Source organism: Neodiprion lecontei, chromosome 3, assembly GCF_021901455.1.
Source record: "Neodiprion lecontei isolate iyNeoLeco1 chromosome 3, iyNeoLeco1.1, whole genome shotgun sequence".
Taxonomy (NCBI): Eukaryota; Metazoa; Arthropoda; class Insecta; order Hymenoptera; family Diprionidae; genus Neodiprion; species Neodiprion lecontei.
The window spans coordinates 9,342,470-9,486,648 of NC_060262.1; the positions used below are offsets into that span (position 1 = coordinate 9,342,470).

Here is a 144,179-nt window from a genome sequence, read left to right on the forward strand (position 1 = left end):
AATATACACGGGGTACTTTTTCGTCACCCGGTATATTCGTCAAATCGTAGCCTGAGTCGTAAATCGCAACTTTTCGATGTTATTCGCCACCCTTTGTATACATTTTTTTCTTTTCCTCGCTCCGTATTCACCCCTGTCCCGCTGTGCTCCAAACGTCAACACGCTTGACCGAAGTGTCGCGCGACCTCTCTCTCCCCTTTTCTCTGACCGCTGTTGTTTTGGTTACGCGAGCGCAACCCGTTACTAAGTCGAAATTTCCGAAGCGCGCAACGCTACTATCTTTCTCGGAAATTTACAGCGGAAATTTCGCGAAGGCCCCACGTTGGGCGCCAATTTGTGACGTGGATTTTTCTGCACCTCGGTTACTCGGAGCAAATAACTGGGAACTTACCGCGTGCACAATAATTTGGCGTCCGGCGAGGTATCCTGGATCTGAAACAATATCGCGAAATTTGTTGGGCGCCTGGCGTGGTCAACACGCCTCGAAATCGGTAATACGATGTATCGCGACCATATGCTCGGTAGCTCAGTACCGCGGAGAGGGGAGGGGTGATTTTCGGGTAGAGAGAATTGCAACACAAGTAAGCCAACGCGTGCTGTGGCCAAATTACTATAAAATTACAATGGTATATTTCTCATTAGCGATATTACAAAAACAAAAAGAAATAAAAATAAAAATAAAAAGAAGGATAATACGACTACGCAAGCCGTCCTTCGCGATTCCAAATACAATGTTAAATTCTATCTAACCTCAATAAGGAAGGAAGAAACAAACCAAATAATAAAAAAAATAAAAAAAATGAATAAATCTAGGAGACCTCTACGGCCTACGTGCGCTAGTCGCCGTCTTAATAATACCCTACTTCGTAAAAACCAACAACAAAATCGTACTCGATGCGCTGCTCGCGAACGTCCTTTACAAAATGGCGCTGATCGCCAACTTAATATTAACTGGTAATGCAAACAAAAGAAAGAAAAAAAAATAACGAAACTAAGGCGAGGCTCGTCGCGACACCCGCGATCCTCCTCTAAAAGCGCGTATTTTTATCAGCGCGCACCCGAGCTTCACTTTCTCGGCGACGGCGGGACGCAGTCGCGGATTCGAATGCTCCCCGTGACTGTTCGCGACCTACACGAGAATGGAGGATGTACCGGACGAAGTGAAATGACCCCGTGTAACGGACTTCGGTCACACTCAAACTCGAGACAATAACGTCTCGGCTCAACCCGTGGCTCGACTCGATTTCATGGATTCCCCGTAATTAACGCTACTCCCTTGCGCGCAACTCAGGCTACGGTCACCAAGCAAAAGAATCGGCAAACGAATTTCGAGTACTTTTCGACAAGCAAACTACAAAACGGCTATCCTTTATCGGATCAGCCTTTACTCAATTACCCTCGAAATTCGATCGCGAGAATGTTAACAACGCTTACCGCTCCACATCCACTGCACAAAACTGCCAACTCCCTCGTGACGGTTCATCGTCTTCCTCGCAACGAAATGCTCTCTCACGGGCACAGAACCACCGCAACTCTAACTCAAAGCCACAAAAATACAACTCAACCGCCTTGTACCCTCGCCAGAACTAGAGTGATCTCGGATGGTCGCAACGCCGATCTCGTCGCGCTAATTTTTCGTGACGTCATCACCCTAAGAATGCGCAACAATCGATCGATCATCGATTTTGGGGATTGCGCAACTTGCCGCGCACCTGTCGTCTCTACGCGGCGCAGAACTTAAAGCTAGATCGCAATGTCGTCTCCTGCGCAGCTCTACGTAGTCCTGGGGTTGGGCGGGGTGGTGCTCCCTCGTCGCTAGCTGGTGCCTCGCGGTTGCCTTGGTTGGGCGTAAGCGGGGTGAGCGGGGAGGCTGCGGCGCGCCGGCCGCCAGCGGGAATCGCGTCCGCCTTGGATTCCCGCGCTGCAGGGATCTGCGTTGCCTCCCCCTCCGCAGCCTCGGTGTCCTTCCCGCGAGATCGTCGTGGTTTCGCCTTGCCTCGAAAGATGTTCGGTGTCGGAGTTGGTCACTGGAGGGTAGCCGGTGCACTCAAAAAAAATAAAAAAAAAACAAAAACCTGAAATATCTTGGTCGCAATGCTCTATTTCGTCCCTGTCGAAGCTCGGGTGCGTGACTCCAGTTCTGGCGCTCTCTAAAATTATTCCGCGACTCGATTTTCTAGACCCTGATTCCGGGATCTCGCCCAGGGTCCAGGGAGCCTTTTGTAACGGGCAGGCCTAACCGAACTGCCACGTTACAGTATATTGTAACGTTCTTTGACGTTACGGAAATAAATATGGATCCGCGAGTTTAATTATCGAGTCAAAAATCAAGAGCGCGAATAAAATAGGAAAATGCTTCAATTGCGTGATATGTGTTTCTCGTTTAAAGTCTGAAACAAGACTGTATTTACAATAATGTTGGTTGACGCAGCAACCTTATTCTTTTGAAAGACATGAGAGGTTTATGAACGTCTTTCATCTATGATGACTACCAGATCATTAAAGAGGGGGCAAAACGGGTGATTTCACCCGTTGTAACACTACTCCCCCCCGAGGAAAAGAGTCGTCCCGACTCGGGAAAGATACAACAATTATAAAAGTGATCCAGCAGTCAGTGCTCAAAGGCGAGTTGGAGCTGTGGCTCTAAAAACTTAAAGACTTCCTTTTTTACTATCTGGCATTTGCCCACAGTCTCAAGGTAAACCACAGAAAACCTTGAGCAGATAGTTGAGCGTTGAATATATTCAAAAATTTATGTGCCTTGTTTTTATAAAGGTAAGTGTTATTGAGTGTTGTGTGGCTTCATGAATTCGAAGTTATCAGCATTGGTCTAGATCGATGTCGAAAAGAAATCCAATCCTCTTCTTAAAGGATTGCCCAAACGAAACAGGTTCGGGTGAAAACATCGAGGCGGGAACCGAAAATTCCAGCACCAAACGGAATAAAACCAGACTCCTTTTCATTGGAAATGGGGAAATAGATGGGTGACTGATCCTAATCTTCTCAAGAAACAGCTCACCCTAAAGTTTTGGAAGGACAAATTGAGTGATGGTATAACAATTCAAATTCACCAAGTGAATTTGGGAGAACACACGAACAAAAATAAATTAAATATGTATTTAAAAGAAAAGAAACGATCTTATCTGAATCATTTCTGCGTCCTTTTTCAGAATAAGACCACCAGTCATCTTCAGGAATCGGGGAAAGATTGGATGGGAGAAGACTGTGTCAAGTATCCTGAAAAAGTACTCACAAAAACTGACACTTGAGGTTAATAAAATGTGAAAATCAAGCAATCGCTCATCGACCTCGAAAAATAATCGTGGCTCTATTCACATTTCAAAAGGAACCAAAGCCTATCCGACACAAAATCCGATTCAAAAGAAGAAGTTTCTAGAAAGAAATAATCGAAGAAAACAAATTTCGAGTTGATTAGCAACCTAGAAATAATAAATCATTTTAAGAAAAGCCATCATCAAAGACAGTCCGACTAACTCCGTTGACCCCAATGAACTCGAAAGAACACACCTTATTAAATGCGGCGGCATTAATGAAAAAATTTCTCACGAACAATCTTGAAAAACTCTCCACAACAGAAATCTCCAATTTTTTAAACTCCAAATGAACAGAAATGTCATGTGGACAATTAAACGGAATTTTAGAAAAAGGTAAGACTGATTACCTTTGCCAAGGCTGCTGCGATTTCCAGTACGTATACCACAGTGAGAAACACAAATAATTTATAAGAGAATAAGAAAACATCATCATTTTTTAGCTAAAACCCGAATTGTTTGAACATAAAGTCTCCTTCCCTATCACTTTCCATGAAGCAAAAGCAAATTGCTACCTCTGCGGACAAAGTCTGTACGTAACAGTAAGAAAGGCGGATGGATGTGACGAGTGTGAAATGGTCAAAGAAGAAATAAGAAAAATTCTGAATGTTACCCGTTATTTTCCTCTTTAATTAAAATAGTATTTAGCAAATAAATTTTCCCGTTGAATAGGAATAGTTTTTTTTTTTCTAATGTGAAAATGCCTGAACCTTGTCTGAGTGACATAGCGAGATAGAAATTGGAATAAACTTGGTCGGCTGTGGATTCTGTATTGATAACCAAAACAGGAGCCGATAAAGAAGAAAAGGTTTGTTTTAGTAGCCAATCTTCATGAACCTCATAAATTGTTCTGAGTAGCTCTAAGGAAATGCTCAATTCCTCCTCATGAGAACGGGAACTAACTCGAGCAAAAGAAGTTTCTGGAAAAACTCGCAAATAAACAATCAAACCTACTCTGAGCTCAGACGAGCGAATGAGAAGATCCAAATTTTTCATCAATAAAGGAGATTCGAAGTCGCAAAAAATACCTAAACTTTGACGAGCTTCTACAAAACGATTGCTACTAAATATCGATCTTTCCATCACCTTTACAGGCAATGAAGTTGTCTGAAGATGTCTTTCTAACATAACCATTTGAGCAAAATGCTGAAAATAATAGCAATAACGATCAAATGCTGATGCATCAAATCTGAAAGGTTAATTCCAGCTACATCTCGATATTCCTCAAGAGGTTCTGAAAGTGTACAGACCTGGCGATCTGCTAAAAACCTCTTGGTGAAAGTTGTTTTTCCGCATCCGATATTTCCTTCAATAATAATCGTAAGCGGTCGAGTTTTACTCAAATGAATTCCAAAAGTTGAATTCTTCTCCCAATCGATGACCGACTGTAAAGAAGGTCAAGTCGATCACAGTCGTCAAGGGTGTTCGTTTGAAGATCTAACCTCGAAGGATGTTCCTGGTCTGGGAGAGACTGTTCCAGGTTGATCTTCTTCAAAAGGAGCAAGACGATCCAAGTGAACCACTTTCTGACGCGAATGAGGAGATCTTCGGATTCTATAAACAACATCATTTATCCGGTTAACCACCAAGTAAGGGCCTTCGCAATTTCTTTGTAGCTTTGGACATTGTCCTCTCTGTCTTCAAGGTTGGAAGAGCCAGACAGAATCTCCAGGATTAAATTTTGAATCTCTGGCTCCAATATCATAACGAGTTTCCAATTTTTCTGAAGCCATAGAAATTCTACTTCTAGCAAAGTGATAAATTTCTTCTAAACGTTGTTGTAATGAAAAAGCATAATCTGTTTGATGCTGTCTTTGCACATGAACTGGTGGTTTCTCTAAATCTGACGGAAGTCGAAGATTTTTTCCAGTAAGAATGAGGGCCGGCGTCTGCTTCGTCGTCTTATGAATCGCAGATCTGTAAGATAAGAGGAAGAAAGGGATCCAGGAGTCCCAGTCTCTCTGATTCTGCTCTACAAAGGACGACAAATGCTCTAGCAAGGTTCGATTCAGACGCTCTATCATGCCGTCAGATTGCGGATGCAAAGGAGTCGTACGAGTTTTTCCAACCCTCAAAATCTGAGTCACCTCTTTCATTAAGGTTGACTCAAAATTTCGGCCTTGATGAGTATGAAGTTCTAGAGAAACTCCGTGTCTACAAATAAACTCTTTAACGAATGCTTGTGTTACAGTAGAGGCTTCTTGATCAGCGAGAGGGACCACTTTAGGCTACTTAGTAAAATAATCAGCAATAACCAAAGCATATTTATTTCCAGAATGAGTTTTCGGGAGAGGTCCGAGAATGTCCATCGCTATCCTTTCAAATGGAGCTCCCACGTTGTAAATTTGAAGAGAGCTTTGTCCTTTCGCTCGAGGTCCTTTCTTTGCTGTGCAGATTCGACATCTTCGACACCAATCTTCAACGTCCATCCGGCAACGGGGCCAAAAGTAGAAGTTGCGAGTTCTGCCCAGAGTTTTATTTGAAGCGAAGTGTCCGCCTGCAGGAGAATCATGATGAAGAGCAAGAATCTCCGGAACTCGTGACCTGGGATCAAAAAGTTGCCACCTGATTTCTTTCAAGTCTGCAGATTCCCATTTTCGGTATAAAATTCCATCAATTGAAAGGATAGAGTTCCATTGAGCCCAATAAATTTTTGAATCTGGCTCGGCTAAAGATATATCCTGCCAGTCCGGTCGAGTTTCCGCTTCTTTCCAAGATTTCACTTCAGGCAAAGTGTCGTCCTCTTGTCGCGATTTTCTCCATTCCTCCTGGTTATTTTTGAGAGAAATCTTCCGTATTATAAGAGAGGGGTCACGGTTTTTCTCTAATCGTGCACACTGTTTACACTCTGGCATTTCCTCGCAGGCTCTTCGAGAGAGAGCATCGGCGTTTCCATGGTGAATTCCTGCTCGATGACGAATGTCAAAATCGTACTGACCGAGCCTTTCTAACCATCTAGCTACCTGACCTTCGGGAGATTTGAACGAAAGTAGCCACCTGAGAGAAGCATGATCTGTACGTATCAAAAATCTCCTACCGTACAGATAATGGTGAAAATGTACTACGGTCGTAACAACAGCTAAAAGTTCTCTACGAGTGACAGAATAATTTCTCTCAGTCTTACTCAAAACTCTGCTGAAATAGCTTATCACTCTCTCCTGTCCTCCCTGAATTTGTGACAGAACCCCGCCTATTCCAGATAGAGAGACATCCGTATCTAAAATAAAAGGAAGTTCGACCTCTGGATAAGCTAAAATGGGCGGAGAAATAAGATATTCTTTCAATTTCTTGAAAGCCTCTTCGCATTCCGGGGTCCAGTCAAAAGGAATCTTGATTTCGGTCAAGTGATGGAGAGGTTCAGCTATACTAGCGAAACCTTTCACAAATCTTCTGTAATACGTACAAAGGCCTAAAAAGCTTTGAATTTTTTCTTTATTCTTAGGTGTCGGCCAAGAAGAAACCTTCTCTATATTGGATGGGTCGGTCTTCACACCTTGTGCTAAAACGATATGTCCGAGGAAGCCTACTTCTTTCTGGATCAGATGGCATTTTTTCGGGCTCATTTTCAGGCCTGCTTGCTTCAGCCTAGCGAAAACTTGTCTGAGATTTTGAACTTCTTCTCCAAAGTTCTTGCCAAAAACGATTATATCGTCCAAATAAACGAGGCATATTTTACCAGTGAGCCCATGGAGAACAGCCTCCATCATTCGTTCAAAGGTGGCCGGGGCATTACTCAAACCAAACGGCATAACCCTGGACTGCCATAATCCTCCTAAACCCGTAACAAAAGCTGTTTTTTTTCTTTATCTAGAGGTGTATCCGCTATGAAGATCTATGGTGCTGAACCAAGTTGCACCAGCTATCAGGTCGAGTGTCTCGTCGATTCTGGGTAGAGGGTAAGAATCTTTCTTCGTTATATCGTTCAGTTCCCTGTAATCGATACAAAATCGTTTGGATCCATCCTTTTTGTTCACAAGGACGATTGGTGAGGCCCAGGGACTAGACGATGGTTCGATCACATCGTTCTTTAGCATGTCTTCCACAAGCTTCTTCACCTCTTCTCGGGCGTTGAGAGCGAGTCTTCGAGGAGCTTGTTTTATTGGTGAACTCTCTCCGACGTCGATCTTGTGCTTGACAGAAGTACATCGGCCCTTATCACCACTATCTTTGGCGAAAGAATCTAAAAATTCTAGCAAAAGAGATTTAAACGATTCTACCTGACCTTTCTACCTACAAAGAGTTATTTCGCGATTGTTTGAAGCTAGTGAATTTCTCTTAGTCGAGATATCACAGTTGTGAGCTGTAAGAAAGTCTATTCCCAAAATACCTTCATCCACTATATCTGCTATAAAAACCTTATGTGGAGAGTCGATACACCCAAAAAGATTAATTTGGACAGTAATCTGTCTCAAAACCGGGGTCATCTCTCCAGTGGCTGTTTGCTGAGATAAAGAGGGAACAATCTGGTCATCGGATTTAAAGAGTTCCGATCGAACTATGGTTACTTCCGCGCCGGTGTCTATTACCCATAGACAATCGACGCCATTTACAGTACCGCGCGCGTAGAGACCAGACTGTCGTGTACTTCTAATTAAAAACTGTTCTCTAAGAGGGCTTTCACTCTTAACAATCTGCAATGATTTTTGCCCCGACAAATCATCCGGAATTAGTTTTTTGGACGAGTTCCTGTTGAAGAACTCGACTGAGGATTTGCTTCCCCTTTGTCTATATCTTTCTTACGCCAGTTATAAGAGTTTGGATTCGAACTCTGTATCGGTTCTCCACTAATTTTTTTAATTAGAAAACAATGATTGGCGTCATGGCCTGTTTTTTTACAAAATATACAAGTCAAGCCGGTTTGACTTGTCATGACCGCGTTTTTAATGATACGCTTGTTTTTCCGGTTTTGAAAAGAACCTCGATTTTTTGGTTTAAAATTATTATTGCTAAAATTATTTCTATAATTTTGAGGCTTTGGCTCCTCCGAGTGTTCAAAACTTCGTCATCCTGAGGTGTTTTTGGACACCTCAATCCGACGAAGCTTGTTCAACCCGAAATATTGTTTTCGCATTGCCTTCACCTCAATGGCTTTGGCCGTTGCCCCTCGTAGAGAAGTGAGACCCGATGTCCCAACGGCCATTTTAATTTCTGCATCACTGATTGCGTAGGAACATGTGTCGCTAAAAAATTACGAGACGGCTCGTGGTCTGGCAAAGCTACACGAGAAAGCCGTTCGATATCTTAACTAAGTGACGCGAGGTCTTCGTCTCGTCCTTGTCTTTTAGTCTGTAATTGAGCTGTGTACAATTTTGTCAGATGGTCATTTCCGTATCTCAATTTAAGCGCGGAGCTAAGTTTTTCATAATCGGAAATTTCTTCCTCAGATAATGCCGTTAAAACATTCAAAGCCGGCGTTCGAAGACAAGAGGCTAGGCTGTGGGCCCTCATGGCGGAGTCCCACTGGTTATGCTTTGCAATTGTATTAAATTGACGTTCATAATCTGCCCATGGAATCTTTCCATCAAAAATTGGCGGTTTCAAAGGATAAAAGGGTTTCTCGTTAATTTGAGAAGCAACCCCAGGAAATCTTGTATTATTTAATTGACTCAAATGGGAATAACGAGGTTGAACCTAAGGCAGAGGCTCGGAAAAGCCAACCTGATTATTAACTGTTGTTCTACAAATTGGGGATTCATCTATTCCCGTAATAGAAGGCACAGACCTTAAGTCTCGAACATCCTGGAACCGTCCTGGATGTTGGACCTGCCGAATAGCGGGAACGGGAACAGGAGAGGGAAGCGGAGTAACGACTCTGGAACCTCGAGGGCTGACAGCCGGTTCTCCTGAGCCGTTCACCTGATGAACAGCCTGAAGAGCAGCCACAGTCGTCCGGAGCAGTTCATGAAGACTGGACTTGGATCGTTCTTGAGTTTCTCTATCAAGCCTCCGCTGCTCCAACTGCCAGGCAATTTCCCTCTCTCGTTGTTCTTGTTCTCTTCTTCGCTGCTTTTGTTGATCAAGACGCAGCTGAAGAAGTTGCTGTTGTTGACGTTCAGCGGCTTCTTATTGTTGAGACTTGATCTTCAGCAGATCAATCTGAGAGACCGTCGAAGGAATTGGAAGAGGGTCCACTGAAGGTGATGGAATCGTTTTAGGGACCCGCGGATTCTCCATAGTGAAAGGTTCTTCTTCGCCACTTTCCCTTCGACGTGAGCGCGTCATACGACTATTGCTCATAATCAAAGTTCGCGCACTGAATTGACTCGATTGAAAAGAAACTCAAGATCCCACTTCTGATACCAATGTAACGTTCTTTGACGTTACGGAAATAAATATGGATCCGCGAGTTTAATTATCAAGTCAAAAATCGAGAGCGTGAATAAAATGTTGTGAAAATGCTTTAATTGCGTAATATGTGTTTCTCGTTTAAAGTCTGAAACAAGACTGTTTTTACAATAATGTTGGTTGATGCAGCAACCTTATTCTTTTGAAAGACATAAGAGGTTTATAAACGTCTTTTATCTATGATGACTACTAGATCATTGAAGAGGGGGCAAAACGGGTGATTTCACCCTTTGTAACAATGTATATACATTATACAGTTGTATAAAACTTGCACCCCGACTTACGTTTTTCTCGACTCACGCCGTCAATGCCGAAACGACCCATAGCGTAACTTCGGGGTATTACTGTATCGGAATCATTCTGAAATTGTACATCGCTTGTTACACACAACTCTACTGACAATAATTAAATAATTTTATGTTCGAAGCTATTTTACTAGTGAAAAGAGTTTCAAAAAATGATTATATATACTGAAAATATGTAAATTTGAACAACTGGTGAATTTGAAAAATTAACGACGGAGCCAGGAATCGAACCTGGTATCTAGCGATGCTTTACCGGAGACTTACTCCACTAGACAACCTAGCCGCCCTGACTCTGTTGTCGTTAATTTCTCTCATAACCAGTGAGTTCAAATTTGTTTTCGTGTGCCCGATTTGCATGTGTAAGAATTCTTTCTCTGCATGCACGATGTAAGGAGACTGTAGTGTGTAGATGTTGTGTTCACCCTTTCAATCCTTTGCTTCCGATGAGAAGCCCGTAAGACGGCAATACCGTCTAATAAATGAGATGCGGATTATATATAATACTAGCAGCCCATCCCGGCTTCGCACGGGCATATAATAATATTATGTAATAATATAAATGTCTTATTTTTCTAGAAACTCACTGTAAACATTGTGTATTTTCTTCTATTATATTATTATATGCCCGTGCGAAGCCGGGATGGGCTGCTAGTTAAATTATAAAGTTTTGATCAATGAAGCACAAATAAGTAAAAAACAGGATTAATTTCACTGTATTATCTTCATTATAATATGAATGCAATTTACACTTTAGTCTAAGTAACACGTGGCCGGCTATGCTAACACCAAAAATTTAAAAAGTGGAAATAATTGAATTGTACGGTATTTCGTTCACTCCAAAATAAATTTAATTAATTTTATAGCGTCAACAACACGTGGTAATTATGCCGTTAAAATGTAGCTTATATGACACGTTCGTAGATTTACCATAGCAGCGCCATCTATTGATTACTTACTCAACCCAGTCGAAAGGTATCGACATCTGTTAGAATCATTTGGAGTTAACAGATAATTGTGACTGTCAAATAATAACAGTCAAATAATTAGCAATAAATTAAAATTGCGACTATAATTTGAGATTTAAACTATCCTATCTCTCAAGTTGGATCGAACTGCACATGGTGTGCGTATTTTATTATAATCGGTTAAGTGGTTTAGGAGTCCATTGAGGACAAACATCGTGACACGAGATTTATATATATTAAGATTGGAACACTTTATTCATGTTACTATGGATATATGAAACAATGTTGACATCGACGTTGAGGATTATTTTTATACCCTCTGAAATATTAAATGCAAGGAAATAGTATCTGAGATTCGAGGTAACTATAAAGCTGCGGGTTCTGCGAAACAGTTCCTTCTCCCGGTTGATGAGAGTTTCTAACATCCTTTGCGAAGTAATGTAATTTGAACACAGTTCACCACTCCATGAAGATAACCTCGCGGCATGTGACATTGCGACCGTCCAACGGTTACGACGGATTATCCTGTAAAATATAAGCGTGTTCATTTGGTCGTTTCGCTTTTTCAATGCAGAATCCATAACATGATTAGTACTTGTTAATAAAAATATACTTTGGCACAGAATTTGTGCCCTCCCCTCCTCATCATATAAAGACACATACAAATACATGGGTCCTCTTCTGTTCTCTTACAACCGTGTGTCGGCGCCATCTCACTATACCCAAAAATGTTGAAAGTGAATGGTCGAATCTGATGAAATGGAATAGTGTAATTAAAAATTTTGATCATCTCGAATAATCCGAAAAGTTGAGATAATTCTTTTGAAATTAAGATATTCATTTTTTACAAATCACTCTAAATTTCACCGTGTTCAATATTTTACTACCGATAGCAGATATCCAATGTATGGTCATTCGGAATGAATATGAATGGGAAATTCCTCGTCAAACCCGACGGATTATTTGTAATCGCAAAGATTTTTTACACAATGTATAAAATGGTAGAAGCCTCGCCAAAAAAAATGGTACTATTAAACAATTCGTTCGTTAACCCTTTCGCTACGGACGCATTCTACGTCGCGCCGTCCCCGCTGACCGAGCAGTCGCGGCAGCCGTCCGTACTTGCGGAACAACTGCAAGCGCCCGTCAGACGCACAATACCAGGCTATCTTACGCAGAGCGAGTGCAGTCGCTCGTAAATAAAATGCTTAAAAAATTATAACATAATGTTCGATTACCATGGTCACCGTTCGTACATAACGAGCGTCAAATGTTGGGTTACCATGGTCACCGCTCGTACAGAGCGAGCGTCAGGCGTTGGGTGATCATAGTCACCGATCGGGCCGAAAGGGTTAATAACAATTACAATGTTCAATGTTTCCGGATGAACCAAAGTTTCCTACGAAAGCTTATCCTCTCTGCTCGCGAATGTGCTGTGAATAATTTTTCTACGTCAAATAGAACCGGAGATGAGATATAGATTCTTCAATTTTACTGCGCGCTCATTTTACAACAAAATTGAATGACTCGGCGGTCCGGACAAAAAAATCGTAGACATAGGTTTTTTCTTTTTATGCTCACATTTCACTTCGAAAAAGCTTTCATTGTTTTGGAAAATACGCGGTCATTTTTTGTCAGGATGATATTTCGGACTCAAGAACCTCAATTTCGTCCCAACTGACTTTTTATGGTTTAGATGATGAAATAATAACAGTCGTAATATTTATTTTCCTCAAGATTTGAAATTTCTCGCATATTTGCATCGTACTTAGGGTATATGTCAACACGTGTAAATTTCTCCAATTACCGGAAAAGAAAATTACCGTACGATTATAATAATTCAGCGAATCATTCAGCAATTCTTATGTTCTACACACTCTTAACGAAAAATCGAAATGATTATATATGCAGAGAACAGAGAGAAGAAAGTTTGAAACACGTATACAATTTGCTTACTCGATATTTTGAAAAATGTATAACAGAACGACGATCGAAACAAATGTCAACAAAACGACGATCTTTCGAACGCCACTCTTTCGAAGCAAACGTAAACAAGACGATTTGTTTTCTACATTTTTTTTCTATACTATGAAAATGCTGGAAGTCCCTCCCCACTCCTCAGCGGTATACATTTTCGTAGAAATACAATGAGCATCATGGGTACAGTGAAAACACTCTGGGGCGAGCGTTTCCATACTTATGAACGGTAGTGTACATTCATTTGAAAAAAAAAATGGCAATTTCTCAAATAATGAATAGATAAATCTGAAAAAATTCACGCAGAGTATCTTTTAGTAGTACTTTGATGTAACAAATTATGGGGCAGATCTGAGATAGTCGAAAAAAAAGTGGCCGAGTTGACGGAGAATCCTTCCTTTTCGGGTTAAATGCCGAAAATATCGATTTTTGGAAAAAAAGGTGAATACCGAAGTTGTTCAGAATTTGATTCTCAACAAGTTTGTTGCTATTCATTTATGCCATTAAGTTGAAAATAAACGAGATAATGGAAATATTTCGAATTCGTCACTTTTTTCAGGTTTAATTCCAAAAATCTTGATCCTAGAAGAATAACTGTAAGGATTAAACTTGTAGAGAATCAAAATTTATACAACTTTTGTTCGTACGGTTTTTCTGTCAAATCAAAACCGGCCGAGTTATTCAAGAAAAACCATTTTAACCTAAAAAAAACCATTTTTCGAATATACGCATAAGCATGATTTGGTCGCCATTTTGAATTTACACTCCCAGTGACCCCCCCGCGACAGCTGTGAAAAAAAAAATTTTGCACAAATTATTTACAAATCAACCGGGGAATTTCGATATCAATTCTGACGATGACCCAAGAAATTAAAAGGTTGATCGAAAAAGAAATCCGAAAAAATTGAATTTTCATTTCTTTGAATGAAAAAAGGCGTTTTCCCGAAAACTTTCTCAGGAACTTTCGACTCCAATTTTGACAAGGATTTGCCCTGTCAAGTATTTGGTGTGAATCACGAATCACCCTGCATAGGAAGTGCAGATTTGGCAGGATTCTTGTAAACGATATCTATAATTGCATAACAGGAATTTGCAGTATAAAACACTCACCATTGCAACGAACGATTCGTTCGTCGGCGCGTCAAATTTAATCTTTTTTCGGTTCAGCCGTGCGACGTAACTTATTCATTGTTGCACTTACAAGATTATTGTTGTTTGTAACAAATATATGTATACACACTGGCCGCGTGAAAATTTGCACGTGATTGGAACTCATGACACGGCAAATTACCAAAACACTTGCGTTTGCTTCGTTCGCCGCGAAAAGTGGATGTAGACGGTACGCGAGGAAACGCAGAAGTGACGGCCGCGCGGATAGTGGGAACAGTGGCGTGTGAGGAATAGTACTTGGAATCCGAAGAAGTTGATTCCTTCGAGAGTTCTAAATTTCTGTGAAATCTTATAGGATTGTGCCGGACTTTGATGTACAGCAGTAACACATACCCTGACTTTTCGTAGGTCGTATACGATGCAGAAACCAACCCAAAACTCGCTAGCGTATCCGTGGCGTATACCATCTACGAGAAGTCACGGCATGTAGTTTTATAACGATTTCCACCTAATGAGTAACTTTCAGGTAGTTCGTCTAATGTAAAAAAAAATTTTGGTAGCATCATTTAGAACTAGGCGTCATTGACAAATAAATCGAAGTAAATAAAGTATGAAATCCTAATTTGTTGAGAATTAAAAACAGAAAAAATTGGCAAGCAAATTCTTCATCAGAATTTTAACAAGGATCGGCCCTGTAAAATATTTGCCACGAATCTTGAACCGTTATATGCAGTAATTGTATGTGTGTACAATAGGGTGATTAAAAAAAAAACAAAAATTTTTTTTCTTCTCGCAAACAGGCTTAAAAGTTTCCTTTTGGCGTAAAAAAGTGCCAGTTCAAATTTGAGCCCTTAATATTAATATTAAAGTTGTCCGCATCGCGCTTTTCTATTTCCCATAAGAATAACATGGGAAAAATTTTTTTTGCACCTTCTGATTTTTGTTGCTAGCCTATCGTGTGTCATAAAAAAAAACCATCACTTAATCTTGTAGAAAATTGAACGCTCCACAAAAAAGGTCTCTTATGATTTGTTGCGGAAACTAATAGTTCAAAAGTTATTCGAGGTCAAAATCCAAGTTATCGCAAATTTTACCGTTTTTAATGCATTACAGCAAATTTCATGGTTTGATTGAAAAAATTTATCAGAAAATTTGTGTTTATCTTGAACTTAGTCTTAAGGAAAAATAAGTTTGTCAATAGTTTTTTGGTGTAGTGAGGCCAGTGATACTCGTTAAGAAAATTTTTAGCGTCAGTGAGCCTTGAAATCATAGTTTGTTTCCTTTTTGTTTAATCTAAGGGCAATAAATTTTCTTTCAGTCATTTAAAATACTTACATGAGGTATAAATTTAGTGACGATTGGTTTTGTTAAGAAAAAAAATTTATTTATTTTACTTGTACTTATAAATTATTGCGAAAAAACTTATTCATAAATCTGATCTAAATTATTATTATTGAAGATTTTTTTTCAAACAGTCTGGATAACGTTGCCGATGCTCTCGAACTACTTGGAATAAATACTGTAGTTGCTCTTCATCTTTAGTGAGGTAATTATTATATTCCTCAATCACCGCGATCCCTCTTTCAGCTACGTCATTTGTTACTTTTAATGTTTTAAAAAATTCAGTACATTCAATGTAACTATCATCATTAGACCAAGTTGAAATGTCTTTTTCTAAAAAATCGCTCGGCAAATCAAATTTTTGGAACAATTCCAATGATTTTTTTGATACAAAATCACTTAAATCTTTTTGCAATAACAATTCTAACTCATTTCCGAGTACTTCATACCGCTGATTTGTCGTTTTAGAAGCTGGTCGAGAATTAATTGCTTCAATCATCTTCCTTTTCACATCGACGGAGACATTGGTATCAAATAAAGAGATTACAGCTAATTCTTCGTTTAAGTACCACAAGTGGTTACTTATCTTGTCACAAGCTTTTTGTGAAACTGCCTGATTAACTCTATCATAGGAAATCAATTTTTTTAACAATTCTAAATCATTATTTGGTGCCAGAATAGCAGATGTCGACGTATACCACGCTTTCATGTGGAATAGGATAACAAAAATACAAACTTGCCGTAAACTGTTTGTTTCACGGGGCGAAAGATAGAATTGATCTCGAAACATGAATATTTTTAAGCTGTAGATAGCTTTCGACATCCATCGTGCATGATGCATGGCACCAGGACGCTTAAAAATAAATTTCTCTGCTGACCAGCTGTCAAGAAAAGCTAGTGATAGTAGTAACAATTCTCGATAATCATCTCGAGGTTGAGAAATCTAAAAAAACGTTAATAAATTATGTTATAATGAATTGTTTTGAGTAGACTAACAAAGTATAGTAATAGTAAACAATTTTTACCTGTAAACAATTGTTAATATATATGATGATTTCAGCACGTTCATTTGTTAAGATGCTTGCAACAGTTTCATCATCCATTCCACTTCTACACATTGACTGATCAATTTCCTCCCAAGAATTTTTGAAACGACCAAATGTCGGTACATTAGGACCAGACGTTGTATTCCAATATACTTCAAAAACTCCCCGTAAAATAATTTCCATTATGTGATGGCGGCATGGGAGCCATACTAATTTCCGGTTTAATTCTTTTTCAATCAAGACACATGTACCTTTGTGAATACCTACAAATGAAAAAAATATTTTAAATTATTAAACAAGATTGAATATGAAAATTTTAGAGTAATTTATTTATTGCATAAACTTTACCGGTATTGACGAGCGGCGTGTCAAAACACATCGCTTTTACGTACGGAGCTACGTTCCATTGGTTTAAAGCTGAAATAACAGCTGAAGCTTGTTGATGTGCTGTCCCATCGTCAGCTTTTGGAACTGCAAGAAGCTGGTCAACCCCAGAAACGGATAGAAGAATCGCAATACGATCGACGGATTTCTTTTCAGAAATATCGCATAGAATCTGTGACGGGTTTTGAGTTCGCACGAATAATGTGGGGGGGGGGGAAGAGACAATTAGAGACGGGGCGGATGTGAAAGGTAAAACTTGGTGTGTATATTCTTGCAAAAGGGGGTCGACTTAAACTAGGAGGTACAGAAGGGTTGTAGACTTGAGCGGGGGCTGATCACGCCTCAGCCCTTAGCGTTACTTAATACTAACTTACAGGTACGCGCGCGGGGGGGAGTGTGGGAGGTGACGGGGAATACCAGGTCGGAAGGGTTGGTGTTGCGAGGGGAGGGTGGTGTAGTGTGGCGGGGAGCGTGAGGTAGAAAGGGTTGGTATTGCGAGGGGAGGGTGGTGTAGTGTGATGGGGAGCGTGAGGTAGAAAGGGTTGGTATTGTGAGGGGAGGAGCAGATCGGCGGTAGAATGCAGGCTAACCTGGCGTCGTCGGCGTGGGTGTAGACTGGTGTGCGTGTGACGGTGTGAGTGTGTGTCGGGGTTTCTTTCTCTCTCTCTCTCTCTCTCTCTCTCTCTCTCTCTCTTTCTCTCCCTCTTCGTTTCTCCTGGACTGTGCTTCGGCGGCGTGATACTGCCTCGCAGGTCGGGGTCGTAATGCTGCTGGCGCTCGGCTCTGCCGAGCGTCGGGGGGCTTCGGTTGTGTTCGGGCCTTTCCCGACGGGACAGGACTCACCCGTTCGGCTCTTCCCCGCGGGTTTGGGGTTTGTTATGACTTGCACTCTAGGTGCAACGTCACAACTCCCCCCTCCCCACGCGGGGCGAGGCCTATAGGGTGAGCCGGTTTCGGTGACGGATTTTGTGGTCCTTTCGTCTGTGTATTCTCCTTTTGTTATTTTTGTTGTTTCTGTGTTGTCTGCTCCGATCTGTCGGGGTTAAGGGATGGAGGTTGGGTTGTATTTGCGGGATGTGTGTTTGGTGTGGGTTGTGGGTCGTCTTATATCTACTTATTCTACTTGGTCTCGTGTGTCTTAATCAAAATCATGTTTTTTTTTTTTTTTTTCTCTTATATAAACTTATTCTATTCTTATATTATTTTGTACTTGAATTTTTGGTTTTGGTTTGGTGGCTCTCGTCGGTGTGGGTCTTGGTGAGTTTTTGTGTTGTTCTTTGTACCTCGTGGCTCGTGGTTGCTTCTCCCTTCTCTTCTCTCTTTTTGGGTGGTGTTCTGTTTCTTTGGCCTCCGTCTGTCGTTGTTCGTCCGTCGCTTTGGTGTTGTTAGTGTATTTGGTGTTTTCTGTTTTGTCCCCCTTTTTTTTTTGTATCGTATTGCGTCCCGTGTTGTGGGTGCGTCGTTGTTCGTCCGTCCGTTTGGTGTTGTCAGTTTGTCTAGTGTTTTCTGTTTTGTTCTTTTTTTTGTTTGCGTATTGATTTTCGTTTTTTGTATCGTTTTGAGTCCCGTGTGGTGTGTGTGGTTGGTTGGGGTGTTTGTGTACGTTCGATTGTGTCCGTGAGTGAGGTGGTGTCGGTGTTACTGTTTGTGTCGTTGTCCGTCGTTTGTGTCTGTAGCGTGCTTGTGTGCGTGGTTTCGATGTGTATTACTGTTTCTGCGGTGGAGGTGCTGGAGTCTGTGTCGCTGTCGGTGTCTGGTGTGTTTGGGGGTTGTGTTTTGTGTGGTGCTGTTTGATGTGTGGTGTGTGGTTGGTGTGTTGAGGTGCCGGCTTCTGTTTCGTCAATGTTTGTGCGTTCGTGTGCCCGTCTGGTCATGTATCTTTCTCTTTGTGCTCGTAATTCGTCGTCTAGGGTGCTTGCTGGTTGTAAATTTGCAATTATGGCTATTATTTCGGGGTGTGGTCCTGTGTGTTGTTTGCATGTTTGTTTCGTCTGTGTCGATTCTGTGTGTCTGTCCATGTTGGCGAATGTCTGTAAGATCCTGTTCTCTGTCGTCTGTGGTCTCGCGAATCTGGTGCGTGCCCATTGAGGGGTTGATGCGGGGGGTGGTGTGTACCGTGGTGTTGGTGTGGGTGTGGGGCGTGTGGTTGTATGGGGTGTTTGTTTCTTGTTGGGTGGGTGTGTAGTCGTGTGTGTGGCCGTGGTTCGTGTGGTGTGGGTAACTGTTGGTGGGTGTGTGATAATTTGTGGTGGGTGTGGTGTGTCTGTGTTAGCTTGTGTGCAGGTTTGTATGTGTTCTGTGTATTTTGTGCCCCGGACCAGCCCGTTGCATTTCGGGCATTGCCTTGGTCCGGAGGGTGTAATTGTGTGTGTGGTCATCGGTGTGTGTGTTTGTGGGTGTCTTTGTGTGGCTGTGGGTGCAGTGGTTGTTATGTGTGTTGTTGTTGTGGTGGTTTGTGTTACCTGTATGTATGTGGTGGGTGTCGGTAGTAGGGTTCGTCGGGTCTCAGGGTGGTGTGTGCCATCGCGTCCGTATCGGTGTGGGTGTGGGGCCTGTCCTGGTGTTTGCAATAGTGGTGTTCTTTCTGTCTGTGTTGTCGTTGTTGTCGGTCTCGTCAGTCGCAGTGTCATCAGGGCCGGTATTTTGGGTTGCTGCTTTTCCATGTTGTGTTTCTGTGGGGTGAATACACATGTCAGTTTATTTTCGGGGTGTGTTGTTGGGCGTGGTTCTTTTATTGCCTATTTGATTATGTGTATAATTTTAGGTCTTCTATGTGACATTTTCCTATGTTTTTACCGCTCTCTGTTGTTAATTCGTATATTGTGGGTGAGACTTTTCTAGTGATTATGTATGGGCCTATGAATTTTTTACTTAACTTAGCTGTCGTTCGTTCTGGTCCGGATGAGAGTGTATGGTTCTTTTTCAGTACTCTGTCTCCTTCCTTGAATTGAATGTCTCGTCTTCGTAGGTTGTAGTAGTGTGCTTGTTTTTCGTTTGCTTCTATTAAGTGCCTCTGTACTTCGTCTCTAAGTATTTGTAGTCGTCTCAAGTGGTCTGTCCATCTGTCTGTGTCTTGTAATTCTACTTCGTCGTCGTTCTCTACTTGATTTCTTAGACATTGAGTGGGATTTAATTCCCTTCCTAGGTTTAAAAAGGCTGGTGTGTGTTTAGTTGATGTGTGTGTACATTAGGGTGATTCAAAAAAAAAAAATTAATTTTTTTTTTCTTCCAAACAGGCTCAAAAGTTTCTTTTTGATGTAAAAAAATTATTGTGAAAATATGAGCCCTTAATATTAATATTAAGATAGTCCTCATCGCATTTTTGTAATTCCCATAAGAATAACATGGGAAAAATCATTTTTGCTTCTTCTGATTTTTATACCGTTCATACAACTGATTGACTCATAAATCGCTGTTATAATCTTTATAGAGAATTGAACGCTCTACAAAAAAGGTTTGATAACATTTTTTCATTAGTCCACGCGTTCAAAAGTTATTGAAGATCGAAGTTCAATTTTTCAAAAATTTGATCGAATTTAGTGAATTACACCGAAACTGTTGGTTTTGGTGACAAGTTAAGGATCAAATATTTCGTCAAACATTAAGGGGGATAGCCACTGTGAAATTTCAAAAAAATAAATTAAAATAAAAATAAAATATAAATAAAATAAAAATAAAAAATAAAATAAAAAAAAAAAGACAAAAATTCTTATTACATTGTAACAACATGATATTTTTAAATAAAAATTTAGGTGAATTATCTCCAATATACACTTAATAAAACAAAAAAAAACCTGATCCCTAAATTCCTTGATTATCCCATTCAAAAAAATTCCCGAAAATCACCTATTTTTTCGATCGTCACAGTGGCTATCCCCCTTAATTGAACTTCTGATAAATGTTGACAAATGATTTTTTTTTTCATTCAATCAAATAAATCTTATGCTTTTACGGAATTTCTTCGCAATAAACCAAAACATAAACAATTTTATTCTATTATTATGTTCATTATCATTTTATTAATAAGTTTTGCTTAAAAAATTGCTCATTTATTTACATTAAATATTTATTATTGGAGAGATTTCTTGTTACAACTGGGAAAACGTTGTCGATGGTCACGAACAACCTGTAATAAAAACTGCAACTGTTCTTCATCTTTAGTTAGGCAGCAGTTATATTCTTCAATTAGTGCAATTCCCCGTTCAGCAACGTCGTTCGTTACTTTTAAAGTTTCGAAAAATTCCAAACAAATTTTGAAGCTGTCATCATTAGGCCATGTAGAAATATCTTCTTCTATGAAATCAGAGGGTAAATCAAATTTTTTAAATAGCTCCAATGAGTTTTTTGAAACAAAGTCGCTCAAATCGTTATCTAATAACGATTTTAAATTTTCGTGGTCTACATGATAACGCTGGTCCATCAATGTAGAGCCCTCTCGAGTGTTAATCGCATAAACCATTTTTTTTTTAATATCGATCGGAACATTGTCATCGAATAATGAGATTGTAGCTAACTCGTCATTCAGATGCCACAAATGTTCCTTCATCTTTCTACAAGCTTCTTGTGACACCGCCGGAATATTTTTATTTGAAATCAAATTTTTCATCAACTGTAAATCTTTGTTAGGCGCCAGAATAGCAGATGTTGCCGTGTACCAAGCCTCAATGTAAAATAAAATTACGAAGATACATACTTGACGCAAATTTTTTATTTCACGAGAGGAAAGACGAAATTGATCCCGAAACATAAACATTTTCAAACTATAGATGGCTTTTGACATCCATCGCGCATGATGCATAGCACCAGGACGCTTGAAAGTGTATGTATCAGTTGGAGAACTACCAAGAAAAACTAAAGATAATAACAAAAGCTCTCGGTAATCGTCTCGAGGCTGAGATATCTAAAAAACCAAATTAATAAACATAAGTTGAAAGTATTAGTTTCGATTGTATTAAGGAAATATAATGAACAATTTTTACCTGTAAGCAATCATTTATGAAATTAATAATTTTCATCTTATCTTCGTTCAAAGCGCTTGCCACAGTTTCATCCTCTATTCCACATTTATACTTAGTTTGATCAATATCATCCCATCCTTTTTGGAAACGAAGAAAAATCGGCACATTAGGACCAGATGTAGTAGTCCAAAAAACTTCAAAAACTCCTCGTAAAATAATTTCCAATATATGATGGCGACAAGGAAGCCACACCAATTTTCTCCACAATGCTTTTTCAATTTGAACACATGTACCTTTATGAACGCCTACAACAAAAATAGATAATAGATAAAAATATATAAAAACACGGGATCTTGATTTTTAGGCGAGAGTAGAGCATACCTACGCTCACGCTGAAGTCATGAAATAGAAATGAAATATAATAATCACATAAGTACTTGTAATTATTTTATAAACTTTACCTGTGTTGACAGCTGTGGTATCGAAACACATTGCTTTTATGTAAGGAGCAATGTTCCATTGATTTATCGTAGTAATAACAGCTGAAGCTTGGTGATGAGCAGTTCCACTATCAGCTTTAGGGACTCCAAGAAGCTGATCAACTCCAGAGACAGAAAGTAGAACTGCTATACGGTCAACAGACTGTAAATCAGCTATATCGGGCAAAATTTTACCGTCCCAGTGGACAACATAACGATCATCAGAACGGAATTCTGCTTTCAAATCTTGCGCAATGCTTGATCTATATTTGATCCGCGCTCGATAAATAGTACTGTAGCTTAAATTAAGAGTAGAAAGATCGATTCCTAGACTCTTAAAAGCAGCAGCTAAAATGAAAGTAGCATTCCTATTCGTCACCTTTGCTCGATCGAGTGCCGCACATAATTCAGGTGTCATGACATCAATTTTATTCGGCTGACACTGTTGACTTAACTGATTTTCAAAGTCAGATACAATATTTGATGTCTGACTAGATGTTGTTGCTGATAAATTAGATAGTAGTACTGCTGATTTTTGGGTAACAAGCATCATATCAACAGCAGCTCCATCTGCATCTAAATAGCAAAAGTTGATGTTTATAAAAAACAGGAAGTTATAGTTGATTGAGAAAGTAATTATGAATTGTAATAAACACTTACCAACAGAATCTACAACCATTAGATCTTGATTTTCATCTTCTTCTTGTGTTAAAGATTTATTTTCAATAAAACCAAATCGATTTTTCGATCTTTGCCCAGCCAAAAACAACTTTTTCTCTTCGTCAATGTATTTATTGACATTCAGTTTGGCGATGTCAAATAAATTTTTTAATTTTTGAGAAAAATTTGACTCTTTCTTCTTTTGTGCTACTGATTTTTTGCGCTTACAATTCCTCTGTAACTTTTTGACCTCTTCTAATAAATTTGAAAGCTTTTTTTGCGCGAATACCTCACCACACGTTGGAATACCAGCTTCGGACCACTTTTCTTGAACTTTAGTGATTGTCAAATTGATACTGTGTTTGTGTTGAAATTTTAGAACTTTTTTCTGGTAGAGAAATACCGACATAACCTCTGTCAAACTGGGAAGCTTGCGTCCACTAAAACTTTCGATTGGATCACCGACAATACGACTCAAGTAATCCATGGCCAAATTGCAATTAAACTCAAATAATTTTTTAACTCAATATTATGTCAGAGATAATAATAACAGCGAATAACTGAGTTTGTTAAAATAAAAATTATAAGGACACAAATTTTACGGTTCAGTATGTTTACCATAATAAAAACATAAGTCTGAAGCTCTGAGCTCCATCTATTGGGAAATAATTCTTTTATCGACGGAGTAAGAAAACAATAGTGTTTATCGACTGAAAATTCAAAAGAAGAAATTCGCCATTTGTATCTGAAATTATAAAAATTTGTTTAAAAATATTGAAGATAAAATACTGAAATTTTTGAGACGGAAACTCACAAAATCAATTTTATAATTAAAAATAAGATTAAAATTGAGAATACCTGTCTTTAATGTCTACTTAAATTGAAATCACCATGATTTTTGAACCTAATATAAATTTTTAGCTCTAATTCTGCAAAAAAATTCTTTAAAAGCATCATATATATTGAATTGAACAAAAAAAAATCAATGGTCAACATTTATTAGAACTCCAATTTATGTTTGACGAAATATTTGATCCTTAACTTGTCACCAAAACCAACAGTTTCGGTGTAATTCACTAAATTCGATGAAATTTTTGAAAAATTGAACTTCGATCTTCAATAACTTTTGAACGCGTGGACTAATGAAAAAATGTTATCAAACCTTTTTTGTAGAGCGTTCAATTCTCTATAAAGATTATAACAGCGATTTATGAGTCAATCAGTTGTATGAACGGTATAAAAATCAGAAGAAGCAAAAATGATTTTTCCCATGTTATTCTTATGGGAATTACAAAAATGCGATGAGGACTATCTTAATATTAATATTAAGGGCTCATATTTTCACAATAATTTTTTTACATCAAAAAGAAACTTTTGAGCCTGTTTGGAAGAAAAAAAAAATTAATTTTTTTTTTTGAATCACCCTAGTGTACATGTATTGATTGCGAATTGTAAGTCTTGTAAGTGTATGTCCCATTCTGTGTGGTCGTTGTTTACGTAGGCTTGGATCATTGTTTTAGCGGTTCTGTTGACTCGCTCTACGGAGTTGGCTTGTGCGTCGTATGGGGGGATTGTTGCGTGTCTTATGTTGAATTTTTGTGTCAGTTCGCGTATGAGTTTGTTTATGTATGGTGTGCCGTTATCTGTTAGTAGTATGCGCGGTGTACCCCATCGTGATATTACGTGTGAGTGGAATGTCTGTTCTACTGTTTTGGCGTTTGCTTTGCGTATCGGTATGATTTCCACCCATTTGGTGTATAGGTCTTCGAACACTATGATATATTGGTTTCCCTTTTTTGATAGTGGGAGTGGGCCCATGATGTCGGAGGCTACTACTGTCCACGGTTCTTCGATAATTCTAATGCCCATTAGTCCTGCCGGTCGCGCTTGTGTTGTTTTTGTTCTTTGGCATGTGTCACATTTTTTTATGTAGTTTACTGTGTCTCTGTACATCCCCGGCCAATAATATTTTTTTGCTACTCTTTGGTATGTCTTTTCGATCCCTAAATGGCCTGCTTGTGTTACGTCGTGGTTTTCGTGTAGTATATGTGTTATTTTGTCTTTGGGTATGACTAGTTTCCATGGGTTTGTGTCTGGTAGGAGGTTTGAGTGTAGGGGGTTAGGGCGGTGGAAGTATAGTTGATTGTTTCTGATTCGCCACGATTCGTTTTTCTCTGGGCGTGTTTGTACTTGTGTTTTCTTGTATGTGTACCATTTGTCTGTCGTGTCTTCTATTGTGTCTATGTGTTCTTCGTCTTCGTGTCGTCTTGAAAGTGCGTCTGGTACGTCGTGCATTGTACCTTTTCGGTGTGTTATGTCAAAGTCGTATTCTAATAGTTCTAATGCCCATCGTGCAAGTCGGCCTGTGGGGTTTTTTAATTCTCTAAGCCACTTCAGTGCGTGGTGATCTGTAATGACTTTGAAGTGGTATCCTTCCACGTAGGGTCTGAATTTTTTAATGGACCAGAGTACCGCCAAACATTCTCTCTCAGTTGTCGAGTATTTACGTTCTGCCTCGCTTAGCGCACGGCTAGCGTAGGCTATGACATGCTCTTCGTCATCGAGAGATTGTGTTAGTACGGCACCTATCCCTGTTCCGCTAGCGTCTGTTTGTAGTGTGAATGTTTGTGTGTAGTCTGGGCATGCGAGCGTGGGTGGTGATGTGAGTGCGTGTTTGATTGTGTTCATTGCGTTTTCTTGTTCTTCCCCCCAGTGCCATTTCTGGTCTTTTTTCAGTAGTCGTGTTAGTGGTTCTGTAATGTGTGCGAAGTTAGGTATGAAGCGTCTGTACCATGATGCCATGCCAATTAGTCTCCGTAATTGTTTTATTGTTTTTGGGCTAGGGTAGTTTTCTATGGGTTGTGTTTTGTCGGGGTCTATGTGTAGTCCGTGTCTGTCTACTATGTATCCGAGATATTTTACTTGTGCGCATCCGAATTCGCACTTCTCTGGGTTTATTGTTAGTCCTGCGTCTGTAATTCTTTTGAGTATTTGCTCTAGTCTTTGTAAGTGTTCGTCGAATGTTTGTGTTACTATTATTATGTCGTCTAAGTATGCGAATGCATATGGTTCGCATTCTGGGCCTATGAGTCTGTCTAGTAGTCTTTGGAATGTCGCTGGTGCGCCTGTCAGTCCGTATGGCATTCTTTTAAATTGAAATAAGCCCATTCCCGGGACTGTAAAGGCTGTTATGTGTTTGCTGTCTTTGTCGAGTGGTATTTGGAAGTATGCTTGGCTTAAGTCGATTTTTGATATGTACTGTGCTGTCCGTAGTTTGTCTAATATTGCTGTCATGTATGGTAGTGGGTATGCGTCTTTTTTTGATACTGAGTTTACTTTTCTAAAGTCTAAACAAAAGCGATATGTGTTATTTGGTTTTTTTATCATGACAATTGGGCTCGACCATTCGCTTTCTGATGGTTCTATCACGTCTTCTCTCAGCATTTTGTGTATTTCTGTGTGGATGGCTTCTCTAATTTTTGGTGATACCATATAGTATCTTTGTTTTATGGGTGCGTGTCCTTGTGTGTCTATTTTGTGTTTAATTAGGTGTGTTAGGCCGAGTTGGCCTGTTAGTGTTGAGATTTTCTGTTGTATTGTCGTCTGTAGTTGTGTGTGTTGTGATTGTGTGAGTTCTTGTATTCCTGCGCATATCTGTGGTTCGGTTTCTTTGCTGGTTTGTGTGCCGTCTGTTGTTTGTGCGTTTGTGGGTGTGATTTTTTTATTTGTGACTTGTGTGTTCTGTGAGTTGTCTTTTGGGGGGGTGTTTTCCGGTGGTGTCTTTGTGCTGGGTAGTGTTGGTGTTAGTGGTTTTTGTTTCATGGTTGTTTTTTTTTTTGTGTTTTCATGTCTTTCTGTTGTTTTCGGGTTTGTTTGTTGTTTCGTTGCTTCTAATTTTTCTGCTGCTTTTGCTTGTTTTGTGTGTGTTTGTGTTGATTGGTGTCGTGTTTCTCGTGTTTGATGTATTTGTATGTATTCTTTGAGTGGTGTTGGTAGTTCTTGTGGTCTAGCTTGCATGTGGTAGTGTGTCTGTGGGTCGTCTATCAGTGACCATGTGTTTTTTCCATAATTTATTAGTATTCCAAATCTTATTAAGTCGATGTTACTGTTACGTCCAACATACCACTTCTTTCTATTTTTCCTACTCGCTAACTCTCCCACAGTTCTGTCCTGTCCTCTTATCTCTACGTAGTCTCACGCTATTCACTATCACGCTTACTCTTCAAATTCCATTCCCTACTCCTAGCTTTGTGACACCTTTTCTGCACCCGTCCGTTTCACGTCTCGAGGGACACTCCTATTCTGACACTCGACAATTCCACATCTCGCCTTCATATATATCTTTTCGCAACACACAACTCATTCCGACCGCTATCTCATGTTCTACGGAATAAACTTATAAACGACATATCAACATACTCCAGTTTATTCAATCCCATCCTGATTTCCGGTTGACCTGTAACGTAAAAGCGAAGCCAACCAGGTTACTCCTTCCGCTCAGGAGTAAACTCTACCCACGGACGTAACATTGGTGGCAGCGGTGGCCTTCGCTTTCCGGAAATTCAGTGATACAATTTTACGTGTGTGCTACGCATGAAGTGCCATCTGATAGACCGGTTCTGAAGTGTGCAAGCTCAGTGATGTTAATAAAAAAGTAATACCACTGTGTGATAGTGTTGAAGACACTCTGAAAGCCATATTCTACGTTAACGCAATCAACGATCTCTGATTCACACGAACGTCACAGACAAATCCGTATCTCCAAATCGATATTGCTGAAAGACTATCTCCTGCTGCTACTACGACGACATCTTCATTCTTCACGACTTCTAGTACGACACAACGCACACCGACGTCATCACCGACTACAGACACGAAATCGCTGGACCAACATCCTCACGGAAGAATGCAACATTTTATTCCGTTCCTCCTCTTCATCTTCACTTTGTAAGTCGACAAATCCTAGATTAAAATTTACAACATGGCTACCGAAGGCACTTTTCCGCACCTGCCTCTTAAAGATGCATTAGCTCTGATTCCCACGTTCAATGGCACTAATATGCCCGTATCCGAATTCATAACTAAAGTAGAATGCGCAAAACAAGCTGTCTTAGCCAGAGAACTGAATTTATTCTCCACACTCATTCGCACGAAAATCGAAGGCGACGCGAGTAAATATATAGAGTCAGATAATCCGGATTCTCTTCGAGATTTGCTATACTGCCTAAAACAGGCCTACGCGTCTAAACAACACCTCCCAGATATCCAGCTAGACCTCGCACAATCGGCACAGAGGCGAAACGAGAGTGTTCTGGATTACGGTGCTAGAATAAAACATCTGTTAAGACAAGCGTGCGAATCAATAGATGCCTCAGAATCTATCAGTGATGCTCAAGTGCTAAAGAAAAATATCAAAGAGACCGCAAGACTAAGATTTATCAAAGGATTACTAGACGAATTAGAAATAAGAGTAGCTCACGAGAATCCACAAACCCTACAAATGGCTATAGACACGGCCACCAAGACTGAAAAACTATTATCAGATAGACTTAAACTAGCCTCATACCGTGATACTAACTACGAAACACAAAGCCATATGAAATGTAGTATATGTAAATTAACCGATCACATCGACAAATATTGTCCTGAACAACCTTCCTTATTAGTAGTGTGTAGATACTGCAAGAAGGCAGGTCATAGTATAGAGGAGTGCAGAACGAGACAGCGCAACAACACAACTTGCACGCAGTGTGGTCGCAAAGGCCACTCAAACGATAAGTGCCGCTCAAATCGGTCCCAATATCCCCAGAATCCAAAATTCCAACAAGATTCAAGAGTTTTCCAAAATAACACCAATCATCAACAACAGAACAATCCCAATACCCAATATCGAGCAAGAGACCCGACAAACCAACCTTTAGACCAGACGCGAAATGACAGGCAACGCTCACAACAGTATAACACACCAAATCCTTCACGATCGAACTTCAGGGTTAATTACGTAACACAAGACTACTCGAACGAGAATTGCGATACAGGCATCCACCCAGAAGTTTCATACGAAGCAAAGCAACATCGCGAATATTCAGGCAACGCGAACCATTTAAACGAGTTCAGGGACGGCCGCGCGGACGCATCGACCTCCCTCAAACCGGAGCAGCGTCCAAACCAAACGTCAGCTCCGTACAATTAGAATCTGGCCCTCCACAGATTCGAACACAATGCCCGCAGTCTTTGAATGGGTACGTGACACTAATAATAGATACTGGCGCTAATATTAATTTGTTAAAAATCGATAAAATCGACCCAAGAGTCCACGTCACAAAGACGGACATTAGGCAGATTTCAGGGATAACGGAAGAATCCATCAGAACAATAGGAAGTCTCTACATCGAGTTAGCTAATACACGCCACGAATTCCATCTTGTCGATAACTCCTTCCCTATCATCGAAGACGGTATACTGAGTGCAGACCTTTTACGTTCGGAAAAGGCGACTATCTGTTTCAAAAACAACTACCTTATCTCTCGCGAAACCGGCGTTATTCCCTTTAACAATCATAGAACCAACACAAAAACACCACCGCGTATCCTCATAACATCTGTCACACAAACACCGAAGGTTCGAATAACCACCGGTGAACTCACACGACAACCCAGCACATTTATAGTTGACACCGGTGCTGATGTAAACATAATTAAACTCGGAGCAATACATCCGCATGTTCCGTGTAAATTACTCGAAGATCAGATCCACGTTACCAGTGCTATACATGAGCCAATAAAAGTAGTAGGAACAACTAGCATTCGAATCGGTGACAACCTTCATATATTCCATATAGTCGACGATCTGTTTCCGATACAAGAAGACGGAATCCTAGGATCGATATTTTTACGGAACGAAAATGCAACGATATCTTTCGATACAGAAAAAATAATACCGAACAATACTAGCAAACCATTCAAACTCCTAAACGAAGACTACATATTGATACCACCACGAACGGCCAAGGTGATTGCACTAAAAATTTCGAATCCCTCTGTAAAAACGGGATTCATAGAACAGTTGGAAGTAGGCGCTAACATATTCCTGGGACAGGCCCTGGTTACCAACCAACAAGGGTTTGCTTACGTTTATGCAATAAATTCCAACGAATCAGCTGTGGAAATAAGAAGACCAGTCGTAACACTAGAAGAAGTCGATGAACTCGCGAGCACCGCCACGCTCAGTGCAAAAACACACCTAACGCATACAAGTACTGCAAGCAGCGGACAGGTCTTACTAGCACAGGTCTTACACGAAAAACAAAAAAGGATCGAGAATCGCGTTCTTCCCACATCCCCAAATTACGATTCGAGACGCCTTGAGATTTTAAAAGAAAACTTACGATTGGATCATTTGAACGACGAAGAAAAACAATTAATAGTTAATCTTGCTATCGAATTCAACCATTTATTTTTCCTCCCGGGTGACACCCTGGGACATACAAACTTAGTCAGCCATACGATCCCTACTACCAATGACGCACCAATTCATACCAAACAATACAGACACCCAAGAGTACACAAAGACGAAATACAAAAACAAGTGACCAAACTCCTTGATCAGAACATTATCACACATTCTTCATCTCCTTACAATTCTCCGGTCTGGATCATCCCCAAGAAATCAGATGCTAGCGGCGAAAAGAAGTGGCGAATGGTCATTGACTTCCGGAAATTAAATGAAAAAACCATTGGCGACGCTTACCCGCTACCAAATATCGTCGATATCCTAGATCAGCTAGGTTCCGCAAAATATTTCTCAACGTTCGACCTGGCTTCTGGGTTCCACCAAATTCCAATGGATCCCGATCACAGCGCAAAGACCGCTTTTTCGACTCCTCACGGCCATTTCGAATATACTAGAATGCCATTTGGCTTAAAAAATGCCCCATCCACCTTTCAACGTCTAATGGATCAGGTTCTATCGGGATTACAGGGTACAGATATGTTTGTCTATTTGGATGATATAGTCATTTACTCCCGATCCTTGGAGGAACACGAAACCAAATTTCGGAAACTCATGAAGAGATTGTCTGATGCAGGACTAACCCTGCAGCCAGATAAATGTGAATTTCTGCGTAAAGAAGTAGCATACCTAGGTCACGTCATCACTCAAAATGGATTGAAACCTAATCCGGAGAAGATATCAGCAATAAAAAACTACCCAGTTCCCAAGAATCCTAAACAGATCAAACAATTTTTAGGCTTGATAGGCTACTACCGAAGATTCATTCCTAACCTTTCAAAAATTGCTAGACCTATTAATAATTTGCTAAAGAAGAATAGTCCTTTCCTATGGACAGCAGAACATCAATTTGCGTTCGAAACACTACGCGATAGTCTGTGTCGAGAACCGATACTGCAGTATCCAGACTTCGAAAAACCCTTCATCCTAACAACCGACGCTTCAAAGTATGCAATAGGAGCAATACTTAGTCAAGACAAAGATGGCGAGGATTTACCAATCGCGTATGCATCTAGGGTGTTACAAAAGGCCGAAATCAATTACTCGGTGTCCGAAAAAGAATTCTTAGCAGTCGTTTACGCCGTCAAACATTTTCGTCCTTATCTTTACGGTAGAACCTTTACTCTGGTAACAGACCACGAACCACTAAAGTGGATCAAAAACGTACGGGACCCGACTTCTCGTTTAATGCACTGGAGACTGAAGTTGGAAGAATATTCGTACGTCACAAAACATAAAAAAGGAATAGCGAACTCTAACGCAGACGCGCTTTCCAGAAATCCACCTGTCGACTCTTTCCGAATTCTACCTATTACCTCAAAACGGCCACGACCCGATACAGAATGCTCATCTACTGACGCCCACAAGCGCGCCAAAGTAGCTCACCAACACCCAACGCGTGCTCGCGAACCAGATACGCTGTCTTCGTCTACCAGCGTTCACAAACGCACCAAAATAGCTCACCAACACCCAACACGTGCTCGCGAACCGGATACGCTATCTTCATCTACCGGCGCTCACAAGCGAATGAAACATGTAGACCAGCACCCAATACGAGCGCATGAATCTGCACATGAATCCACCAACCCTTCCCCACGAAGACGAAACAAAGCATTACAAGACACTTCGACTTCTACTGGTACCTCTGACTCAAATGCCAGTATGACTGACAATAGCAGCGCAACGGAGGCACCGATCGTAGTCGATAAAACGATCAAGCAAACTACGGAACGAATTCAACCACTCACCTCATCTGAATCAAACCAAAACTCCGGTAAGCCCCAAGGTCGTAGTGTTAAAATACGTGAAGAACAGTCCGACACACTGAATAAGCCGACACCCGAAGCCACTACCAGTAAAGGACGAAATTACGCCCCTCGATTCACGGAATTCGTAACAGATCTTAACCACCTACCATTAACGCATAGTAAATTTATTCAAGAGATACGCGCCAATCTCCTCGACAGACAAGATAACCTAGCCCACTGCATCTCGGCAGACTGCAAGACATCACGAGGAGTCGCGGGACAACTAATCAATAGGAAAATAATCACCCGAGATCAACTACAACAACTAGACCCTGAAGTAACGAACGTATTGACACTGCCACATGGTAACCGCCTCATTTACAATCTAGTAACCAAAAAATACCACTACCAGAAACCAACTGAAGAAACACTGTTCAACGCCCTAGTAAATCTAAAGAATTGCTTAGAACAAGACAAAGTCAAATCGCTCTCGATTCCAAGACTAGGCTGCGGCTTAGATAAGTTAGACTGGAACCTTGTTAATCGGATGATCCATTACATATTTAAAGACTCCGACATAAAGATCACCATTTGTAATTATCAAAACCCGACTTATGACTCGACATCTTCTGAATCTGAAGCAGACGCATCAACACCCAGAATCCCTGCTCCCCCTGTAACTCGTCGGCCAATGCGTCGGACCGGCACTAGGTCAGCTCCAAGACATGCTCCGGTTTCTACTCCCTCGCGCTACCCAACTGATATCTCGGAGAGTGACTCCGTGACACATGATCCGGAGTCAGCTGTTGAAGACACGGATAGCGATGCCTCCGTTGTACCTACGGCAACGCAACCACCTTTAGGCTCACAACGTCGCGAGAATCCCGAAGAGCGAAAACCGGACCGCCCCCATATTGACAATGACAACTTTTGTTGCTTAGATTACTTCATACAAAATCAAAATGACATATTACCAACACCCAACGTAACCGAAACTAATGACGGACTTCTCATGTTGTGCGACAATTACGCTCATTTCGTATCAGCTAATTGTGGTTGGACAGAAGGACTAGAAAAACAGTTGATAGACGGAAATCTAGTAAGCATGGAATCCTTTCAAAACCAGAATCCAGAAATATCCGACGTAATTAAAACTCGGTTGAAAAACAACAAATACATATTTACCCTCGTAGTGAAACCACGTCAATCAGACCCGGGCAGACTTGACGACATTTTCTACACGTTAGTTAACTTGAGGATTATCTTGTCCGGACTAGACATTCGGTCCATATCATTCCCCATGTCAGGACCAGGAGTTGATGATATTCTACGATCTATCTTTAAAAAACTGATTTATCACATTTTTGCGGATTCAGACATTCGAGTAACACTTTGTAGAAATACTACAATTATACCAGACGAACGATTACGCGAAGACATGATCAAAGAGTACCACGAGTCACTGATCGGAGGACACCAAGGCGTTACAAAAATTTTCAATAAAATAAGAGAAAAATATTTTTGGCCAAATATGAAAAAGCAAATTCAAAATATCATGAGATCTTGCGGCAGTTGCCAGAGGAAAAAACTAGTCAGGATCAAAACAAAATTACCCATGGCAATCACTGACACGCCCGCAGAGGCCTTTGACAAAGTGGCATTAGATATTGTTGGACCTCTACCCCTTACTAAATCGAACAACAAATATCTCTTGACAATACAATGCAATTTGACAAAATTCCTGGACGCCATCCCTTTACCTGATGCCACCGCCAAAACTATAGGCGCAGCATTCGCAAAAGAATACATTACACGTTACGGTGCTCCTCGAGCAATACTTACAGACCAAGGACAGAATTTTATGAGCACAGTCATCAAACAACTTTGTAAACTCTTCAAAATTAAACAACTACGAACAACCGCCTATAGACCGCAATCAAACGGCTCATTAGAAAGAAGTCACCTCGTAATTACCGAATACATCAAACATTACACCAACGAAGGTAAAGATTGGGATGAATTCATACGTTTCGCCATTTTCTGCTATAATACAGCAAAACACGACAGTACACATTATTCACCTCACCAGCTGATCTTCGGCTCGGAAGCTAAACTACCGACAGACGCGATACTAAGCAACACATCCACGCATACATACGATACATTCCTCCTCGATCTAATAGCGAATCTCACAGACATCCGTAAACGCGCCGCGTTGAACCTGAAACAAGCTAAACAGAAAAGTAAGGAACACTACGACAGAACAATTAACCCACAACGATTTGAAGTAGGACAAACTGTCTACCTATTGAACGAAACAAGGTCAAAATTCCAAGATCATTATAAAGGCCCGTATGTAATCAAACGAATAATAGATGACGTTAACGCCGAAATATACCTCACGCTAAACAAAACTAAAATAGTTCATCTCAATAAACTGAAAATCGCACATACATAGTAAAATCCCACATTAACCCCTTCAATAGCTACTACAGTACAACCGACAATAGCATGCTACCATATTGCCTGCGATCGCGTTACATTACGTCTCATACTCTTGCATATCGTTGCAGGTGCAGTGCTCTCGACAGCACGACAGACGATTCGACTAACGTCGCGATTAAGCAACTGAATCAGAACCCGGGAATCTTCTTCGAACAATTGCAAGACCTACGTACATATAACAAAGAATGGACTTTGCTGAACTACATAGACCTCCAATATTTATTCGACCGACTTGACCAAGCATCAGATTTCTTAACCATAATAGAAGGTAAATGCTCTGTCGCCAAAAACTACTGTTACACCGGCGACCATATTCAAATGTTGGCTGATAGAATAAAAACCATGAAACTATACCAAAACCGAATAGAATATTTAGTTGGCCATCGCACAGGCGAATCCACTCACTCCGAACTTGCTAAATTAGCCCACCATCGTGGAACACGAGGCGCTATTAATTTCATTGGTAGCGTATCAAAATCCTTATTCGGCACGCTAGACGTAAAAGACGGAGAATATTTTAACCAACAAATTGACAACTTGTACAACGACAGTAGACACTTAGCATCCCTGCTTAACAAACAGACAAATATCGTACAGTCAACGTTGGGCGTCTACGGGAAAGAAATCGACAGCATGATAAGCCACGACCGCGAACAACATAAATTACTCACGGCCCTCTCGACTGATGCAGCTATTTCAAAAACCTTAATCGCCAACAATACCTTCAGAACGACTTCACTTAACCGACTAATTGACCTGGACCGACACTTGAACGAGTATGAACTTGACCTGTCCAGCTTAGTAAACGCTATCCTCTTCGCTCAAAAAGGTATCGTCCACCCTAAAATTCTATCACCACAACAGATTATTTCCAGTCTTAAACATATCCAGTCACTCAGACCACAAATAGAGTTTCCTATTCCAATGGATCCAAATTACGCTGAAGAACTGATTCGAATCTCTAAAATCGACATAGCGTATTACGAACCCAGACTGCTTTATGTGATATCTATTCCGTTGCTCAACTCCGAGGTTTTTGACCTGTACCGACTGCTTCCCGTCCCCGTTAGACAGACATACGACTCTGCAAATAACAAATTCGCTTACATTCAACCTGGCAGCGACTACATAGCTATAGCACTTAACCGAGCGTCGTACTTTCAAATCTCGGAATCCAAATTTAGTAAATGCATTTTATCCTTAGGAAAATTCATATGTAAGTTGACACAACCGCTTTTCCGACCATCGACTCACAAACTCTGCGAGGTAGACCTTTTTCTGAACCCGTCCAGAAAAATTTCAAAACAATGTGATATCAGATTGACCGCATTCGATGGAACCTACTGGACGGAATTATCAACATCTAATTCTTGGATTTTCTCAGCTTCCACTCCTGAGACTCTTCATACTCTCTGCCCAAATGACCAGACCTCTCGTGTCACACTTTCCGGTTCAGGCATTATCACCCTAGACGACCTATGTACGGCTAGTACTTCTGAGGTCACTCTCAAAACTTCGAAACGCTCACAATCTACCGAGACTCTCTCCTACGTCCCCAAAGTTACCTTGGATCTAAGTCAAGTATCCCTCAGTCTTGATTTTAATATTTCCACCGACTTATCCTTAATTGCAATCCCCCCACTCCACAAAACCTCGCACATAGATGTACATGCCTTGGCCAATACCGGACTATCGCTGCAGGATATCGCAAAACAAGCTACTGATATCAGCACACACCACCGCACACAGCGCTATATGTTGCACATCAAAGACACTCTTACTTACAGCGGTGTTGGTTTGCTATCTCTCGCAACCCTATACTTATTCTACCGTCACTCATGCCTCGGCAAGGTCATTACTCTGTGCACACATTGCAAAACAAAAAAGACGAACCAGACATTTAGAGCCATACAAACAGGGTATGACAATCCAATCGAGCTGAATATTATTCACCCACCTACTTCTTCTGTCCTACCCATTCCCAACGAAGTAGAAACCCATCATGCAGTTCATCACACACCACCTCCGCTTCCTTTAAACCCACCCACCTTACGAAAACCTTATTACAAATAGGCAATTACTATATTGCTATCAAGTTCTGCTGTTGCGCTGTCAAACAGACATAAATAAAATAAATACTTGTGTACACTACTGCACTAAAATAATTGTAGTGACGATCTTATACCCTTAGTTTAAAATTAGCCCAAAATATATCTACACTCATAACCGATATCATTGTACAAATAGGTCAAACTCTGTATCTCGACATATCAAAAAAAAAAAAAAATCATTGTTGTTTAGGCTTAAGTGTACTAACCCGCTTCCATGCGCATTAACCCTAGGCGCCTAGCTTTAAACAACATTATGTAACCATAGTATTATAACTATATGCCTTACGCTCATACGTAATCCAGAATATAAACCATACACTACCTATAATAAGAATAATTGTAAAACTAATTTTAAGCACAAATCATGTTTCACATTTCCACCTTCTTGCTCCCTCTGACGGGGGGGGTGTTACGTCCAACATACCACTTCTTTCTATTTTTCCTACTCGCTAACTCTCCCACAGTTCTGTCCTGTCCTCTTATCTCTACGTAGTCTCACGCTATTCACTATCACGCTTACTCTTCAAATTCCATTCCCTACTCCTAGCTTTGTGACACCTTTTCTGCACCCGTCCGTTTCACGTCTCGAGGGACACTCCTATTCTGACACTCGACAATTCCACATCTCGCCTTCATATATATCTTTTCGCAACACACAACTCATTCCGACCGCTATCTCATGTTCTACGGAATAAACTTATAAACGACATATCAACATACTCCAGTTTATTCAATCCCATCCTGATTTCCGGTTGACCTGTAACGTAAAAGCGAAGCCAACCAGGTTACTCCTTCCGCTCAGGAGTAAACTCTACCCACGGACGTAACATTACCAATGATACATTGCGAGCCTAAGTTTGATATTAATCCGAACTTAATTTCTTTTGTTATGTTGCCGAGGCGTATTGGGAGTGTTACTGCTCCTTCTATCGTCACCTGTGTTCCGTTTCCCATTGTAGCTGTTCTGTCGGGCGTGTCGTTTATTTGTGTATCTGTGTTGTGTAGTATTTGTATTACTTCTGCGCCTAGGTATGAGTGTGTTGCGCCTGTGTCTATTAATGCGTTAAATTCGTGACCGTGTATTTCTATTCTGATGTGGAATCTACTTTCCGTTCTGTTGTTATCTGTCGTAGGTGCTACTGTTTCGGGTGTGTTTGTGTTGTTTGTGGGGTTGCCCTCCACCCTTGCTGGGTCAACCCTCACTCGTTTCCCTGGTTCTGTGCCTGTGTGCATTGCCATCTGAAGTGCCCGGGTTGGTTGCAGTTAAAGCATCTGCGTGGTGTTGTGCCTGTGTTTGGGTTCGTTTTGGTTTGTTGCTGAGTGTAGTGCGGTGAGTTGTACGTGATTGCCGGGTATCGAGTCTGTTGCGTGTTTTGGTTTGTTTGGTTTCGTCGTATGTTGTCTGTGAGTGCCGGTGGTATATTTGGTGTTGGGAGTATTGCTGGGCGGGGTTGTGTTTGTGTGTACTTGTACGGGATGTATTGTGTGTGGTGTGTTTGGTGTGTGTAGGCTTCTCGCGGGTGTGTGTAGTTGTTTAATATTGTTTGTCTCGTGTTTTCCCATTCGATATTCGCTTCCCATTCTTTTGCGGCCATTTCCAGTTGGTCGAAGTTCGCGAAGTCGTATGGTTTTATGTATGCCTTGTATTCTATTTTCATGTTTCTGTATGCCAAGTCTAATTGTGTTCGTGGGTGGTATGGTGGTTTTAGTTGTGATAGTAGTGTTCTAAATTGTATTAGGAATTGTGTGATTTTTTGTGTTGGTCCTTGTACGTAATTTCTGATTTTTTGTTCCAGCCTGTCCCTATGTTGTATGTCTTGAAATGCGTGTGTAATGTCTCTTTCGAATTCTTCCAGTGTTCGCCATTTGCCTCTATTTAATCTGTACCAGTTTTTTGCGTCACCTTCGAGTATCGGGCTGAGGTTGTTGATTAATTGTGTGTCGTGTATTTCATAACCCGTTTGGTAGTCGCGGAGATTTTGTAAAAATTCATCTATGTCTTCGTTTGTGTTTCCTGAGTATTTTATGTTCCATGTTTGTATTGTTTTCATTGCCATTGCTGGCTGATTCCAGTATGTACTGTTTGGGTTTGATGTGTGGTTTGTGTTTGTGGGGTGTATTGACTGTGTGCTGTATATGTGTGGATCTTCGTATACGTTTCTGTCGCTTGGTGATGCTTCGAGGTCTACTAGGTTTTGTATAAGTCGTGTGTTACGTGTGTTGGTGGCTAAAAATGTGTCTGTTCCTGTGAAGTGTCGGTTCGTTTGGTTGGTGGTTACCGTGTTAGTTTGCGTGTGTGTAGGTGTTGGGATTGTATTGTATGTTTGTGTGGGATTTGTTGGTTCTGGGCTTTCTTGGTGTTGAATTTGTGTACTGTGTAAATTGTGTGTATTCTCTATGATAGCTGCATCGATTATATTTATTGTGTTTGGTGAATTTATCGTGCATCGTCTATTTATTTCCTGCCGTTGGGTCGGTGTTTGTTGATCTCGTGTCGCGCGCGGCTCGCTCTGTGTCGAGTTGTTTTGGTTGCGTTCGGGTGTGTGTATGTCCATGTGTTCGCGCGCTAGGCCTTGCGGTTCCCTGTGTCCTTGGTCTGCCATTGTGTGTATCGTGTTTGGTAGTGTGTGTGTTCAACTGTCTTTATTTGAATTTTCGTGACTGTGTAGTTTTGTTTCGTGAGTCTATGTGTACTTTGTTAGCGTTTATTCCTGTGTTTTGTCTCTTAATTGTCTGGATCTGGGGTAAAAATGTGGGTAATTTACGTTGGGCGCCAATTTGTGACGGGTTTTGAGTCCGCACGAATAATGTGGGGGGGGGGAAGAGACAATTAGAGACGGGGCGGATGTGAAAGGTAAAACTTGGTGTGTATATTCTTGCAAAAGGGGGTCGACTTAAACTAGGAGGTACAGAAGGGTTGTAGACTTGAGCGGGGGCTGATCACGCCTCAGCCCTTAGCGTTACTTAATACTAACTTACAGGTACGCGCGCGGGGGGGAGTGTGGGAGGTGACGGGGAATACCAGGTCGGAAGGGTTGGTGTTGCGAGGGGAGGGTGGTGTAGTGTGGCGGGGAGCGTGAGGTAGAAAGGGTTGGTATTGCGAGGGGAGGGTGGTGTAGTGTGATGGGGAGCGTGAGGTAGAAAGGGTTGGTATTGTGAGGGGAGGAGCAGATCGGCGGTAGAATGCAGGCTAACCTGGCGTCGTCGGCGTGGGTGTAGACTGGTGTGCGTGTGACGGTGTGAGTGTGTGTCGGGGTTTCTTTCTCTCTCTCTCTCTCTCTCTCTCTCTCTCTCTCTCTCTTTCTCTCCCTCTTCGTTTCTCCTGGACTGTGCTTCGGCGGCGTGATACTGCCTCGCAGGTCGGGGTCGTAATGCTGCTGGCGCTCGGCTCTGCCGAGCGTCGGGGGGCTTCGGTTGTGTTCGGGCCTTTCCCGACGGGACAGGACTCACCCGTTCGGCTCTTCCCCGCGGGTTTGGGGTTTGTTATGACTTGCACTCTAGGTGCAACGTCACAAATCTTACTGTCCCAATGCACAACATAACGGTCTTCTGTGCGAAATTCCTTTTTCAAATCTTCGACTATGTTCATTCTAAACTTAATACGGCCACGATAAAGTGTACTATAACTAAGATTGAGGGTTGAAATATCAATTCCTATACTCTTAAATGCAGCAGCCAATATGAAAAGAGCATTTCTATCACTAATTTTTGCTCGATCAAGTGCTCCAGCAAGTTCAGGTGTCATTATGTCAATTTTTTTTGGTTGACTCATCAGAATTTCAAAGTCAGACGATGGGTTTGATGTTTGACTAGACATCGTCGCTGATAAGTCAGATTGAAGTAATCCAGATTTTTGAGCGGCTAATAGCATATTACTTGCAACCTCACCTACGACTAAAAATAGAAATATTAATTTATCTCAAACTAATAATCATTTCAAATCAAAATAACTATCAAAAATGTAATAAACCTACCAGCACAGTCAACAATCATATGTTCATCGATCTCTTCTGATCTTGGAGTATTATCAATTAATCCAAATCGACTTTTTGATCTTTGACCAGCAAGGAATAATTTCTGATCATGATTGATAAATTTTTCGACATTAAATTGAGCGATGTCGAATAAACTTTTCAATTTGTGACCAAAATTTGACTCCTTCTGTTTTTGTGTCTTTGACCGTCTACGCTTAGAACTTTTTTGTAAATTTTTTACTTGATCTAGCAGGCCAGAAAGTTTTTTGACTGCATAATCTTTTCCACACGATGGAATTCCTGCTTGTGACCACTTTTCTCGTACTTTATCGATGGTAATCAAAAGACTTTCTTTTCGTTGCAATTTTAAGTTTTTTTTATGATAAAGGTATACTGACATAGCCTCTTGTACGGAAGGAAGTTTACGTCCAACAAAGTCTTCAGTTGGATTGTCACCAACAACGCGACTTAAATAATCCATGGTTAATGAATTACTTATAACAAACGAAATGATCTTACGAAACAAAATTATTAAATAACCATCAGTATTTGAGAAAACTAGGATTTCAGAAAAACAATAAACTGAAGAGCACGCAAATATCAATTTTCACAAGTGTCAACAAACTGAACTATTTTATCTACAACTCCGCCTAGTAGAAAAATAGTTACATTATCGATTGAGTCCAAAAGTTTTCCTTTTTATCGATCAACCGATGATGATAAGACAAATGCTCAAATATAATTTTTAGTAATGAAATTTAACAGTCATAACTTTTAAAACATGTACCGAGAGTACTGGAAAAACAGAAGAACAATTTAATGCAGTACTTGACTTAACACAATTTTTTTTTATTTTATAAAACAATTTTAAAAATTTACTTCGATAAATTGTTTTAAACAGTCCGCTTTTTTTAGATTATTGCAAAAAATTATTGACAAACTTATGTCTCCTAAAGACTAAGTTCAAGATAAACACAAATTTTCTGATAAATTTTTTTAATCAAACCATGAAATTCGCTGTAATGCATTAAAAACGGTAAAATTTGCGATAACTTGAACTTTGACCTCGAATAACTTTTGAACTATTAGTTTCCGCAACAAATCATAAGAGACCTTTTTTGTAGAGCGTTCAATTCTCTATAAGATGAAGCAATAGTTTTTTTTATGACACACGATAGGCAAGCAATAAAAATCAGAAGGTGCAAAAAAAATTTATCCCATGTTATTCTTATGGGAAATAGAAAAGTGCGATGCGGACAACCTGAATATTAATATTAAGGGCTCAAATTTTAACTGGCACTTTTTTACGCCAAAAGGAAACTTTTAAGCCTGTTTGCGAGAAGAAAAAAAATTTTTGTTTTTTTTTGAATCACCCTAGTGTACAATGACATAGATTTTTGCGGGATGTATTTCTAGTATTCTTAAACACATCCGGTTCAGAAACAATTTCGCGTATGTATTAGGGTAATCTTCAAAACAGGCTCGGACGATTATCAACCGCCCCACCCCCCCCCCCCCAAATTTGCTATAAATAAATAAATAATGGTCTGTTCAAGAGCACAATTTTTTTTCTCAACCCGAAACCCTCACGCTTATACTTGCGTGTTTCCTGCAATTTCGGTATTTATTTTACTGCCGCATCTAATCTTTCGGTCAATAATCTGTAAGTATGACAATTTTGCGGACATCAATGCTACTATCAGATGAGAATATCCGGAGCGTATATGGGGCATTCTATGTCAATTATTCGCCATTTATATTCGCCTTTTCGACGAACAGGAATTAAGGGATAGGTATTTTCGTTTTTGTTAATGATTTTATATCAAATCGATGAAAAAAGGTAGATTTAAGTGATGCGTACTCGATGTAGAATGCCCCAAAACCCTTCAATAAAATGAAAAAGAATAATTTCCTTTGCGGAATTACGACTCAAAACGAGAAAAGAAACAGTATGTTATTTTAATATCGGGTTTTGGAAAAGCCATGAGCATATGAAAAAAAATTGTCCGATATTTTGATAAATTTGTGGTGTTTGGATGGGTTGAGACAAACATCTAAAATATTTCGGAAAGACTGCTTTTGGCAGGTACAAGAAAGTGTAAAATTTTCAATAGAATCAAAATTGGTCGGGGTCACGGGTTGGTCGGTTTCGCATGGAATGCCCCGTTCGCGTATAGTCGGGCTACGTGCGATTACGAATAGTTACCGCGATTGTGAACTGATGTTACCATTTCCCAACGATGCCTCATAATATGCACGAATTTCAAAATCTAACGGTTATTCTGAGTGAGTTGTACATTTTTTCGTATCCACCTAAAAGCCTCTGCTCTCGTCGGCACTGCAGATTGTTGCTTGAGCAGAAACATGTGGTGTTACCATCTGGTACCGCTTCGGTCGACTACAGCGCTTCTGGAGGTTCAACGTTGAACTAAATTACAGACTGCTCGTGCATCAGAAGGGGTCCTGTCACCTGAAAATCGCCCGCACAAATCGTGACATATTTACAGAAAACTGACTGGTGCTATAGGTTTTCCCGAATTACGTGTGTGTTTTTATACGTCGGTATCTCCCTGGCAAAAGTGAAAGAAATTCTGATATCGTACAAGAGGTGAATATTCAACAAGTCGCTAGCCCGATCGGCCATGTTTGACGCGACGTGATTTTATTGAGTTTATCATTATTTTTATTAGACGGTATCAGTGATCTGCGATAGTAGTGACTGAGATACAGGCGTACAATTTTATTCAAGCTATCTTTTAAAAATTTTCCCAGTCAGATTCATACCCCCGTTTTATCAGGATTTGTGCGGGCGATTTCCGCTTCTGACGTCACGAAATATATATAGGACATGCCAGGTTAGCAGCACCTTGAGATTGCATACGATAAATTATGCTTCAATTTGATAAATGTCATAATAACTTTGTTGCGAAGATGCATACTTTCGGACTAGTACTTAGGAAAGCCGATTTTAAAAATATCAAGGATGTTATTAAATATCAAAGTTCACAATGCCGGTTAATGAATTGAGTTCCTTCTCAGTTTTCATTACATCACAAAGATCAATCAGCAAATCAACACTTCTAATTTGAATACCAATATCAATAAATTTTTGTTTAGTCGTTTCAACATTTTCCACTGACAAAATTGCCACAACAGATCTATTATCATTTTCTTCTGCAGTGATAAGACTCGTTGCAGTGTGATCCAAAGGATCTGAATTTTTTTGACCATCAAAATCACAAGCCGACTGAGTAGTAGTTGAACTTGTTGATGAACCCAGTTTTTTATTATTAGTAGCTTCATTGCCTGAAATGATGGTATTTTTGTTTTTATCTCTGTTAATTCTTCTTCTCTCTCTGTCATTATTTATTTTGTTACTGGATCCTGGTTTTATATCATTACAAGGCAGATTACAAGAAGGCACTGCGTTTTTTTTTAAGCATCTTTTGCCTTTTGACCCAGAGTCAGCGTAGAAAACAAATTTTCTTAGTTAAATTCAGAATAAAAAAAAAATAAGCTCAAAAATAAATATAATTACCTGGTGAGAAATAATCCGATTTTTTAAAGTGCAAGGAACAAACTTGCATATTTTCTGTAATATTTTTTCCTATTTTTAACACTTTTTGCCACATTTTTCGACAGTCAATTTTCTCATCCACTCCGAAAGCATTGGTAATTTTCACAAAATTTTCATTTTGTTTCGGACAATAATGAAATCTCACATGTAAATTCCTGCAAGCTTTACTGCTACACCCATATACACTGCAAAATGTTATACTTTTGTTTTGTTTTGGAGAAAATCGAACGCCCAACAAATTCTCGACGCATTCTATCATTAAATAATATTTTTTTTACGAAGAAAATTTTTTTAAAAATAGCTATAATTGCAAAGACAATATTTATTTTTTACAACAGCTTAAACAGTGAGAAAATACCCTTATGCCAGCTGACCCGGTTTGAGTAGTTTCAATTTGAGCCACCAGATGGCAATACCAGTACTTACCATTTACCAATTGAATTAATAGTCATTTTCTGCTCTTCCAAGGTCGACCGTCAGGCTATCTCTGTGGTTTCTGTAGATTGCATATGGCAACACACTGTTCTCTCTCTTCGCTTTTTTGTAGAGCGCATTTCGTTTATTCATCCGTTCTTTAAGATGGTCAGAGAGCCACGGCGAAGGTGGCCTCGCGACCTTGAAAATCCAAAGGGGTGCATGAATATCGACAGAAGAATTAACTGAGTTTGTAAACGAAGTTTCGTAAGTGTCTACATCTGCAGCTGAGGTATCGGAACGGCTAATGTCAATTTGATTTGTACAATGAAGCGATGTTGGCGAGTTTATATACGATTGGTCATCAAATCGGGACAGATAGCGTATCATAATTGATTGCGGCCGAGTTTCAAAACAATCAGACATATATGATAATACAAGTAAGTCATGACTATTGACAAACGGAGCATCAGACTCACTAAAAGAAACAATCTTGTCAGGATTATCAACAATAAATTATGGGTCATTCCATGTCAATTCAACGACGTTGCGAGGGTGACCCTCTCAGATTTTTGTGATTTTTTAATATATTTTTATGATTTTTTAATATGTTTTCATTCATATAGAAAGAAGTCCTCAGCTACATTTTTAGCTCTTTATCTCTTCCCATTCCGGAGTTGTCGATTTCTGAAGAAATTAACAAAAAAATTCATGTTTCTGACAACAATTGAAAAAACTCTATCTTTATTTATAAGATAGGATCCCCATGAGCAAACGATCTAATGTTGTGTATAAAATACCTTGCAATAATTGCAACCAAGTTTATATCGGACAAACTGGCCGCCATCTAAACACCAGAATCGAAGAACTTCAACGCAATGTACATGAGATTGAAGAACGTCACACTGCTCTAACAAAACATATGACCAATAAACAACATACTTTTAGCTACGACAATACAAACATCCTCTGTGAAGAACCTAATTATTATAAAAGGCTATTATTAGAAATGTGCCATATTGTAGGACTCACTAATTCCGTTGACCTTAGACAATATGTTGAACATCTAAGTAATATTTACAAACCGCTAATCTCCGCCCACACACCACATATTGTATAACCTTAACTAGACACACAAAATTATTGTCCCCATGGCACAGTTTTTTTACATAATTTTTTTGTTTTTTGTATATATGTTTATATTTGGTTCACCTTCACTCTGGATCATATTTGTTTCTCCCATCAGTCGTTATTCACCAGTTGACCCGATCGGTTCAATAAAAAATTTTTGTTAGACATGGAGAACATAGTCATAAAGATCCCAGCTCCACTCTCTTGGACATAGTGTAAACAAATTTTACTGCTAAAAAAACCTTCTTTAAAACCTTTTAATACATTGACATATAGACTGTGAAGATACATAGTTTTTCAATCTTTTTAATTAATGACCTCCAACTTGTAACTCCTACACGTTAAACAACCAGAGGAACCGACAATAACTACCGTTACTCAAAGAACATTGTCTCCACAAATCGTAATTTATGAATTCGACTGTATCTTAGTCTGCTTACTATAAGAAGGTAAATAACTCTCCAAGTCTATCTTTTTTTCAAATAATCAAAATGTACTCACTAACCTATAATATATAATAGCCCCAAGAGTATTACATCTACAGTATTTAATGTCTGCTTGTACTTTTCTTATAAAAAATTTATGTTGTTCTTGACAGTTAAATAAATAAATCGTTCTGAGGAGGGCCCATATCCGGGCCGAAACGTTAACAGAAAATACGTTTACATAATTGACCGATCACCAAGATTCAATAATAGATTATATACGAGGTCGAGAATTCCTACCCTTCATATTGAAATAACTTTATCAAATACAAAAATTTTCAAGTATTTTATGGTGCTCTTTCTGAAAAAAAATACGGAAATTGAAAAAATATTTTATCGATGTTTTTTTGGCCATTTTTGATCGAAAAATTGGATTTTCGTTCAATGGGACACTTGATTTTATCCAAAAAAGTTACCAAATCTTACGTTGAAACACAAAATTTTTGAGCCATAATAGAAGATGGGCTTCCAATAACTTCTAGTGGAAATAATTTGAAAACAAATTTTTTTTCGGTAATTTTGATTTATATGGAAGTTGAATTTTTGTCTAAAATTGACTATGAAGCGATGGAGAGAAAATTGTTAGATCTTTTAAGTAGTGCAAAAGCAATACCTAACACACAACAAATTTATTCTGATGTACCAAATACCGATAACACAATCAGTGTCAAAAGATTTTCTGGATCAACAGAATCAACAACGCACAAAGTAATAAAAATGATCATAAATGCAAGAACAAAACCGTCAATGTAGTAAATAAAATAAAATGTAAGAATAATGTATCTTTAGACTATAAAAATAAGCTACGTGATCTGAGAAGGAAAATAAATCAAAATTACCTAAAAAAAATTTATTTTTAAATTTATTTTCACTAGAAGTTATGGACAGCCGATTTTCTATTATGGCTCTGAAATTTTGTTTTTTAACGCTGAGTTTGGTTCATTTTTTTGGATAAAACAAACATGTCACATTGAACGAAAATCCAATTTTTTGATTGAAAATGGCCAAAAAAGCATCGACAAATTTTTTTTTTTTAATTTTTATATTTTTTTTTCAGAAAGAGCATCAAAAAATACTGAAAAATTTTTGTACTCAATTAGGTTATTTCAATTGTTGTCAGAAACATGAATATTTTTCGTTAATTTCTTCAAAATCGCCAACTGCGGAATGGGAAGAGATAAAGAGCTAAAAATTTAGCTCAGGACGTTTTTCTATATTGTTACAAAGGGTGAAATCACCCGTTTTGCCCCCTCTTTAATGATCTAGTAGTCAGCATAGATAAAAGACGTTTATAAACCTCTTATGTCTTTAAAAAGAATAAGGTTGCTGCGCCAACCAACATTATTGTAAAAACAGTCTTGTTTCAGACTTTAAATGAGAAACACATATCTTGCATTAAAAGCATTTTTCACGATATTTTATTCACGCTCTTGATTTCTTTTGATTTGATAATAAGTAAACTCGCGGATCCATATTTTATTTTCCGTAACGTCAAAGCACGTTACAATATGTATAAAAATACATTAAAAAATCATGAAAATCTAAGAGGGTCACCGTCGGAACGTCGTCGAATTGACATGGAATGACCCAAATACATCTAACCACGAATTGGACATGGCCGTGTGGTACGTTGCAGGCGACTCAACAAGATGAAAAGCCGAAGAGAAAATCAAGTCGGTAAGGCACCGGTGCTTCGTGATTATTTGACAGTAAGATGCAATGTAAGTCCCCAGCAATAATGAGATTTCTATAAGCATACGCAAACTGATAAAATATAGCAGAAAATTCTGGTAAACGGAAGCCCTTAGGTCGTATATAGATAGAAGCGAATAAGAGAAAATCTAACCGATCTTGATCAATATCGACGATTGAGAACTCAGGAGAGTTCGTGAACTCACTGGGTGACGAAGTGGGAATAGAGAGAGAGAAAGAAGGGACATAACGCTTTTCATAACGTCGCGAAAATTGACAAATAGAAACGATGTAAATACGGGGGTTCCCCGACCGCACACGTTTTTATGTGAATGTATATGTAGGGTGTCCCACAGGTTTTGAAGATTTTTTTAAGCATCCCCCCCCCAAATCAATTTCAAGTAATTAGAAAATAATTGCCTAATTTTTTCGGACTTTTCTCTCAACTCTAACCTGTCCGGCGTGCCGAGAACAGCGTGGATTTCTACGTTTAAAATACACGTTATTTGGACACGCTTGCAGTATATACGAGTATTATACTATACCAGTAATTGTGTTCAAAAAAATTTGTAACTGCGAGGTTTCAGTGGTTGCTTCGAGGATTACTGTTACTATCTGAGAAAAAATTCACATCATCATACCATACAATCTCGACGAATTTACACTTCGTTTAAATGCAAAAACAGTCAGATTTCGAAGGTGCGCAAATCGTCGCGATTGCATCGTATGATGATATGAATTTTTTCTCAGATAGTTGCGCTAATAACCACTAAAACCTTACAGTTACAAAATTTTTTGTACATTAGTACTTTGATGATAAAACATACACTGAGAACAAGTATGAAATATGTGTATTTTGAACGCGAAATCCACCCTGTTGACAGCACGAGTTAGAGTTGAGACAAGAATCCGAAAAAATTGGGCAATTGTTTTTTAATGATTTGAAATTGATATAGGGGGGGTACCTAAGAAAAGTCGTCCACACCTCAAATATAAACACAGTATAGCAAGAGACTGTTCCAGATAAACATCAGCCTCGAGCTGTAACCCAAGAAGAGAAAGAGAGACACAAAGCTATACATACTTACGTTTCCGGCCTGAGCTATGTTTGATTACATCGGAACTATTGAGAGAATGGTCGAAGCGACTCGGAACTTACTCCGAAACACCGCACGTCTTGGGTTCAGAAATCCGCTGCCGCTATCTTGTCGCCGCGCGCCGTACCCCTGGCACTGCCCAAGTACCGCACGCGCCCGCTAGGGGCGCGCGTCTCTCGCAACTCCAGCGACGCCGGCTAGGTGTATACCCCACTGCACCGACTGGCCGACGAAGAGTTGCGGAACGACATTCCGTACTCTGGTTCGCGGGAAATTATGCACTATGCTGCTCGTATAGAATTGAGTAATGATGTTGTGTAATATCGTGACCGTCACCAATCGTCCAAGAGATTCCGACGTAATTAATAGGTGGCATGTGAGGTTTACCATACCGTCTGAATAACACCGGCATACACATACAAAAATTTCTCTGTACTACCCTGTACCGATCGATAGGAGGTATGTTCTAAACGAAAGTACACCCGACGATTTTCTTGAGATATACCGCGTATTAAATTAATGGAAAGTATGCGATGTACGGGTGAAATTTTCCGACGAATCGGTCAACGCTATTTGTTTCGTAGAATTACTTTCGCACTGCGAGAAGGAAAAAACTTTTGAGAAAAGAAACTCAATTTCTGAAACATGTCGAAAACATCTTGAAATGATCCAAAAAGTGTTTCTTTACTCAAATAAAGGCATTTTTGGCTAATATTTTGATTTTAAATCAAACGGGTTAATTAGCTTGATCGACGGTAAACCTTACGAAAAATTGCGTGACCTGCAATCGTACGCTCGCCAAATTCTTAAAAGGATACCCTGATCTATTTGAACGTTGACGTACATATCTTCAAATAATAAAGTTCAGGTGTCTCAAACGTTGAAAAAGACTCAACAGCCCCATTCTATACGCGTTAATAAATGGCAGGACTCTACGAAGCCGCGATAGTAAATTCGTAGATTTCATTCGATGTCTTTATTTCTGCGTCAAATGAAAGTGTATTGGAGTGTTTTCATTCAGAATTGTGTGTACAATAAGGCTGCTAAGCCCTTTTTCGCGTTGAAAATACATGGACTTGGATAGTTGGAGAGATACACGTCAACTATGAAATCGACCAGAACACCTCCTTAACCTTGCATTGAATTGGGTAGAAAAGCACACTCTTTACCTTTGACAGCAGCCCCTTCCCACCGTAGAAAAGAAGGCCAATTATTAATAACGTCGAATTAAAGCCCACTGAACAACACATCCGAACCTCGGTGCGACCGACTTCCGGGGGTGGCGGACAACCCCCGGGGCGATACGGCAATGACGTCACGAAGACACAAATCCGAAGCGTTCAGCCGAGAAAGTCACTCGCTTGGTCACTCACTTACTTGCTTGGAGTTCGGTTTATGAATGAAGAGAGACGGGGACGCCCGGCGTCGGCGCCGTTCGGAATCGCCGACCTTCTTCTACTACTGTGTTTACACACGTACCTCACATACTGGATCCGATTACGAGGCGTGTGTAAACAGAACATGTCGGGTAAAACAAGTACAGCTGATGTTTACGTTGTTAAAGGTATATGTATAATATAAATATGTATATATAGTATACATATGAGGGGGGGAGGATCTCGAGCCGTCGATTTTCAAACTCCAACTTTCGCTGGCGCCTTACTCTCTACGTATCCCTGATATTATTGTAAGTATTGTCATTCGCTTTTTTGGTTTTTTATCGCTCGATCGGTCAATTTAATGGAGCTCGCGGAAGGAATTTCAACGATTTATTCTTACCGCTTCACAGCAAAGGTTCAAATGATTTTATTTAATTTATTTTATTTAATTTATTTTATTTTTTTTATTCTTGGATCTGTAGGTATCATATGTTATATTTCAAAATGTATGAAAGGCGCTTCAAAACTTGTGTGAAATCTATGAATTAAAGTAAACATTTTTGAAGACGACTGACTCAGCCAGAAAATCATGCGGGATCGGTTATCGGATGTTGACGCTACGGAACAACTCGACTCGAGAGCCCTGATGAATGCTCTCGGAGGAAGGCGGTCCTGGAGGCATTCGATCGTTAGCCAGGACACGAGACGGATCAAACCAAAACCTCAATATTCTCTACAATTTTAATTCTGTTGAATAAAGTTCCTGTTAAAATAAAGTACCTTCTACGGAATCTTTTAACGATATTCGAAAAAATCAAAAACGACGAGACTGGACTAAAATTATTTCGCTAGAATTAAACATTTTTTGGCATAATTGAACAGCTTTGTCGGATTGATTTGTAGAAAATTGATACGTAATAAAAAAGGTTGCATAGTAAAAATTTATCGAAGCAAGTTTTGAAAAACTTTTGAAGAAACGCGTCTGAAAAACTGGTTTTCAGTTTGTTAGACAGAAATTTTTAGTTATTATTGCCACGGACTAGTATTGTTTTTCGAGGTGTGAGAGGAAAATAGCCTTAATTAAAAATTAAAATTGGACTGAAAACTTCGTGCTTCAGAATTCGAGTCATCCGATTTCATACAAGTCAACATGCAACTTTGCGTAAGATCCAATGATTCTCTATGGTAGAAGATTTCGGCACGTATCGGTAATCAGCCTGAATATAAATGACGATAAGAAATGATGTATAAAAAATTTTTAATGTTGTTTGTTAATGTAACGATGTTTAAAGCTATCGCGTCTAGGTGAGGCACGCACTGAGAAAAATTTTAGTAAAATAAATATTGTTCTGACGACGGTTGAAATAGTTGTAGACTCACAAGAGAAAGTGGTGCAGGTAGTTATTTAGCATGATCGTAGTAATCGGTATTACATTTTCTGGTTAACGCGACATTAAATTTGTTTGTTTACAAGTTGAGGACTCCGCAGCAGGTATAACCTGTACAGCCATAAACTTATCTCGACGCAAGCTTGACTGGAATAAATTTTCCGCAACGCTTGACAAGAGTTTCCCGGGATTGGCGCGGATCCCCGGGATAATCAGGGATCAAAAATAGATTGCAAGCTTTAACTGGCTTTTGTTTTTACGCTCGAGCTGCAGACCCGGTTGCGCAACGTAGGTCAACCTCTACCTAAGCGCCTAGACCGTACATATTTATATACGTAGTTGGTCTTCAGGGGTGGGAGATAAGGTTCGACGCCCTTTAATAAGCCGAAGTTTGAAGTTGTTAATTTTTTTTCTCACTTTGTCGGATGCTGGAAACTGTCAAATTTATTAAAGGAAATATTAACCCCTTGGGAGTACACGAAAGGAGAGCGAGATGCAAACTTCGTGCAGCCTGACAGACAAGCGAATAGCATGCGGGGGTTGAGGAAAGAGCAGGAAACCGAAAACAGAGTTTATATGAGCTTGCGGACACCTGATATTGATGTTTTCCACTTGGCAGACATTCGCTGTCGTCCTGCGGCGGTTTCCTTCGCGTATTTTCCACGGATATTAATGACACGAGGTAATCCAACTCATCGCCGAAACGGATGCAAAACTTTCGCGACACTTACTCGGTGGTTCGTCCATTTTATTTTATTTTTTATTTTATTTATTTTAATAGACCCAACAGCCTATTGGCCAATTACAGGGTTACTGATTGCTACATTTACAGTATATAGTAAATGGAGAGATTTTATCTAGGGACGAGAGACAGTCCAGGAAGTCAGAGAGGATTGAGGCATGTAAATCAGGCGGGATGTAGACTGCTATAATATGTAAAACTTCACCAAGGCCAACAGTTAGGCCTGCAATATCTATTTGCGGAAATTGAACTGTAATGTCTTCAAGATTTGATAACTTTGTATCCGGCATATTTTGGCATGATATCAATGCCCCTCCCCCAGTCTTTCTGTACGTCTCTCGCCTATCACATCTATATACAGAAAAAATATTGTCATCAAATACCTCTTATGAATAAATTTGGTGGTTAAACCATGTTTCAGTAAATGTGAAGATACCATTCATAATATATTTATGATCATTCGGTTGTACGTGAAACTTTTTTTCACTGAATCCACCCGGAGGGGCAATCAATTTTAAAAATAATTTACCAGCCAGAAAAAATACAAAGCTTCGCTTCACCTTCGAGTTTATAAATTCGGCTCAAGTATCTGTAAATTTAGTTGCAGGTTTCAAGTGAAAAGCTCCTGTTTACGATTTTAATCCATTTCCTTTGGATTTTTGAGGTAAGGACCGCGGTATTTATCAATTTAATAATATAATAATCATTCGACGGATAGAACTAACCTGTAAAAAAATTAGAAAAAAATTGTTGGTCCCCAAGTGTACAATTTCCTCAATTACATAGGCTGTAGTTCTTTGAATTAACTCAGAATCAACACAGCTATTCTCCGCTGCCATTGTTGGTTAATTAGCGGAGCTTCTCGCCCCTTGATGACGGTAATCAATGCATCACTGCGTGTATAACTTTGTGTATCAAACACAATTCGCGTAACGCTACCTTTGTGGATGCGTAAAATATAAATTGACGGCGCCAGGCCCAAGTCTGTAAATGCAAAATTCCTGGCCGTAGTTCGATTTTGTGTTGCTGCGCAAATATAATGAATATATGCAGCCCGCAACATTAATTTACGATGAAACGTCACGCCGGAGTTAATTACTACTTCCGTTACGCTTTTGCGGCGTATTATTACCGAAGTAATTACTTTTTAATCAATCCGGATTGCAAAACACCTTCAGGGTCAATTTATTTTATTTTCACTCGGATAGTTTCTCTTCGCGCATATTAGAATAGAACTCTAAATCAGAGAAAAACTAGAAATTATTATGATTACAGCATGTTGTGTTTTTAACATTTATAAATCTAAAGATGGGAAGTGTAAAATCGCAATTGTATCACTGATGAGTGAGAATGACGATTGATTTATTCATCGAGCGGTGAAGTTTACGTATAAAAATGAATCCTGACACGGCCGGGCCTTCAACTTATCACCGCAAGAAATGCTCGTTAAACTTTGTTCGTTATTTTGATCGAACGGAACCCGATTTAATTAATTGAATGCTAATTAGTAACCACAGGCTGGCGATTATTGCTCAACGATGGCATCAATATCCATGGATTATCATATACGGGGAGCTTTCGTCTCCCAGCGATCTTCAATATTAATTGAACATTTTATCCCGCAAATATTATTGAATTGTTACTCGGTTTTAAGCATATAAATATACGATCAAGCTGCAGCATATAAATGTAATGCTGAATTTCATATTATTAACATCTCGACTTGACGTCGAAATTTTCTCAACGCCAAGGGTGATCTGATTGCGAAAACGCTCCTTTTCCGAGAGCGTTCGTCTCGTAAAAGGATAATGGATTATGAATATTCTCATTTCATCCTCTTTTGTAGGCTCTAAGCAACGCGAATTAGCTGCGGAACTATTTACGATTCGACAGCAATAAATTCGATATTAATCGTACCAAACGATCTGAAATTTAATTCGGTTGGAAAGGGTGGAATTCCTGAAATATCACACAAAAAAAGGTACAAAAATTGCAAGTACAGTATAAATTTATTCATGGAAGTATACATCAAATAGAAGGTAAATTTGATTGTCAACCAAATCCTATAGTTAGGTGATACATATATTACGAATGATACATGAGATGAAACAATAATACATGAAACAAAAATACATGAAACAAATTATCGTACAGTTATTATGCGTATTAAATTTATTCGAGGAAATTTTGCATCGAAAATTGTTTTCGCAAACTAAAAACTAATTTCGAGCAAAAGTTTTTGAATAAATATTCGGTCGTTCGATTATTCGCCGTCGTTTGTCTCGATTAAAGTCACACAAAGTGACCGACCGCTAAGTAAGTACTCGTACACACATTATCCTCGAATAAATATTTTACCCAAGCCAAAAACCACTGGATTGCATTCAAAAATTATTAAAAGCAATTGATCGGCATTTTCTAAACTTATTTGTTACATGATTTTTCACTCGATTGAAGAAAATCTGCAAAATCACCAGCAAATACAAGCAATTCGTGACCAAGTCAAAGTAATTTCGATAAATTTACGCAAGGAAGAATCTGTCTAAATCGTCTGGGATGCGCTCATCGGACTTTTAACGAATAAAACCAATTGTGTTGATTGCTTATTCGAATTCCGTATTATAGATCGATTATGTGATTTGGGACTTGTGTAATTCAGTCTCAAAAATTTTGCTATGCAAAAATGCTATATTCTAATTTTGTCGTAAAATAATCCTTCATAATACTTTTAGAATCATTATATCCGCGGAGTTAAAAAACAAATAAATAAAAACGAAAGAATACCGTAATTATAAGAAAAAGCTTAGCTGCCTATGCTTCTTGTGAAAATCATACACTTAAGTGAAATCGAACGAATCCATTAAATTTTCAGCACCTCTATTTTGAATCGATCTTGAACGAAGCATCGTAATTTAATCATTTACTTATAACCCCGGCATCTTGTATTCTTATACGTTAACAAGGCTCTACGACAGTTTATAAATGAAATACTACCTGCTTCGCAACTAGATGTACATTGAGATAACGAATGACGAACGAGCGGCCGCATCGTTGGAGCTGCAGCTAACATATTTCTCCTCGATTTCCTCTTGTGTCGAAATCTCAGATGGATTTCCTGGAAGTTTCTCCATGCTGGAACGAGGGCTGGCACACCTTGGCTTGATCGTCGCGTAATGAGGCACCTCCTCGACGAGAGAACCGTAAAAACCGGAAAATGCCCCTCGAACAGGAGGAGCAGCGTGCTTCACGTCGATCGAAACCGACTCGTCAGAGACGGTGGGCTCAGACTGCGGTCTGGCCATTGGGACGTCGTAGATCGGCTCCTCCTGCCGGTTCCTCATCTCGACGGTTCCGCCACTGAACCGATCGCAGTGACGGTATTCCTTGTGAAGCCACGGGTCGGATCGAGCGAGAGGGTGCTTCGGTATTCCTTGTGAAGCCACGGGTCGGATCGAGCGAGAGGGTGCTTCGGAATCTTGGCGAATTGTTTACCGATCCGGCGAACCCTTCTGGCGACAAGGCCCTTCTCCTGGTTGGATTCGTCGCTGATCGAATAGCTCGATACGTAGCCCGAGTCGAAGCGAAATCTTTCAGAGACGATTGCTTCCGCGTCGACGAACCGCAGCTTTGGCCGCGAGGACTCGCCGGGCTTTTCGATTTTCACCGGTAAAGTCTTGGCGAATGTCGAGAACGAGCAGTCAAAGTGGGCCGATTCAAAAACCTCGGTGTCCTGCTTTGTCATCGTCCCGGTAAAGGGAACGAGGGTCGAGGCCTCCGATGACGTCGAGCTGGACTCCTCGTCCTCGTGTTCCGAAGTCTGAATCTCCTCGATGAGGTTGTCTTGAGACGCAAAGACGACCGTTTTTGCGGTGGTCCGTTCCTCGGGGCTTTTTCCGGTCAGCATGGCCAAAAGTTTCTTGAACGATTTCTTACGAGGAAGCGTCTTGCCTGTTATCGGTATCCAGTCTACCGGCGTCTCGTCTATCTTAATTGGTTTTTTTAAGAAAGCCCCTACGATCTTCGGCTCCGTTTTTTACACCACCGCGGACTGAGTCGGTTTCTCCGCGAGCGATTCGTCGGAGGGATCGTCCTCCGGGGTTTTGCTGGTCTTTCGCTTCCGGATTGTTCCGGTACTATCGTAGGCCATTACCGGTCCATCGTCGTACACGCTGGACGATTTGTTGGGTTCATCGCAGTTCAAGCTCTGAATTCGGTCAAATGCAAGAACGAGCCGCTTTACAAAGCTCATCGACTTCTTCACCGACGATTTTGTTGACGATTTGCCATTCTGGCCAACTTCTTTTACCCCGTCCTCGACCTCCCGACTCGTCGACGCCTTGGCAAGATCCACGTTCGCTTCCGGCTCACGATGATGATGGTGCTCCATCGCCTTAGCGAACAACGACGTGCTCGACGAATATCGTCCAGCTTGATCTTCTTTTTTCGGGAGATCCGAAGATCCATCAGGTCCGGTCTCGAGTATCGTCGGCTTCCCATAATTATCGCTGGTATTTGTGTTCTGCCGAACCTGCGAAACAGTGAAATTTCGAATTAAGACAGGAACAACTTGAAACGAGGAACAGGAGAGTTGAGATCCAACGTCACCGTGATTAGCGATGCGTTAATGAATGTAAAAAAAAAAAACCAGAAGCAATAATTATAAATTCCTTGCCACAGAATACTTTTAATTTGATCGTGAATTTAGAATTTGCGAAATGAGATACAAGTTTACTTACTTTGTCGGAGCCCCTACTTTTCACGTGATGAAGAAAAGACATCATTTTCTGATTTAAACGCGGGTGTAATTCGAGAGTAAGAACTAGGTTTGCAATAGGTTCGAAAAAATTCAAACTTTATTTTGCTTTAAGCTTTATTTTACTTTAAACTTTTCGCGAGTAATTGAACACTCAAAATCAGCACTCGGATTCGGTTTTCTCAAACACGTCTTACTCGATGGAGTTCACTTCGGCAAGTGATCCAGGTTAGCAAATGCAGGTGCATTTAATAGTCAGGACTTGCAGGGGGAGTGGGGGGGTTGGTACTCAAAATTTGGCAAGTCTTGGACGCCGGCCAATAGAATTTCACCGTTCCACGTGGGCGTTTCGCTTTTAGAAAAGGGCGGATTTCCCACTAGTTTACCTTTTTCTAGCCAGGTTCGTTTCGGAACGAGCTGTAACGCTTGGTGTTCATTATGGAGAATCGTAGGTACGGCGATCGAAACACCTTTCGATTTATACCGAAACCGTTACAATTTATATTAAGAAGAGGAAGAAGTAGGAATAAATGACGGAGAGAACCAAATTTCAGATCGATCGGAGGTATGTTCTAAGCGGAAGTACACCCAGGGAATTCTGGAAAACCTGGAAAACCTGGAAATGTCATGGAATTCTGCAATTCCCGCATAGTCAGGGAATCGTTTACTATATACTTTTTTCATACAAATACGTCCCAAAGTTTTTTTAAGCTTTAGATAAATTAGATCAAATACCAATTTTCTTACCATCACCGCAAGGTTCGCTTCAAACTTTGATTATTCCTGAATATTACATTACAAACGACTGCGCATCGGCCAGCTGTGACAGTGTAACTGAAGTTACAGTTCGTACTTTCGTTTAAAAAAAAAAGAAGAAATTGTATGGAAAATACGTATATGTTTTAACGAATGTATTCAAATGTTCAAGGGAAAATGATAAGATTTTTGACTGGAAAACCTGGAAAAGTCGAGGAATATCGTGGTGGATATTCACTGGCCACGCCGCAGCTTAGTCAGACCGAGTGAAGTACGATCGTACACTCTTGGATATAGTGGTGAAATGGTTTACATGAATTCCAAGTATGACTCGTCGAGTCAATACATTGCTGGACCTTATTCGGGCCTTTCAATTATTCTCGCTTCAACATTGTTCCTGGAACTTGTATGGTCGACTCCGTTTGCAAATGATGTTCCGAAGTTTATCGGCGTCACTTTATTGGGGGTCAGGTAAACCGGACGTCTGGCAGCGTGACTCGTACCCCCGGGGTGGCTCTTTCTTGAGTGCAATTCCCGCCCAGTGCAATTAAAAATTCACCACCTACCCCGGGCAGGAAAGGCGAGAATCATGTTGGGGAATTATAAGCCGCTCGATATTGTCGGGTTAATAACAGTATTTCCGTTGACATTCGAGACTTATAACTGCATCCTTGATTGTCGGATTTGGATTATGGATTTGGATTATAGCCTTTTTTTTTAACGGAAATGCTATCACGATTATTACATAAAATTCGTATACCTTGACGAAGAACGAGATAATCGGCCTTGGTTTCTTTTCGTTCGCGATAAATTTCGACATTCGGTTCCACACAAGTCTCGTATTCGCGGTGTCGCTTTTTCACGAGCTGCTTAAGGGGGTATTCTAGTGTGGAGGCATGAATTTGAGGTGTTTTTTGAAGTGCTATAAACAAAAAACAAAAAATATTTTTACCATCAATTTTTTTATCAGGCGTTTATTATTATTTCACGATTACAAAAAAAAAAGCAAGTAAAAAAATACAAAATTGAAAGTGCTATGAGTTGTTGAAGTGGGGGGTCCAAAAAAAATGGCGCGCCAATGTTGTCACGATTGCAAGCATTTTCAAAATCAGAAAAAAAAAAAAAAAGATTATTAATCTACATAAATGCAGCTATCGTACTAACTAAAAAAAAGTCGAAAAAAAATTTTTTTTTGCCAAATTACGGCTGTCCGAAAAAATGATACGTTTTTTTTGACTTTTTTGGACGTTTCTGAATTTTTTGAAAATAGTAAAAATTATTATTTCGTTATAATAATAGTTCGTGCGATAGAGACATGTATTGAGAAGATTCTCACCAAATTTCAAGTAAATCGGTTCAATAGAACTTGAGAAATCATGTCAACCGTTTTGAAAAATGTAGTTTTGAGAAAAACGCGTTAAAAGTTTCGAGTAAAATTCGTTCCAGCCGAGCCAGTATTGAAGACGTGTCACTAAAATAGCTATATCCCTGAAAATAATTGAAATTTTGACTTGTCCTTTTAAGGACACATTCTTGAAAGGTTAAGCTTTGAAAATATAAAAAAAAAAAAAAAATCGATTTTTTCAAATTTCTACACTAGAATACCCCCTTAACGGCTGTTGCAAAGTTTGAAGCCAGCTATCGCGCTTATTCGGCAATTGGCATAAGTGGATTGAACCAGCGTAAAATATCTACAAGCTGCGTTTCCACGTAGAAAATTTTACTTCATATTCTCGCTGATCGAATAATCAATTGATCGATATAAACGCCTTTACTTCATTTAATTAAAACGTTTGTATAACAGTCACACAAGTTTCAAAACTTTATTCACGAATTTTTAGCGCGTATTTAAGCCGTTGCGAAAACGTCGCCCTGAAATCTGGAACGGCTCGAGGACTTTGCATGGCAGTGTGGAGAAATGAAACCGATTTTAAACCGATTTCTTTGCCCTCCGTTCCTCGAACGTTTGCTCAACCTTAAACCTCCCACTGATTCGGGAATGCATTTTGTCTCTCGTACGGCTCAGGTAAGTCATTAATACCCTTGTATCGAGCCCTTTGACTGTGAACAACTCCAAATGACCGAAAACTGACTAATGCCAAATCCAAAACGCGAGCCTATAAAACGTCGGGGGGTTGATATTCGGTTTATTAAACGACCGACGCTTAGGTATACCTATACCGATGACTCATATTGGTGTGTTTCCAGGTTTCGGAGCGAAATTTTTCTTGGTCTTTCACTTGTAAAACTCTTTTCACATACAGCCGGAAGAAATCCTCACTAAAAGATATCTCTTATAAAACCAATTTCGAAATGTCGCTCTGAGAATTCAAAGTTTTCCCTTTTTAAAATAACACGGGGAAGATATTAGATTTCTTTTTCTCTAAATTTGTAGAGCATTTGAATTCTCTACAAAAGTATCATGTGAATTTTTACCGTCAAGTTAATATAGTACTATGGTTTAGCCACTGTAAATGATGTTCAATAGAGACGAATTTTTACATTACAAAACTGACTTTTCAGTCGAGGCTTTTAATTTTTTTGACCCGTTTAAACCGCGTTTATTGTTCAGCGGATTTTTTTTTTTTTTTTTTTATATAGAGTATGTGTTAGTTACGGAACATTTCCAAGTTCAAAGGCGTATCGTTAAATGCGGCTGAGTGGTAACAGTTTCAAAAAAAAAAAAAAAATGTTCCCCATGTTACTTAAGCGGGCAAGCTTTAACTTGTGGCAGAGATTTTACTTTTTTTTCTTTGCTACGTACAAGTTTTGTGCACATGATGCAATTTAGTGTGCACTGATGCTACGTAAGCTGGGTTGAAAACGAAGGAAAGCGAAGCGCAGTTGGTGAAACCCGAGTGCATATCAGTAATGTGCATATAGTAAATATAACGTTATTGTCCCCAATGTTTTATCACCAAGAGTGTAACGCTCGTGAAATTCTCACGAACATTCACTCGCAGTTCCATTTGCAAACGAGTTTTCCACACGAGTGATGACGACCGTTACACTGTACAATACACGATTTTTGAATGCGTGGATGTTTCACGTTGTGACGGGTTTTGAGTCCGCACGAATAATATGGGGGGGGGGGGGGAGACAATTAGAGACGGGGCGGATATAATTGGTAAAACTTAGTGTGTGTATTTTTGCACCAGGGGGTCGACTTAACCTAAGGGGTACAAAAGGGTTGTAGACTTGAGCGGTGGCTGATCACGCCTCAGCCCTTAGCGTTACTTAATACTAACTTACAGATACGCGCGCGGGGGGGGGGGAGGAGTGCGGGAGGTGACGGGGAATATGAGTTCGGAAGGGTTGATATGGCGAGGGGAGGGTGGTGTAGAGTGACGGGGAGTGTGTGGTAGACAGGGTGGTATTGCGAGGGGAGGAGCAGATCGGCGGTAGAATGCAGGCTAACCTGGTGTCGTCGGCGTGTGCGTGTGTGTAACAGTGTGTAGCGGTGTGTAACTGGGTCTCTCTCGTTCTCCCTCCTGGTGTCGTCGGCGTATGTGTATCGGGGTGTATCGGTGTGTGGTTCTGGGTCTCTCTCTCGTTCTCTCTCTCTCTCTCTCTCTCTCTCTCTCTCTCTCTCTCTCTCTCTCTCTCTCTCTCTCTCTCTCTCTCTCTCTCTCTCTCTCTCTCTCTCTCTCTCTCTCTCTCTCTCTCTCTCTCGCGTTCTCCTGGCTCCTCGAGGTTACTGCTTGGAAGGCCGTGATCGTACTGAATCTGGCGCTCGGCTCTGCCGAGCGTCGGGGGGGCTTCGGTGATGTTCGGGTCTTTCCCGACGGGACAGGGCTCACCCGTTCGGCTCTTCCCCGCGGGTTTGGGGTTTGTTGTGACTTGCACTGTAGGTGCAACGTCACAACTCCCCCCTCCCCACGCGGGGCGAGGCCTATAGGGTGAGCCGGTTTCGGTGACGGATTTTGTGGTCCTTTCGTCTGTGTATTCTCCTTTTGTTATTTTTGTTGTTTCTGTGTTGTCTGCTCCGATCTGTCGGGGTTAAGGGATGGAGGTTGGGTTGTATTTGCGGGGTGTGTTGTTTGGTGTTGCATTGGCTTCAAAACGATAACAGATTGAATCTGCCTCGCCATTGGTTGATCTCTGAATTCGGTAGCGCATAATTGCTGAACTAGACGCTATTCCAGCAACCGTTTGGGTGTAGCTATTGGTGCGTGCTAGTTTTGTCGCTATATTGCGGAAAGGTTCAATTTCCACATCATCAGGAGATCTTGACATGAATGATACTTGGGCTAGAGAGCCCGATGTCGAAGTAGGGAATATAGCAATCGCCTTGCATTTTGATGTTTCTAAACGATCAGCTATTGATTTAAGTAGATCGGGTAGAATTGGGATGTTAGCTATATTACGAGGGAATACCGCTTCTGCGGTTACTCCTCCTTCTTCTAGAGTGGTGCGCTGGTCTTCAGACAGCCTCTCTTTTCGTCTCCAACCGAGAAGGTTTTCGGTTGGGAGCTGTGCGCCGGGATTCAAGGGCCTGAGGCCTACAGGAAGATCCCAGTCGAGATTGGCTTGGGGATTAAGGTCGGCTTGCATCTTTAGCACTGAAATGATTGGTGCTGGTAACGTTTCATACAAAATATGATTTTGATGATTGAGTATACCGTAGCTGCCGGATATACCATTAATCCTATGATCAGTGAGTAACCCTTGTATTTGTAGGTGGAACTCACAGCCTGACGCGTCTCTTATGTCTCCCACTCCCTGGAGATACATTTGTATGTCGGTGGGTAAGGGAAAGTCGAACGCTAGTACTTGGTTTATTTGTAAGTGCTCCAAGGTTAATATCCCTCTTGAGCTACTTACATCAAGTAAGCGTTTCCATAACGCGATAGTGCAATAATACTGATAGGCACTAAACGATACGTATTTCCTCATGGAGCGATCAAAGGCCATTTGGGCATCGTACGATGTCCGTATTAGTTGCATATAACCACTGAAGTCCAACTCAAAGGTGCGCTCTCGCGCTACCTCCACGAATCCGGTTACGCCCTCAATTGTTAATAAATCATTAATTAAGGGGTCGTTCTTTTCCGCGGATGCTGTAGTTGATTTTGACTTCGGCCCTAGGTCCGGGACTGAATCTTTGGACTTGAAGTCCCTTTTAGGATTCGGTCTTTGAGACTTCTGCTTAGTGGGTTCTTGAGAAATTTGCGGTTGTGGAGCTTGGATACCGGCTGGGCGTGCGCCCCCTCGGTTACTACCACGACCTCTTCCTCTTGAGTGTCCACTCAGATGCCTTTCGGTACCTGTTGGGGTTGGTGCGTTGGTGTTAATTTCTGACATGTTTAGGTATTGTTTCGAACACTGTTCTTAAACCTGAAATAACGAGTTATTTTGGTTAAAATCATGTTTTTTTTTTTTTTTTTTTTTTCTTATATAAACTTATTCTATTCTTATATTATTTTGTACTTGAATTTTTGGTTTTGGTACGGTGGCTCTCGTCGGTGTGGGTCTTGGTGAGTTTTTGCGTTGTTCTTTGTACCTCGTGGCTCGTGGTTTCTTCTCCCCTTTTGGGTTGTGTTCTGTTTCTTTGGCCTCCGTCTGTCGTTGTTCGTCCGTCGGTTTAGTGTTGTTAGTGTATTTGGTGTTTTCTGTTTTGTCCCTTTTTTGTATCGTATTGCGTCCCGTGTTGTGTGTGCGTCGTTGTTCGTCCGTCCGTTTGGTGTTGTCAGTTTGTCTAGTGTTTCCTGTTTTGTTCTTTTTTCTGTTTCCGTATTGATTTTCGTTTTTTGTATCGTGTTGAGTCCCGTGTGGTGTGTGTGGCTGGTTGGGGTGTTTGTGTATGTTCGACTGTGTCCGTGAGTGAGGTGGTGTCGGTGTTACTGTCTGTGTCGTTGTCCGTCGTTTGTGTTTGTAGCGTGCCTGTGTGTGTGGTTTCGATGTGTATCACTGTCTCTGCGGTGGAGGTGGTGGAATCTGTGTCGCTGTCGGTGTCTGGTGTGTTGGGGGGTTGTGTTTTGTGTGGTGCTGTTTGATGTGTGGTGTGTGGTTGGTGTGTTGAGGTGCTGGCTTCTGTTTCGTCAGTGTTTGTGCGTTCGTGTGCCCGTCTGGTCATGTATCTTTCTTTTTGTGCTCGTAATTCGTCGTATAGGGTGCTTGCTGGTTCTAAACTTGCGATTATGGCTATTATCTCGGGGTGTGGTCCTGTGTGTTGTTTGCATGTTTGTTTTGTCTGTGTCGATTCTGTGTGTCTGTCCATGTTGGCGAATGTCTGTAAGATTCTGTCTTCTGTTGTTTGTGGTCTCGCGAATCTGGTGTGTGCCCATTCAGGGGGTGATGCTGGGGGTGGTGTGTACCGTGGTGTTGGTGTGGGAGTGGGGCGTGTGGTTGTATGGGGTGTTTGTTTCTTGGTGGGTGGGTGTGTAGTCGTGTGTGTGGCCGTGGTTCGTGTGGTGTGGGTAACTGTTTGTGGGTGTGTGATAATTTGTGGTGGGTGTGGTGTGTCTGTGTTAGTTTGTGTGCATGTTTGTATGTGTTCTGTGTATTTGGTGCCCCGGACCAGCCCGTTGCATTTCGGGCATTGCCTTGGTCCGGAGGGTGTACTTGTGTGTGTGGTCATCGTTGTGTGTGTTTGTGAGTGTCTCTGTGTGGCTGTGGGTGCAGTGGTTGTTAAGTGTGTTGTCGTCGTGGTGGTCTGTATTACCTTTCTGTATGTGGGGGGTGTCGGTAGTAGGGTTCGTCGGGTCTCCGTCTGGTGTGTGCCGTCGCGTCCGTATTTGTGTGGGTGTGGGGCCTGTCCTGGTGTTTGTAATAGTGGTGTTTTTTCTGTTTGTGTCGTCGTTGTCGTCGGTCTCGTCAGTCGCAGCGTCATCAGGGCCGGTATTTTTGTTTGCTGATTTTCCATGTTGTGTTTCTGTGGAGTGAATACACATGTTAGTTTATTTTCGGGGTGTGTTATTTGATTATGTATATAATTTTAGGTCTTCTATATGACATTTTCCTATATTTCTACCGCTCTCTGTTGTTAATTCGTATATTGTGGGTGAGACTTTTCTAGTGATTATGTATGGGCCTATGAATTTTTTATTTAACTTAGCTGTCGTTCGTTCTGGTCCGGATGAGAGTGTGTGGTTCTTTTTTAGTACTCTGTCTCCCTCCTTGAATTGAATGTCTCGTCTTCGTAGGTTGTAGTAGTGTGCTTGTTTTTCGTTTGCTTCTATCAAGTGCCTCTGTACTTCGTCTCTAAGTATTTGTAGTCGTCTCAAGTGGTCTGTCCATCTGTCTGTGTCTTGTAATTCTACTTCGTCGTGGTTCTCTAACTGATTTCTTAGACATTGTGTGGGATTTAATTCCCTTCCTAGGTTTAAAAAGGCTGGTGTGTGTTTAGTTGATGTGTGTGTACATGTATTGATTGCAAATTGTAAGTCTTGTAAGTGTATGTCCCATTCTGTGTGGTCGTTGTTTACGTAGGCTTGGATCATTGTTTTAGCGGTTCTGTTGACTCGCTCTACGGGGTTGGCTTGTGCGTGGTATGGGGGGATTGTTGCGTGTCTTATGTTGAATTTTTGTGTCAGTTCGCGTATGAGTTTGTTTATGTATGGTGTGCCGTTGTCTGTCAGTAGTATGCGTGGTGTACCCCATCGTGATATTACGTGTGAGTGGAATGTCTGTTCTACTGTTTTGGCGTTTGCTTTGCGTGTCGGTATGATTTCCACCCATTTAGTGTATAGGTCTTCGAACACTATGATGTATTGGTTTCCTTTTCTTGATCGTGGGAGTGGGCCCATGATGTCGGAGGCTACTACTGTCCACGGTTCTTCGATAATTCTCATGCCCATTAGTCCTGCCGGTCGCGCTTGTATTGTTTTTGTTCTTTGGCATGTGTCACATTTTTTTATGTAGTTTACTGTGTCTCTGTACATCCCTGGCCAATAATATTTTTTTGCTACTCGTTGGTATGTTTTTTCGATCCCTAAGTGTCCTGCTTGTGTGACGTCGTGGTTTTCGTGTAGTATGTGTGTTATTTTGTCTTTGGGTATGACTAGTTTCCATGGGTTTGTGTCTGGTAGGAGGTTTGAGTGTAGGGGGTTCGGGCGGTGGAAGTATAGTTGATTGTTTCTGATTCGCCACGACTCGTTTTTCTCTGGGCGTGTTTGTACTTGTGTTTTTTTGTATGTGTACCACTTGTCTGTCGTGTCTTCTATTGTGTCTATGTGTTCTTCGTCTTCGTGTCGTCTTGAAAGTGCGTCTGGCACGTCGTGCATTGTACCTTTTCTGTGTGTGATGTCAAAGTCGTATTCTAATAGTTCTAGTGCCCATCGTGCAAGTCGGCCTGTGGGGTTTTTCAATTGTCTAAGCCACTTCAGTGCGTGGTGATCTGTAATGACTTTAAAATGGTATCCTTCCACGTATGGTCTGAATTTTTTTATGGACCAGAGTACCGCCAAACATTCTCTCTCAGTTGTCGAGTATTTACGTTCTGCCTCGCTTAGCGCACGGCTAGCGTAGGCTATGACATGCTCTTCGTCATCGAGAGATTGTGTTAGTACGGCACCTATCCCTGTTCCGCTAGCGTCTGTTTGTAGTGTGAATGTTTGTGTGTAATCCGGGCATGCGAGTGTGGGTGGTGATGTGAGTGCGTGTTTGATTGTGTTCATTGCGTTTTCTTGTTCTTCCCCCCAGTGCCATTTCTGGTCTTTTTTCAGTAGTCGTGTTAGTGGTTCTGTAATGTGTGCGAAGTTAGGTATGAAGCGTCTGTACCATGATGCCATGCCAATTAGTCTCCGTAGTTGTTTTATTGTTTTTGGGTTTGGGTAGTTTTCTATGGGTTGTGTTTTGTCGGGGTCTATGTGTAGTCCGTGTCTGTCTACTATGTATCCGAGATATTTGATTTGTGCGCATCCGAATTCGCACTTCTTTGGGTTTATTGTTAGTCCCGCGTCTGTAATTCTTTTGAGTATTTGTTCTAGTCTTTGTAAGTGTTCGTCGAATGTTTGTGTTACTATTATTATGTCGTCTAAGTATGCGAATGCATATGGTTCGCATTTTGGGCCTATGAGTCTGTCTAGTAGTCTTTGGAATGTCGCCGGTGCGCCTGTCAGTCCGTATGGCATTCTTTTAAATTGAAATAAGCCCATTCCCGGGACTGTAAAGGCTGTTATGTGTTTACTGTCTTCGTCGAGTGGTATTTGGAAGTATGCTTGGCTTAAGTCGATTTTTGATATGTACTGTGCTGTCCGTAGTTTGTCTAATATTGCTGTCATGTATGGTAGTGGGTATGCGTCTTTTTTTGATACTGAGTTTACTTTTCTAAAGTCTAAACAAAAGCGATATGTGTTATTTGGTTTTTTTATCATAACAATTGAGCTCGACCATTCGCTTTCTGATGGTTCTATCACGTCTTCTCTTAGCATTTTGCCTATTTCTGTGTGGATGGCTTCTCTAATTTTTGGTGATACCATATAGTATCTTTGTTTTATGGGTGCGTGTCCTTGTGTGTCTATTTTGTGTTTAATTAGGTGTGTTAGCCCGAGTTGGCCTGGTAGTGTTGAGATTTTCTGCTGTATTGTCGTCTGTAGTTGTGTGTGTTGTGATTGTGTGAGTTCTTGTATTCCTGCGCATATCTGTGGTTCGGTTTCTTTGTCGGTTTGTGTGTCGTCTGTTGCTTGTGCGTTTGTGGGTATGATTTTTTGATTTGTGATTTGTGTGTTCTGTGGGTTGTCTTTTTGGGGAATGTTTTCCGGTGGTGTCTTTGTGCTGGGTAGTGTTGGGGTTGGTGGTTTTTGTTTTATGGTTGTTTTTTCTGTGTTTTCGTGTCTTTCTGTTGTTTTCGGGTGCGTTTGTTGTTTCGTTGCTTCTAATTTTTCTGCTGCTTTTGCTTGTTTTGTGTGTGTTTGTGTTGATTGGTGTCGTGTATCTCGTGTTTGATGTGTTTGTATGTATTCTTTGAGTGGTGTTGGTAGTTTTTGTGGTCTAGCTTGCATGTGGTAGTGTGTCTGTGGGTCGTCTATCAGCGACCATGTGTTTTTTCCATAATTTATTAGTATTCCAAATCTTATTAAGTCGCTGTTCCCAATGATACCTTGTGAGCCTAAGTTTGGTATTAATCCGAAATTAATTTTCTTTGTTATGTTGCCGAGGCGTATTGGGAGTGTTACTGCTCCTTCTATCGTCACCTGTGTTCCGTTTCCCATTGTAGCCGTTCTGTCGGGTGTGTTGTTTATTTGTGTGTCTGTGTTGTGTAGTATTTGTATTACTTCTGCGCCTAGGTATGAGTGTGTTGCGCCTGTGTCTATTAGTGCGCTAAATTCGTGACCGTGTATTTCGATTCTGATGTGAAACCTACTTTCCGTTCTGTTGTTATCTGTTGTGGGTGCTACTGTCTCGGGTGTGTTTGTGTTGTTTTTGGGGTTGCCCTCCACCCTTGCTGGGTCAACCCTTACTCGTTTCCCTGGTTCTGTGTTTGTGTGCATTGCCATCTGAAGCGTCCGGGTTGGTTGCAGTTAAAGCATCTGCGTGGTGTTGTGCCTGTGTTTGGATTCGTTTGTGTTTGTTGCTGAGTGTAGTGTGGTGAGTTATACGTGATTGCGGGGTATCGAGTCTGTTGCGTGTTTTGGTTTGTTTGGTTTCGTCGTCTGTTGTCTGTGAGTGCCGGTGGTATATTTGGTGTTGGGAGTATTGCTGGGCGGGGTTGTGTTTGTGTGTACTTGTATGGGATGTATTGTGTGTGGTGTTTTTGGTGTGTGTAGGTTTCTCGCGGGTGTGTGTAGTTGTTTAATATTGTTTGTCTCGTGTTTTCCCATTCGATATTTGCTTCCCATTCTTTTGCGGCTATTTCCAGTTGGTCGAAGTTCGCGAAATCGTATGGTTTTATGTATGCCTTGTATTCTATTTTCATGTTTCTGTATGCCAGGTATAATTGTGTTCGTGGGTGGTATGGTGGTTTTAGTTGTGATAGTAGTGTTCTAAATTGTATTAGGAATTGTGTGATTTTTTGTGTTGGTCCTTGTACGTAGTTTTTGATTTTTTGTTCCAGTCTGTCCCTATGTTGTATGTCTTGAAATGCGTGTGTAATGTCTCTTTCGAATTCTTCCAGTGTTCGCCATTTGCCTCTATTTAATCTGTACCAGTTTTTTGCGTCACCTTCGAGTATCGGGCTGAGGTTGTTGATTAATTGTGTATCGTGTATTTCATAACCCGTTTGATAGTCGCGGAGATTTTGTAAGAATTCGTCTATGTCTTCGTCTGTGTTTCCTGAGTATTTTATGTTCCATGTTTGTATTGTTTTCATTGCCATTGCTGGCTGATTCCAGTATGTACTGTTCGGGTTTGGTGTGTGGTTTAGGTGTGTCGTGTTTTGGTTGTTTGTGGGGTGTATTGACTGTGTGCTGTATATGTGTGGGTCTTCGTATTCGTTTCTGTCGCTTGGTAGTGCTCCGAGGTCTATCAGATTTTGTATAAATCGTGTGTTACGAGTGTTGGTGGCTAAAAATGTGTCTGTTCCCGTGAAGTGTCGGTTCGTTTGACTGGTTGTTACCGCGTTAGTTCGCGTGTGTGTAGGTGTTGGGATTGTATTGTATGTTTGTGTGGGATTTGTTGGTTCTGGGCTTTCTTGATGTTGAATTTGTGTACTATGTAAATTGTGTGTATTCTCTATGATAGCTGCATCGATTATATTTATTGCGTTTGGTGAATTTATCGAGCGTCTTCTATTTATTTCCTGCGGTTGGGTCGGCGTTTGTTGATCTCGTGTCGCGCGCGGCTCGCTCTGTGTCGAGTTGTTTTGGTTGCGTTCGGGTGTGTGTATGTCCATGTGTTCGCGCGCTAGGACTTGTGGTTCTCTGTGTCCTTGGTCTGCCATTGTGTGTCTCGTGTTTGGTAGTGTGTGTGTTCAACTGTCTTTATTCGAATTTTCGTGACTGTGTAGCTTTGTTTCGTGAGTCTGTGTGTACTTTGTTAGCGTTTATTCCTGTGTTTTGTCTCTTAATTGTTCGTATTTGGGGTAAAAATGTGGGTAATTTACGTTGGGCGCCAATTTGTGACGGGTTTTGAGTCCGCACGAATAAGATGGGGGGGGGGGGGGGGAGACAATTAGAGACGGGGCGGATATAATTGGTAAAACTTAGTGTGTGTATTTTTGCACCAGGGGGTCGACTTAACCTAAGGGGTACAAAAGGGTTGTAGACTTGAGCGGTGGCTGATCACGCCTCAGCCCTTAGCGTTACTTAATACTAACTTACAGATACGCGCGCGGGGGGGGGGGAGGAGTGCGGGAGGTGACGGGGAATATGAGTTCGGAAGGGTTGATATGGCGAGGGGAGGGTGGTGTAGAGTGACGGGGAGTGTGTGGTAGACAGGGTGGTATTGCGAGGGGAGGAGCAGATCGGCGGTAGAATGCAGGCTAACCTGGTGTCGTCGGCGTGTGCGTGTGTGTAACAGTGTGTAGCGGTGTGTAACTGGGTCTCTCTCGTTCTCCCTCCTGGTGTCGTCGGCGTATGTGTATCGGGGTGTATCGGTGTGTGGTTCTGGGTCTCTCTCTCGTTCTCTCTCTCTCTCTCTCTCTCTCTCTCTCTCTCTCTCTCTCTCTCTCTCTCGCGTTCTCCTGGCTCCTCGAGGTTACTGCTTGGAAGGCCGTGATCGTACTGAATCTGGCGCTCGGCTCTGCCGAGCGTCGGGGGGGCTTCGGTGATGTTCGGGTCTTTCCCGACGGGACAGGGCTCACCCGTTCGGCTCTTCCCCGCGGGTTTGGGGTTTGTTGTGACTTGCACTCTAGGTGCAACGTCACAACGTCAACTGACAATAAGCAGCTGACAATGCTAGTTGAAATTTGTGATTGAACATGTTTTCGATCTCAAAGGACGTGTTGTTTTTGATAAAATTTATTTCTACCAATTTTTCGATTGCACTCAAAAGAAGGATCCGTTGATACTTCGCTAAAAACACGGTAACAAATCGATTTCACGATCACAATGGTTTGTTCGTTGTACAAAAAACGGAGTTTCTCTTCAAAACATCAATCATCATCTTCCGAACAGTTTTTTTTTTTTTTTGTCGAATCAGTACAATGATATTTCTAATCAAATCGACTAAAAAATAAGACAAATCATGTCCTGCCTTACTGGCGATAAGTTGAAGAAGTTCTCTCCGCGTGTGTGAATTCTAAACTTTGGTTTTACCTTGTCTTCTCACCTATTGTTACTTACAATCGCAGCGGCGATTAAAGATTTGAAAATTCATCTTCGAGCTAAGAAGGGCCAATCTGGCAGCCTTTTCAATTTTGAATTCCACAATTCTGACAGTTTTACGCAGTGCGATCTGGATGACGCTAATGCGGCGACCTGATCGGCGGCAGTAGTGGAGATCAGCGTATCGTCGGGCATCGTGGAACGTTCGAATCGAAAGAAATGTGAAACGGAGCTTCGAAAGGCCCGCTTAAGTTTGATCGAATTTAATTTTACCCAAAGAATAATCTCGCAACATATGGCACATGTTTTTGAACCTACTATCGACATTTTTTTTTTTTTTTATCAAAAAAGTTAGATTATTCATGTTATTACAGTCAAATTAACACCGCTTCTCGGATGAGAAGAGAGATTATCTATCGAATCGGTAACTCGCGTACAGAGTTTGAGCGGATTATATTTATTCTTATTCCGATTTTTGAACTGCTTAGACGTTTCCGTATCTTGATAAGACTGTCTGCTTTCGTGAGTGTCAAGTGTTCTATTCATTAAGCTCATCAATATTCATTTTGTTTTCATTGCCAGCCAATTTCTAACGAATTACAGCATAATTCTTTATTCATAGACAAATTTTTCGCAACATTTTGGGATGCCATGTGAATTTTATTTCAAATTGAAATTCACGATTTAAAAATTTTTTTGTGGAATAGCTTGACACTGTTTTAACTAAATTTAACTTGAGGATAGCTTCAGTTAAACGTTTTAGATCTTTTTCCGATTACGTTTTTGTTTGAATGCTTTCCATCCGATATATCAGATATAAATTCTCGAAAACTTGCAGTTTTTTTTTTTCTTTTTCTCTACATATTCCAGCATCAAGGCAAAGACTATGATCGTTGAATCGTACTATACGTGTTCTCCATGATTGTGTCGTTTCAGCTTTGAGCGAATTGCTAATTATGAAACGGTAAATACAAAACACATTCGTCTGCACCGAGTTGAAATATTATTAAACAGGTCTAATTTCTTTTATAAGTATCCATTTATAACGCAATAATTCTGGAACCTGATTCAAAATTATGCACACTCACAACTCTTTCCTGCGGCAGGTGAAATAATAAATCGCGCATGCAGCGATCGCCACAGAATATTGTTGGGAATTTTCCTGTAAATAGAATTGGCTTTTTTTTTAGAAAGTTGAGCGATCTGTCAGAGTTAGTGTTGCATACTTTTCCACGTTTTATAATTCCCCTCGATTTTCCACTTCCCTCATTTCACCCACGCAGCAGCATCCGTCAAATCTCGTTTACTCGTGATAATTAATCTTGATGCAGATCTCGTATGTATAAATACAGCGATGTGAAAAATTTCATTTCTTATGTGAGCTAATATAAGAGCAAAAGATGCACTCCGCGTCATTACGCCATTCTTCCAAATGGATTGGCTTATCTTACAATTAAATCTAACCGCTCTCCGATTACACGGCATTATCTTCATTCAGCCAGGCGTTACGGATTTTTTTTTGCCTTATTTTTTTCTTATCTTTGATCTAGTCGAGTTGAGGGAAGACTCTGTCGGTAGTCAAGCGACGTAATTTAGTCAGGCTCTCTTGCCGCCTTTCGTTGCCTGGTAAGACTATTGGGCAAATTTTGTGACGTCACTGAACTAGCCCGAGTTTTAATTTATATCATCACAGCGGGTCACGTCTGATGGATGAATCAAGATTTTAGTTTGTGCCAGGAAATTAATTCATGTAGCAATAATTACACAGTCGAGCATTGTGTTGAAAAGAGCAAACGTTAAATCGACAAGTAGGTTTTTTTTTTTACAGAATACAATTTCAAGGCGGATTGTATACTTTATGTACGTCAGTCCCCCAGCATTCCACGAGAACAGGGTGAGGCAATTGAATTCCACTTATTTTCAGTTGGAGGCCTTTCAAGTTTCTATCGTGGTAATACCCTCCGGGTGGAAAGAGGGCAGTGCGATTTATTCGCTATGGATGCTCGTTACTAGATCATGTTTTTCTTCCTCCGTTCAGTTCAAAGAAACCGTAACGCTGATAGGAATTACAAAAATAATTTCAATGGCAAGAATGGGATCCTTCGTTACGTTAACACGTTTGGAATAAGTTGACTTTTGAAGCCTTGACGCTTTGAATAACAGTGAAATTCATTTCCAAGCCCCGTTACAATGAAACGTAAATTAACGTTTATTGAAAATAAAGCCCAAGCTCTCAACAACTGGATTTCCATATCGACTTTGCGGTATTTTTATCGGTACAGAATATTGATACAATTATACAAGGGTGAATTCAATTGAAAAGAGAGATATTTTTCGAACGATTATTCTCCTCGTAATTTTTCGTGCGAAAAAAGTACTCATTTGCATTCGGGTGACGAAAATCAAACTCGCGATTCTTACGCTCACAACCTCATACGCACGGCACTGTTTTCAGAAACTGAGAAAAACGACCAGATTACCCGAAATTGACGTTTTAAGGATCACGCTGTGACTAAAATCTTCAGAGACTGTATGGTTGAAGTTTGGAAGGTTCTTCGAAAGAATTTTTTTCCACAAATTCTTTCTCCAATGCGAGTGATCGCGGACAAAATGAACGTGTATCAGAATGACAAGAAAACAAATTTGTTTTTTAAAGTCAGTAATTGCTATTAAAAATTGTTAATAACGTAGAAACGGTTTTGTGATTCCATATTTGGATCGAGAAATTTGATTTCCAGTCACGTTCGACGTTTCTGGAAATATAACGAAATTTTTCAAATAACGGAGGCGAAGAATTGATGGATGATAATCGATGACAACTAATTAAAATTATCAATATCAAGACAACGGGTTGATTCATTCACTTTTGAATTTCAGTTCGGTATTTCTGGGGCTAATTCACCGTATAGGACAGAAGATAGAATTTTCATGGCAACATTAGCAGTTATCATGCCTGCAGCGTATCAGCTTCAACTAAATTCTATTATCGGGTAAAAATTCCCGTCTTCAAATTTGAAATACCAGCAACTGCTTATCTTGCCCTCTGATTTGTTACGTTGACAATTGCGTTTCACAGTAAGTCTTGATTGACATATGAGTAGAAATTGATCATATCCCAGGGTGATATTACCTTAAAGAATTCTGTGTTATAGTCAGTTCTCAGTTTGTCGAAACGTAAACTGAGGTATTTCCAATCAAAGATACCCGCTTCAAACGACGATCACTGGTTTAATCAGCTATAATATGCCGGCTAGCAAACCAATTTCAACACACTTTGGGCTTTAGAACCGAATTTCGGAGATTCCCAACTCTTGCCCAATGAGTGGCATCTGTTCAATTAATTTCTTGGTAAATCCATCGCAATGTGATCACGGTAGGCATAATATGGCGAATTTCGCACTCGAACGGATACACGCGTCGCCTTTTTCTCCGTCCCAAACATCGAAAGGGAAGCAAGATTTAGTAATTCATTTTTCGCTACTTTTGTCTCTTCAATTATTCCGAAAATGAAGGCTCTGTTCCATGCTCAATTTATCGGCTTGCAATTCGGTATCAGCTGGCCAACGATACCAGCGTTTTTTCCACATCGCGCTGAACTTTTTTACGATCTATCGACGTCGACTGCATCTCACGATCAATCATCATTAGCCTCGCATTAGAAAAAAGGGGGAAAAAAATCTATCGTGGTAATAAAATTGATGCGTCGTAGCGATGGAAAGTTTCAATTTGTCGATTTTGGTCTTTTTTAACAAGCACGGGTTTGTTCGCTATTGAAAATTGATGCGAATAGTTGTGAAATCGACGGTTTCCACGTGGGCTGATTGAGAATCAGGGGTGGAGAAAGATACAAGCTACTGCTGTAGCTAAAAATGAAAAACTCCGGTAAAACAACTTTGTTCCCGGACCGAGAATAGTATATAGAATAAGAGATAAAAAAAAATGAATTCTGCGCTTCTCCCAACTACGTTGTGACTGTTTCATTCTACTCTCTCGTTCGCAGTCAGGTTATACCAACGTCTTTCACCTTTGTCTCGTGAAATGTCTGAGAATGAAGTCTTTCGCATCGTCGGTTTCTTCTTTTCACCTCGAGTATAATCATTTATTTTTTGAGAAAGTAGATATCGACACAAAACGGCAGTCTGCGTTTCCAGGTGTAAAAGAATTCGTGATATTTCGGATCTTGCGAAGTGTGACAGAGGATTCATGGTTTACTACCTTCGGAGCTACAACTGAAGAAATAACGCGTCAATTCTACGCAACGGGTCTGCCTCAGTAAAGTATAACGAACGTGGAAAACACAAAATGACGTAGTTGTAAATATTTATTGCCTACATGCACTCGTTTCTTACATTGTATTGCAATAAAATTGCAAGTGACGCATCGATGGACTCTCGAACTTCGAGGCGTTTTTCGAACGTGTGAATCCTCTGCAAGTTTGAACGAGACCTGAAATCAACTTCAATATTCCCGTCAAATCTATTTCTACTGAAAATTGACAAGCTCTTTAGTTTTTTATCACAATTATACAAATATTTCTACGATAATGGATAAACTGAAACGAGTTGGAATTATTCTGAATCTTCATAATCCGTGTAACTAATGAATTCGAAAAACAATATAAAAAAGGGAATCGCAGCAAGACGGAATTTTGTATCATAGATACAGAATGGAAAGTCCAAAAATTAATTTGGCAATGTTTTTTCATTTTTACGATTAAACAAATATTGGAGCAAATACGACGCTGCTTAAAAACTAGAACGACACAGCGTCGCCCATGTTAAAGTATTTCAATACGTGTTACAAAATCAGCAAAGATCAATTCCTCCTTACAACATTCGAAATGATTTTTCCTTTTGGCGACACAGGAAAAAACAACACGACTCGATTATTCCGTGTTTTTTTCCTCTGTAAAGACATGAAAATTGAATTTATTTTTCTTCGCACAATGACTCAACTTATGCCTGGTTAAATATCACCTGAGGCTTTGAAGGCGAGAGACAAATTTCTTTTCACTTTACTCCTAGTAGTAATTAGACAAGTCTCAAGGAACTTGGTAACGCTGCGGGACCTCTCGGACGTTTCGGTTTATGGTATCGGATTTGTGTAATTAGATTTTTGGAACAACCGTTCATTTACCTGGTCAGGTAAGAAAAGGTCTTTTCGCGGTGTTCCGTCTGCATTGATTAACCGGTCAACCATATGAAATGATATCCCAGTCTTCGCAGGCCTCAAGTTCCGTCGTATTCGATTTGGCCAATTTGTGGCCAGCGATGGCTTACGTGACAAATTCCACGTGCCCTATGAAGGCAGCTGCGGCGATGCATCGATTCGGAAAAGGTTTAATTTTTAATATCTGATTTATCAAGCCGCCTCGAATTATTAGCACACGTATTATTCTGTCTTATGATCTCGTAAAATATTTTTGCAATCAACTTGAGGATTCATTTGAGGCAAATTAATTATCAGGTTCACAGATATTTCCGGTACTTCTAAAAAAATTCTCCCCAGTTGTGGAGTAATCAGATATTCATATTCACGGTGTGCCGAACTGCTCGATCAATGTCGATGTGTGGATCAATTAAGGATTCATGTACCGGTCGGCTGGTAGAAAAATAATAATAATTGGACGGCTTGGATTACATTTTTTTTTTTTAACAATGGTACCCAAACTTCCGATTGAGACTAAACACTCGGCACGTGGCGAATTTTTTAGATAAAAATAAAGCTTGGCACGATTCGGAACCTGTTGATTGTTTTCCAACAACGTGCTTCGAAACTTTAAAAACTCCCACGTTTTTCTCCCCCAATGTATCTCGACGATAAGAAAATCGAGCAGCGTGCATCCTCTCAGGTTTATCGACGCGTCCTCAAATCGTATAAAAAGTTGTAACATTCGGTTATTTTTCAGCAAACAATTCTACTTCGATTAAAGCTTAATGAATCACGTGTAAAACATCCAACAAAATTTCCACCGTCAACAACGCGTCGAATATTATTTTTTCTCCGTCATTTATTCCTACTTCTTTCTCTTCTTGATATAAATTGTAACGGTTTCGGTATGAATCAAAAGGTGTTTCGATCGCCGTACCTACGATTCTCCGAAATGAACATCAAGCGTCACAGCTCGTTCCGAAACGAACCTGGCTAGAAAAAGGTAAAGTAGTGCGAAATGCGCCCTTTTCTAAAAGCGAAACGCCCACGTGGAACGGTGAAATTCTATTGGCCGGCGTTCAAGACTTGCCAAATTTTGAGTACCGACCCCCCCACTCCCCCTGCAAGTCCTGACTATTAAATGCACCTGCAATTGCTAACCTGGATCACTTGCCAAAGTGAACTCCATCGAGTAAGACGTGTTTGAGAGAACCGAATCCGAGCGCTGATTTTGAGTGTTAAATTACTCGCGAAAAGTTTAAAGTAAAATAAAGCTGAAAGCAAAATATAGTTTGAATTTTTTCGAACCCATTGCAAACCTAGTTTTTACTCTCGAATTACACCCGCGTTTAAATCAGAAAATAATGTCTTTTCTTCATCACGCGAAAAGTAGGGGCTCCGACAAAGTAAGTAAACTTGTATCTCATTTCGCAAATTCTAAATTCACGATCAAATTAAAAGTATTTTGTGGCAAGGAATTTATGATTATTGCTTCTGGTTTTTTTTTTTACATTTATTAACGCATCGCTAATCACGGTGACGTTGGATCTTAACTCTCCTGTTCCTCGTTTCAAGTCGTTCCTGTCTTAATTCGAAATTTCACTGTTTCGCAGGCTCGGCAGAACACAAATACCAGCGATAATGATGGGAAGCCGACGATACTCGAGACCGGACCTGATGGATCTTCGGATCTCCCGAAGAAAGAAGATCAAGCTGGACGATATTCGTCGAGCACGTCGTTGTTCGCTAAGGCGATGAAGCACCATCGTCATCGTGAGCCGGAAGCGAACGTGGATCTTGCCAAGGCGTCGACGAGTCGGGAGGTCGAGGACGGGGTAAAAGAAGTTGGCCGGAATGGCAAATCGTCAACAAAATCGCCGGTGAAGAAGTCGATGAGCTTTGTGAAGCGGCTCGTTCTTGCATTTGACCGAATTTAGAGCTTGAACTGCGATGAACCCAACGAATCGTCCAGCGTGTACGAGGATGGACCGGTAATGGTCTACGATAGTACCGGAACAATCCGGAAGCGAAAGACCAGCAAAACCCCGGAGGACGATCCCTCCGACGAATCGCTCGCGGAGAAACCGACTCAGTCCGCGGTGGTGTTAAAAACGGAGCCGAAGATCGTAGGGGCTTTCTTAAAAAAACCAATTAAGATAGACGAGACGCCGGTAGACTGGATACCGATAACAGGCAAGACGCTTCCTCGTAAAAAATCGTTCAAGAAACTTTTGGCCATGCTGACCGGAAGAAGCCCCGAGGAACGGACCACCGCAAAAACGGTCGTCTTTGCGTCTTAAGACAACCTCGTCGAGGAGATTCAGACTTCGGAAAACGAGGACGAGGAGTCCAGCTCGACGTCATCGGAGGCCTCGACCCTCGTTCCCTTCACCGAGACGATGACGAAGCAGGACACCGAGGTTTTTGAATCGGCCCACTTTGACTGCTCGTTCTCGACATTCGCCAAGACTTCACCGGTGAAAATCGAAAAGCCCGGCGAGTCCTCGCGGCCGAAGCTGCGGTTCGTCGACGCGGAACCGATCGTCTCTGAAAGATTTCGCTTCGACTCGGGCTACGTATCGAGCTATTCGATCAGCGACGAATCCAACCAGGAGAAGGGCCTTGTCGCCAAAAGGGTTCGCCGGATCGGTAAACAATTCGCCAAGATTCCGAAGCACCCTCTCGCTCGATCCGACCCATGGCTTCACAACGAATACCGTCACTGCGATCGGTTCAGTGGCGGAACCGTCGAGATGAGGAATCGGCAGGAGGAGCCGATCTACGACGTCCCAACGGCCAGACCGCAGTCTGAGCCCACCGTCTTTGACGAGTCGGTTTCGATCGACGGGAAGCACGCTGCTCCTCCTGTTCGAGGGGCATTTTCCGGTTTTTACGGTTCTCTCGTCGAGGAGGTGCCTCATTACGCGACGATCAAGCCGAGGTGTGCCAGCCCTCGTTCCAGCATGGAGAAACTTCCAGGGAATCCATCTGAGATTTCGAAACAAGAGGAAATCGAGGAGAAATATGTTAGCTGCAGCTCCAACGATGCGGCCGCTCGTTCGTCATTCGTTATCTCGATGTACATCTAGTTGCGAAGCAGGTAGTATTTCATTTATAAACTGTCGTAGAGCCTTGTTAACGTATAAGAATACAAGATGCCGGGGTTATAAGTAAATGATTAAATTACGATGCTTCGTTCAAGATCGATTCAAAATAGAGGTGCTGAAAATTTAATGGATTCGTTCGATTTCACTCAAGTGTATGATTTTCACAAGGAGCATAGGCAGCTAAGCTTCTTCTTATGATTACGGTATTCTTTCGTTTTTATTTATTTGTTTTTTAACTCCGCGGATATAATAATTTTAAAAGTATTATGAAGGATTATTTTACGACAAAATTAGAATATAGCATTTTTGCATAGCAAAATTTTTGAGACTGAATTACACAAGTCCCAAATCACATAATCGATCCATAATACGGAATTCGAATAAGCAATCAACACAATTGGTTTTATTCGTTAAAAGTCCGATGAGCGCATCCCAGACGATTTAGACAGATTCTTCCTTGCGTAAATTTATCGAAATTACTTTGAGTTGGTCACGAATTGCTTGTATTTGCTGGTGATTTTGCAGATTCTCCTCAATCGAGTGAAAAATCATGTAACAAATAAGTTTAGAAAATGCCGATCAATTGCTTTTAATAATTTTTGAATGCAATCCAGTGGTTTTTGGCTTGGGTAAAATATTCATTCGAGGATAATGTGTGTACGAGTACTTACTTAGCGGTCGGTCACTTTGTGTGACTTTAATCGAGACAAACGACGGCGAATAATGGAACGACCGAATATTTATTCAAAAACTTTTGCTCGAAATTAGTTTTTAGTTTGCGAAAACAATTTTCGATGCAAAATTTCCTCGAATAAATTTAATACGCATAATAACTGTACGATAATTTGTTTCATGTATTATTGTTTCATCTCATGTATCATTCGTAATATATGTATCACCTAACTATAGGATTTGGTTGACAATCAAATTTACCTTCTATTTGATGTACTCGTATACTTCCATGAATAAATTTATACTGTACTTGCAATTTTTGTACCTTTTTTTGTGTGATATATCAGGAATTCCACCCTTTCCAACCGAATTAAATTTCAGATCGTTTGGTACGATTAATATCGAATTTATTGCTGTCGAATCGTAAATAGTTCCGCAGCTAATTCGCGTTGCTCAGAGCCTACAAAAAAGGATAAAATGAGAATATTCATAATCCATTATCCTTTTACGAGACGAACGCTCTCGGAAAACGAGCGTTTTCGCATTCAGATCACCCTTGGCGTTGAGAAAATTTCGACGTCAAGTCGAGATGTTAATAATATGAAATTCAGCATTACATTTATATGCTGCAGCTTGATCGTATATTTATATGCTTAAAACCGAGTAACAATTCAATAATATTTGCGGGATAAAATGTTCAATTAATATTGAAGATCGCTGGGAGACGAAAGCTCCCCGTATATGATAATCCATGGATATTGATGCCATCGTTGAGCAATAATCGCCAGCCTGTGGTTACTAATTAGCATTCAATTAATTAAATCGGGTTCCGTTCGATCAAAATAACGAACAAAGTTTAACGAGCATTTCTTGCGGTGATAAGTTGAAGGCCCGGCCGTGTCAGGATTCATTTTTATACGTAAACTTCACCGCTCGATGAATAAATCAATCGTCATTCTCACCGATCAGTGATTCAACAATTGCGATTTTACACTTCCCATTTTTTGATTCATAAATGTTAAAAACACAACATGCTGTAATCATAATAATTTCTGCTTTTTCTTTGATTCAGAGTTCTATTCTAATATGCGCGAAGAGAAACTATCCGAGTAAAAATGAAATAAATTGACCCTGAAATTGTATTGCAATCCGGATTGTTTAAAAAGTAATTACTTCGGTAATAATACGCCGCAAAAGCGTAACGGAAGTAGTAATTAACTCCGGCGTGACGTTTCATCGTAAAATAATGTTGCGGGCTGCATATATTCATTATATTTGCGCAGCAACACAAAATCAAACTACGGCCAGGAATTTTGCATTTACAGGGACTTTGGCCTGGCGCCGTCAATTTATATTTTACGCATCCACAAAGGTAGCGTTACACGAATTGTGTTTGATACACAAAGTTATACACGCAGTGATGCATTGATTACCGTCATCAAGGGGCGAGAAGCTCCGCTAATTAACCACCAGTGGCAGCGGAGAATTGCTGTGTTGATTCTGAGTTAATTCAAATAACTACAGCCTATGTAATTGAGGAAATTGTACACTTGGGGACCAACAATTTTTTTCTAATTTTTTTACAGGTTGGTTCTATCCGTCGAATGATTATTATATTAGTAAATTGATAAATACCGCGGTGCTTACCTCAAAAATCCAAAGAAAATGGATTAAAATCGTAAACAGGAGCTTTTCACTTGAAACCTGCAACTAAATTTACAGATACTTGAGCCGAATTTATAAACTCGAAGGTGAAGCGAAGCTTTGTATTTTTTCTGGCTGGTAAATTATTTTTAAAATTGATTGCCCCTCCGGGTGGATTCAGTGAAATAAAGTTTCACGTACAACCGAATGATCATAAATATATTATAAATGGACGAACCGCCGAGTAAGTGTCGCGAAAGTTTAATAATACAATTTACAATACAAAAAATTTTTTTTCATATACGTGTAATAAGTCTTTCCGCATCCAGTTTAGGTTAGAATCAAAAACTCAATTGCGTTTCTGTAAAAGTAAGAGATTTATTTACACTATGTATTTACACTATGTACAAAACTCACTAATAATCTTAGTTCTTACCTGTAAAAGTAAGAGAAACAACATTTAAAGCTTTTAATTCCTATATTTTAATTCTATATAAAGGTCTTGTGATAACCGCTATCTCCTTCGTTCAACCTTGTTGAATATTTTCTTTTTGAATTTTTTCCTCTCAAAATTTACTGGACGTCTCCCCAAGCCCGTGCTCTACCGCGCCATCGGTCGGTGGCCTTCGTCGGTACCGCGGCAGATTCAAAACTTGAGAGAAGCACGACAGAAGTACACGAGTGTCGTGATTTTCTTTACATACGTTTAACGTAACATCGTACGGAGGGTTTGTTACCCCAGTTTGTGGTAAAACTTTTCCCTCGATCATACGTCTACCATCTACATTGATAATTTCTCGCACGTTGGAGACATGCTCGTTTTCGAATAGTTTTTTACCTAAAATTCAATTCAATAATAAGCGGCAACACATTCACTCGGAAGGGTTGGATTTCTAATTTTTTTTGGTACTTCACTTACTTTTTGATATCGATTTTTAACGAAAAGAATGTAAACAGATTGATTGAAAACCACATTGGATCATCGTCGAGGTCCTAACATTAATTATTTTCGATTAATAATTACTTCGAAGTGCGTATGAATATATGCTACTTGGGAAGGCTCCAGTCATCTGGGCATCTACGTATTGTCACCACTGTTCCGCGAGATCGCGCAACAGTAGGCGCATCGCGATACGCACGGGGCCTATACAAGTGACTAAATGCATAGTAAATTGGAACCCGTACATAACCCCCTCGGCGCGCACGACGGACACCCGTTGTAAATTTAATTGCAACCGCCATGTATTTTTTTAACTCCTCTGATATAAAGTTCGAAGTATCCGTTCACACCGCTAAATAACGCAGCACCTTCGAATCACACTACCGTAAAAAAGTGAACTAACATGAAACACACTTCATGGGCAAAGCTGTGGCTGGAAACAAAGTTCAAAAAAAACCAAAAGGCATTTCTATATATTCGTACTGCCCGTCAGGAGTAACAAAAGCAGTCCCTTCAGTAAAATCTGGGTGAATCGGAATTTGGTGAAAACCGCTAGCCATATCATCAGATGTAAAATAATGAGCACTTCCTAGTCTATTTATCTGATCAGCAATAAGCGGTAACGGATATTTATCAGCCACCGTATTATTGTTAAACTCCCGATAATCAACACATATTCGATCAGATCCATCTTTTTTTTAACTAAAATAATGGGACCAACGAAAGGAGAACAACTGGTTCTGATGATGTTCTCCTCTTGTAATTCTTTGATTTTATCTCGCACTATTGGACGTTCGACAGTCGAAAAACGACAAGGTCGTCTTTGCACGGTTCGGTTAGGATATAGCAAACGAATTTCAAGTTGTCCGGTTGTTACTCTAGATTTGTATGTTCCTTTGACGAAAGTTGAACGAAATTTGTTTGAAACATCAACCAAGAGACGTTTGTCAAGTTCAGAAACGTCTGTTTTTATTTCGTCAAAATTAAATGAATGAAAGTCTACTTCACAAACATTAACCCTCGGAATTCTTTTTAGAACTGAACTGTCCACTGTCATTTCTATTGAGGAACCCAGAGTTAATATTTCTCTTCCAACAAGAATTTCAGTACTAAGAAAATCATCATGAATGGCATGAAATAAAATTTCCAGGCAATGATCATATATAGTCACTTGTGCCAAAATTTGAGTGACACTTTGAATACTGGAAGGACCGATACCGCAAAGAGTAACTACAAAGTTCTGACGTTTTCCTGAAAATTTTTTAGCAATGCTTTCTTCAATCAGAAAGCATTCAGCACCGGAATCAAAACAAAATGAAAACTTCTCACCGGAATGTAGTAACTCGCCAAAAGTTCGTTGAATAGAACACGAATTAACACTACGCTCCATTTGACCTTGAGCAAGGGTATTTTGTTCAGACCCAGGAGACTTTTTGCAGCTTGTAGAAATATGTCCAACTTCTCGACATTTGAAGCACGTCACAGAAGATTTCACAGCGGTGGAAGGTATTTCCCTTGGAAGATTTCCAAAGTTGTCCGGGGTGGTACTCAATGAACGACTTTGACACTCGGATATTTTGTGTCCAAATTTTGCACAGTGAAAACATTTTAATGGAGATACACAAGATCTCAGTCGTTTGGAATCGAACGATGAGCCCTCTCAGGCTTGAGGAAAAGGAAAAGCTCTTTTTCGGTAATCAAGTGCCATAAGTTCTTGTTGTAACTTCGTTCGAGAACTTATTTCCGTAGTAAGAGCCAAAGGTTTTCAACGTGGATCCAACTGAGCCACGTGAGAAAGAACAATAGAAACAGCAATTTCTTCAGAATTCATCAGTAGTAGTCGTGGAATAAGAACACTTGAAACTCGACTTGAATATGCAGCGATATTTTCATCTCCATTTGGCTGTCCAGAATATAACGAAAGTAACGTCGTCATAGGAGTTTCAATAATTTCATATCGCGCGAGAAAAATGTTTTTAAATTGTTCCCAAGTCATTCCGTTACAGCTGATTTGAGGAAACCAAGATACAGCTAATCCTTTCATAGCTTTACTCAACGTATTTACTAACTTGCTCCCTTGAAGTTCCTGTTCGTGCATACACAAGCTAGCTGTCGAGCACCAAGCTTTCGCATTGATATATTGCTCATCCGGATTGAATTGCGGAAAAGTAACTTCATGATGAGAATCAGCAGTTGGTTTTCGCATTGTTCGAATTAATCCATCATATTTTTATTTTGATTCTCGAACAAAATTTGCCAACAATCTTCCGAAGTATTAGAATTGCGTTGAGGAGTCTCGGACGGTAATTCTGAAATGGAGGGTTCCGCGTCCCTTCGGTATCCCACTTCTGATGTCGGAGAATGGCCAGATATCACTCGCGAACTTTGAGTTTTGCGTGTCGGACGCATGTTGAACCACCGTTTTATTTAACAAGATGAAACTGAACTTAACTCATTTAACAAAACTTTTTATAACGAGATAAAATGTTCAATATTTGTTCGGTTATTGATTTTGCCGTCATTTCTCTGGAGACCGAATAGAAGAAGGCGGTGATAATCCTCTTCGTTGTTCATGTCATTATACTTGACATATATATATATTTATATATGTAAACGTAAAAAACAGAAACATGTAACAGAGTGAGGAACATTTAAATTGAATAAAATCTATGCTTATTGAGAAACACATGCTATTATATAGGGTGGTACTACGAACCTAGTTAACTAATGAGCTAATCCTACAAGGAACATACATGTATGAGTCGTAATACATTGACATTCGGAAAATAAGATAATCATATATCATATGTTGAGTCAGGCATAGGCAGTAAGAGTTACGAACACGCAGTGCAGCTGGCCAGGTATTCTTTAAGTTTCAGCTTAAAAACAGGCAAGAAAGATAATTCACGAATGCAGGTAGGCAATGAGTTCCAGAGGACACAAGCGGATGTCAGGAAAGATTTCTGATACACTGCAGTGCGGTGGACAGGGATACTTAAATTGAGTGGGTCACCTCTAGTGTCTCGGTGACGTATTGCCGACGTAAACACTAACTCGTCAGACAGATAACTAGGCGTCCCAAGACTCAGAACATTGTATAAAAAGGTTCCCAACAGGTACTTGTGCCTATCAACTAGATCGAGACATCCGTGCATATAGTAGTATGGGCTGATATGTTCATATTTATGCACTGTGACGTGGATTTTTCTGCACCTCAGTCACTCGGAGAAAATGACCGAGAACTTACCGCGTGCACAATAATTTGGCGTCCACGATGTCCCCTGAACCTGCAATAAGACCGCGAAATTTGTTGGGCGCCTGGCGTGGTCAACACGCCTCGAAATCGGTAATACGATATACCGCGACCAGATGCTCGGTAGCTCAGTACCGTGGAGAGGGGAGGGGTAATCTTTGGGTAGAGAGAGATACGCCACACGTACGTTCACAAGTTATTTCACAAAGCAGCGAGAAAGTTAAACAGTATATTTCAAAATAGTGATCATACAAAAAAAAAAAATTAAAAATAATAACAATACTGCGGACGCTTGTCCTCGCGATCCCAAACGCAAGCGCTTAGCTTACAAAAAAAAAAGGAACGAGCAAACAAAATAATCAATCAAGAAGAAGAAAAAAAAAGAGAAAACAAAAATATGAAGGGATCCCAGCCAGCGGAAATCGCGTCCGCCTTGGATTCCCGCGCTGCAGGGATCTGCGTTGCCTCCCCCTCCGCAGCCTCGGTGTCCTTTCCGCGAGATCTCCGTGGTTTCGCCTTGCCTCGAAAGATGTTCAGCGTCGGAGTTGGTCGCTGGAGGGTAGCCGGTGCACTCAAAAAAAAAATGAGAAAAACAAAAGCCTGTAATATCTTGGTCGCAACGCGCTATTTCGTCCCTGTCGAAGCTCGGGTGCGTGACTCCAGTTCTGGCGCTCTCTAGGATTATTTCGCGACTCGATTTTCTAAACCCTTATTCCTGGATTCCGCCCAGGGTTCAGGGAGTACCTTGTAACGGGCAGGCCTAACCGAAATGCCACGTTACAATATATAGTTGGTACATATTTAGCTACTACGTAAATTCCCACTTACTTTGACTACAGTCAAAGCTGACCTATTACTGCATAACTAAAGCCGCGAACGACGCAATTCTACATACAATACCGAACACGAGTATACGAAAAAAAAAAAAAATTGGCAGATCGTCACGCAAGTTTCCCATAATCAATCCACTGCAATATTGAAGAAAACACGAAACTTTGTAACAAGCTTTATAGAAAATTAAACACTGGGTGGGAATGGAAGTGACTTTCAGGAATGATTTTTAAAGATATCGTTAGACAATTTGGATGATTTTTTCTCTTCGACGTCAAATGGGATGCAAACTTGAGAATTTGTGAACTCTGAATAAAATATGTATGTAAGACATTTCCTTTATCTTTCGTAGTTAGGGCGACTTTGTTGCTGATAAGGTACTCTGGTTGATGCTGGTAATAACTGAAATATATTTACACTATTTACACGTATTCAAGCGATTCAATAATTACAATAGAGGATTGTGCCCAGGTTTACCTGAATCAACAACAAGTACTTATTATAATTATTAATTTTGCTTAATTATACAGTTTAGCGCCAAGCGCTACTAGCCTTTCACGTTATCAGCGTGTTTCTGTCTGTATCAAGCAGTTTTGACTGTTCAGCGCGACAACCGCGTGTCTCGGGCTTGGTAGGTGTGCCGAGCGGACGAAATCTGATATGTCGCGCTGTAGTTTGGGCTAGTCTCAAACATACATGTATTTTTTTCATATTTTTTCATCGAAATACTTACTGTAATTCATACAAACATAAAATAATACAACAAATAACGAAAATAGGACAAATATAGAAAACGTATGATTTCAGAAAAAAGGACAAGTCGTCGGCTGGAAGAAGGAAGGTGTTGTTTTGGCTTCGCCGAGAAAAAGGTGTTTTGGTTTCGATTTGAACAAATTGCAATGATGTTTGATGAGCGATTTTTTTCATAATTTTTAGTTGGTTACCCGCGCGAAAAATGAGAATTATCACTTTTATTATATGAAAAACACTTGGTTGAAAAACCATTTTCACGGCGAAGCCGAAACAACACCTTCCTCCTAGCTGATGAAGTTAGAAAATACAACACACAGGTGTAAAGAGTAAGGCAAAGATAGAATACATGAGCGAATAGTACGAGTGCGGATATGTGTACAGAGTTACATAATGAATAAGGCGTCTACAGGGACTGATATCTATAACAATTAGAGTAAATATATTTTTTCGAATTATATCGCTGTCAAAAAAAAAAAAAAAATTTAGTCAGTTTCTTTAACATATATGAGCAGCTTCGGTTTCACGCAGAAATTTCCTTCATGCAGAATCAGCACACGGTTGTGCTGTTTCCGAGAGAAGTCAGCACTGCCATCGATTTTTTTGAAAAATTCAGGTCCTGACAAATTTCAAAATTCCATGGGTCAGAGCCATATCAAGCTGGAACCGCCACATTCGAAAATCAAAAATTTGCCTATGGAATAATTAAGGGCTAATCAAAGGCTAATTAAATGCTCTATTTTCGAATCAAATGCTCCGTGTTTTTTGAAAGAAACCTGTGGCGGTACCAGCTTGACATAAACCTGGAATCTCCACACCGAAAAAAAAACGGAAAACAGGTGAAATTTCGGAACAGTGTGAGGGTCATAATTGAAGGCTAATTAAAGGCTCTTGAAATTCCTCATCTTTGAATTCGTTGCTCAGCGTTTTTCAAAAAAAACCTGTGGCGGTGCCAGCTCGAAATAAACCAGACTTGAAAAAAAACGGGAACGAGGTCGAATTTCGAAAAAGTGTGAGGGTCATAATTGAGGGCTAATTAAAGACTCCCGGAATATCACCCGCTCGAATTAACTGCTTTACCCCCGAGGGGTGGAAACCACCAAAAAACTCGAAAAATCGGTATAACTCTTGGACGCAACAACTCACAGGGTCTCTAGAGGCGCCAAAATCACTCTTCAGTCACCGGCTTTCGATACACTGCCCTTACAAATCGAATGCTTCACAGTCCACTCACAAGGGTGTGATTGGCACAGGAATAACACGAATCAACGGAGCAGTTGGATGGACCAGGAACCAGGATTTTCAATGCGAAAAAAATGCTCGTGTCGCGTGAATTCGTTACGCAATTTTTGTGTCTTGTACTTTGATTTCAGCATCGTCACCAACGAACGTTATTTTAGCGCGGAATTACAGGTGAGTGATGGAGATTATTTTGCATGTACCTTTCTTCACACTATAAAAATTATACGTCACCGCCACCGTCGTCACCATCACAGGAACTCAGCCTTATCTTTTTTTTAGACACTATCTAGAAAGATAGACACAATGGTCTAAACTGTGCTACAGGCTTGAGAAAGTGAGTGCGTGATATGAAGAAAACTGTTACTCCAAATTTCAAATCTTCAGAAGCTGGCAATATTTTTTGAGGCTTGCGAGTCAACGACAGCCGGGTCGTTTTGGCAACATCAATTTAATTAATGAATCATCCGTGTAACATATAATAGGAATATGAACATCCTCCAACGCACCGCCATGACGAAGGCTTACGGGAGAGCTTGGTTCACGATGAAAAATTGACAAAAAAAAAATTCATGGACACATATGCGAAAGTTTTTGTACACATTGATTGAAACATAAGAATTTCACAAAATATCTTCTTCCGCCTAAATTTCACGACAGAGCTCGTCTCCCACCCATATAAGCAGGCGTAAAAAAATCTTAGAAAATTTGTATTTCCAAGGATGAAATTAATTGCGATGCTTTTTTTTAGAACAATAAACGCGAAAAGAATAGTGTTTTACCTATAAAATACAACGACGGTCGTCCAGGACTGTGAAACTGCGCTGGGCATGTGGCACGTGAGCGACGAGGCGACAACGCCGCACATCTCTACCTGCCTTAAAGACGATCGTTGTTGTTCTGAATTATTGGAAGACTATCAGAAAGTTGTTTTTTTCTTGTTATACATTTATTCAATGAATAAATTCAAATTCTGGGGGATAGTTGTAATAGATCTATTACCGTAAGAATCGAGACTCAAATATACGGGTGAAATTCGCAAAATTCCACCACTCATGTGGGTGGAAGACGAGTTTTGTCGTAGAATTCCGGCGGAAGATGATATTTTTCAAGTTTTTTATGTTCGAATTAATGCGTACAATAAGTTTCGCGTATACGGCTATAAATAATATTTGTCAATTTTTTAGCTGTAATCGTAACCCTTCTGTAACTCCCCGTTGTGGGGGTGCGTTGGAGGTTGTTCATATTACTATCAGGGTAGAGACCTTACGCGGATCTCAGGGTGTGCATAAGGCATTTATCCAGCGATAAAGAAATAAAAATACAAAAAAAAGGTAGCGACCGACCGAGAAAACCGGGAATAGTCAAGGAATATCATCTATCGGGAAAAGTCAGATAATTATGATGAACCCTAGGGAAAAACGTACTTTTTTCGTGAATCCTTTTGCAAACTTCTGCAGCAAGCCTTCGTAACTTCAGTTCAGCTAACTTTCGGAAATGGTATCGTTGAATTTCTAATCAGTTGTGTGAAACAGAGAATTACTATTTGTCTTTTAGATCCAAATTTATATATTCAAGGTACACAACTTTGAGAGCTTTTGGTCGTCAAAACTGCTCACCATTATCTAAGTTTCGTGTTATAAAGTTCAGAAATTCTGCGTCTTTTGACGGGAAAAGTCAAGGATGTTCATCTGAGACTAATTATTGACGGCTGCTAGTTATACTCGTCAATTTTGGAACAAAACTGTGACTTATGAGTACTTAGCAATGTCCACGGTCACTTACAAAGCTGCGGCCACCACTGCATACGGGGCGGCAGGTAAACATTTTCAAACATTCAAAATACGTAATCAAATTGTTCTTTATTATGAAAACGTATGTCTGGCTTGAAAAAAGGTACGCTTGGTTACTAAAAAAATCGATGTCCGGCCAAATATAGCACCGAGTCCGGCTTTTGTATTATGGGGTTGGCAACCCTACCACTCGGCCGTAGCCAAATTGGTCACGACATACACTCGACCATAATGGGAACCATCGAATATCTCTCAAGAGGCGATCTGCAAACGCAGATAAATAATGCGCATTATCGTCATCGCCCTCTTCAATTCTTGACACGTGTTCGCTATTTGATAGCTAGTAGTTCGACCGAACCGCGTGAAAGGTGTGGGTCGCTGAAGTCAAAGATGAGTTTGTTTTTTTTTTTTTTGAGTTTATTTTACATCTTATTTATTAGTTATTTTATTTACATATATACAAAGTTAGCGTAATGGTTGCCACGTGAGAGAAGGAGAGGTCTTTGTCTTGTTGAACTGTGGTGGAGGCTGTAGAGAGGATGTTGGGCGTCGAGGGGGTCGGTCTCGGTCCTCGGTGGTGGCGTATACCGGCTCTCCGGAGAGCTCGGTGGTGTCGGGGGACGGCGGTTCTCGGTCGTCTTTATTGGAGACTCCCACTCACTCTCCGACTGGGTCGTCTGGGTGGCAGTCGAAACGAATGAGCGCTGCGGCTCGGGAAACGGGGAAACTGCAGCCGGGATGCGTCTGCAGTAGCTCGGTGATGTTAGTCGTGCTCTCCTTACGTCCCACAAGGAAAGTAGTACAGCCGGGGGTCTGGTGAGAGGCCTCGACGGGATATCTATAGGGTGCAATATGGGTTTTGATGTGGGCTGGCCGTAGCCAGATAAACAGGATCCGTCATGCAAGAAGGCTGCTGTCCGGTCTGTCTTGGAACGTGGCGTCGTAGCGTCAGTAAAACGTCGTAGTGTCGTAGCGTCAGCGTGGCGTTGTAGCGTCAGCGTCAGTAAAGTCGGTCAAGTCGAGGTGAACCCGAAGTGTCCTGCCGATCGGTCTGATCGGTCGTCTCTTATCGCAGCCTCGGTTGGTCTTTGGCAGCGGGAGACCACGTTGGCTGATTGCGCAACGCGCTCGGCTGCGTGGGTGGCGTGAGCGGCGCGCGTGACGTCACACTTTCTTCTGGGTCTCGCGTGACTAGAAAGTGTGAAAGGCTTGTTGCCTCGCGTGGGTTGGAAGGCGCGCGACCAACGAGTTGCGTTCACAATGTTGTGAACAACACGCTTTTTACTTCTAGGTCAATGTCTCTACCCTATGACCACCAATGATTGACGACGTCAATGTCTTCAAAGATGTTTTTATCGTCCGGGAGAGTTTCGATTGGCGGGCTATCGTCCTCTTCAAAAGCTTCCAACGACGGGTTGATGGTATTTTTTAGCCTCGATTTATGGTAATCACATTGTGACTGCTGACCAGAAGATAAGTTGCCGCCTGTCTCACATCGTGCCACCGTCAACAGCGATTTCAACATCTCGCCGGCAGAACGCATGTCGCTGACTTGTACAAATTGGCCTAATACCGCCATGTAAAAGACCTTCACTCGTCTCAAAGAATTTTTTAGAAAATCTGCGTACATTTTCAGAAAATGAGCTACATCCAGTCTGATGTAACATTGTGGCAACGTAGAGGTATGATTACATGCGTTGGCATAATCCTCGATAGTCTTGTAGTCCGTGAAGACCCTAACCGCCGCTCTTAATAACGCCTTGGATGAGTCACACACAACTTCTTTCGGGTATGCAGCAGCTTGAGAAACCCACTCCGCTAACCAGTATGAAATTGCCACAGTGGTGTGCTTTTCACTCAGCATTTGAGAAACTGAAAACTGTCCATTTCGATTATGTACTACACAGTGGTACAAAAAAATAGACTTGGATTTCGAAACATCGGTCCTTTCTATCGACTTTATAATGCTGCCAGTAGCGTCGATCGAAAGGCAGGCTGGCTCTTCCTTTGCGTAGGCTCTATAGACATGGAGCTGATGGTTAGTCCAGTAAAAAAGGTGGAACGGGTCCATCTCGATGGCGTGAATCGTATTTAGCTCTGACCTCAGTTTCATAATTTGCAATGCTTGAATTGGGTCACGATGTAAGTACTGTGACAATATATTGTGACGGGTTTTGAGTCCGCACGAATAATGTGGGGGGAGGAAGAGACAATTAGAGACGGGGCGGATGTGAAAGGTAAAACTTGGTGTGTATATTCTTGCAAAAGGGGGTCGACTTAAACTAGGAGGTACAGAAGGGTTGTAGACTTGAGCGGGGGCTGATCACGCCTCAACCCTTAGCGTTACTTAATACTAACTTACAGGTACGCGCGCGGGGGGGGGGGGGGGGGGAGTGTGGGAGGTGACGGGGAATACCAGGTCGGAAGGGTTGGTGTTGCGAGGGGAGGGTGGTGTAGTGTGGCGGGGAGCGTGAGGTAGAAAGGGTTGGTATTGCGAGGGGAGGGTGGTGTAGTGTGATGGGGAGCGTGAGGTAGAAAGGGTTGGTATTGTGAGGGGAGGAGCAGATCGGCGGTAGAATGCAGGCTAACCTGGCGTCGTCGGCGTGGGTGTAGACTGGTGGGCGTGTGACGGTGTGAGTGTGTGTCGGGGTTTCTTTCTCTCTCTCTCTCTCTCTCTCTCTCTTTCTCTCCCTCTTCGTTTCTCCTGGACTGTGCTTCGGCGGCGTGATACTGCCTCGCAGGTCGGGGTCGTAATGCTGCTGGCGCTCGGCTCTGCCGAGCGTCGGGGGGCTTCGGTTGTGTTCGGGCCTTTCCCGACGGGACAGGACTCACCCGTTCGGCTCTTCCCCGCGGGTTTGGGGTTTGTTATGACTTGCACTCTAGGTGCAACGTCACAATATATTCATGCTTAGCATTAACCAAAGCACTTTTCTTGGGCAGGTGAGGAGGCTCGGAATCCCCTGGTAACATCAACGTGTCAACTTTTTCGGCACGGTATATTGTGGTTGATTTCGTGCACAATTCTCTAGCTATATCTCGTCGAATGGGCGCACGTAATAGTTGACCGCACTTTCCGGTGCCTTTCGTCACAATACATTCGAGACAAGTTTTGTCACTGGTAGTATCGATACCGTTGCCAATTTTGCAGACTACTTTCCCTCCACAATTGCAGGTACCTGTAGGACATCGAACGAAAATTAATAGAATGCGATTGCAAAATCCAGCTGTTCGGTAATTGTTACCTGCGTCGCGAGGCATACACGCATCTTCGCAGCGTTATCGAGATAGATATGCCTTTTTGTCAACTCCGGACACACTCGCGCATTACCGAGATTTTTCTTACCCAGTTCGAACAAAGAAACAATGTGACGCGATTCGACATATCCTTCTTGTGCACTTATCTGAAAGAAATAGGAGGTTTATGCTGAATTACATTTTTTCGTAATAAGTCTATGATTTCTCAATAGAATGAACACACACCCTTAGACGTTTCCGGTTATATAACCGATTCCGGACATTTTTTATTAGGTGAGGCACGTCCGAGAAAACAAAAACTTTTCGCTCATCATCGACTGGATGAGAAAACCAACTTTTCGTGTTATCAATTGTACTGTGCACGTCTAATAGAGAGTTCATCTTTCTATTCGTTTTAGCTCCATCACATAAAACACCGTGAACTTTGGCTCCACAGTTTTTCAAGTGAACAATACCTTTAGTCACCAATTTGCCCAAATCTTCCCCTCTTACGACATTTTTCGAGGCAAAAACGGCGATCTTTTGCATGTATGTCTCCGCTAGCGGTTGGAACAGCAGTACTAGACCGTGCGTAGCCTGGTCTGATGTGTCTTCCGGTTTTCGGCCATCGTCTTCGAAATGAACTAATCCAGAATAGGATAAATCGTTAGCTCGAACACGAACATCTTTTCGAAGATTAATCTCATCAAGGATCAATAGCCCGTGACGCTTCATTTTTGGCTTGGCCGCGAAATGCTTCTCCAAAATCTTTGCAAACTTCTCGTCGAATCCACATTTATTATCAATTATGAAAAAATAATTGCGGATTCTACTTTTACTCGGTAAAGGAATGATATCGTGTTTTCGTAAAAATTCATAATATCCTGGAGATCGTATGTTAATAAGCATGCACAGCATTAGCCAGTTTTCGGAGTAACGGCGACCTGATCCTTTCGTCTTTGCGGCGGCGAGTATTCCTTGCACTGCCATTTTTTGTGCACCACAAAGGTTCAATTTCTGACATGTTTCTTCGATGAATGTATTTAGAATTGCTGCCAAGCGTTGTTGATTTTTCTCCAACTCTGCATTGAGTAATTTTAATCTATATTTCGCGCGATTTTTTATCCTGCGTTATAGAATCAATTTTTTCTTCAAAGCATTAATTTTATTTTGATCCAGTGAATTTGATGCCTTGCGTTTTGAACTCTTTTACATTCAACGCATTTTCTATGCTTCGCCAACAACAGACAATTATTGCTTCGCCAGTAATTTAGAACGTCCTTGATGGAGTCATCTTTCATTAAAGAAGTATCGATTGGCTTTATACCTCCGCATACTCGCATATCATGAAATTTTAATAAAATATTCGGAAGGAATTCAATTTTGTCGAGAACTAGTGGCAGTAGCAGTCTATCTGGATCGAGATTCAATATTTTACCGTGAACGAAATAATATATTTGACTACTCCAGAGATCCAGAGAAACAGATTTTTTTAATGCTGGTATAGCATCGGTAACTGGCAATGTAGTAATATACGAAAAAATCATTTTTTTCCACATTCCGTCGCTGATTCAGAAACAGTCCACGACTTTGGAATCGCTAATAAACGACTCTCCTCGAGAGATAGAGGTACAACGTTACATAATCGTGACTAACAACTTCATTCCATTTTCAGTCTCGGATTATGAAAAAAAATTGCTAACATTGAATGGCACTTACATGCAGGAGAAATTACAAGTTCCCGAAAATTTGCCGCGAAGACCTCGTTTAGAGGTGTCCTGTCTGGCTTTTCCTCGGAACTATTACAGGCATCTGCATCATTTGATTTTCTGAGCTCTTCAACAATATCGGAGGCTCCTGGAATAATTTGTTCAGCTTAATTCGGAATGTTCTTCAACTGATAAGCTGATATATGCGACAACTTCAAAATCATCCATTTATTGGACGAATTGAAGCAAGAATTAGTCTAACAATTTACGATATGAAAAATATAACTTCTACTTGAGCTACTACAAAAGTCTATGTACCATTAAACATACCATTCGGAGAATATGATTCAATCATTTTAGCATCAATATTCATTAGGCTCGGATCATGCCACTGATTCGTGGATAAAGAGATGGCTGCAGGGATAAGGCACAATTTCCATGATCTATAAAATCTGACAATCGGCTGGATGCCGAGTTTCGATAATCGGCTGAGACTGCCATACTCGAAGTGCAGCTCGGAGGATCTGCTGACGGTGACGCAGGCGACGCAGAATGACGAGGGTTGATAGAGAATAGCATAGTCGGTGAACAGCTTTGAGTGTCTGTATTTGCGGAAACTGTATTTCCAGAGCCAACGTTTTCCGGAGTGTTTGGTATTGCGCTTGCATCCAATTGTGGACGCTGATACATGTGCTAGAAAACAAAAACAGTGTGGATAAATAAAAATGAGATTGGACATTTGGAATTTTCTATAACCTGTGCATAAAGCAATTAAGGAGACTCCGTCACGAACCGCTCGCCAACAGAAAAAAATAATTTTTTAGTATATCATGGATAAAGTACCCGACTTATTTTCTCGAATATCACTAGTAAAAGTTATTCTGCTGGTAAGGGGCCGTACTTGAATTACGTAACGGAATTTGAAGAACTTTTCAACCCCTACCCCCCCTGTGTATCAGATCATAACAAAATGTCAACCCCCCCTCCCCCCGTCCCAAATTGTACGTAATTTTCCGGAATCAAATAAAAAAATCAACAACGAGGTGTACTCTTTAATCTTTGCTTCTGCTTTTTCAGCAATTTCGAGTTTTGTTTTGCAAGACTCTTTTAACTCTTTCCAAATTTGATTCAGGTTAATTTGAGCTTGCTGTGCAGATATCTCCCGATGGCTTTTTTTGTATGCATCAAATAATCTTTGATATACTTTATTGAGATCATAATCCATTATGCAAATAAAATTATTACTTTCGTATAAGTTAAATCAATATGTATTGAATGTTTATAGATCACCAAGTATCATAGGTTATAAACTTATAAATCTACTTCTTCACCGACCTTATAAATTTATACTGTAAGTTGAGTGATCTAATGCCAAGAGCTACCGCAGCGCGCTAGTTTCAAAATGTTAAAGGTTTGGCTATAACAGAATCTGGCGCGGGAATTCAGTTTGAATTTTTTTATTAATTATCAAAAAATTTTACATTCAATTCAAAAAATTACGTACAAGCATCAAAAGACCCCCTCCCCCGTATCGTAACAAAGTGTAACAATCGAGTCTGACCCCTCCCCTCCCTCACGTTTGTTACGTAATTTAAGTATGGCCCCTAACGCGGGTAGTCCGTAAGCGGTTCGACATTCTTTTGTTCAGGCACACCCCGCTCACCGCACTCCGTTTAGCCAATGTTTCCGCCCATTCCCCCTCGCGGATGATGACGGAGCCACGTTAATGCTTTGCATAATGCTAAGCAAAATCTGAAGCATCATATCGTTGAATAACATTGCAAAATCAAGAGATACAGCAGTGTCTTGACCCAAACATCAACCCTTTAAGGTGCCGCTGACCTGGCATGTCCTATATATATTTCGTGACGTCAGAAGCGGGGAAATCGCCCGCACAAATCCTGATAAAACGGGGGTATGAATCTGACTGGGAAAATTTTTAAAAGATAGCTTGAATAAAATTGTACGTCTGTATCTCAGTCACTACTATCGCAGATCATTGATAACGTCTAATAAAAATGATGACGAACTCAATAAAATCACGTCGCGTCAAACATGGCCGATCGGGCTAGCGACTTCTTGAATATTCACCGTTTGTGCGATATCAGAATTTCTTTCACTTTTGCCAGGGAGATACCGACGTACAGAAACACACACGTAATCCGGGAAAACCTATAGCACCAGTGAGTTTTCTGTAAATATGGCACGATTTGTGCGGGCGATTTTCAGGTGACAGGAGCCCGTTCTGATGCACGAGAAGTCTGTAATTTAGTTCAACGTTGAACCTCCAGAAGCGCTGTAGTCGACCGAAGCGGTACCAGATGGTAAAATGACATGGTAATACGCACACGTCCTATGTTTCTGCTAAAGCAACAATCTGCAGTGCCGACGAGAGCATAGGCTTTTAGGTGGATACGAAAAAATGTACAACTCACTCAGAATAACCGTTAGATTTTGAACTTCGTGCATATTATAAGGCATCGTTGGGAAATGGTAACATCAGTTCACAATCGCGGTAACTATTCGTAATCGCACGTAGCCCGACTATACGTGAACGGGGCATTCCATGTGAAACCGACCAACCCGTGACCTCGACCAATTTTTATTCTAATGAAAATTTTACACTTTCTTGTACCTGCCAAAAGCAGTCTTTCTGAAATATTTTAGATGTTTGTCTCAACCCATCCAAACACCATAAATTTATCAAAATATCGCACAATTTTTTTTTAAATGCTCATGGCTTTTCCAAAACCCGATATTAAAATAACATACTGTTTCTTTTCTCGTTTTGAGTCGTAGTTCCGCAAAGAAAATTATTCTTTTTCATTTTATTGAAGGGTTTTGGGGCATTCAACATCAAGTACGCACCACTTAAACCTACCTTTTTTCATCGATTTGATAGAAAATCATTAACAAAAACGAAAATACCTATTCTTTAATTCCTGTTCGTCGAAAAGGCAGATATAAATGGCGAATAATTGACATAGAATGCCCCATATACGCTCCGGATATCCTCATCTAATAGTAGCATCAATATCCGCAAAATTGTCATACTTACAGATTATTGACCGAAAGATTAGATGCGGCAGTAAAATAAATACCGAAATTGCAGGAAACACGCAAGTATAGGCGTGAGGATTTAGGGTTGAGAAAAAAAATTGTGCTCTTGAACAGACCATTATTTATTTATTTATAGCGAATTTGGGGGGGGGGGGGGGAGGGGGGGGGGGGGGGCTGGTTGATAATCGTCCGAGCCTGTTTCAAAGATTACCCTAATACATACGCGAAATTGTTTCTGAACCGGATGTGTTTAACAATACTAGAAATACATCCCGCAAAAAATCTATGTCATTGTACATACATACAATTACTGCATGCAACGGTTCAAGATTCGTGGCAAATATCTTACAGGGCCGATCCTTGTTAAAATTCTGATAAAGAATTTGCTTACCAATTTTTTCTATTTTTAATTCTCAACAAATAAGGATTTCATACTTTATTTGCTTCGTTCCATTTGTCAATTACGCCTAGTTCTGAATGATGCTACCAAAATTTTTTTTTACATTAGACGAACTACCTGAAAGTTACTCATTAGGTGGAAATCGTTATAAAACTACATACCGTGACTCCTCGTAGACGGTATACGCTACGGATACGCTAGCGAGTTTTGGGTTGGTTTCTGCATCGTATACGACCTACGAAAAGTCAGGGTTTGTGTTACTGTTGTACATCAAATCCGGCACAATCCTATAATTTCACAGAAATTTGGAACTCTCGAAGGAATCAACTTCTTCGGATTCCGAATGGTAAGTGTTTTATACTGAAAATTTCTGTTATGCAATTATACATAGTGTTACAAAGGGTGAAATCACCCGTTTTGCCCCCTCTTTAATGATCTAGTAGTCAGCATAGATAAAAGACGTTTATAAACCTCTTATGTCTTTAAAAAGAATAAGGTTGCTGCGCCAACCGATATTATTGTAAAAACAGTCTTGTTTCAGACTTTAAACAAGAAACACGTATATTGCATTAAAAGCATTTATCACGATATTTTTGTTCACGCCTTTGATTTGATAATAAGTAAACTCGCGGATCCATATTTTATTAACGTGACGCCTAAATCGTTACAATTGGTGTCAGAAGCGGGATCTTGAGTTCTTATTAATTGAATCAATTCAGTGCGCGAACTTTAATTATGAGTAGCAGTCGTTTGACGCGCTCTCGTCGTCGGGAAACTAGCGGAGAAGAACCTTTTGTTGTGGAGAATCCGCGGGTCCCTTCGATTCCTGCACCTTCAGTGGACTCTTTACCTGTCCCTACGATGGTCTCAGTCTCGCAAATCGACCTGCTGGAGATTATGAGACATCAACAAGAAGCTGCTACACAACAACAACAACAACTTGTCCAGTTGCTTCAAGAGCAACAGGAACAACGGAGGCGAGAAGCGGAGGCTCGAGAGCGTTCGGAAGCCAATCTTCAGGACCTTCTTCGGACGACTGTGGCAGCTCTTCAGTCTGTTCATCAAATGAGTGGCGCTGGAGAACCGGCTGTCACCCCACGAGGTTCCAGAGTCATTACGCCGCTTCCCTCTCCTGTTCCTTCTCCTGTTCCCGTTCCCGCTGTTCGACAGGTCCGACATCCAGGACAGTTCCAGGATGTACGAGACTTAAGGTCTGTGCCTTTTACTAGGGGAGTAGTTGAATCCCCAATTGGTAGAGTAACGGTTAATAATGAGGTTGGCTTTTCCGAGCCTATGCCTCAAGTTCGACCTCAATATTCTCATTTTAATCAATTAAATAATTTAGGATTTCCTGAGGTTGCTTCTCAGATTAATGAGAAACCTCTTTTTCCTTTAAAACCGCCAATTTTTGACGGAAAAATACCATGGGCAAATTATGAACGCCAGTTTAATACAATTGCTAAACATAATCAGTGGGACTCCGCCATGAGGGCCCACAGTCTTGCCTCCTGTCTTCGAACGCCGGCTTTGAACGTTTTAACGGCGTTGTCTGAGGAAGAAATCTCTGATTATGAAAAACTTAGTTCTGCATTAAAGTTGAGGTACGGAAATGACCACTCAACAAAACTGTACACAGCACAATTACAGACAAGAAGACAAGGACGAGACGAAGACCTCGCGTCTCTTAGTCAGGAGATTGAACGGCTTTCTCGTATAGCTTTGCCAGACCACGAACCGTCTCGAAACTTATTAGCAACGCAAGCTTTTTTGAATGCGATTAATGATCCAGAAATTAAAATGGCCGTTGGAACGTCGGGCCTCACTTCTTTGCGGGAGGCAACAGCCAAAGCCCTCGAGGTGGAGGCAATGAGAAAGCAATATTTTGGGCTGAACAAGCTTCGTCGGATTGAGGTGTCTGAAAGCGCCTCAAGAAGGCGAAGTTTTGAACACTCGGAGGAGTCAAAACCTCAAAATTATAAAAATAGAAATAACAGTAACAATTTTAAATCAAGAAATCGAGGTTCTTTTCAAAACCAACAAAACCAGCGTATAAATAAAAACGTGGTCGTGACAAGTCAAACTAGCTTGACTTGTATATTTTGTAAAAAAACAGGTCACGACGCCAATCATTGTTTTCTAATTAAGAAAATTAGTGGAAAACCGATGCAAGGTTCGAATCCAAATTCTTATAATTGGCGTAAGAAAAACATAGAAATAGGGGAAGCAAATCCTCAATTGAGTTCTTCAACAGGAACTCACCCAAAAAACTAATTTCAGATGATTTGTCAGGGCGGAAATCATCGCAGATTGTTGGTAGTGAAAGCCCTCTTAGAGAACAGTTTTTAATTAGAAGTCTGCGACAGTCTGGTCTTTACGCGCGTGGTACTGTTAATGGCGTCGATTGTCTGTGGGTAATAGACACGGGCGCGGAAGTAACCGTAGTTCGATCGGATCTCTTTAAATCCGATGACCAGATTGTTCCCTCTTTTTCTCTGCGAACAGCCACTGGAGAGACGACCCCGGTTTTGAGACAGGCTACTGTCCAAATTAACCTTTTTGGGTGTATCGACTCTCCACATAAGGTTTTTATAGCAGATATAGAGGATGAAGGTATTTTGGGAATAGACTTTCTTACAGCTCATAACTGTGTTATCTCGACTAAGAGAAATTCACTAGCTTCAAACAATCGCGAAATAACTCTTTGTACAAATAGGAATGGAATTTATTGGACTCCTCCTAGAATTCGAGAAATAGAACTGTCGGAAGATGATTTGCAACAACATTTTCCTCTTCATTTACGGAGCCTTGTTGAGAAATCTTCGATTTCGTTAAATTCAGCTCAGGAAGAATCGTTTGAATCTCTTTTGCTAGAATTTAAAGATTCTTTTGCCAAAGATAGTGGTGATAAGGGCCGATGTAGGGAAGTGAATAAATAATCGATTTTTATTTTAATCGATTATTTTTTTTATCGTCGATTTTTTTATAACCGATTTTATTAATGGTGAACATCGATTTTTAAAAAATCGATTATTAGAATTACACATTTTAAATTGATTTTTGTAAATAGTGCCATCTGTGCGACGAATGGGTAAGTAAGTTTATTGAGCATGTCGATAAAAAAGCAGCGCCATCGGTACTAAGATATAATAAGCTGTGATATTTTTTGTTTTTATTTTCATCTTTTTGAAGTGTCAAAATAATTCCCATTAACCTTAAAAATGTCTTTCACTGGTAAAACACCTAAAAGTTGCTGGCGAAAGTATTTTGTAATAAATAAGGACAATGCCACTGCACAATGTAAATATTGTCCAAAAGCATTAAAAACGTGTAGTAACACTACAAACTTAAAACAGCATATGGAAAGGAAACATTCCGCTGTTTTAGAAGTTGACGAGGTAACACTAATCATTTAATGCAAAAAGTCATTATTTATTCTTTGTTATGGTCTTTATGAGAGCAAATCATAAAATTCAAATAATAAGTAAATTTTATATGCATTAATTGCAAATATTTTAGACTTATGAAAATAAAATTTGATTCTCTATTTCTTACTCCATAGTAACATCATTTCAGAGGTTAATAACGCATTTATGATTATATATTTCTCTATTTAATTCTGAAATCAAAAATGCATGTCATCAAAAGGTGTTTTAGCTATTATTCATTTTTTAAAAATTAATGTAAATAATAATTTCGATGAAATAATGAATAAATATTCAATTTAATTTAATTTTTATTTTCATCGCTACAGAATTCATGTGCAGTTGCTATTCAGGATATTAATAACTGTGATAATATCAATCCATTGGCACAAACTTCGAAAACAACTTTATCAACAGGAAGTGAGGCTTTATTTTCAACGCCAAAACGAGCTAAATTAAGTATTGGAGCTGCTTTTTCGAGAGTTTCTGCATATGCTCCAAATGGCGATAAAAGTAAACAAATAACGCAGACTATCGCAGAAATGATAACTCGAGACAGTCTTCCTTACAGTATGGTGGAAGGAATAGGATTCAAAAAGTTAATGAAGACTGTGGCACCTTTGTACAACGTTCCATGTCGCAAAACAATCACAGAACTTATCGACACTAAATATGAAGAAAAGAAAACTATTATCAAACAAAAATTAAAATCTATTAAAAATATCTGTCTCACAATAGATGAATGGAAGGATATGCAATTAAGAAGTTTTTTAGGTGTGACAGTGCACTTCATAGAAAACTATGAAATGCAATCTATGAGCATTGCATGTGAACCGCTACATGAGAACCATACCGGAGAATATTTATCGGAGATGATTCTTAAAGTATGTGGAGATTGGGATTTGTCTATTGAAAAAATTGTAAGTGTTACTACTGATAATGGCAGTAACATAGTTAAGGCTGTTGAAATTAGTTTTGGTCGGGCAAAACATATTCGATGTGTAGCTCATACACTGAATTTAGTGGTTGATAATTCAGTGAAATCTACTGAAGTGAAATTATTTTTGGATAAAGTTCGAAAAATTGTAACTTGGTTCCACCAAAGTGGCGTAGGCGCTGAAGAGTTGCGACAATTACAAACGCAGGAAAAAATTCCTGATGGAAAAGTGAAGCATTTAGTTGGTGACGTATCCACTAGATGGAACTCACAATTACTTATGATTGAACGTTTTATATTAATGAGTAGTACAATAGGATCTATTTTATTAAAACATCCAAATGCACCCCAAATGCTTCAAGCAAACGAAATTGTTGTACTTAAAGAAATAGAAAAAGTTTTAAGACCTTTTCACGATGTCACTGAAAAAATGAGCGCCGAAAAATATGTGACAGCCAGTAAAGCCATACCTATGATCAAGTGTTTGAGAATTCTATTAGATGCAACAACGATAGATAGTGATTTGGCTAACCAATTAAAATATTCACTGCAAACGGAGTTGATCAAAAGATTTGAAAACATCCAAAAAGTTCACCTTTTCTCAGTCGCAACTTTTTTGGATCCTAGATTTAAAAAAATTTATTTAGATGAGCCGTTATCCTTGTCAAAGACAATCGATTATACAAACCGATATTTGAGTTTGAACATGAGAAATGATGATGTTCTAGCAGTGACCCATTCTGAATCATCGGTTTCATCAGAAGTGACGGTTAACGGACAAGATATATGGAAGGTACACCATGAAAAAATAGTGTCAGCAAACACGTCAACGACCAAGAATACAGAGCTTGACTTGTATATTGCTGCACCGTTATCAAATCTTGAGGTAGACCCTCTAAATGTATGGAAAAACTATGAAGGAACTTTTCCAAAGTTAACGAATTTAGCTGTAAAACATCTCTCAGTGATGGCCACTTCTGCACCAGCTGAAAGGCTATTTTCTAAAGCTGGGAATATTTTGAGGAAAACTCGAAATCGTATTTTAGGAAAGCGATTACCAAAATTATTATTTTTAAACTCTTTAACAGAAGACTTATGGCAATAATTTATTGAAGTTTTATTGTACGTTGTGATTCAAAGTTTGGAGAAAGCTTTCTTTTTATTTTAAAATTTGTTTTTAAATATTAACGTTTTATTTACTACTTAAACTAATCGGTTTATTTTACTTCGATTCTAGTCAAATTTTAAGTGACATTAAACATTTGTAGCGATTATTTATTTTTGTTTTTTTTTATCATTGGAGCTCAAAGATTGAAAGAAGCTTATTTTCCTTTTCAATTTTGATATTTAACAATTATCTTTTTATTTTTCTACTTGAACTAATCAGTTTATTTTACTTTGATTCTAGTCAAATGTTAAGTACAACTAAACATTTATGGCAATTATTTATTTTAAGATCATTAATTAAACTTAAAGTTTACGAAAAACTTATTGAATTTTCTAGTTTTAAGACTAGACTTTCGTTTTAATTATTATAAATATAAGCCAGTTAATTTCATGCTTGATTTAGTCTAATATTAAACTTGACTACTGATCATTTGTGATAATACCAATTCATATATTTGAATATTCGTTTTTTTCATTATCTAAACTTAGATTGTAGCAAGTGATGTGTTTTGTATTTTAGTTTTGAGACTAAAATAATCATATTTTTATACGTATTGTTTTGTAATATTTGTACCGAATTAAATCTTTAAGAATATTAAAAATTTGTATGTGAAGAGTTCGAATCTGAATTATTAAAAAATCTGAAAATCGACGATTTGACTATTTTTTTATACTTATTACCTCGAATATTTTTCATTCGAATTAAATATTCATAATATATTTTTACTAATTCATCTTATTGGCATTTATCGTATAGAAAAATATATAAAAAATCGAAATATGAACAAAAATCGATTATTTTTGTTTAAATCGATTTTTTACCAATCGATTTATTTCTAAACAAAAAAAAATCGATATTGAGCAATCGATTTTTCCGACTCGAGGTCACATCCCTAGGCCGATGTACTTCTGTCAAGCACAAGATCGACGTCGGAGAGAGTTCACCAATTAAACAAGCTCCTCGAAGACTCGCTCTCAACGCCCGAGAAGAGGTGAAGAAGCTTGTGGAAGACATGCTAGCGAACGATGTGATTGAGCCATCGTCTAGTCCCTGGGCTTCACCAATCGTCCTTGTTAACAAAAAGGACGGATCCAAACGATTTTGTATCGATTACAGGAAGCTGAACGATATAACGAAGAAAGATTCTTACCCTCTACCCAGAATCGACGAGACCCTCGACCTGATAGCTGGTGCAACTTGGTTCAGCACCATAGATCTTCAGAGCGGATATTGGCAGGTCGAAATGGATCCTCTAGATAAAGAAAAAACAGCTTTTGTTACGGGTTTAGGAGGATTATGGCAGTTCAAGGTTATGCCTTTTGGTTTGAGTAATGCCCCGGCTACCTTTGAACGAATGATGGAGGCTGTTCTCCATGGGCTCACGGGCAAAATATGCCTCGTTTATTTAGACGATATAATCGTTTTTGGCAAGAACTTTGAAGAAGAAGTTCAAAATCTCAGACAAGTTTTCGCTAGGCTGAAGCAAGCAGGTCTGAAAATGAGCCCGAAAAAATGTCATCTGTTCCAGAAAGAAGTAGGCTTCCTCGGACATATCGTTTCAGCACAAGGTGTGAAGACCGACCCATCCAAAATAGAGAAGGTTTCTTCTTGGCCGACACCTAAGAATAAAGAACAAGTTCAAAGCTTTTTAGGCCTTTGTACGTATTACAGAAGATTTGTAAAAGGTTTCGCTAGTATAGCTAAACGTCTCCATCATTTGACCGGAATCAAGATTCTTTTTGACTGGACCCCGGAATGCGAAGAGGCTTTCAAGAAATTAAAGGAAAATCTTATTTCTTCGCCGATTTTAGCTTATCCAGAGGTCGAAATTCCTTTTATTTTAGATACGGATGCATCTCTTTCAGGAATAGGCGGGGTTCTGTCACAAATTCAGGGAGGTCAAGAGAGAGTGATAAGCTATTTCAGCAGAGTTTTGAGTAAAACCGAGAGGAATTATTGTGTCACTCGTAGAGAGCTTTTAGCTGTTGTTAAGACCGTAGTACATTTTCACCATTATTTGTACGGCAGGAGATTTTTGATACGTACAGATCATGCTTCTCTCAGGTGGCTACTTTCGTTTAAATCTCCCGAAGGTCAGGTAGCTAGATGGTTAGAAAGGCTCGGTCAGTACGATTTTGATATTCGTCATCGAGCAGGAATTCATCATGGAAACGCGGATGCTCTCTCTCGTAGACCCTGCGAGGAAATGCCAGAGTGTAAACAGTGTGCACGATTAGAGAAAAATCGTGACCCCTCTCTTATAATACGGAAGATTTCTTTCGAAAATAACCAGGAGGAATGGAGAAAATCGCAACAAGAGAACGACACTTTGAATCAAGTGAAGTCTTGGAAAGAAGCAGAAACTCGCCCAGACTGGCAGGATATATCTTTAGCCGAGCCAGATTTGAAAATTTATTGGGCTCAATGGGACTCTATTCTTTTAATTGATGGAATTTTATACCGAAAATGGGAATCTGCAGACTTGAAAGAAATCAAGTGGCAACTTTTGGTTCCCAGGTCACGAGTTCCAGAGATTCTTGCTCTTTATCATGATTCTCCTGCAGGCGGACACTTCGCGTCAAATAAAACTCTGGGCAGAATTCGCAACTTCTACTTTTGGCCCCGTTGCCGGATGGACGTTGAAGATTGGTGTCGAAGATGTCGAATCTGCACGGCAAAGAAAGGACCTCGAGCGAAGGGACAAAGCTCTCTTCAAATTTACAACGTGGGAGCTCCACTTGAAAGAATAGCGATGGATATTCTTGGACCTCTTCCGATAACCCATTCTGGAAATAAATATGCTTTGGTTATTGCTGATTATTTTACTAAGTGGCCAGAAGTGGTTCCTCTCGCTGATCAAGAAGCCTCTACTGTAGCACAGGCATTCGTTAAAGAATTTATTTGTAGACACGGAGTTCCTCTAGAACTTCATACTGATCAAGGCCGAAATTTTGAGTCGACCTTAATGAAAGAGGTTACTCAGATTTTAGGGGTTAGAAAAACTCGTACAACTCCTTTGCATCCGCAATCTGACGGCATGATAGAGCGTCTGAATCGGACTTTACTACAATATTTGTCGTCCTTCGTAGAGCAGAATCAGAGAGACTGGGACTCCTGGATCCCTTTCTTCCTCTTATCTTACAGATCTGCGATTCACGAGACGACGAAGCAGACGCCAGCCCTCATGCTTACTGGAAGAAATCTTCGACTTCCGTCAGATTTAGAGAAAGGCCCTGTTCCTGTGCAAAAACAGCATCAAACAGATTATGCCTTTTTATTACAACAACGTTTAGAAGAAATTCATCACTTTGCTAGGAATAGAATTTCTATGGCTTCAGATAAATTAAAAACTCGCTATGATATTCGAGCCAGAGATTTAAAATTTAATCCTGGAGATTCTGTTTGGCTTTTTCAACCACGAAGACAGAAAGGACGATGTCCAAAGCTACAAAGAAATTGGGAAGGCCCTTACTTAGTGGTTAACCGGATAAATGATGTTGTTTATAGAATCCGAAGATCTCCTCATTCGCGTCAAAAAGTGGTTCACTTGGATCGTCTTGCTCCTTTTGAAGAGGATCAACCTGGAACAGTCTCTCCAAGACCAGGAACATCCTTCAAGGTTAGATCTTCAAACGAACACCCTTGACGACTGTGATCGATTTGGCCTTCTTTACAGTCGGTCATCGATTGGGAGAAGAATTTACCTTTCGGAATTCATTTGAGTAAAACTCGACCGCTTACGATTATTATTGAAGGAAATATCGGATGCGGAAAAACAACTTTCACCAAGAGGTTTTTAGCAGATCGCCAGGTCTGTACACTTTTAGAACCTCTTGAAGAATATCGAAATGTAGCTGGAATTAATCTTTTAGATTTGATGTATCAGAACCCAGATCGTTATTGCTATTATTTTCAGCATTTCGCTCAAATGGTTATGTTAGATAGACATCTGCAGACGACTTCATTGCCTGTAAAGGTGATGGAAAGATCGATATTCAGTAGCAATTGTTTTGTAGAAGCTCGTCGAAGATTAGGTAATTTTCGCGACTTCGAATCTCATTTATTGACAAAAAATTTTGATCTTCTCATTCGCTCGCCTGAGCTCAGAGTAGATTTGATTGTTTATTTGCGAGTTTCCCCAGAAACTTCTTTTGCTCGAGTTAGTTCCCGTTCTCGTGAGGAAGAATCGAGTATTTCTTTAGAGCTACTCAGAACTATCCATGAGGTTCATGAAGATTGGCTAGTGAAACAAACCTTTTCTTCTTTATCGGCTCCTGTTTTAGTTATCAATGCAGAAGCTACGGCCGATCAAGTTTTTAAAGATTTTTGTACGTCTATGATGTGCGGGGGTTAATTCAGATATGAATAATGAAGAAGTATTCTTAATTAAGAGAAAAACGAAAAACAAAGTTTAATTTTTTTTATTAAAACAAGATAAAAAAAAAAAAACGAATGGTGAAATAAGAGGTTACATATGTAAAAAAAAAATTAAGTTTCAAAAATTTGTTCCGCTATAATCTTTGAGGCGGACTTGACCTCTGCACAGTCGTTGCAGTCTTCGGTGGAGTTTGTTGCGAGTAAATTCTTCCGACATTCGCGACAAGCTTTGCCCTCTCCCGCGAAGGTAAGATGGGTTTCCTTGAGCTCATAGAAGTTCTTTATGTCCGCGCTGAAATAAATCAGACACGGGGAACTTATATATTTTTTTTGATTAAAATTTGCATGAGAACTTACCGAGTAATCCAGCAGTTTAGGCATACTAGCCCCATTTTATGTTTTTCTCTTACGGTCTCACCCCGACCACATTTCAGGGTCTTCCACTGATTTTCAAAATAGATCTTGAATTCCTCTTGTGACATATTTTTTATGTCCTCCCACGGAAAACTGGAGGTAATTACGCCCGCATTGATGAGGGCGGAAACGGGTGGAGTCTTTATGATTGACATTTTTTTTTTTTTTGAAAAAAAAAAAAAACTAATTGAGTCTGTCTTCGACGAGGATTTTTCTTGTAATGATTTGTTATTTCTGCGTTGCTAATCAATTTGAGATTTGTTTTCTTCGGTTATTTCCTTCTAGAAATTTCTTCTTCAGAATCGAGTTTTGTGTCGGATAGGCTTTGGTTTCTTTTATTAATGTGAAAAGAGCCACGATTATTTTTCGAGGTCGATGAGCGATTGCTTGATTTTCACATTTTATTAACCTTAAGTGTCAGTTTTTGTGAGTACTTTTCAGGTTACTCGACACAGCCTTTTCCCATCCAATTTTTCCCCGATTCCTGAGGATGACTGGTGGTTTTATTTTGAAGAAGGACGCTGAAATAATTCAGATAAGATCGTTTCTTTTCTTTTGAATACATATTCAATTTATTTTATTCAAGTATTCTCCCAAATTCACTCAGTGAATTTGAATTGTTATACCACCACTCACATTTGTCCTCCAAACTCTAGGGTGTGCTGTCTCAGAAGAAGCTCTGGATTCAGTCACCCCCCGATTTCCTTATTTCCTATGAAGAGAAGTCTGTTTTCGTCTTATTTGGTCCTGGAATTGTCGGTTCTCGGTTCGATGTTTTCATCCGAACCTGTTTCGAAGGGATCCTTCATGAAGAAGATTGAATTTCTTCCCGACATCAATCTGGGCCGTTGCGGATAACTTTGAATTCATGAAGCCACATAACACTTAATAACACTAACCTTTATAAAACATGGCACATAAATTTTTGAGATTATTTAACGCTCAACTATCTGCTCAAGGTTTTCTGTGGTTTACCTTGAGACTGTGGGCAAATGCCAGATAGTAAAAAAGGGAGTTCTTAAATTTTAGAGCCACAGCTCCAACTCACCTTTGAGCACTGACTACTAGAATACTTTTATAATTGTTTCATCTTTCCCGAGTCGGGACGACTCTTTTCCTCGGGGGGGAGTAGTGTTACAAAAGGTGAAATCACCCGTTTTGCCCCCTCTTTAATGATCTAGTAGTCAGCATAGATAAAAGACGTTTATAAACCTCTTATGTCTTTAAAAAGAATAAGGTTGCTGCGCCAACCGATATTATTGTAAAAACAGTCTTGTTTCAGACTTTAAACAAGAAACACGTATATTGCATTAAAAGCATTTATCACGATATTTTTGTTCACGCCTTTGATTTGATAATAAGTAAACTCGCGGATCCATATTTTATTAACGTAACGCCTAAATCGTTACAATATCATTTACAAGAATCCTGCCAAATCTGCACTTGCTATGCAGAGTGATTCGTAATTCACAGCAAATACTTGACAGGGCGAATCCTTGTCAAAATTGGAGTGGAAAGTTCCTAAGAAATTTTTCGGGAAAACGCCTTTTTTCATTCAAAGAAATGGAAATTTAATTTTTTCGGATTTCTGTTTCGATCAACCTTTTGATTTCTTGGGTCATCGTCAGAATTGATGTCCAAATTCCCCGGTTAATTTGTAAATGATTTGTACGAAAATTTTTTTCTCACAGCTGTCTCGGGGGGGGGGGGGTCACTGGGAGTGTAAATTCGAAATGGCGACCTGATCATGCTTATACGTATATTAGAAAAATGGTTTTTTTATGTTAAAATGGTTTTTCCTTGAATAACTCGGCCGGTTTTGATTTTACAGAAAAACCGTCGAAACAAAAGTTGTATCAATTTTGATTCTCTACAAGTTTAGTTCTCACAGTTTTTCTTCCAGGATCAAGATTTTTGGAATTAAACCTGAAAAAAGCGACAAATTCGAAATATTTCCATTATCTCGTTTATTTTCAACTTAATGGCATAATTAATAGCAACAAACTTGTTGATAATCAAATTTTGAACAACTTCGGTTTTCACCTTTTGTTCCAAAAATCGATATTTTCGGAATTTCACCTGAAAAGGAAGGATTCTCCGTCAACTGGGCCACTTTTTTTTCGACCATCTCAGATCTGCCTCATAATTGGTTACATCAAAGTACTACTGAAAGGTACTCTGCGTGAATTTTTTCAGATTTTTCAATTCATTATTTGAGAAATTGCCGTTTTTTTTTTTGAAATGAATATACACTACCGTTCATAAGTATGGAAACACTCGCCCCAGATTGTTCTCACTGCACCCATGATGCTCATTGTATTTCTACGAAAATGTACACCGTTGAGGAGTGGGGAGGGACTTCCAGCATTTTCATAGTATAGAAAAAAAATGTAGAAAACAAATCGTCTTGTTTACGTTTGCTTCGAAAGAGTGGCGTTCGAAAGATCGTCGTTTTTTTGACATTTGTTTCGATCGTCGTTCTGTTATACATTTTTCAAAATATTGAGTAACTAAATTGTATACGTGTTTCAAATTTTCTTTTCTCTGTTCTCTTCATATATAATGATTTTGATTTTTCGTTAGGAGTGTGCAGAACATAAGAATTGCTGAATGCTTCGTTGCGAATACCACAATTTTATCGGAGCCTAGATTCGAATGCTCGGAGAGTTCAATTATTATAATCGTACGGTAATTTTCTTTTTCGATAATTGGAGAAATTTACACGTGTTGACATATACCCTAAGTACGATGCAAATATGCGAGAAATTTCAAATCTTGAGGAAAACAAATATTACGACTGTTATTATTTCATCATGTAAACCATAAAAAGTCAGTTGGAACGAAATTTAGGTTCTTGAATCAGAAATATCATTCTGACAAAAAATGACCGCGTATTTTCCAAAACAATGAAAGCTTTTTTGAAGTGATATGTGAGCATAAAAAGTCAAAACCTATTTCTACGATTTTTTTTTTCCGAAAGCGCCGAGTCATTCAATTTTGTTGCAAAATGGGCGCGCAGTAAACTTGAAGAATCAATATCTCATCTCCGGTTCTATTTGACGTAGAAAAATGATTCACAGCACATTCGCGAGCAGAGAGGATAAGCTTTCGTAGAAAACTTTGGTTTATCCGGAAACATTGAACATTGTAATTGTTATTAACGAACGAATTGTTTAATGGTACCATTTTTTGGCGAGGCTTCTACCATTTTATACATTCTGTAAAAAATCTTTCCGATTACAAATAATCCGTCGGGTTTGACGAGGAATTTCCCATTCATATTCATTCCGAACGACCATACGTTAGATATCTGCTATCGGTAATAAAATATTGAACACGGTGAAATTTAGAGTGATTCGTAAAAAATGAATATCTTAATTTCAAAAGAATTATCTCAACTTTTCGGATTATTCAAGATGATCAAAATTTTTAATCACACTATTCCTTTTCATCAGATTCGACCATTCACTTTTAACATTTTTGTGTATAGTGAGATGGCGCCGACACATGGTTGTAAGAGAACAGAGGAGGACCCATGTATTTGTATGTGTCTTTATATGATAAGGAGGGGAGAGCACGAATTCTCTGCCAAAGTATATTTTTATCGACAAGTACTAATCATGTTATGGATTTTGCATTGAAAAAGCGAAACAACCAAATGAACACGCTTATATTTTACAGGATAATCCATCGTAACCGTTGGACGGACGCAATGTCACATGCTGCGAGGATATCTTCATGGAGTGGTGAACTATGTTCAAATTACATTACTTCGCAAAGGATGTTAGAAACTCCCATCAACCGGGAGAAGGAACTGTTTCGCACAACCCGCAGCTTCATAGTTACCTCGAATCTCAGATACTATTTCCTTGCATTTAATATCTCAGAGGGTATAAAAATAATCCCCAACGTTGATGTCAACAATTGTTTCATATATCCATAGTAACATGAATAAAGTGTTCCAATATTATATATAATCATTTTTTGAAACCCTTTTCACTAGTAAAGTAGCTTCGAACATAAAATTATTTCATTATTGTCAGTAGAGTTGTGTGTAACAAGCGATGTACAATTCCAGAATGATTCCGATACAGTAATACCCCGAAGTTACGCTATGGGTCGTTCCGGCATTGACGGCGTAAGTCGAAAAAAACGTAAGTCGGGGTGCACGTTTTATACAACTGTATAATGTACATATATATATTGTAACCAATATTTTTGAGGGTAATAACGATATAACGATAATTGGTTACCCTACGGCGCAGTCACTAACCTGAATGATTAGATAGAGAGAGATACTAAGAGAGAAAGACACGATTGTTGGGCGCCAGACGCACATGCGTCAAAAATAGATAATTAGACAAAAAGATAAAGGTAAAGGTAATAGATAAAGGTAAGGTCAGGTTCTACGACGGTTTTGCACAGTTCGCTCAGAGAGACAAGATAATGGTAGAGGGGCGGAGTCGAATCCAATAGATAAAATAAGAAACAGGTGAAGCAGGAATAATGTCAAATATATTAAGCAAGGAGCGATAAGTTTAATGACAAGCAAGTAGCTGAAGAGATTGCGATACAATTACGATAAATGCGATAATTAACAATATTTACAGCCAGAGAAAGGTTAAGCGAGAGAGTTAACAAATAACGGAACGTTTTCCGAATAAGCGGGAAATATGCGCAAGCTCGCGATACTAAAGGTAATGATTAACACGGTTTTATGATAGATAGGCAGAACAGAAAAGGATATACTGGACTTAAATTAAGCGGTCAGCAAATAAATCATAAAATATGAGAAGCGATTATAAACACATGCGAGATACAACAATTGTAATAGTTATCACATTACCAGAATGATCAGAAATAGGCAGACAGGGAATTATGAATCTCAAGGTAAATTCAAGCGACAGGTCAAATAGAAAATTATTATAAAATATAGAGAATAACAGATAATACGTAGTCTATAGTTTGCGGTAAGTGCGAGAGAAAGATAGATAATATCCGGTACGATAAAAAGCAATTCAAGATAAGACAAACAATATTCAAGATAATTAAAAGGCAACGTACGGCAAACCAAATAGACTACGGACAACTACGATCAGCGATATAAGCGAAGAAAATAGTGAAAAAGATGTTATGCGATACGGCACAATACTCCAATGTCAAATGAACGACGAGCGGGACCGCGCAGCGATATAAGATCGCTCCCGCGGTACACTCACTAAGATACGATGTGACGTGGATTTTTCTGCACCTCGGTTACTCGGAGCAAATAACCGGGAACTTACCGCGTGCACAATAATTTGGCGTCCACGATGTACCCTGGATCTAAAACAATATCGCGAAATTTGTTGGGCGCCTGGCGTGGTCAACACGCCTCGAAATCGGTCATACGATATACCGCGACCATATGCTCGGTAGCTCAGTACCGCGGAGAGGGGAGGGGTGATTTTCGGGTAGAGAGAATTGCAACACCAGTAAGCCAACACGTGCTGTGGCCAAATTACTATAACATTACGATGATATATTTCTCATCAGCGATACAACAAAAACAAAAGAAATAAAAGTAAATAATACAAAAAAAAAATAAAAAGAATGATAATGCGACCACGCAAGTCGTCCTTCGCGATTCCAACTACAATTTCACTTTTACCTAAACTAAATACGAAAGGTAGAAATACTCCAAATAAAAAAAATAAAAATAAAAAAAAATAATAACAAACAAACAAAACACAAAAAAAAGTTGAATAAATCTAGGAGACCTCTACGGCCTACGTGCGCTAGTCGCCGTCTTAACAATATCCTACTTCCTGAAAACCAAAAACAAAATCGGGCTCGACGCGCTGCCCGCGAACGTCCTCTACACAATGGCGCTGATCGCCAACTTAATACTAACTGATAATACAAACAAAAAAAAAGAAGAAAGAAAAAAAAGAATATCAAATAACTAAAAAGAATATTAAATAACTAAAGTGATGCGAGGCTCGTCGCGACACCCGCGATCCTCCTCTAAAAACGCATACGCTTATCAGCACGCACCCGAGCTTCACTTCCTCGGCGACGGCGGGTCGCAGTCGCGAATTCGAATGCTCCCCGTGATTGCTCGCGACCTGTACGATAATCGAAGCTGTGCCGGATGACGTGAATTGACCCCGTGTAACGGACTTCGGTCACACTCAAGCTCGAGACAATAACGTCTCGGCTCAACCCGTGGCTCGACTCGATTTTCTGGATTCCCCGAAGTTAACGTTACTCTCTCACGCGCAACTCAGGCTACGGTCACCAAGCAAAAGAATCGGCAAACGAATTTCGAGTACTTTTCGACACGCAAACTACCAAAAGGCGAGCCTTCATCTGATCAGCCTGTACTCAATTACCCTCGAAATTCGATCGCGAGAATGTTAGCAACGCTTACCGCTCCACATCCAATTGACAAAGGGACCAACTCCCTCGTGTTGGCTCATTCTCCTCGCAATCACTCAAAACTCAAAATACCAAAAAAAAACGCACAATCGCTCCGTTCACTCGCTCTCGTGAACCGCCAGAACTCGAGTGATCTCGGATGGTCGCAACGCCGATCTCGTCGCGCTAATTTTTCGTGACGTCATCACCCTAAGAGTGCGCAACAATCGATCGGTCATCGATTTTTGGGGATTGCGCAACTTGCCGCGCACCTGTCGTCTCTACGCGGCGCAGAACTTAAGGCTAGATCGCGATGTCGTCTCCCGCGCAGCTCTACGTAGTCTTGGGGTGGGGCGGGGTGGTGCTCCCTCGTCGCTCGCTGGTGCCTCGCGGTTGCCTTGGTTGGGCGTAAGCGGGGTGAGCGGGGAGGCTGCGGCGCGCCGGCCGCCAGCGGGAATCGCGTCCGCCTTGGATTCCCGCGCTGCAGGGATCTGCGTTGCCTCCCCTTCCGCAGCCTCGGTATCCTTCCCGCGAGATCGTCGTGATTTCGCCTTGCCTCGGAAGATGTTCGGTGTCGGAGTTGGTCACTGGAGGGTAGCCGGTGCACTCAAAAAAAAATAAAAAAAAACAAAAACCTGAAATATCTTGTTCGCAATGCTCTATTTCGTCCCTGTCGAAGCTCGGGTGCGTGACTCCAGTTCTGGCGCTCTCTGATATTATTCCGCGACTCGATTTTCTAGACCCTTATTCCGGGATCTCGCCCAGGGTTCAGGGAGTCTCTTGTAACGGGCAGGCCTAACCGAACTGCCACGTTACAACGATAATCAACGATAATAGGTAAAGAGACAGATAGAAACTAATCAGAGAAAATATAACAAAATAGCAATGCTCAATAGCTAAGATAAAAATTTATCCTTCAACGGAACGCGCTGCGAGACAGCGATATTAGACATTCAAATATTCTAAAAGAGAAAGATAATAAGATAAACAATAGTCACTACAATGCGTAAGTAATAGTCAACTAGTCGCGAAGTTACTTGCAATAAGACAGAGAGAGGGACAAGATAAGAGATAAGAGAGAATAAGGTACGAGCCCAGGTGGCTCAAGCAGACCAACTGCAAGATAAAGAGAAAAGATACGAGCCCAATTGGCTCAAGCAGACCAACTGCAAGGTAAAGAGAGAAAGAGATAAAGGTAAAGGTACGATATATTGCAAGTAATCTCGTGGCTTCACAAAATAGGAAAGGAACCTCACTTACGTAAAAGAAGATCTAACAGGTGCGAGAGAATGCGATACGATAGCGGTAATCAAAGCGATAATGGGAACACTGGTACAATTAACAAAAGCTGGAGGTCGGATTAATAAAGGCGCTATCAACGAAACTGGAAGTCGAGTTACAAAAAGGCACGTCTGCTATGATTGATAACTGAACGTAGAGTGACGAGATGAGCGATGATCCTGATTTTCGTCGAGCTGCTGTCACGTGATTCTTCCTAAAATTTGCGGTATTCTAATTGGACCAGCACGTCGCGTGGCCTGGTCCACGGGTAGGCGGCGATAATCCCTCGCCGCTTGTTTTTCTTTTCCCTCGACGACAGGTATCGAGGTATCGGGACGTCGGAAGGTGGTTAGCGATGTTTTCCTGCAGCTATGCGGTATCGTTGGTGAGAAGGGGGGGGGTCGTACTGCTCGTGTGTTGCGGTAATGAGGTGTGCGGCAATGTTACGTCACCGGTCCTTTGGACTTGCGACTGGCTGTAACTCACTCCTTGCTTTACTGGTACTCCCCGTTGTAGCTATTTCGTCGGCGCTGCATCCCGGCCCTCGCTCATCGAAGCCCTCATGCCGGAACGATCTGGTGGTGATGGCCCTCAACCCGGATCCCCACACTAGATCCACCAGATCCACGTGGTCAGCATATCATTAGCCTATTCCACGCCGCAGTCCTTCGATAAGACGGTTCGTGAAGAGAAAACCGTCTTCTATTGGATAGTCAACGACTTAGTAGATGTTAGGGTCGGTTCAGCTCCAGGCTGATAAGTATCGTCGACGGGAGGCTTCGTTGTGTTTTTGACGCACAGCCCTGTACGCCGCCTGACGATGCATCCGAGCGGTAGAAGCATTCGTTCGTGGTTCGGCTCCTGGCCGATAAGTCTCAAATAGTTGGAGGTGCTGTTTGTGCATCACGCACGACCCTGTTCGACAACTAGATAGGCATCCATCGGGAGTGGTTTCAGCGGTATTCGTTCGTCTGTAGTCGGTTGTGGTCGATGTTGAGCTGGTACGTGACCCCTGTCAGGCAGTGTCCTGGTATCTTGACGCGAAGGTCTCGCGGATGGTTCTCGAAGAGCATTACAGAATTAGAAAATAGCATACAATTAGCTTAGTAAAGAGAATTCAACTTGAAGATAATTAGTCGTTCATTTTTGGAGTATTGGCCTCAGACGTGCTTTTGTTATTTTTAGCGATATCTGCACCTAGGGGAATGCGATAGTTGAACAAAGTGACGGGGTACGAAATACCACGTCACAACTCCCCCCTCCTTACGGAGGACCGAGGAGGTCCTTTGCCATTAGGAAACCATTATGTTGACTACTTACTTTTGCATGTGACTAGATGATCGTTAGAGATGTTAGAGATAGTTGCGATAGATAGGATTGAATTGAAAATCCATGCGATACTTGACTTAGTTGAGAGACTTTGGAGTACGGCCTGCTGATTCTTGGTGAAACATAGTTTTCCAAGTTCTACTGTTGACCTGATCGGTTGTGAGTGAAGGAAGCGAAAGGATGAGCTAAATTTTTGCGAGAAGGTAGAAAGGTGATTGATTCGATGGCTTGGTTGAAGGGTGTTGTTGCAGAGGAGTTCAGACAATTTATGCGGTAGAAAGCGATATTGAAATTTTGACCTCATGTGAGGTGTTATCCTGGATAAAATGACCAAAAAAAAATTTGTAAGCGTTATTTTTAAGATAATTGCGATAAAATAATAATAATAAATAAAAAAAAATATGCGACAAGAAAAAAAAATTTTGCGATAATAATAAAAAAAATGCTATGCGATAAGAAAAAATATTGCGATAAAAAAAATTGCGGTAATAAAAAAAAGTTTGCGAGAGAAAAAAAAAACGGTAACCCTGACGAGAGGTTGCGGTAATTGCGGTAATAAAAAAATAAAAAAAAATTTGCGGTAATAAAAAAAAAAAAAAAAAAAAAATTGCGGTAATAAAAAAATTTGCGAAAAAAAAAAAAAAAAAAAATTGCGGTAATAAAAAAATTTGCGAAAAAAAAAAAAAAAAAAAAAAAAAACGGTAACCCTGGCGAGAGGTTGCGGCAATTGCGGTAATAAAAAAATTGAAAAAAAAATTTGCGGTAATAAAAAATTAAAAATAAATTGCGGTAATGAATTAGCGAGAAATAGCGAAAAATTAGCGAGAAAAACAAATTTTGTGGAAGCTAAAGAGGAGACGGTCTTAAAATAGTCGGAAATCGCGGTGGACGGGGCCGCCGCCGCGCCGGGTCCAATAGACGTCCGGCTCCCCCGGTGGTGGTGGGGAGGTGCCTCGTGGCTTGCTGGGCACTTCTGTTGGCGGATGGCACTCCGGGCACTCCGGGTGTAGATAGCCGTATACGCCGCACTTATAACAGACCCGGTCCTCGGGCACCCTATCCGCGCATGCCCCCACCCGGTGGCCGTATTGCTGGCAGATCCAGCACGAGCCATACGGGGATCTGCCACCGACCACCGGTCGCGGGTATCTCGGCCTCACAGGTGAGACCGCGGGTGGTGTCGGCCGGGGGTTCGTGCTTGCCGCCCGGGGTGCGTCCCTCTCCCGGGACTGGTGGGGCGCGGGTGGGGTGGCGGCCCGTTTTATCCCCGTTGTCGGCGGCTTGTGGTTAACAGGGACCCTGGTCTCCAGGGTCTGGGTCCCTGTTGACCGCGTCTCGCCAGTGGTCGGGTGCTCCGTCTGAGCCCCGACCTCGTTCCGCCCGAGGCCGTTACCGGCCTGGGTACCCCGGGTGTGGTCGTCCGGGTGTGCATGGACGATGGCGGTCTGCCGCAGGGCCCGGTCACGTTCCGCCCGGTCCTCCTGGACCTCCAGGGCGGCGGTCGTCAGATCCAGCCAAAAGGCCGGATGCTGACGCCTGAGCTGCTGCAGCAGCGACTGGTGGCGAGCCAGCCTGTCCCAGCCCCTGGGTTCGGCCCCCGCCTCGTGGAACTGCGGCTCTTCGAATTCCCCCTCAGTCCCGCTGGAGTCGCTCATGGTCGCTTTGGATTTGGTTGCGGTATGTGGTTGCGGTATTAAAATTTTGCGGAAAAGGGTTGCGGTATCTGCGAAAGTCAAGTCTAATTGTTACGATATGCCTTTAAATGCCCAATATGGGTTTTGCCAATCACCTTGTTACTAACTACGTCGCTGAGTTCAACGACTACAGGGGAGATGGTTCTGGTAATGCGATATGGTCCATGGAATTTCTTAGCCAGTTTGGCGCTGTAATTTTGAGCAGCCGAAGAAAGAGTATGTTGGCGCTTCAATACTAGTTCTCCCACGGAGTACGGCTGGGTCCGATGACGGCGATTGTAATAACCGGCTTGTCGTTCAAATGCGTTAGCCAGGTTTTCGGCGACCCATTCCCGTAACAGTTGGAGGCGTTCCATACGCTCCTTCCAGAGCTCGGGACTCTGTCTTTCCACTTGTGCGCCGCCGCTGGCTGTTCGCCGAAGGGAGTTTATTGGAACCGGTGTCCGACCGAAATTTAGGAACGCTGGACTCGTTTGGGCGGAAGTATGATATGCGGTATTGTAAGCGAAACGAAAGTCGGGGAGGTGTAGGTCCCACTCCCGGTGTTCTTGCTCGAGGAAAGCGATAATCATGGTTTTTAACACGCGGTTGACTCGTTCTACGGGATTTGCTTGAGGGTGATACGGTGGCGTCGTCGCGTGGGTTACGTGGTAGGTATCGGCAAGTTCTTTTATGGATTTGTTTACAAATTCGGTGCCATTGTCAGTCAGTAGTACTTGGGGGGTGCCCCAGCGTGATGCGATTAAATCGGTGAAGGCGTCGCTAATATTACGACCGGTAGCCTTGCGCAAAGGGCAAATCTCGACCCATTTCGTAAACAGGTCCTGGAAGACAAGGAGATAGGCGTAGCCCGAGCGACTGGGAGGGAACGGACCCATTATGTCGGCGGCGACTACTGTCCACGGTTGTTCGATGACCCTACGTCCCATTAAACCTACTGGGGCCCGTTGGTCAACCTTGCTTCGCTGACAGGTGTCACAACGCTTAAGGTGTTGGACCACGTCGTGATACATGTTAGGCCAATAGTATGCGAGAGCTAATCTGCGGTAAGACTTGTCGACACCTAGGTGACCGGCCTGGGGGTCACTATGTGCCTCTTGCAAGGCGCGAGAATGAAGATTTGCGGGTAAGACTAGTTTCCAAGCATCTAAATCCTGAACTAGGGTACCGATTATTGGATCTTCGCGGTAAAAATATAACTTATCCCCATCTATTTTCCAACGCAGGAATTTCTTAGGTTGCGATATTACTTCGGCCCTACGACGATCGTACCAGGGGTCGTCCGATGGTATTATAACGGCGGCTACTTCGGGAATGCGGGATAGTGCGTCAGGAACTACATTTAGCGCACCTTTACGGTGGATGATTTCGAAATCGTAACTAAGTAGCTCGAGAGCCCAACGAGCTAATCTTCCCGTGGGGTTTTTGAGATTATGGAGCCACCTTAGACTACTATGATCGGTAATGACGGTAAAATGGTAGCCCTCAATGTAAGCGCGATATTTCTGTATGGCCCATAACACGGCGAGACATTCCAGTTCGGTCACTGAATATTTTCTTTCGGCGTCCGATAGGGTTCGACTGGCATACGCGATAACACGCTCCGCGCCATCTTGAGTCTGGGTTAATACTGCCCCGACTCCGACATTACTAGCATCCGTGTGTAAGACAAAAGGTACTTCAAAATTCGGGTAGGCTAATGTTGGTGCGGTAGTTAAATGAGTTCGAATTTCATCGAATGCGGTATTTTGTTCCTGATCCCAAATCCAGTCCTGAGATTTCTTTAAAAGCCTAGTTAACGGTTCGGTAATTGAAGCAAACTTGGGAATAAAGCGACGATACCAAGATGCCATTCCTAGAAAGCGTCGGACTAACTTGACATTAGTCGGTACTGGATAATTAACGACAGGCGAAACTTTATCCGGGTCTATTTGTAAGCCGTGTTCATTTACGAGAAAACCGAGGTACTTGACCTCCGAGCGACAAAACTTACTCTTTTCAGGGTTGACGGTTAACCCTGCGGAATGAATGACGTGTAAGACATGTTTGAGCCAATGAAGGTGCTCGTCGAAAGTTTTAGTAGCTATTATTATATCATCCAGGTACGCAAACGCATGTGGATCCATATCCGGTCCTATTAGTCTATCTAATAGCCTCTGAAACGTGGCCGGCGCTCCGGTTAGGCCAAAAGGCATCCTAGTGAAATGAAATAGTCCTTTCCCGGGGACTATGAATGCGGTAATTTCACGGCTGTCTTCGGTAAGCGGAATTTGATAATACGCCTGGCTAAGGTCGATGGTCGAGATATAGCGAGCTTAACGGAGCTTGTCTAGGATACTGTCCATTCTAGGCAGAGGGTACGCGTCTTTCTTAGATACCTGATTGACTTTGCGGAAATCTATGCAGAAGCGATAAGAACCATTTGGCTTCTTTACCATTACTATGGGGCTAGCCCATGCGCTATGAGATGGTTCGATGATGCCGGCTGCTAGCATTTTGCCTACCTCTTCGTCTATAGCCTCCTGTATTTTAGGCGACACGCGGTAAGATCTCTGGCGGATCGCGAGCGCGTTCCCTACGTCAATTCGATGGGAAGTGAGCTTGGTTACTCCAATGTGTTCAGGCATAGGCGGTATTTCGGACTTCATAAAGGCTGCTAATTCGAGATTTTGCTGTTCCGATAAGGTGACTAAACCGTTGCAAAAAGGATTGACAGCTACGCGTGGATCATTATCGAATGTGTAAATACGCTCAGGGTCATCCTGGAAACGCCAGGTCAATGCGGCAAAATTCACTACGATCCCGAATATCCGAATGAAGTCTAACCCAATGATACAAGAGAAGCTAAGACTGGGCACTAGCCGAGCGGGAATATTATGGTACACCCCTCGTAGCATGACCGGTAAGTCCACTTCACCGGTAATCTGTGCCTCCTGTCCGGCGGCCATTTTGACCGGACCTAAGCGAGACGGTAAAATTGGAAGATTTAAAGCGGTAACTAGCGATATAGCCTCTGGGCCAAGAAAGGTGCGAGAAGAGCCACAATCAAATAGTGCTGCGACTGGTTGCGATAAAATTTCGAAGTTGAGAAATAATAGCGGAATTCTAGCGGGCGCTTGGATCGGATTACAAAAATCTAACGATTCGGGTGACGGAGGGGTTTCCGCGGTTCCCCGTTCGTGCGGCTCCATCACTGGTTTCCCGCACACCGACTCGGGCACGTCACCTTAGTATATCCGACTTTGCCACATCGGAAACAGTATAGACCGGTCGCGGGTTCGGGACAATTCGCATATCGGTGACCGGGTTTTCTACACCTGTAGCAGATCAGCGTACCTTTCGGGCTCGGCAGAAAGGGGTTACCGGCGAACTCATTAGAGTTATTCGCCATGCTCGCGGTATCCGTCTGATTGTGAGCCGTGGTAGCGGTAGGAGTGGTTGGCGCACTGGTATCGTTTCGACTATTGAAACGCGGGGTCTTAGCACGCGGTGGTGCACTTCGACCGCTGGGTCGGTTACCCTGTGTCCCACGATTAGGTGTTGATTGAGCGAATTGAGTCGCGTTGGCCAGTTCCGTCTCGGGTTCCGGACCTTCCTCGAAAAAGTTAATTGCTGCGAAATTGTTGCGATAAGGCCTGGGATTTCTTTGCACGCGGTAAGCTAATTCGGGTAGTACCGATCGTTCCGGGGTTGGCGGCGCTTGATAATTATTTGCTACGCGGAAGCTGATTTCTATCCGACTCGCAATGTCTTCTAATTGATCAAGGTCCTGTAATTCGTCTCGTCGAATTGTAACCTGTAATCGCGGTAATAAGTTGCGGTATGCGTAATCTAGCTGTTCCTCTTCCGACCACGCGGGCCTCAATCTGTCGAAATACGCTCTCATATATGTTAAATAATCGGCGACTGACTCGAATTCGCCCTGGGTTCGTCTACGAATTTCCTCCCTCAATGCGAACTGCAATTCCGGATTGACAAATCTACGGCGCCACGCGGCTTTAAATTCTGCAAAAGAACGCCACGTTTCGCGTTTGTTGCGGAACCAATAAATTGCGACACCTGACAGAAAGAAGGGGATACTATTTAAAATATCCTCGTCGCGAATGTTAATGAGCGATCGGCCCTCGTCTATACGTGCGAGAAATGCTTCGGCGTCCTCGTTACGCGTTCCCGAAAACTTGAGATTCCATTTCCTCATAACCTCATACGCGGCTAACGCGGTCGGTCTGGACGGTGATGCGAAGTTGTTGTTCATGCTCGGTCGCGGGAAGTTATATTGGCCGTCCTCGAAACCCTGGTTGCGGAAGGCAGGTGTCCGCAGCGGCGGTGCGTCGCGATATTCATAAGGGGGAGAATCGCCTGTGCGGTAGTCAAATGGTGGCGGATTCACCGGATGATACTCCCGTGATCTCAACGGCGGCTGCTGAACGGGCGCCGGCTTAGCCGGTGCATCATTGCCGGGAAGGAATTCTGGCGGTATATTACACGGGCTAATTCGGCTAGGTTGCGGTTCCGGTGGCTGCTTCCGAATCGCGCCGGTTGCTGACGTATCGGGGTTACGGTTCGACGGTCGCGTCACGTCACGAATCTCATCGTCGATATAAGGCGCGGGGTTGATTGGTTGCGTCTGTGTGGGTAACGTCATGCTACCGCTGTCGTCTATCGGTGTAGTCGTATAAGCGTCGTCGAGAGCAGGGGGGTCATCCATGCTTAGGCCGTGTTGCTTACAAAAATTCGTCAACCGCTGACGACGGACCGGTAATATGCCTGTTGTTGACAACGAGCGCCCTTCTAATTCGGTGGTTAACTCGGCGTCGGTCAAGGAGTCTACCCACGCCTTAGCGGACGTGTGTATTGGCATAAGAAGTATCGACTAGCGATAGGTGACCCGAAGAGAAAGAAATTGCGGTATTGTCAGATTATTGAATCGGTTAACTAGCGTGACCCTGTAAAGCCGGAAACTGCGATATAAACAATGGAAGATTATGTTATCCTACCCAAGCCAAAGGCTTCACAATAACTGTTGTTGCGCAAGAAGGTTAATATGGTAACCTCGCTGAAGAAACCAAAACACAGTGATCTAGCGAATCAATAACAATTTTGATTACAACAAGGGATCACCCCTGCCACACACTAGACTGAGCAGATTATAAGGTCAGGATGTTTAGGTCGTCTCGTATTATCCCTGAGTTTTTCTATCGTTGCTATTCGAGAGGTACGTCGGTTAATCCCTGCGGTATCCAAGTGTTTTTATGTTCGCGATAGTTATGGCAGTTATGTTGTGCGATGTTTAAATATTTTTCGACCTTGCGTTATGGATGGCGGTTAAGCCGTGCGATAGTTAGACAATTTTCAAATTTGCGTTATTAGTGGTGGTTAAGCCGTGCGATATTTAGATAATTTTCAAATTTGCGTTATTAATGGCGGTTAGGCCGTGCGATATTTAGATAATCTTTAAATTTGCGTTATTGTTGGCGGTTAAACCGTGCGATATTTAAATAGTTTTCGGGTTTACGTTATTGATGGCGGTTAAGCCGTGCGATATTTAAATAGTTTTTTTTTTTTTTTTTTTTGATATTTTAATTTAGCGGTATCTAGGCTGTATTCGCTCGCAATATGGAATTCTAATATTCGAACTTTGGTTTATATCCAATCTTGGTCGCAGTAATCAATTGATTTAAATATGTTGCTCAATTCGTCTGAGTTCCTCGCAATTTTGTTAATTTTTGGGGTTTCTGGGGTTCGTGTTCGGTCTCTTACTTTTCTCTGGTGCTTTGACAGTATACGATAAACTCTGCTTTCACCACTGAATAAGATAATCCCTCTTTATTGGCGTGGCCCCACGTTGGGCGCCATTTTGTAACCAATATTTTTATTACATAAAGTTGAGGGTAAAACGATAGAACAATAATTGGTTACCCTACGGCGCAGTCACTAACCTGAATAATTAGATAGAGAGAGAGAGATACTAAGGGAGAAAGAAACGATTGTTGGGCGCCAGACGCACATGCGTCAAAAATAGATAATTAGAGAAAAAGACAAAGGTAAAGGTAAAGGTAACAGATAGAGGTAAGGTCAGGTTCTACGACGGTTTTGCACAGTTCGCTCAGAGAGACAAGATGATGGTAGAGGGGCGGAGTCGAATCCAATAGATGAAATAAGAAACAGGTGAAGCAGGAATAATGTCAAATATATTAAGCAAGAAGCGATAAGTTTAATGACAAGCAAGCAGCTGAAGAGATTGAGATACAATTACGATAAGTGCAATAATTAACAATATTTACAGCCAGAGAAAGGTTAAGCGAGAGAGTTAACAAATAACGGAACGTTTTCCGAATAAGCGGGAAATATGCGCCAGCTCGCGATACTAAAGGTAACGATTAACACGGTTTTATGATAGATAGGCAGAACAGAAAAAGATATACTGCACTTAAATTAAGCGGTAAGCAAATAAATCATAAAATATGAGAAGCGATTATAAACACATGCGAAATACAACAATTGTGATAGTTATCACATTACCAGAATGATCAGAAATAGGCAGACAGGGAATTATGAATTACAAGGTAAATTCAAGCAACAGGTCAAGTAGAAAATTATCATGAAATATAGGTACCAACAGATAATACGTAGTCTCCAGTTTGCGGTAAGTGCGAGAGAAAGAGAGATAATATTCGGTACGATAAACGTAATTCAAGATAAGGCAAACAATATTCAAGATAATTAATATGCAACGTACGGCAAACCAAATAGACTACGGACAACTACGACCAGCGATATTAGCGAAGAAAATAGTGAAAAAGATGTTATGCGATACGGCACAATACTCCGATGTCAAATGAACGACGAGCGGGACCGCGCAGCGATATAAGATCGCTTCCGCGGTACACTCACTAAGATACGATAATCAACGATAATAGGTAAAGAGACAGATATAACTAATCAGAGAAAATATAACAAAATAGCAATGCTCAGTAGCTAAGATAACAATTGATCCTTCAACGGAACGCGCTGCTAGACAGCGATATTAGACATTCAAATATTCCAGAAGAGAAAGATAATAAAATAAAGCAATAGTCACTACAATGCGTAAGTAATAGTCAACTAGTCGCGAAGTTACTTGCAATAAGACAGAGAAAGGGACAAGATACGAGATAAGAGAGAATAAGGTACGAGCCCAGGTGGCTCAAGCAGACCAACTGCAAGATAAAGAGAAAAGATACGAGCCCAATTGGCTCAAGCAGACCAACTTCAAGGTGAAGAGAGAAAGAGATAAAGGTAAAGGTACGATGTATTGCAAGTAATCTCGTGGCTTCACAAAATAGAAAAGGAACCTCACTTACGTAAAAGAAGATATAACAGGTGCGAGAGAATGCGATAAGGTACAATAGCGGTACGACGAACTTTGGTAGCGATAACAAGAACACGTCTGTGAATATCAGTAACTGAACGTAGAGTGACGAGATGAGCGATGATCCTGATTTTCGTCGAGCTGCTGTCACGTGATTCTTCCTCAAATTTGCGGTATTTTAATTGGACCAGCAGGTCGCGTGGCCTGGTCCACGGGTAGGCGGCGATAATCCCTCGCCGCTTGTTTTTCTTTTCCCTCGACGACAGGTATCGAAGTATCGGGACGTCGGAAGGTGGTTAGAGATGTTTTCCTTCAGCTATGCGGTATCGTTGGTGAGAGGGGGGGGTCGTACTGCTCATGTGTTGCGATATTGAGGTGTGCGGCAATATTACGTCACCGGTCCTTTGGACTTGCGACTGGCTGTAACTCACTCCTTGCTTTACTGGTACTCCCCGTTGTAGCTATTTCGTCGGCGCTGCATCCCGGCCCTCGCTCATCGAAGCCCTCATGCCGGAACGATCTGGTGGTGATGGCCCTCAACCCGGATCCCCACACTAGATCCACCAGATCCACGTGGTCAGCATATCATTAGCCTATTCCACGCCGCAGTCCTTCGATAAGACGGTTCGTGAAGAGAAAACCGTCTTCTATTGGATAGTCAACGACTTAGTAGATGTTAGGGTCGGTTCAGCTCCAGGCTGATAAGTATCGTCGACGGGAGGCTTTGTTGTGTTTTTGACGCACAGCCCTGTACGCCGCCTGACGATGCATCCGAGCGGTAGAAGCAATCGTTCGTGGTTCGGCTCCTGGCCGATAAGTCTCAAATAGTTGGAGGTGCTGTTTGTGCATCACGCACGACCCTGTTCGACAACTAGATAGGCATCCATCGGGAGTGGTTTCAGCGGTATTCGTTCGTCTGTAGTCGGTTGTGGTCGATGTTGAGCTGGTACGTGACCCCTGTCAGGCAGTGTCCTGGTATCTTGACGCGAAGGTCTCGCGGATGGTTCTCGAAGAGCATTACAGAATTAGAAAATAGCATACAGTTAGCTTAGTAAAGAGAATTCAACTTAAAGATAATTAGTCGTTCATTTTTGGAGTATTGGCCTCAGACGTGCTTTCGTTATTTTTAGCGATATCTGCACCTAGGGGAATGCGATAATTAAACAAAGTGACGGGGTACGAAATACCACGTCACAGCGTGTAATAAACAATGAGCAGTAGTCGTATGACGCGCTCACGTCGAAGGGAAAGTGGAGAAGAATCTTCTCTCATGGAAAATCCGAGGGTTCCAGAAGAAATTTTATCACCTTCAGTAGACCCTCTTTTAACTCCTTCGACGGTCTCTCAACTTGATCTGCTAAAGATCTTGACACAACAACAAGAGGCGGCAAGACAACAACAAGAAGCGGCAAGACAACAACAGCAACAACTAATCCAGCTGCTTCAAGAGCAAGGGGAGGCTCGAGAGCGTTCAGAAACTAATCTTCAAGACCTTCTTCGGACGACTGTGGCGGCCCTTCAATCCGTTAATCAAATGAGTGGCGCTGGAGGACCGGCTGTTACACCACAAGGTTCTAGAGTCGCTACTCCTGTTCCCTCTCCTGTTCCCTTGTCTGTTCCTGTTCCCGTTGTTTAAGAGATCCGACATCCAGGACGAATCCAGGATGTTCGAGATTCAAGGTCTGTGCCTTTTACTAGGGGAGTAGTTGAATCCCCAGTTTGTAAAAACAGAGTAAATAATGAGGTTGATTTTTCCGAGCCTTTGTCTCAGGTTCAGCCTCAATACTCTCATTGGAGACAATAATTCGAGACTTCCTGGGGTTACTTCTCAGATTTATGAGAAACCCTTTTGTCCTTTGAAACCGCCAATTTTTGATGGAAAGATTCCATGGGCAGAGTATGAACGTCAATTTAATACAATTGCTAAACATAATCAGTGGGACTCCGCCATGAGGGCCCACAGCCTTGCTTCTTGTCTTCGGACGCCGGCTCTGAATGTTTTAACGGCATTGTCTGAAGAAGAAATTTCCGATTACGAAAAACTTAGTTCTGCACTAAAGTTAAGATACGGAAATGACCACTTGACGAAACTGTACACGGCTCAATTACAGACTAGGAGACAAGGACGAGACGAAGACCTCGCATCTCTTAGCCAGGATATAGAACGGCTTTCACGTGTAGCATTGCCAGATCACGAGCCGTCTCGTAATTTATTAGCGACTCAAGCCTTTTTAAGCGCAATTAGTGATCCGGAAATCAAAATGGCCGTTGGAACATCGGGCCTCACTTCTCTGAGGGAGGCAACGGCCAAAGCCCTCGAGGTGGAGGCAATGAGGAAACAATATTTTGGGCTGAACAAGCTTCGTCGGATTGAGGTGTCCGAAAACACCTCAGAAAGACGAAGTTTTGAACACTCGGAGGAATCAAAACCTCGAATTTATAGAAATAAAAATAACAATAGTAATTTTAAACCAAGAAATCGAGGTTCTTTTCAAAACCAACAAAACAAGCGTGTAAATAAGAACGCGGTCATGACGAGTCAAACCGGCTTGACCTGCATATTTTGTAAAAATATAGGTCACGACGCCAATCATTGTCTTCTAATTAAAAAAATTAGTAGAGAACCGATGCAAGGCTCGAATTCAAACTCTTTTAACTGGCGTAAGAAAAATATTAAAATAGGGGAAGCAAATCCTCAGTCGAGTTCTTCAACAGAAACTCACTCAAAAAACTAATTCCAGATGATTTGTCGGGGCGAAAATCATCGCAGATTGTTAGGAGTGAAAGCCCTCTTAGAGAACAGTTTTTAATTAGAAGTCTACGACAGTCTGGTCTTTACGCGCGCGGCACTGTAAATGGCGTCGATTGTCTATGGGTAATAGACACGGGCGCAGAAGTAACCGTGGTTCGATCGGATCTCTTTAAATCCGATGACCAGATTGTTCCCTCTTTTTCTCTGCGAACAGCCACTGAGAGACGACCCCGGTTTTGAGACAGGTTACTGTCCAAATTAACCTTTTTTGGGTGTATCGACTCTCCACACACTGAGAGAAATTGAGTTCGATTTTCGGGTATTGTAAGCCCGAAATCTAGGTTTTCATTACCCAAATTTGTATGGCAGTTGAGGGACACATAAATATTCTGGTAACATATGACATACACGCGCAGCCATATTTCCATCAAGGTTTTTAGCGGATTGTCCTTATATGTATGGCAAACGATGCATTGCAAGACATCAGACATCACTTGAATGAGTATCTGAAAGTGTACAATGCGTACTTTACCGAGATGTAGAACTGTGAAGGAATGGTAACATATTTGATTAGCATCATTCACTGGTTTGATAGGATAAACTTCGCAGTAGTGTATGTCATTACACAGTATATAAGTATGTGACTTAATACGTCTCTCACTTGCAGCAATTGCCTTCCAATGGTGAACTATTCGTACCCACACCTTGTGACTATACTTTACGTTGCATGGCAATATCTACGTCAATAATATATGAGACAACACATTTCTGGTGATAGTAAGATTTGCTATATGTATGTGGAGTAGTTCCTCATATACGTAGAGTGATGATTGATATTCTTCGAATAGATATTATTAATCGGTCTAGTAATTACCATTTTTCACTATTCATATTATCCAAAATTTAGTCATCCAAGTCTAAACAAATATTCGATCGATGTACATTCCATAATTATCAGAAGTTTCAATTGAAACATATATCAGCAAATATTTAGTTAGAAAATTTATTTCTTGACGTGTTTCCAATCGCAAGCGTTATCGTTGTAGACAAAAACAAAACTTGTATCAACATATGCTTAAGAATGTTATATTTTCTCTTATATAAATTTGAGGAAGTGAAGGCAGAGATCAAAATACAATTTTTTTGGCGTAGGGTTTATTTACAAAAAAGTCCGATGCGTCCAAAATAGAACCATTATCTATTGAACAAGCTGTATATGTGTATATACTATGCAGGTACGTGTTTGCAATACTTATACTATTTTTAAAAACTAATACCAGTTCTTTATAACATAGGAACTGCTGTTATTTGTCGCAACTATATGCGATATTCGAAATGCATACCGAAACTGTGACCATGTAGTACAACACCATGAATCTTCATCTGTAGGTATAACCTTATAGGCTTGATAATGTACATCGAAAAAGCATTGTTCTAAAGTTTTAGCCACCAGAACAACTTGATTTTCTTTTTCCAGGAAAATAGTTTTAATAATAAAAAATTTCGGACCAGTTTTGGAAGCGCTCACTAATACCGAATTAGTCTTTAACCGTTGGCCTGAAAATTCTATCCATTCGGTAACATTCACATCTTGACTGATATTTAATGGCAATGCGGGACAAAAATCTGCATAGTTAGGTAACTTGGTCAAAAGGACATTCCGCGTCAGGCCATGGGCATATTCAGCGTAGGGAACATAATTCATTAACCGATGATTTAGTTGAAGTTGATGTTTAATAGCTATGGTTCTACAAACATTAACCCGACTGATCGAAACGTGAGATGTGATTTTTCCCTCTCTATGCTTACTTTCGTACCGCATTGAAGCCAGTTTCCATAATGGACCCATTTGAGCATTAATCCGAGGGTAATGAAGTAGGAAGTGGTGTTTTGGTGTCAGAGAATTCGGAAACAATTCGGAAACTAGTGTCAAATATTCAGTGATCAATGTTTCCAAATAATCATGTGTTGTCGGTTGGTGTGCTTTGCTCAAAATAATTTCAATTATGGCTTTTAATTGTATGATTATTTGCCAGTGTATATTTCCTTCCGGAACTAAATCACCGATAATAAGTGGTAAATTTCGAACAAAGATGAACATTTCTGAAGAACTCATCGACAAAAAACCGCTCTTCAAACGTGCGAGAGTGATTTCAGGTGGTTTGTTTGATTTGTCGTGAAAACTATAATGGAATCCATTAATTCTCGAATTGAGTTCTTCCAAGGTAAATAATTTGACAACACATACGAAGTAATGTAATACCTTTGAAACGTCACGTGGACATATACCTTCACCAAGATCATGCATTGGATCTACAGATCTGTTGCGAGTTGAATGAAAATTACCTAGTTCGTGAAAAACACATTCCTCCACGATTCCTGTACGACTTACATCATTTAATGTCAAACCATAGTCATAATTACAAATATCTCGCAAGGCGCAGGATCGTTCATCAAAAGTGCTGTTGATTTGATCTCTATGAACCAAACAAAACCTACACGGAAAGTTCGCTCGGAAGCACTCCACGAAGCCCAACATCCCATGCATACCAAGATTGTCACCTAATATTAATGCCAATTCAAAGTACATGTGTATATTTCCAATTGGAGTAGACACCGTTATACCCTGTGCTCTAAGAAATTTAAGTTCATCAATAGCTCGAGAAAAAATTATTTTGTTTTTGAACACTTTTCTGTCAATGGTATTGAATAGAATGAATAAGAAAATATTTTCAAGTTTCGATTGATATTCAGCTGGCAAACAAGGTATACTCAGATACACAGCACCACACTTTCCTATTCCAGCATGGCTCCCGAGAGGATTGTTATTTTCATAATCATCAAAGTATAAGAACAGAGGTAAAACAATTTTATTTTCAAATGCTGACATTTTCTCTTTCCAAAATGAGCCTTGCACAAAATTTGAAATTATGTCCGAATTTTCGTGAAGACGTTGAAGGTAATTCATCGTGTCCCGAAACACGTTTGGCATCTCAAAAAACTTTTTGAATACTTGGCGAATGGGTACGAACTCGGCAGTGACAGGAATATGTATCAATTTTTGTACACCGTTCTCTTCTCTATATTCATTTCTTTGACCAAGTAGAACTTGTTCCGGTAGAATTAAGTTTCCAGATGAAATAAAGTATTTGAAACGAAAGTACTCAGTTTCGAAATTTTTGAATGGATTTGCGAGTTTATCGAACAAAGCAGTTATTTCGGATAAATTTTCAGGATTTTCATTCAGAGCTTTCAAACGACTTAGTACATGGTCTCGTACCACATATGCAGCACTTCCATTGGCTAGGTTAGTGACTTCCTCTACTATGAACTGTACTCTCTTTCTTGGTAAATCGGACAAATTGTATAACTTGCTTACGAAATGACTTGCTTGTTCCATTAAATATTTACATAATTTCTCTGTGAGTGTGTCCGTAGATATACTAGGAGTGACAGAATTTGAAGGTACTATCAAATCGGGTTCTTCATCATCAGACGTTCTGGATGAACAGTCTGAATTGTCTAACGCATGCAATACCTCCGCAATACTATCATCACCTAATTCGTTCGACGCACACTGTGATTGGAAGTCGAAATTTTTTGAATCAATCTTTGATGTGGAATTTGAATCGTTATATTGATCGATCGTACCTTCTAGGCTACTGACTGAAGGAAAGTTATTGGGCACTGTTAAAGACGAGGAAGGCGTACTTGCCAAAAAATGTGTTCTATGTCTGTGTTTACGGAATGAATTAAATAAAGAAAAACCACGCCGACAAGAATCTTCGTTACATCTAAATACAGTGGACGCTGGATGTGAAAGTCTTATGTGCCGAAGTAGTTCGGAGTTACTAGGAAATATACACTGGCACACAAAGCACGACATTACGGTATGTTAATCTAGAGGGCTTGATTATAAGAGAGCACTTCTCCAATGAGGGTATTTATATTGGTACCAAATTTGTCACCCGTGTTTATGATGTCATATGCTACCTTCTGAATGAAGAGCCAAATGTGAAACGCATGAATTGGATACTGGTAATCGGTAGCGTAAAATGTTTTAAAGGTAAGATCTAGTGCCCTCAGCGGAGACGTCGTCGCGTACCTGACATCATCTACCACTACATAGCTGACTTGAATATTATCCAGCGGTCCGACAAGCACTATGTGGGGTTGCGCCGTTAGTCCTTGCTGTAGTAGCTGTGCCTTTTTATTAGCTATTGCCGGCTCCACGGACGCAGCATTCTGTAACCCGTTATAAATAAAAATTAATAATCAAAGTAATCATTAGTTATAAATGACATGTAAAAATCAACTGCCTCAAATTTGTGAGTTACACACACATTATAGCCAAATTCATAAGAAGCACTCGTGTGTAAATTCAGTAACATTCCATGTCCCGGTAAACGTCACAAATGCTTGTGCCATGACGTTGGAATGTACCCTTTCGTGCGCAGCAATATACTTACATAGACATGTAAAACAAATGCTTCCTGTGACTCCAAGGTTGACGGTTTTTTGTTTCGTCCTTTTCCTACGCTGTTGCAACTGCTTTCTGAATCCGCGATTTTTCGTTTCTTGGTCACTGGCTGGTATTTAATTTGTGTCGCTTTAACCAATGTTGGTAGAAGGTATAATATCAGGGCATCTTGATTCTCTGCAAATATTTCTAATAATATGCTATTTGGCGAATTCCACGCTAAATCGACCTTCCAAATTGAAAAAGAAAATTCAGACGAACACCAAAATACGTATCTAATGGTTTTATATTATATATTTCATGTAAAAAAGAGTGTGAATCGATATAAGAGACATACCAAGTCATTTCTTCGACGATTTGAAGTGAAATTCCCCGCTTATTATACCTATGTATGTGTATACACCTGCATCGTATAGTGATTCTATACAGACTTTTAATTCCACACTTGACTAATTTTACTGTCCACGTACCATTTAGATACATTACTTACCAGGACTCAACGTTTTCAGTTTATTAACCAGCAGTTCGTTATCCAAACCTTTCGGTTTGCGGGGACCCTGTAATAATTCAGAAAGCCGTGTGCGAATAGCATCCCATCTGTTGAGTAGCGAATCACTTTTTCCAGGATAAAGTTTTTCAAAATCACGATGTATCTGAAAATTCATTCGATATTTATAGTTGTTATGTGTGCAGTTCATATATATATTGTGACGTGGATTTTTCTGCACCTCGGTTACTCGGAGCAAATAACCGGGAACTTACCGCGTGTACAATAATTTGGCGTCCGGCGAGGTATCCTTGATCTGAAACAATGTCGCGAAGTTTGTTGGGCGCCTGGCGTGATCAACACGCCTCGAAATCGATAATACGACACACCGCGACTATATGCTCGGTAGCTCAGTACCGCGGAGAGGGGAGGGGTAAAGTTTGGGTCGAGAGAATTGCAACACAGGTACGCCAACGCGTGATGTGGCTAATTACTATACAATTCCAATGATATATTTCTCATTAGCGATAATACAGAAACAAAAGAAATAAAAATAAAAAAAAATAAAAATGATGATAATACGACCACGCAAGTCGTCTTTCACGATTCCAAATACAATGTTACTTTTTTTTCTAAACTAAATAAGAAAGGTAGAAGTACTCCAAATAAAATAAAAATAAAAAAATAATAACAACAAAAAAAAAGGTGAATAAATCTAGGAGACCTCTACGGCCTACGTGCGCTAGTCGCCGTCTTAACAATACCCTACTTCCTAAAAACCAAAAACAAAATCGGACTCGATGCGCTGCCAGCGAACGTCCTTTACAAAATGGCGCTGATCGCCAACTTAATACTAACTGATAATGCAAACAAAAAAAAAGAAGAAAGGAAAAAAAAAGGATATTAAATAACTAAAAAGAATATTAAATAACTAAAGTGATGCGAGGCTCGTCGCGACACCCGCGATCCTCCTCTAAAAACGCATACTCTTATCAGCACGCACCCGAGCTTCACTTCCTCGGCGACGGCGGGACGCAGTCGCGAATTCGAATGCTCCCCGTGATTGCTCGCGACCTATACGATAATCGAAGATGTGCCGGATGACGTGAAATGACCCCGTGTAACGGACTTCGGTTACACTCAAGCTCGAGACTCTAACGTCTCGGCTCAACCCGTGGCTCGACTCGATTTTCTGGATTCCCCGAAGTTAACGTTACTCTCTCACGCGCAACTCAGGCTACGGTCACCAAGCAAAAGAATCGGCAAACGAATTTCGAGTACTTTTCGACACGCAAACTACCAAACGGCTATCCTTTATCTGATCAGCCTTTACTCAATTACCCTCGAAATTCGATCGCGAGAATGTTAGCAACGCTTACCGCTCCACATCCACTCGACAAAAGGGCCAACTCCCTCGTGGTTTCTTCCGGCCATTTTCCTCGCAATCACTCAAAGCCCAAACAACAAAAAACGCACAATCGCTACGCTCACTAGTTCTCGTGAACCGCCAGAACTAGAGTGATCTCGGATGGTCGCAACGCCGATCTCGTCGCGCTAATTTTTCGTGACGTCATCACCCTAAGAGTGCGCAACAATCGATCGGTCATCGATTTTTGGGGATTGCGCAACTTGCCGCGCACCTGTCGTCTCTACGCGGCGCAGAACTTAAGGCTAGATCGCGATGTCGTCTCCCGCGCAGCTCTACGTAGTCTTGGGGTGGGGCGGGGTGGTGCTCCCTCGTCGCTCGCTGGTGCCTCGCGGTTGCCTTGGTTGGGCGTAAGCGGGGTGAGCGGGGAGGCTGCGGCGCGCCGGCCGCCAGCGGGAATCGCGTCCGCCTTGGATTCCCGCGCTGCAGGGATCTGCGTTGCCTCCCCTTCCGCAGCCTCGGTATCCTTCCCGCGAGATCGTCGTGATTTCGCCTTGCCTCGGAAGATGTTCGGTGTCGGAGTTGGTCACTGGAGGGTAGCCGGTGCACTCAAAAAAAATAAAAAAAAACAAAAACCTGAAATATCTTGTTCGCAATGCTCTATTTCGTCCCTGTCGAAGCTCGGGTGCGTGACTCCAGTTCTGGCTCTCTCTGATATTATTCCGCGACTCGATTTTCTAGACCCTTATTCCGGGATCTCGCCCAGGGTTCAGGGAGTCTCTTGTAACGGGCAGGCCTAACCGAACTGCCACGTTACAACTCCCCCCCCCCTAGACGGATCGTGGGGTGCCAGAGCGCCAGCGCTGCATCCCGCGAGCCGAACTTCGCGAGGTGACCGCAAGCTCGAAGTACTCACACGCTATTGCGCGGTACTCACCGAGAATCCTCTCCCAAGAAGACGATAAAACAACAAAAAAAAACAAAAAAAAAAGATTTTCTCCCGTGTCTTCTGGGATCCTTCGCGAGCTCAACTGATCCCCTTCCTCACGCCATGGTTGTCTCGGGGAGCTTTCTACTTCGCCACTGGATCTGAAATTTTCCTCAAAACCCGCCACCTGGGATCTATGAAAGAAAGCGGACGCCATTCATGTTCGGGGCTAAGAATTTATTATAATAAGAAAAAAAAAGAAGAAAGAAAAATTACAAGAGAAAAGAAAGAGAAAGAGAAGAAAGAAAAAAAAATCTTGGCGGTTGTTGGCTTAGCCGCGCCGCCCCGGCCGGCCTCGATCGCGGCCCCGGCCGGTGGCGGACGCGAGGATCCGCTGACGGAGGGCTTCGATTTCGCTACTCGCAATCGCAATCGGGGGGGGGGAGTGCTGGGGCTTCCCTCGCGACAGAGGGGTTCGATGGGGTGACGTCCCTCGCGACAGGGGGGGTCGGCGGGGTGGCTCCCCACGCAAATCCGGGGGGTGGTGGCACCCACCTCGCGAGCAAGGAGGGGATCGCGGCCATCTCCCTCGCTACGGGGGTCGCTGGAACTTCCGTCGGTGGCCAGCAAGGGGGTCCCCTACCGGACCTGCTGGGTTGGTCGTGGCAGTCGGGGCAGGTGGGCTTAATATACCCTGGCCACCCACACCTGCGGCAGAAGACCCCCAACTCCTTGGCGCAGTCCCGGTAGTTGTGGAACTGCCACCAGCAGTTCCAGCACCCCCCTGTTGGCAGCCACTGCCGCCAGGTCTCCGGTGCCGGCCGCTCTGGGTGCCATCCGATGGAGGCGGGTGGTCGCGGGGTCCGTTCCCACGCCAACAGATCTCGGATGGCCCTCACCTCGTCCTCTTGCCTCGCTACCGCTCCGCCAACTAAGGGGAAGAGTTAGTTAGGATCGTAGTTATCGTCTGTTACCCCTTTCCTCTCCCCGAGAAGCCTAATTCCCCCTCACGGTTCCTCCCCGTTTCTATGCGTACTTGCCTCAGACTCCACGTACCGCTTCAAATCCTTTATGTGGTGTCTACCACGACCCCCTCCGTCGCTATCCTCTAATTCGTAGACGACGGGCGAAATTACCTGCGCAACGCGAAATGGACCGGCAAACTTGGGGGCTAGCTTCGCAGCGACCTGTTGGGTGGCCGAGGACAGAACTCGGTTTCGCTTCCATACCCACTCCCCTACTTCGAAACGGATATCCCGGTGCCCTTGGTTATAATAGCGTGCCTGTCGCTCATGGGCTTCCTCGAGATGTTTAGTCACTAAGTCGCGCAGCTCACCCAATTTCGCCATTCGGTCCCCCCATACTTCGAGACGGGGAACGGGGATTTCCGCGGGACCTTCCACGAGTCGTCGCAGCTGCATCCGTGGTTTGGGATCGCGACCCAAGTTTAAAAACGCGGGACTGACTCTTAGCGAGCTATGCACTGCGGTATTATACGCAAACCGAAATTCGTGAAGGTGTACATCCCAATCCCGGTGATCTGCCTCGATGTATGCCACGATCATGGTTTTTAATACGCGATTCACCCTCTCAACGGGGTTAGCTTGCGCGTGGTACGGCGGTACTTTCGCGTGGGTAATATGGTACGCAGCGCACAGTTCGTCGACGGCCTTATTCGCGAATTCCGTGCCGTTATCCGTCAGGAGCACCTCCGGGGTACCCCATCGGGACAGCACGAGATCTTCCAGCGCGGCAAGGATGTTTTTCGCGTTGGATTTTCGCAATGGCGCTACCTCCACCCACCGGGTAAACAGATCTTCAAAAACCAACAAATACTCGAACCCGGCGCGACTTCGGGGAAAGGGACCCATGACGTCCGCCGCAACCACAGTCCAGGGCGTGTCGACGACCCGTCGACCCATAAGGCCCGCTGGTGGCACCTGTTGTACTTTGCACTCTTGGCAACGCTCGCACGCCCGAACCATCAAAACTATATCGCGATACATTCCGGGCCAGTAGTAGTCGGCCCTCGCTCGCGCGTAGGTCTTCTCGATGCCAAGATGCCCTGCCTGGGGGTCCTCGTGGACTTCCGCAAAAATCCGCGATCGCTGCTCCCTCGGGAGCACCAATTTCCACGGCGCCAAGTCCGCTAGTATTGGCTCGACTAAGGGGTCCGCCCGGAGATGGTAGAGACGTCCCTCGACCACCGACCAAGTTCGGAACTTGTGAGGGTAGTCCAGGACGTCCTTGACGCGATGTTGGTACCAGGGATCGACTACGACTTCCCAGACGGCCTTACGCTCCGTCCCTGGTTTGCCGTCACCAGCCACGTCGAGGGCGGCTAGCTGCTCCGTCCCCTCGTTTTCGCCCTCGTACATTCGCGATAGTGCATCGGGCACATGGTGCATCGCCCCCTTTCGATGTTTGATCTCGCAATCGTTCTCGAGTAAGTCGAGCGCCCACCTAGCCAACCGACCCGTCGGATTTCGCAATTCCCGCAACCACTTTAGACTCGCGTGGTCGGTTATTACCGTGAAGTGATATCCTTCTAGGTATGCTCTAAACTTTTTAACGGCCCAAATCACCGCGAGACATTCCTGTTCGGTTGTGGAATACTTCCGTTCCGCATCCGACATTGTCCGACTCGCGTACGCGATCACACGCTCAATACCGCCAATAGTCTGGGTCAAGACTGCGCCAATGCCAAAGCTACTCGCATCCGTCTGTACTGCGAACTCGTGCTCAAAATCGGGACACGTTAAAACTGGAGCCGATGTTAACGCGGCTTTTATGCGTTTGAATGCCGCTTCCTGCTCGCTACCCCAGTCCCATCTCTTATCCTTACGCAATAGCCGGGTAAGGGGTTCCGCCACGCTCGCGAACTCGGGGATGAATTTTCGATACCACGACGCCATACCCAAAAATCGCCTCAATTGCCGCAGGTTTTTCGGCGCGGGATATTCGAGAATCGGTTCCACCTTGTCGGCATCGACCTGTAGGCCGTCCTGGTTCACCTTGAACCCTAGATACCGAACTTCGCTACGACAAAACTCGCACTTCTCCGGGTTGATGGTAAGCCCGGCCAACACTATCCGTTCGATAACGCGGGATAGCCATTTTAAGTGCGAACGAAATTCGGTGGTCACTACAATAATGTCGTCGAGATACGCGAAGGCATGCGGCTCCATCTCGGGAGTAATTAATTTGTCTATTAACCGCTGAAAGGTGGCCGGGGCTCCGGTAAGCCCGTATGGCATCCGCACAAACTGAAATAATCCGCGACCGGGGACCGTAAACGCCGTTATTTCGCGACTCTCGGGTGTCAAGGGAATCTGGTGGTAAGCTTGACTCAAGTCTATAGTCGAGATGTACTTGGCCGACCGCAATTTATCCAAGATACCGTTCATAAACGGGATCGGATACACATCTTTTTTCGAAACGCTATTGACTTTTCTAAAATCCAAACAAAACCGGTATTTCCCGTTTGGCTTCTTGACCATCACGATTGGCGTCGACCACGAACTTTGGGAGGGTTCGATCACTCCATCCGCGAGCATACGGTCTACCTCCTCGTTAATAGCTTCCTGCACTTTCGGGGATACTAGGTAGTACCGCTGTTTAATCGGGGCGCTTCCCTGCACGTCTATTTTGTGCTCCGCGAGATGAGTGAGACCCAAGTCTCCCGAGACTTTCGGTAATTCCTTCGCTAAGAATTCCTGTAATTCGCGATTCTCGGTATCCCCTAGCTCTACGATACCGCTACAACTCGACACCTCCGTAACGGGGATCGGGTGACCCTCCTCAAATTTTCCCTCGTATTCCGGAATATTCGCGATTCTCCATGATTCGCGCGCGCCGTCAATCGAAAAGCCAAATTTGCGCACGAAATCCATTCCCAGAACGCAATCTCCAACTAAGGTGGGGATAATCCGCAACGAAAACTTATGCGCGACACCCAGCAACGTTATCGGCAGCTCTACTTCTCCGGTTATTGATTCTACCGATCCATTCGCCAATACGACACTCGAACAGCTGGGTGATTTTACCGGTCGACCGTACTCTAACGCAATTTGGTGTCCGATCGTACCGAGAAATGTTCGCGATGAGCCGGTGTCTAACAACGCCCTGACCCATGTGCCCCCGATGCACACCCGCAAAAACCAGCGTTGACCGAACTCCATGGTTTGCATCGGAAAACACGTCGCGATTTCCCCTTCGACGCCACGCAATGCCGTGGTGTCTTCCACTCGGGGCGCCGCGCCGACACTTAGCGAGGCTGCCCTCCCTGGTTTCCCGAACACCGCGGACAATTCGTCGAATAGACGCCGTCGTACCCGCAATGGTAGCAAAAGGTTCGCAAGGGGTCCGGACAGCGACTGAATCGGTGACCGGGACGATGACAATTCATGCATAGCTTTTTGTCCCACACCTTGTCGCCACGAAATTGTTCGGCCCGGGACACGCTAGGGGCCGGCTGGTTAACCGAGGGGGTCGCTCCCCTCCTTGGTCCTTGCGCGGGTAACTTTGGCGAGGTCGGCCTCGTTGAAGCCGGGCTTCCGCCACTTGGCTGTGCGCCGCTAGACTTACTCCTCTGGGTCGCCACCGCCATAGCCTTCAGCAATTTCTCCTCGAGCCCTTTCACCTGGGCCGCGAGTAGCTTCTCGATCGTCTGCGCTACGGTTGACTCGACCCCTGGTTCGGTAATTGCGGCTAATCCCGGTTCGCCTCGAGCCGCCGCGGTTTTGGTCCGGCACGCTAGTTCACTAATGAAGGATTCTTTCGGCGTGGGCGGGGGGCGGTATTCGCGAGATAACGCGAGGTTTCGTTCCCGCTCCGTGGCGAGATAGATTAATTCGCTCCACGTACGAATTTCCCTTCGACGGAGGACTTCGCGAATTTCGGGACGCAGGTTCTTAAAGGCCAGGTCTAGTTGCTGTTCCATCGTGTATGGACGCGGCATCCGTCTCAACAACCCTCGAACGCAGGAAAGATATTCCGTAACTGACTCTACTGGTCCCTGAGTTCGCGACCTAGCCTGGTCCTCCACGCGACTTCCGACTGTCCCGTCCCCGAACCACAAACGTAATGCCGCGCGAAACTCATCGTACGTGACCCAGCTGTCCCGTTCGCAACGCAACCATTCCAAGGCTACGCCCGAGAAGATCATCGTGAGCGAACTCAACACTTCGTTCTCGCTCAATTCCGACAAACTACGCCACTCTTCCAACCGCGTCAAGAAATCCTCGACACTCGGCTCGCCAATCCCAGAGAACTTGAGGTTCCACCCTCGCAGGGCCCTCGGGATGTCACGGATTGTTTCCCGGGTACGCGATTCGATGTTTGAATCCCGGGTACGCGATTCGATGTTTGAATCCCGGGCCCAGGTCGGCCGGGCAGCGGTCGCCATATCGCGAGGAATTGTGGCGGGATCGACCGGCAGCGACCGGAACTCGACCCGCGGAGCTGGCGGCCCCGCTACTAGCCGGGTAGAATCCCCGATGGGTTCCTCGAGCCCATGTCGATGCCCTTGGATTGGGGAGGCCTCTCCCCAGTACCCCTGTGCTCCACTCGCCCTTGAAAACGGAATCGAGTGGAAGGGTATTTGCGTCGGAACCTGGTACGCGGTCGGTCGCGAGGCGCTACCATAAACCGCCGAGGTGGTGATGGCCGCCGAGGCGACGGCTACGCTCACCACCGTACTCGTCGTCGCGACCGTGGTTAGTCGGGTCGCGATGGTAATATTTACGGGTTCTAACAGCCGCGAATCGCTAGCCCTTCGGGGCTGTTCCCTCACCGGTTCCGGAATGGTCGCTAATTCGGCCAACCCCGCGAAGACATCCTCGTCCTCTGGTTCCCAGGTGACCGTCAAATCCCCGCGCTCACGCAGGAGGTGTCGTACGTATCGGTCACGACGCACCAGTAGGCTACCGGTGGAATTTACCCTCGCGGTCACTAACGCCAACTCGAGCTCATCGCTCGTCATGTCATACAACCACGCGCCAATGGGTACTTCCGCCATGTTGACTTTACCCGCGAAAATGAAGAGCAGAAATGAAGGTAGAAGCACGCAAAAAAAAAAAGAGAAAGGGACAGTGATGAAAATACAAGAACGCAAAATCAAACTGTTCGAATCAAAAGACAAAAGCCGTAGGTAGAGTCTGAGCGCAAGCAAGGGTATCCAATATGGACCCCTCGTATTGGTGAAATCACCGCTAATATTTTAACAAAAGCGCCAGCAAAGGAAATATTGCACACAAAATGAAACAAAACCACAAAAGAAAACCACAAACCAAAAACAAAAGACGAGCTGAAAGAAAAGCAACAAAAAAAAAAAAAAAAAGAAAAGAAAAGGAAAAGAGAGAAAGAAGAGAGAAGAAAAAAAAAAAAAAAATTTTGTCGCGCAAGCAACAAACAAAAAAAAAAATGTTTAATCTTTGACCGCAATGCTTAAAGCCGTCGTTGAACACACAACAAAAAAAAACAACAGAAAGAAAAAAAAATAATTCCGAAACCGCAGAAGACAGTGTAAAACAAAAAGAAATTCGAAATCAAAAATAATAACAAAAGAAAATAAAATATGACACAATCAAGAGATAGGCGATAATGGCAGGCGATTTTATTCCTATTACTAGAAATGTAAGGTGTGAATATACACGGGGTACTTTTTCGTCACCCGGTATATTCGTTAAATCGTAGCCTGAGT

At 41.5% G+C, this 144,179-nt stretch overlaps 3 protein-coding genes and 2 long non-coding RNA genes across 5 annotated transcripts; 2 read left to right on the forward strand and 3 right to left on the reverse strand.

Annotated features, from left to right (window-relative positions):
• The first annotated feature begins 46,129 nt into the window (after positions 1 to 46,129).
• LOC124293279 lies at positions 46,130 to 52,875 on the forward strand. Its single transcript, XR_006903187.1, has 3 exons — positions 46,130 to 46,198; positions 47,232 to 47,233; positions 52,864 to 52,875. It is a non-coding gene; the product is annotated as an uncharacterized LOC124293279 (long non-coding RNA).
• A 9,073-nt stretch (positions 52,876 to 61,948) lies between these two features.
• On the reverse strand, positions 61,949 to 63,467 carry LOC124293400. The gene is made up of 2 exons (XM_046734243.1): positions 62,855 to 63,467; positions 61,949 to 62,725 (listed from the first exon to the last, which is right to left on the reverse strand). The coding sequence occupies exons 1-2, from the start codon at positions 63,465 to 63,467 to the stop codon at positions 62,163 to 62,165; spliced, it is 1,176 nt and encodes a 391-aa protein (XP_046590199.1). The 3' UTR covers positions 61,949 to 62,162.
• A 27-nt stretch (positions 63,468 to 63,494) lies between these two features.
• LOC124293401 (salivary glue protein Sgs-3-like) lies at positions 63,495 to 64,383 on the reverse strand. The gene is made up of 3 exons (XM_046734244.1): positions 64,008 to 64,383; positions 63,594 to 63,871; positions 63,495 to 63,500 (listed from the first exon to the last, which is right to left on the reverse strand). The coding sequence occupies exons 1-3, from the start codon at positions 64,381 to 64,383 to the stop codon at positions 63,495 to 63,497; spliced, it is 660 nt and encodes a 219-aa protein (XP_046590200.1).
• Positions 64,384 to 64,745: 362 nt separating this feature from the next.
• LOC124293278 lies at positions 64,746 to 65,880 on the reverse strand. The gene is made up of 2 exons (XR_006903186.1): positions 64,828 to 65,880; positions 64,746 to 64,775 (listed from the first exon to the last, which is right to left on the reverse strand). It is a non-coding gene; the product is annotated as an uncharacterized LOC124293278 (long non-coding RNA).
• A 34,072-nt stretch (positions 65,881 to 99,952) lies between these two features.
• Positions 99,953 to 104,555, forward strand: LOC124293402 (E3 SUMO-protein ligase ZBED1-like). Its single transcript, XM_046734245.1, has 2 exons — positions 99,953 to 100,393; positions 102,843 to 104,555. Exons 1-2 carry the CDS (start codon positions 99,953 to 99,955, stop codon positions 104,553 to 104,555), a joined length of 2,154 nt encoding a protein of 717 aa, XP_046590201.1.
• Positions 104,556 to 144,179: the final 39,624 nt, after the last annotated feature.

Bases quoted from the DNA above. Each gene is read 5' to 3' on its own strand.
- LOC124293401 (XM_046734244.1), bottom strand. From the start codon at position 64,383: ATGGACAGACACACAGAATCGACACAGACAAAACAAACATGCAAACAA. The intron at 63,872-64,007 runs GTAACACCGACA...AGAACAAAACAG, and splicing joins GACGGACAACGACACAGACA to GAAACACTAGACAAACTGAC.
- LOC124293402 (XM_046734245.1), top strand. From the start codon at position 99,953: ATGGTCTCAGTCTCGCAAATCGACCTGCTGGAGATTATGAGACATCAA. The intron at 100,394-102,842 runs GTTCGACCTCAA...TCATCGCTACAG, and splicing joins TTTCCGAGCCTATGCCTCAA to AATTCATGTGCAGTTGCTAT.
- LOC124293400 (XM_046734243.1), bottom strand. From the start codon at position 63,467: ATGTCAGAAATTAACACCAACGCACCAACCCCAACAGGTACCGAAAGG. The intron at 62,726-62,854 runs GTGAGTTCCACC...CAATCATTTCAG, and splicing joins CATAAGAGACGCGTCAGGCT to TGCTAAAGATGCAAGCCGAC.